The 143,697-nt window shown below is 44.6% G+C and overlaps 5 protein-coding genes and 1 non-coding gene across 7 annotated transcripts in view; 4 read left to right on the top strand and 2 right to left on the bottom strand.

Moving 5' to 3' along the window:
* Positions 1–20,516, top strand: part of RHCE (Rh blood group CcEe antigens) — a 40,015-nt gene extending 19,499 nt beyond the window's left edge. The window contains exons 4-10 of one of the 2 annotated variants that reach the window (XM_056123050.1): positions 1,996–2,143; positions 2,796–2,962; positions 4,446–4,583; positions 8,738–8,871; positions 13,436–13,515; positions 15,610–15,683; positions 20,343–20,516. In XM_056123050.1, the coding sequence (XP_055979025.1) occupies positions 1,996–2,143; positions 2,796–2,962; positions 4,446–4,583; positions 8,738–8,871; positions 13,436–13,515; positions 15,610–15,683; positions 20,343–20,369 (768 nt within the window). In that variant the 3' untranslated portion in view covers positions 20,370–20,516. The remainder of the gene's footprint in view (positions 1–1,995; positions 2,144–2,795; positions 2,963–4,445; positions 4,584–8,737; positions 8,872–13,435; positions 13,516–15,609; positions 15,684–20,342) is intronic. The other variant, XM_056123051.1, reaches the window with a different exon arrangement.
* A 2,590-nt stretch (positions 20,517–23,106) lies between these two features.
* Positions 23,107–45,028, bottom strand: TMEM50A (transmembrane protein 50A). Its single transcript, XM_056123061.1, has 7 exons — positions 44,879–45,028; positions 42,011–42,115; positions 40,127–40,239; positions 36,538–36,605; positions 32,052–32,144; positions 30,435–30,495; positions 23,107–23,563 (listed from the first exon to the last, which is right to left on the bottom strand). The coding sequence occupies exons 2-7, from the start codon at positions 42,101–42,103 to the stop codon at positions 23,518–23,520; spliced, it is 474 nt and encodes a 157-aa protein (XP_055979036.1). The 5' UTR covers positions 42,104–42,115; positions 44,879–45,028; the 3' UTR covers positions 23,107–23,517.
* Positions 45,029–48,033: 3,005 nt separating this feature from the next.
* On the top strand, positions 48,034–48,165 carry LOC130032086 (60S ribosomal protein L39-like). The gene has a single exon (XM_056123687.1). It carries the CDS (start codon positions 48,034–48,036, stop codon positions 48,163–48,165), a length of 132 nt encoding a protein of 43 aa, XP_055979662.1.
* A 4,129-nt stretch (positions 48,166–52,294) lies between these two features.
* On the bottom strand, positions 52,295–52,429 carry LOC130032235 (small nucleolar RNA SNORA1). Its single transcript, XR_008793785.1, has one exon. It is a non-coding gene; the product is annotated as a small nucleolar RNA SNORA1 (small nucleolar RNA).
* Positions 52,430–59,701: 7,272 nt separating this feature from the next.
* RSRP1 (arginine and serine rich protein 1) lies at positions 59,702–65,715 on the top strand. The gene is made up of 4 exons (XM_056123085.1): positions 59,702–60,279; positions 62,771–62,916; positions 64,149–64,232; positions 65,258–65,715. Exons 1-4 carry the CDS (start codon positions 59,736–59,738, stop codon positions 65,375–65,377), a joined length of 894 nt encoding a protein of 297 aa, XP_055979060.1. The 5' UTR covers positions 59,702–59,735; the 3' UTR covers positions 65,378–65,715.
* Positions 65,716–78,967: 13,252 nt separating this feature from the next.
* Positions 78,968–88,924, top strand: SYF2 (SYF2 pre-mRNA splicing factor). The gene is made up of 7 exons (XM_056123086.1): positions 78,968–79,119; positions 79,317–79,427; positions 81,500–81,625; positions 82,885–83,002; positions 84,714–84,804; positions 86,021–86,119; positions 88,640–88,924. The coding sequence occupies exons 1-7, from the start codon at positions 79,093–79,095 to the stop codon at positions 88,803–88,805; spliced, it is 738 nt and encodes a 245-aa protein (XP_055979061.1). The 5' UTR covers positions 78,968–79,092; the 3' UTR covers positions 88,806–88,924.
* Positions 88,925–143,697: the final 54,773 nt, after the last annotated feature.

Below are 143,697 nucleotides of genomic sequence, written 5' to 3'. Positions count from 1 at the left end.
CCAGCGAACCAACCAACCAAATAAAAAAAATGACTCCAAGGACTGGAGAGATAGCATGGGGGTTAAGATATTGGCCTTACACTCAGTTGACCTTGGTTTAATCACCAGCTAGTTCTCCAAGCACCACCAGGAGTGACCCCGCTGGGTGTGACCTAAATAAAAAAATAAATAATACAAAGAGGCACTTTACTTGCTATAGTATCTCTCTGTGCCAGGAATGATCCCTGAGCACAGAGCCAGGAGTAAGCCATGATTAACACTTGCTATGGCCCAAAACCAGCGAACCAACCAACCAAATAAAAAAAATGACTCCAAGGACTGGAGAGATAGCATGGGGGTTAAGATATTGGCCTAACACTCAGTTGACCTTGGTTTAATCACCAGCTAGTTCTCCAAGCACCACCAGGAGTGACCCCGCTGGGTGTGACCTAAATAAAAAAATAAATAATACAAAGAGGCACTTTAACTGCTGTAGTATCTCTCTGGGTCCCGTTTTAAATTCTTTATCAAGGAGTCAAATAAATAGCTCAGTAAGTAGGGCCCTTTTGCCTTGCATACAACCAGCCCAGACTGAATCCCAGACACTACATGTAGTCCCCCAGACTTCACCAGGAGTGATACCGGAATGCAGAGATAGGAGTAGGTTCTGAGATTTCTTTTCAGGTGTGGCAAGAAGAAAAGGAAGGAAGGAAGGAAGGAAGGAAGGAAGGAAGGAAGGAAGGAAGGAAGGAAGGAAGAGATTCTTTATAAGGAATGCATTTCCCTCCCCCATTGCCTGCACCCAGGATAGAAGCCCTGCTCTAGGCAGCAGAAGAGCCAGAGCGAAGAAGGACTGAGAGGGCGTATCAGAACTGGGTGTGAGGGAGAGTAATGAAAGCACATCAGGAATGGTGCAGGAGACAAAGTCAGTCAGGTGGTAAAAGCCCATCCCAGGGGCCCTGTAGGGCCTGACCAGAAAGCTGACTCACACTAACAGAGCCAGGAGTTTGAGAGATTCTCAGGAGACAGTTCACTCTGGCTGCTGCATAGGGATCAGTCAGAAGAAAGGTGGAAACAGGGAGACCGACAGAAGATTATTGCCATCATTTGGGGTAACTGCGATGGTGGTTTAAATCAAGGTGGGTCAGGGAGGTATGATGGCAAAAAACTGGAATATTTTTTGTAACCACAGTTGGCAGAATTGAGAAGTCACTCATTGGTTAATAAAGATGAGCAAATTTGATATCTGTAAGGCAAAGTTAACATCTATCCTGACTTCACTAAAAATTCTAGGGAAATGTTCTAAAAGATCTGGTTGCTGCATGTCACAACGCTTACATCATTTATTACTCCATGCAAAGAGTTGCAATTCTACCCCAAAGTCAGGGACAATGGGGTACAGATCTGTGTGGCTCTTTGCCCCATCTAAGAACATCTTGTCCAAAAACATGCATTTATTTATTTGATCACTTGACTTCCTGTTACTCATCGATTTGCTCGAGCGGGCTCCAGTAATGTCTCCATTCATCCCTGTCGTGTGCTAGTGTAGCCCAGTGGCATCTGTTTGTTCTAGGAACACGAAGAGCCTCAAACCGATGTTTCAGGTTTATTTATTTATTTTTGCTTTTTGGATCACACCCAGCAATATTCAGGGGCAACTCCTGCCTCTGCACTCAGGAATTACTCCTGGCAGTGCTGGGGGACCATATGGGATGCCGGGGATTGAACCCAGGTTGGCTGCATGCAAGGCAGACGCCCTACCCGCTATACTATCACTCCAGCCTCCCCCCCCCCAGCATTTAAAAGCTACTGATAAGACCAAGCAGCAACCTTCCTAGAGTCAGTACGACCCATCGGCTCCCCAAAAGGTGAATACTAGCTCTAGGGGAGCAGCAATGACACCAACCAAACTTCAAATCACCAGTGGGAATAAATTTCCAAACTCTTCCAGGGCGTGGGGTTTGCCTAAGGGCAGCAAGTGCAGACACTCACCTCTCTCACGGGTGTGCTTTACAGATGGACAGCCACGTAAGCATGATGCACATCCACGTGTTTGCAGCCTATTTTGGATTGACTGTGGCCTGGTGCCTCTCAAGGCCTCTGCCTGAGGGAACGGAGGAGAAAAATCACACAGCAACCAGTCCCAGTTTGTTTGCCATGCTGGGTGAGGAGTAAGGGAGGAAGGTGGGGGCGGGGGTGGGAGGGGATTGTTTCAGACCTGGCCTGCAGTGGCTCCAAAGCCCTGCAGGGAAAATCTGCCACCTGTCTCCAGCTGCCTAGGGGTTCTTTTCCGATTGTGTTTGTTGAAGTCAACCAACCTGAGGATAGACTCATTCCCATGACTTGAAATGAACGTGTTCAGTCCTTTTGTCTCAACTTCAAGGAGGGTATTGAACAAGTGAAGAAAGTGAGACCAGGAGGTGAAAGAAGAGTAATTATTCTCTGTTTCGAAAAACTGCAGTGAAAATGCAAATATAGTTGAGACTGCTGGGAGAGGCTTAGAGAAACTCGGGCCACACGCAGGATGCACCGCAGGCAAATGAACACCAGAGCAGGGCCGAAGGGAGGCAGCACATTGAGAGTGTGAAGTAAGCATTCGGCGATCACAAGCTGGGCAGAAGACCTGGAGTTTGGTGATTTTAAACTCTCAGGGACTTACTTTCCTTACCCGTAAAAGTCTGATAGCTGGATCCTGACTGTTTAAGATTTCAGAGAATCATGTAGCTAGACCGGGACTGCCAGCTTTGGGAGATCTCCTGCCTGCAGCCCACAGAGGTTGAGGCGGGATACTGATTCAATGACTCTTTGGCCTCCAGGAACCCTCTTCTTGTGGATGTTCTGGCCGAGTTTCAACTCAGCTCTGCTGGACATTCCCAGTCACAGGAAGAATGCCATCTTCAATACCTACTATGCTCTAGCGGTCAGCGCAGTGACAACCATCTCGATATCAGCCTTGACTCACCCCCAAGGGAAGATCAGCATGGTGAGAAATCAGTACCCTAGCATCACACTGGGACTTCTGGACTGGACATACACATTCATGTCCACAGGCCCCAGCCTGAATCCCACAGGTTGGGCAATCAGAGTCTTGTCTATAGTCTCACGGGACCTGGGAAAGTGTTGGTGTGTCAAACGGGCACTGAAACACAGGAGATGTTCAAAGGCACTCTGGGGAGAGAGTCTTTCTATTCATTTCAATAGAAAGGCTATTCATTTTCCGCTAAGGCTAGCCACCAAAAGCAAGAGTGAGCAGAAAAGAATGAGAATAGAAACGTTATCCTCTCCCCACAACATTTCAGGAATGGAATGATTAGAAGCCAAGCAAAGATACATGTTAGTGGCCAGGGATGTGACTCAATGGTAGAGACTCACTTTGCATGTGTGAGGCCCTGGGTTTGATTCCAGACAACACAAGGTCCCCCTCACTGGAAATGACCTCTAAGCACCAAGTTGGGGAGTTTCTCCTCAGCTCTGCTAGGTGTGCTCAAACACCAAACTGACTAACAATAACAACAACAAAAAGAAGTATGGAATCCTAGTCATTTATCCTTGGAGTGGAGTGTGGCCACAGAGAACAAGTTTAAAAGTACAATGGTAGCACTCCAAAGTAACAGGGAGTTTAGGATCAAAAAATATGGGGATACCCAGGGAGGTGCAAATGAACATCAGGTAAGCTGGAAGCTCGTACCAGAATTCAGAGTTCTACATCCTGGTTAGAGTTGGGTGTAGTGGGAGGCAGTAGCATAAGAACAAGGTAAGATCCAAGTTTAGAGGAATGATGGACATAGAGACATGATCCGGAGTCAAAGCTAGATTATTGGGTCCAGTCATACTGGCTGGCATAGCACAAAGCAGGCATTAATGATAATGAATAAGAGGGGCTGGAGCGAAAGCACAGCGGGTAGGTCATTTGCCTTGCATGTGGCCAACCCGGGTTCAATTCCCAGCATCCCATATGGTCCCTGAGCATCACCAGGAGTCATTCCTGAATGCAGAGCTAGGAGGAACCCCTGAGCATTGCCAGGTGTGATCCAAAAAGCAAAATAATAATGAATAAGAAAGAATAATAATGACTTATACTTGAGAATTTTTTCTGCGCTAGGCAATACATTTAGAGTTTTACCTATAGCAACTTACTCAGTTCTTATAATACTAATAGGTTCAGTCAAAGCCCCATTCTTCCAGAAGGAAAGTTGAGTGCTAAGGATTAAGTGTCCAAGGACACAACTTTAACAAGTGAGAAAGTGGCTAGTAACTGTACCTTTTAGAAGATTCCCTACCTGCCATTAAACCAGCATGACTGCTCTCCAAGTTTGAGAAGTGGGATGAGAGAAGGTCACTGGTAAAGACAGATGGTATAGGAGAGATATTAGAATATTGCCATGTTATCAGCATAAGTAACTTTGAGAAAAATGCTCTCCTCTCCATGTCTTCACTTCATTCACTCCCAGAGTATTTCTTTGCAGACGCATATCCACAATGCAGTGCTGGCAGGAGGTGTGGCTGTGGGCACCGCATGTCATCTGATCACATCTCCTTGGCTGGCCATGGTGCTGGGCCTTGCAGCTGGACTTATCTCCATTGGGGGAGCCAAGTGCTTGCCGGTAAGGAGCTGGGCAACTAACAGTGTTTGTGTTGGTTTAGACCAGCAGAATCCAAGGACCATGGCATATTGGCAGGAATCTCCTGGGAGCTGGGGATTACCTGGCCCACTCTGGCAGTGTTCAGGGACCTCTAGGACCACATCTAGCAGTGCTGCAAGGTTGCACCTGGGAATGTTCAGAGGACCATCTGGTGCTGGGGATCAAAATGGGGTCAGCCCCATGCAAGAAATGAACCTTAACCTCTGTACTCTCTCTCTGGTCCCTCCTCATGCCCCCCCGCCCCGCCTTTTCTTCCCCCCGCTGAACATCTGCTTTATTTCTGCTTGGTAGATTTTCTACTCCTATTCAATTTCCAAATAGTTTTTCCAAGAAGCTAGGGGGCCAGAGAGATAATACCTGCACTCAGCCAACCCAGGTTCGATCCCCAGCATCCCATGTGGTCCCCTGGCCCGTACCGGGAGTTATTCATCCCTGTGCATACAGCCATGAGCACAGACCTTTGAGCAAAACCAAAAAGAAAAAAAGCAGAAATCCAGGTAGAATCCCTTGGTTCCAACTCCAATTTGTTGGGCAGTGAGGGGATGAGAGGTGTCACAGCTTATCGACTTAGTTTGGATAATATTCTTATTTAGGTTTGTTTGTTGGTCAAACCTGGAGAAGCTCAGGGGTTATTCCTGGCTTTACACTCCTGCGATGCTCCAGGAGGACCATATGGGATGCTGAAGATTGAACCCGTGTCAACTGCATGCAGGGAAAGCTCTCTATTTGCTTTACTATCTCTCCATCCCCAGTGTACCTGTTTAGGGCTGCAGGGCATGTCATGCCCATTTCTGTTCCCCATGAGCCAAGTGAATGGTGGTGTGAAGAGCAACACTCAGACAAGGGGTGAGCTGGTAATGCAAGTCATGTCCACCTCTGATTAGTTTTTCTGTACGTGGATGGAGTTTAATCTTCTAGGTTTTGAAGTCTTGATGAAGAACAAAGGAGTATACTAGAAGTGCTCAAAAATTGGAGTGCATTTGGATGACAACTGGATACTCACGGAGGCGCTTTCAACCTACAAGACAAAAAGAACTTACCAAGTTTGATTTAACCAAAGACAGGGAAATCTATTTTTCATCTTGGGAATAATAACAAATTTCTTTTATCTCCTCTGACTTTAATGCTCTATGGAAAAAAGGAGAAAATGTACCACAGGGGGCGTGGATGGGTGGGTGGGAGAGTCTTGTTAAATTAGCACAGGCCAATCCACCACCACTTTCTCTGTGTTTTACTTTCTTTAACTTATCACAGGGAAAACAATTCAAGATGACTCGCTCATTCACTCAGCACATGTTTTAACACTTTATCCTGCTTTCTAAACAATAGGGTAGGGAGGGAAATGGATAAATAAACACAACACAGTGTGATACCCGCAGGCCTTGTGGTGGGTGAGGAAATACTTCCTAGACCAGAGGATGTTTTTCAAAGTCAGCATTAACAAATACCTGACATTAACCAGGCAAAAAAGTGGGCAATGCATTCCAGCAGTAGGAACAGGATGTATTCTAAAGTTCATTGCTGAGAAGAGCATGTGGGCCAACCAGAAACAGGAAGATGCTCTTTTACCTGGAGCATTGAGTTCAGTGAGAGAGAAGGGGGTTCAGGCTTTAGCAGATGGGGATGCTCATGTGTGCTTCCAGGGTTAGTGGAGGAGTTTAGGATTTTCATCTGAAAACAATTGGAATTCTAGGGAGAGAAATGGTTCGATCTCTTTTATATTATTTCTACACCTATTGGCTCATGGCACACTGGGAGGCCAAGGAGTGAAGAAGGAGAAACTCTGAATGGCTGTCTGGATGAGTCACCTGATTATTTTCTTCTAATTGGTCATGTTGTCTTTGGGATGATAGTCTAGTTTGGGAGGGCCGGTCTTGTGGGTCTAATCATTCTTGGGATGTTTGACAATATGTGAAAATGTTTTTGGTTGACACAACTGTGTGGGAATGTTACTGGCAAGCAAAGCAATGTTTCCCCAAATGAGCACCATAGCCCTTGGAATGATGTGTGGGGGGTAGTAGCCTTGAGTACAGTTTTGGAAGGGTACTTCTTATTCACTTAAAGAAGACCAATTTCCCATTGGTGGAGGAAAATGCGTACTGGTAGAGGGATGGGTGTTTGATCATTATCTGACTGAAACTCAATCATGAAAGCTTTGTAAGTGTAACTCATGGTGATTCAGTTAAAAAATAAAAAATAAAAATAAATAAAAGGAAGATCAATTTCCAGATAGAGGGAGCTCTAAGTGACTCCTTTTCTGAGAAGAAGAAGGTGGGAGGCCAAATATATTTGGGAGCCTCTGATCTGGAGTGGTTTTTCTCAGATGGGGGCCATATAGTCCCCCAGGATATTCCCTGAGGGCCACAACTGAAAATTGCATGAATGGAGGGTCACAGCATGAGACTAGGGGGAATCACAGGAAGGAAATGAGGCTGGAAGTTTGAGAAACCCTCATCTAGGGGGCACAAGACAGAGCTGCTGCTAAGTATCCTGTAGGAAGAGCACCCGCTTTCCAACACAGAATTGTCTGTTTATAACCAGAGTAGAGTCTGGGCTAGACCTTCCTGTTTCATGTGTGGTCCATGCAAAGGAAGCATTTGGGACTGTGTTAGAAATGCAGACTTAGAACAGGGCTGTAGGGTGGGTGGTACAGTGGGTAAGGTGCTTGCCTAGCATGCATACGACTGAGGTTCTATCCCTGACACCACATAGTGGGCCTTGATCCCCTCCAGGAGTGACCCCTGAGTGCAAAACCAGGAGAAAGACTTAAGCACTGCCCAAAATACAAAAAAAAAAAAAATAGAGACAAAACAGAAATGCAGACTCATAGTCCCTCTGCCCACTAAACCTGACCTTACTTTTTATTTTATTTTAAAAATTATTATAGTTGTTCACAATATTTGATTACATTTAATATTCAAACATCAATCTCATCATCACCATTACACCTTACCACCACATTTATATCCCAAACCCCCAAACCCTGCCCCCAAAGCAGAATGGAAATAATTTATTTTGTATTGCTTGTTATAAATAATCCACTAAAAATAAGGCCAAAAAAGATCTCTTGGAGGAAAGTGTGTGAAGATTGTTGTATTTCACCCAGGAGCCATTAAAACCCTTCTATAAGAGATTAGTAACATGGTATTAAAGGTTGAAGCTTGTGTGCTTATATATACATATATATATGTATGTACGTATGAATGTATGTGTGTATGTGCAAATATATTTCCCCCTAAGATTAGTTACTTTCTACTTTAAACCCAATCAAATGTGGTATGCTACTCTTGATATTATTATCTCATTCCTACTTTGGACAACCTGGCAGGCTACCGAATGTAACCTGCCTACACAGCAGAGTCTGGCAAACTCCCCGTGGCGTACCCAATATGCCAAATACCAGTAACAATATTGGGTCTCATTCTCCCAACCCTGAAAGAGCCTTGAATATGGCACTTTTTAAAAAATCTCAGTGCTAGGACGAAGGAGACGTTACTGGGGCCTGCTCGAGGCAATCGACAAACAACAGGATGGTCATGATCTTGATCATGACTCTTGATATATTGATCTCACCTTACTTTTAAACATTTATTTAACCCTTTCATGGCCAGAGTGATGATGGTACAGAGGGTAGGGGAGGTGTTTGCTTTGCATGCAGCTAACCAGGGTTTTATGCTTGGCACCACATATGGTCTCTCGAGTCATATGTGGCCCCAAACAAAGAACAAAATAAAATTAAGCCTTTTTAAAAAATGTACTAACCTAGAGGGAGGTTGGGGCCCACACCCAGCAGTGCTCAGGGCTTACTCTTGGATCTGTGCTCAGGAATCACTCCTGGTGGGACTCGGGAGACCCTATGTAGTACTGGCACTTGATTCTGGATTGTCCACGTGCAAGGAGAGCATCTTAACCCCTGTGTTATCCTTCTGGATTCTGATGCTGCATTTTAACAGGCACCCCAGGTGACTAAGGGCACATTCAAGTCAAAGAAGCACTTCCTTGGGGGAGTCCTAGTGTCAATCCCTATGGGTAGCCTGAGTGCCAAGGGTCAGTGAAAAGGTGGGCAGGGCATATCAGTTTCACTGCAATCTGCTTACACCTATGCTTGTCCCCAGGTTTGCTGTAACCGTGTGTTTGGGATCCATGACACTGGAGGCGTGCACTACACCTTCGGCCTGCCTGGGCTGCTCGGAGGGGTCACCTATATTGTGCTGATCATTCTTCAAACCAACTGGACCAAGACATCCATGTAGGTCACATGACTTGCCCCCTTAACAGTCCTCTCCAAACCAAAAAGATGTGGACCAGAGGTCCTCACTGGGATATAGTCATTCAGCACCAGCTACTATCAGGATGAAGATTTATTGATCAATTTATTCAGAAATTCTGGCCAGGGATTAGAGGGGTAATACAGTGGGTAAGGCATTTGCCTTACATGCAGCTGACTAGGTTTGATCCCCAGCATCCCATATGGTCCCTCAAGTACTGTCAAGAGTAATTCCAGAGGGTTGGAGCGAGAGCTCAGCAGGTAGGGCATTTGCCTTGCACGTGAATGACCCGGATTCAATTCCCAGCATCCCATATGGTCCCCAGAGCACTGCCAGGAGTAATTCCTGAGTGCAGAGCCAGGAATAACCCCTGTGCACCACCGGGTGTGACCCAAAAAGCCAAAAAAAAAAAAGAGTAATTCCAGAATGCAGAACCAGGAGTAACCCCTGAGCATTGCTGAGTGTGGCCCCAAAGAAATAAAACAAAATTCTGCCCAGTCCCTATTTTGTAATGACCTCTCAAGGTCATTTTTCCCAAAGAGAGTAGCTTAGATTCAAGGCAAAGACAGATAGTCCTGACACCCAATCCTTCAACCACTCAAATGTAGAGCCCCTGAATCAGGCCTGAGGCAGTTGTGTCCATTTTTCAATTTCTGGTGGTTGAGAGCATGCTGAGGAGTTAGACTGGTCTTGACCTCTGCCTAGTAGTGGGTATATGATCTAACCTTAGCAAAACCACTCCCAACAAAGTAAGATGTTGGAGAACCTGATACCAAGAATTAGGGAAGGGAATAGTAGATAGCGGTGACCCTTCTGGGGAAAACCTTCGACCTGGCAGAGGATAAGGAAACAGGTTTCAGGGACAGACAAAACAGTCACATTGGCCAATCATGTGTCCTTCAGCATGGCATGCACGCTCTCATTTCAGTTTTCTACCTGCAAAATGGGATAAGATTCAGCTATGCATCGTAATTAAAAGGCTCAGAATGGTGCTTGGCATGGGATGAAAAACCAATACAAGGCCCCTTTCTTTGATGTAGCTTTTTCTTTATAAGGGGATTCTATATGTGGTAAATGAGCTGGCAATGAGACATGCCCTGTGACACTGGATTGCCCGCTTGATATCACTGGGCCAGTCAGTGGGCTCTTCATTCATTCCACAAGAAATATCTGCTAATTGGGCTGGAAATAACTCAAGAGGTAGAGAACATGCCTCGCATGTACAAACCCCCAGTGCAGTCACGGGGATTGCATGGCTCTCCAAGCATCACTGGGCTGACCCTAGTGGCCCCAGCGTGGCTGGACCTGAGCACCAAACAGGCCCATACCACAGGGCGTGCATGGCATTCCTGGTAAGGGCCCTCAGCACCAGTGGTGTGGTTCCTATTAAAAAAAAGAAGAAGAAGAAGAAGAATGGGGCCAGAACAATAGTATAGCGGGTAGAACATTTGCCTTGCAGGTGGTCAACCCGGGTTAGATCCCCAGCACCTGAGGATATGGTCCCCTGAGCCTGCCATGAGTGATTCCCTGAGCACAGAGTCAAGAGTAAGTCCTGAACACAGCCTCATGTACCAACTCCTCCCCTTTCCGGCACTCCCCCCCCCCCAAAAAAGCCATCAATTTCTTATTTAAGTGAGTAAATGTGAATGGAGCTGATATCAAATATCCCCCACATTTCCCCTCCCACCACACACACACACACACACACATTGTGTGAATACATTTAAATAACACAAAACCACACTGCAGACTTTCTCAATTCCCGTTCTGATTGCATCTGGAAGAAAGTCTCCTCTTGAGAGTCTCTGCAGCATTAAGACTGTTGACCTGTAAATCACAGCAGAGAAGCCTCAGGCTGAGAGTTCCATGGGCTGGCACGTATGGGAGAGATTTCAGAGCAGCATTTTATTTTTATTGTAACTCTTTTTATAGTTACCTCCCATTTCTCTTCCATATCCACTTGTGCTACAATTTCCTTTTAAATGAAATTGTTTAAAAAAAAAAACAAAATTGTGCCATACCCAGTGGTATTTAGGACTGACTCCTGGTTCTGTGCTCAAGGATCACTCCTGGTGGGGACTGGGGGGCCATATCCAATCGAAACACATTTAGTCAAGTGCAAGGTAAATGCCGTCTCTGGTTCAATTTAAATGTTTAAAAATTTCCATTTAAAGTGTTTTTTTTTTTAACTATCCTAGAGAGCTTAGATAGAAATATCAAAGGGCTGGTGCACATATTTTGCATGCAAAAGCCTTGGGTTCCATTTCCAGTAACTCATGGGCTCCTTCAGACACCATGGGGAGTTGTCCCCAGAATGGAGCTGGCAGTAGGACCCAGCACTGCAAGAGTATGGCCCCCAAACAAAACAATTTGTAACCTGAAATTGCTGATATGACCAACTTTGTGAAGATACCCCTCAACTGATAAATTGCTAAAACTGTCAGTAGACTGATCTGACTAGTTTGACCCCAAGAACCTCCCCGCATCCAATCTGGGTGATATTGGAGCCCTGGATTCACTCTTAAGCTGGACATCCCTGCTTGTGGTAGAGGATCAATGATAACTTTCTTGGAGACATCCTGAGTTCCAAATGACTCAGACAGCACCATGCGGAGCCAAGAACCTAACACAAGGGAAACTACCAGCAGTGTGGGGACAGTTATGATCATCTGAGGTTCATCCATTTCTGTTTTCAGAGAGTATCAGGATCGAGTGAATTGTGGGTTGGCAATAAGCAGAGTTGGGCTTAGCTCCTATACTTCTGATTATTATTAACAAACAAAACCTTAGTGTAATATTAACCTATATCCAGAAAAAAAAACCGCAAAGATCACAAGGCTACCACTTGATTTTGTTATTGTTGTTGTTGTTGTTTAGGGGGTGGGGGCACACCCAGTGGTACTTAGGGCTTCTCCTGGTTCTGTGCTCAGGGAACCATATGGAATGCCAAGATCTAACCAGCTCAGCTGTGTGCAAAGCAAGTGTCCTGCCTGCTGCACTCTCTCTACAACCCACCTTATTTTCCCTCTATTCTTTCCCCATCCCTCTATGGAGGGGAACATTCAGGCTCACAGGATCAAACCAGGGGCTCCCACATGCAAAGTGTGTGCTCCAGCCCCTTAAGCCATCTCCCCACTTCCTTGATGAATTCTCTTATGTGCCCTGTGAGCAGCATTCAGAGCTCCTTATTGTTTTGTCCCATTAACCTGTCTTCTGAGACCAACAATCCCCGTCGTGCCTGAATTTGTCCTTTAAATACATGGAATCACACAGAAAGTTTATACTTGGATAACCTGCCTTCTTTTACTGAACACTGTATTTGAGAGATTCATCCATGTAGATTTGCATCACTGTAGAGCATTCATGTTCATTAGGGCATAGTGTGTTGTAATTGGGTTCTAATATATAAAGGATCCAACTAGATCCTAATGTATAAATTGAAGCTAGGGAGAGATCAATGTCATTAAAGGCTAAGTATAATGTTCTTTAAAGTTTCCCTGGAAATGGAAATGAGAGGCACAGCACTCTATGTGGAGCTGTGTGAATTCTTAGCATGCAGGACCAGGCAGCAATGAGAGAGGAACTGAGACTAGGAAGAAGGGAACAGAGTAATGAGGTAGGGACTTCTCCTGTAGGACAGGAAATGAAAACACAGTTGTTAGTTTGTAGTTGGGAGGTTGGATTATTAGTTTCTCACTCCCATGAAAACCAACTTAAAAGAAAGAAGAGTAAGGTTTTGGCCATTAATTTGACCCCGTGATATAAATGAATTCCAAGTAGACAAATACAGTATCTGCTATTTCTTTTACCTCAAACATTCAAGTGCATCTCTTTATTGAGTGTACAGCTAGAAGTGAAATTATTGGGTCACAAAGTATTCAAATGATCAATTTTAGTGCATACTAACAATTTTCCATTGTGATTTTCCAGAGTTTCTCTTATCCTATATATTTCTCTTTTCTAATTGTAGTCATTTAGCCATCATGTTTATCATTTTAACGTATGTGAGTGTGTGCACTTGTGCATATGCCAAGGACTGAACCCAACTGTATTTACTAAAGTTCATCATTTGAATACCCAACAATTTTACTTTTAGCCATAGACGTGAGGCATGCACTCTACTATTGGGCCACATTCCTGGTCAAATTTATCATTCCAATTTAAATGTCCCTGGTGAGGAACCAGAGCTATAATCCAATGGGTAGGTCGCTTACCTTGTACCCCATATGGTCCCCTGAGTCCACTAGGAGTAATCCTTGAGCATAAATCCAGCAGTTAGCCCTGAGCACTGCCAGGTATGCCCTAAAACAAAATAGTAAGCCAAAGAGGATTTTGGAATCCCCTTCCCCTCCCACCAGTCTGCATTACTTTACAGGCAGATGACCTGGATATATACTCTCTGGGGAAGTTACATTTGTTCTGATGGCCTCCTGACAGCATTGCTAATGGCCTCCTGACAGCATTGCTAAGCATTCCTTTTCAGATCTCTGGGAACTTCTAGAATTTGGTGCTTGAATCTGATCACCTTTATTTTGTCATTTCCAGGATCGGCTACCAAGTGCTTATTGACACTGGGGCGCTCAGCTTGGCTGTGGCTGTGGGTTTGGTGTCTGGTCTCCTAACAGGTCAGTATGAGCTCACCCCTGGCTATGTGCCCTGCTCCTTTCCTAGGATCTGTCCACCCAGCTCCAGCCAAATGGGGTAAAGGGCTCAGACCTTGGTTACAAATAAACAATACTAGAATCATATCATCTCAGAACCAGAAAAACGGGCAGGAGGCACTTGCTGTAGGCATGGACTCAGGACCAGGCAAGTGGGGGGTGGGCCCTTAAGGCCAGGGCTGGATATTGCACAGAAGGATAAGGAACCCATTATGCCAAAAAAAAAAAAAAAAACCACCACCTTTCATTTCTCACAGACACTCAAAAATTCTCATAGGCACAAAACTATTTTGTTCAGCAAGTATCTTTTGTTTGCATGTTTCTTCATTTTTGGTGGGGGTGGTCACACCCAGCAGTACTTGGGGTTTACTCCTGGCTCTGCACTCAGGGATCATTCCTGGCATGACTCAAGAGACCATTTGGGATGCCAGGGATCAAACTCAGATTGACCACGTGCAGGGCAGATGCCTTACTTGCTGTACTTATCACTCAGCTCCTGCTCAGCAAGTATTTACTTAGAATCTGCTATAAGCAAGGCACTCTTCTGAGGCACGAGAATACAGTTAAATAAAATAAACTGCCTGCTCCCCTGGAGCTGATGTTCTCCTTGAGGAGAGGGGCTTGACAATAAATAAACAGAGCATTCAAGGATGTGTGCTATGAAGAGTAGGAGAAGGCCTAGGTAATAAGTTGGCCTTTTTGGGGGAGTGGGGGTATACAGAAGCAGTGCTCAGGGCTTACTCTTGCCTCTATGCTTGGGGTCACACCTAGTGGTACTCAGGAGACCATATGGGGTGCCAAGGATTGAACCCAGGTCAGCCATGTGCTAGGCAAGCGCCTTATCTGCTGTACCATAGCTCCAACCTCTATGTGGGGAATTTTAGAGTGAAATCTACTAGAATCATTTAAGTGTATCATTTTGCCTCAGCTTTAAACAAAGCTTGAGAATTAAATAAATATAGATGAGGGCTGGAAAGATAGTATAAAGGGATGGAGCACAAGCTTTGCATGCTGATTAGTACCACATGGTCCCCCAGAACTGCTAGGAGCAGCCCTTGTTGCACCCAAGTGGGAGAAGTCCCTGAGCACTTTTGGGTGTGGCCTAAACCCAATAAATAAATATAGAGGAGAAAATAGCCTTCCACAAGTTTTTATACTAAACATGGTGGCTGTCAAGCCCTAGCAATTTAGAAACATGAAAATACAAAACAACTATTTTCTGCATTTAAAATTAACTTAACATTCTATATTTTATTTCACCACCCCATACCTAGGCTCCCAAACCATTTACCATGGTCACTATTACTGACAGTGTGACTCTGACTTACAATGTCTATTTTAAAGAACCTCTCTTTTCAAGGGGAAGGGGAGTGGAGGAAATCCCCAGGTTTCATACATATGTATGCCTCACATGTATGCAGCCCTAGGTTCAATCCCTGACACTGAAAAAATTTTAAATTAAAATATTAAAGAGAGGGGCTGAAGTGATAGCACAGCAGGTAGGGCTTTTGCCTTGCATGTGACCGACCTAGGTTCAATTCCTAGCACCCCATATGGTCCCCTGAGCACCGCCAGGAGTGATTCCTGAGAGCAGAGCCAGGAGTAACCCCTGTGCATCACCGGGTGTGACCCAAAAAGCAAAAAAAAAAAAAAAAATTAAAGAGATAGTATAAGAAGTAAGGTGCTTGCCTTGCATGCATCTGACCTGGGTTTCAATCCCTGGCACCCCATTTAGTCACCCAAGCTATCAGGAGTGATTCCTATGTACAGAGCCAGGAATAAGCTCTGAGTTCCACTGGGAGAGGCCCCAAAACTAAAAACAAAAGATAAAAAACCAAATTTAAAAATAAGAGCCTACAGAATTGGTTAAGCTGGTTCAGGAATGATAGTGCTTCTATTTGTGTGTCTTCTGGTTGTGACAGAAAAGATTTCTATTGAGATAACATAATATTAAGACAATTTTATTTAACATTATGATCATGTGATTCCTGTTTATTAACTCTAGGGTAACAAATGCTGTTCTCTAAATATGTAACATTTAATCATGAATTTATACAGGTTTGCTCTTAAATCTCAAAATTTGGAGAGCACCTCACGTGGCTAAATATTTTGACGACCAAGCTTTTTGGGAGGTAAGATTTCTACCTGTTATGTTATGGATTTTGAATGAATGAAATCTACAAATATCTGGGTATAAATGTTAATTTCATAGTCATGAGAGTTAAATGGAAGTAAAAGAAAATGAAGAGCAATGGAGGAGGACCAAATCCATATCGTCTAAGTGAACTGAGTGAGTTGTGTGTTGGGAGAGTGGGGAGGTAGTAAAGACTGCCACATTCCTGATGCCTTAGGATCACTGTGGGTCAGGCATAAAAGACCCATCATTGACTATAGTTGTCCCAATCTAGAGTCATCAAAGAAAGCAAATAGGGGGCAGAGCAATAGTACAGTAGGTAGGGCATATGCTTTACAACTGGCTAATTCTTGGCACTCCATATGGTCCCCTGAGCCTGCCAAGAGTTCTCCCTGAATGCTGAGTGAGGAGTAAGCCCTGATCACCACCAGATGTGACTCAAATATATTAAGAAAATTAAAAAAAAACTCTAAAACTTAAAGAATGTTGGATTTATTCAACTGAGAGGCACGAAGCTTAAACTATGCAGCTGCTGCTGAGGGTCTCAATGCTGTGTGTACTGTGTTGTCATGCCTGACTTAGAAAGGTCAGGGGCCAGAGAGATAACATAGTAGGTAGGAAACTTGCCTTGTATGTAGCTGACATGCAAGAGTTTGATCCCCAGCACCCCATTTGGTCCCTGGAGCATGGCCAGGAGTGATTCATGTGTGCAAAGCCAGGAGTAAGCCCTGAGCATTGCCAACAATGGTTCCCCCTACCCTCCAAAAAATACAGGAGGTCAGGGCCCTTTCTGTTAACCCACTACCATCCTCTGTTTGACCTACATTTAAAGTTCAGAAAGCACTGTGCTGTTTGTCACCTTAGGTAATGTTCCGGTCAATGCTCAGTTAGCAGTGCAAGCTTTGCCAATTTTTTTTTTCTTTTTGGGTCACACCCAGCGATGGTCAGGGATTATCCTGGCTCTGCACTCAGGAATTACTCCTGGTGGTGCTCAAGGGACCATATGGGATTCTGGGGATCGAACCCGGGTCAGCAAACGCCGTACCTGCTGTGCTATCACTCAAACCCCAAGCTTTACCAATTTTAAAAGGGAAACTGGGGCAAAGAGAGGTCAGGCTATTGTCCAACATCAGATCTTCCCAAGGACAGAGACCAGACTAGGAACCAGACAAATCTTCTCTCTACCCAACATGTCAAGACAGTGATGGGAAAAGGGATAGAGAACCGTACTTAGCATGGTCCTTGGCATTAATGTCTTCAGGGATAAAACAAAACAAACTACCTCTTCTCTTTTTTTTCTCCCTCTCCTTCCTCTTCATCCACTTGATTCCTTTTCCTCTTCCAACTGCTTCAGATGAATGATTACAGTGAATCATACATATATAAAGTATACAATCTTACACAGTTAAGTGTGTTTATACATTCATTAAACTATAATCATGAATAAAATAGTGAAAAAATACATCACACCAAACATTTCCTTGTGCCTGTTTAAAATACCCTCCTCCTTACTTTGCGACATCCCATCCCCAGGCAACCACTAAACTGTTGCTTTCCATCACCACAGAATAGTTTTCACCATCTATATTTTAATACAAAGTACTATGGTGCAGAATCTCCTTTGGCTTTTTTACTCAGAAATCGAGAGGTAGTCTTTTGTGTGACCTGTCTCATCCTTCACTCTTGACAACCATTGACACTGAGCTTAGCTCAACAGTTTCTCCATGGTCCCGCAAATGCTTTTGTCCCTTTGACAGAAGCAATCTAGTAAAAGGACTTGAAACTGGTTTAATCCCTCTTTTCATTCCATGAACACTTACTGAAGAACTACTATATACCACGCTCTCTGCTAACTAATCAGGCATATCATAAATATGATGATTGAGTTGCAATAAATGTTTTCTAAATAAATAAATGAAATCTAAGAAAACGTACCTAAAAAGAGCTACCACATAGTTCGTGGGTATTGTTTGAAGCACCAGGATTATGGCAATTTACTATAGCAACTGTAAGAAACTAATATAACCACTGATGATAACCCTTTGATACAGTGTGAAAAGATTTCATAAGTGCATGTGTTGCCATTTCAAGAGAATATAATAGATTTTTCTTTTATTAAATAAAACTACATGTGAGCATACAATTAATAAGTATTATGTGACTAAGTATACATTTATAGTTTAATTTTACACAACCGATTTTATATGTAAGAGCCCAGATACAAAAAGAAAAGTTTAAAGGTGTTGAGATTTTTACAGATTTATGTCATGTCTATTTATTTATTTATGTCATCTCTTGAGTTAATGTAAACTCTCTGAACCAGTGAAACCCTGAATACGTCAATGTGATCCCCCCCTTTTTTTTTTTGCTTTTTGGGTCACAACCAGAGATGCTCAGGGGTTACTCCTGGCTCTTCACTCAGGAATTACTCCTGGCGATGCTTGGGGAACCATATGGGATGCTGGAAATCGAACCCAGGTTGGCCGCAAGCAAGGCAAATGCCCTACCCTCTGTGCTATCGCTACAGTCCCATGATCCCCCCCCTTTTCTTTTCTTAATTTTTATTAGTGAGACACCATGACATGCAGTTGTAGACTTACAAATTTTGTGCTTGGGTTTTAATTATACAATGATCAAATACCCATCCCTCCACCAGTGCCCATTTCCCACCACCACGGGTCCCAGTATTCCTCCCACCCGCCCCCCATCCCACCCTGCCTCTGTGGCAGGGCATTCCCCTTTGTTCTCTCTCTCCTTTTGGGTGTTGTGGTTTGCAAAACAGGCATTGAGTGGCAATCATGATGATTCCCTTTTTAAAGTTTGTATTTGCTCAAAGTTTTCTGGGGCATATTCAAAAATATAATTTCACAATTAAAATCTAAAAAAAAAATTAAAAAAAAAAAAGAATAGCTACCACAGCAGCAGGTGAACTGTGAACTGAGTGTGGTACCCTGAATGAGAAGATCTGCGTTCTAGTTACCATTCTGCAAGGTGGCACAAGTAGGCAAGTTCTTTCACCTCTCTCACTGGTTAACAGTGATCTCTGTTCTGCCTCACTGGGTTTTTAGAAGAGCAAATGAGATGATCATGTCCACAGCATATTCTGTAGAATGGCAACCACCACATGAATGTGAGAGTTTAGCACTAGAGGTTCAGTCAAGCAGAAAAGATTGCTTAAGTTATCGGAGCTGCCATTTATTACAAGCCCTGTTTCTAATTTTGGGCTAGATGCTTTTCAACAATATATGATATTATCTTCATCTTAAAGATGAATAGCAACTTCTCTAAAATACAGAGCTAATAAATGGGACAGGAAATAGAGGAATCTGAATCGATATCTGTTTGGCTCTAAAAACACAGCATATGTGAGTGTGTTCAACAGTTATTTCTCCCTCTGGTCTTCTATTTTTCAGAGTTGAATAGAATCATTTATTCATTGATACAACAGTTCGCATTTGAGAAACCAAAGGGCCATTTAAAGAGGCAAGAATTCACATTTCCAAGGCTGACTAATTCAGCATGTTTTTGTAAACTATCTAAAAATGTATTTTACACATTACTTAATCCCCTTATTACATTTCATAGAAGCAGACTGCTGAGTTCTTCAGCTGTGCCAGAGTACACCCTGCCATTCAACATTACTGCATCTGAATAGTCTTGGATGACAGGATTCTAGAACTGGCAATTTGAATAGCTAACATTTATGGGTTAACTGTCTATGTATCAGTCAGTATGCTAACATGTTATACTTTGAATCTTCGCAATAACTCAAGAAGAGAGTATTATCTCCATTTCATTGATAGTGAGACTGAAGCTCTGAGAATTACAAGTCAGAGGAAATAGAACTCAGGATCACAATCAATTTACAAAAGACCCAAAGAAATCTAAAATCAACCTTCAAACATTCAAGAATATTATACAGAAAAGGAAAAATGATTTCCATTCTTTAAAGAACATCACTAACCCAATAGGCAATGCAATAAAAATTACTAACAAATTGAACTGCCTTTAAAATGGAATAAGTATATCGTAGTGAGTCCCTATCACTGGAGGCATTCAAACAAAAATCCATTCAAAGTACACTACTGGAAATGAGATCGAGCTAAGAGCTCTTCTGATTCAGACTTTACGCAGGAACTTCTAAGGCCTTTAAAATGAGACAACAGTCTGGCCAACAAAAGTTTCAAAAGATCAGGTCCGAATTAATATGTGTATAGGGACTGGAGTGATAGCACAGCGAAAGGGCGTTTGCCTTGCATGCGGCTGACCCGGGTTTGATTCCCAGTATCCCATATGGTCCCCTGAGCACCGCCAGGTGTGATTCCTGAGTGCAAAGCCAGGAGTAACCCCTGTGCAACGCCGAGTGTGACCCAAAAAGCCAAAAAAAAAAATTAAATAAAAGAAGTAATATGTGTATAAACCAAAAATACAAGGTTTGACCAAGAAAATGGCTCAAAGGGTTGAAATATCTGCTTTGTGTGTGGAAGCCTCAACTTCACTCTCCAGCATCACATGCCCCTACTCCCATCCCCCCAAGCACCGAGCCAGGAGTAGTCCCCAAGTACCTCTGAGTCTGACCCAAACAATACACATACACACACACAACACACAGCATCTAAATTCACTTGTAATAAAAATGTCTGCTTTTCTTTTTCAGTTTCCTCATTTGGCTACTGGATTTTAAACAAAATCATTCAAGAAAAAAACAAGGCTTGTTTACAAATAAGACAGCATCCTTTCACTGTTGCCCACCTTTTTTGCGTGACAAGCCCATTGCAAAGTCTCTGTATGTACAATGCAATAATACAAAGTCAAAGATGGTTTTGATGTTAAAAATAAAAGACAAAGAAACTTATTTAAGAAGTCATTTCTGTTTAACTTTAAATGTTCAGTTTCATTAAAAATGATGCTATTAACATTTTGGGTACAGACATAAGATTTGGGTTCAATTTTATTGACAGTTCTCAAATTCTTTCTTATGCTTTATTAAAGTATGCTACCCAGTTACCTTGTGTTGATATCAACAAAATAGATGACAAAAAAAACCCCAGAAAATAACAAGTACTCACTTGTATTTAGTTCTTTTAGACGCCTTTATTCCATCAGTTTTACAAAGTAATTATTTACCTTGAACACATTCTGAAATTAACAGAGGGGAAAGATATTGTGGAGGCAAACTATGTTAAGATTAAAATACTAGTTTTATGACCTCGAGGAAATCCTAGAAAAAGAACATGTCCTTCAATTTCAAAGATCTCCTGCAATTCTTATATCCTATGTATCTGAAAATCATGCATGGTTTGTTGTGAGGAAAAAAGTCATTTGTTGAATAGCATCTTACTGACAAAACAATATTCAAAACTTATACACCAGAAGATAACAACGGTGGACGTGGAAGAGTACCACAAATTTAAACTAAGACACTGTTTCTCAGCCTTTATCAGAATATGGCCCCATTCCAACCTTGTTTCCCCATCCCCCATCCTACTGATTGATCCCTTAGTCTTACGCTATGGCTCCCCATTAATGCAATCTTCACCTATGGGCCCTTGGAATATCCTGGGGATCATCTCCTGGTTGAGAAACACTAATCTAAGAGATAGTTTGAATTTAATGAGGGGCTAATTATAACATGTTTTAGGTAAGGAAACATCTCTTTTGTTTGTTTTTAGGTCACATCCAGTGATGCTAAGGGATTACTTCTGGCTTTGCACTCAGGAATTACTCCTAGCGGTGGTCAGGGAACCACACGGGATGCCAGCGATTGAACCTAGGTCGGCTGCTTACAAGGCAAATGCCCTACCCGCTGTATTATTGCGGCAGCCCCTATGTAAGAAAGTATTTCAAGCTGCAGTATATATCCCAGTTAGTTTCTTTTTTAGAAGCAAACAAGCACCCAGGGGCCAAGGAGATAGCCCAAGTGGTAGAGCACATGCCTAGCATGCTCAGGGCACTGAGTTCAACCTCCTGCACAGCATGCCCCCCCCACCCCAGCCCCCCGAGCACCACAGAACACCACTGACTCTGTCAGGTCTATTCCACAGATTGGGCATCACTGAGAACAGTCATGCCCCTTACCCCATTTTACCAAGATGGGGAGTTTAGGGAAAATAATGGTATTCCAAAGAGTAACCGACTATGAAAATTACCCATAGTTAATTTGAAACATATAGACCTATCTGGAGCTTAGAAGTTCAGCATAAAGATAAAACGAGGGGCCTGAGAGATAGTATAATGGTCAGGGTACTTGCCTGGCAAACAATAGGCCAAATTCAGTCTCTGGCACCCCATATTGTCCTTATAGCCCTATTAGGAGTGATCCCTGAGCACCTGAGCCAGGAGTACACCCTCAGCACCACCAGGTGTGGCCCAGTCACTGCTGGAGTCACTGGTGGAGCAATTGGTGTTAGATCACTGTATACCTGAAACGTATTATGAATAACTTTTTGTAAATCACTATTTTAATAAACATAATTTTTTTTAAAAAAATGTCTCGCCTGAGTGAAATGCAATAGAGTGTCAAGTTTCTACCCTTGTCAAGGTCCCACAGGGCTCATGTGTCATGGATACCTGAGTTGTTACCCAACCCTTGCTCCCTGAAATATACATATATATATCATTGTGGTGGCTGGATCACAGAGCTTCTGCCCTGTTCATTCACCCCTTGGGACAACTCTCAAAAGCTGTCTACACTGGAATATCGACAGGACTTTGGGTAAAACCATATAAGTCAAATACAAAGTCTAGTGAAAGGGTTCTGGCCACTTAACAGTTTTTTATTTTAGGGGCTGGAGATATAGCACAGCAGGTAAGGCATTTACCTTGCATGCGGCAGACCGAAGTTTGAATGCCGGCATCCTGTATGGTCCCCCCAATACCACCAGGAGTAATTCCTGAGTGCAGAGCCAAGAGTAACCCCTGAGCATCACTGGGTGTGACCCAAGAAGCCAAAAAAAAAAAAAAACCCCAAACACACAAAAAAGCAAATAGTTTTTTAAATTTTAAACAACCCAACATTTTATTTTCCTTGCCCTTCCCTTCGCTATTGCGATGAGCAGGTTTGTACACATACCTGACTGTGGGGCTCACGTGTTTACCTATGGTACTTGTCGGGGGTCACACGTTAGGCTGGGGTGCATGCACACTCAGCCCCATCACTCACCAAGGGTTGAGCTTCCTTAGCTCATGCACATTCTGGTGGCTGTAGTCATCAGGTGAGGTGCACAACTAGGTCGCAGCCCTTTCTCTGAGGGGCTGCTGGAAATTGAGTGTTGCGCAGGGACTCACAGACAGCAGAGCTACCTGGATCCGGCTTGAGCCGCAGCACTGGGGACTGGCCTCAGGGCCCTACACTGGCAAGGCTGGCATTCTAAGACACTGAGCTACCTCCCAGGTCCCTGAGGAGTTTTTAAAAACAAGAGAATGCTTATTTTTTTTATTTAAAACTTGACACAGAGGAAGCCACATTTAAATAAACATTCAATTCAGAGTTCTTTAATTGTAGTTCTGGACCTTGATTATGACAAGTATTCATATATAATACATTCATAATTTCTTTTTTTTTTTACAAATTATACCATGATAAAACTTTTAAAAATTATTCATGTGAAATATTTTTCTGTAACATTTTATAAGTTAGTCAAATGCATATCACAATAGACTTTTTGTTCTTTAAATAGGAGTTCTCGTGATCTCAGTATTACACAAATTGGAGCTGAGACTATACTCAGAAACAAGTTTAGAAAATGACATCACAAGATTGGGAGTGAGTAGTAAAAAAACAAACAAACAAACCCATTTGGGACTGCTGTGGGGAACGGAATCAGATGTTTTCACTGCCATAAGTCTTCAGTGCGGCCAAACTTAAACACCAGTCCTCTGTGAATAAATTAAGAAAAATCACATGACTAGCTTAGTTTGGGAAAAGAAATAAGTGATCTTTGAAAAATGATGGAAAACTGCAAAGAAAAAATGATGACATATGAAAGCATACGTGAAATGGATAAAAGGGAGTAAATTCTTCTATTAGGCTTCACTGCACTATTTATATTTACACTGGCTTCCCTACATCCTTAACATGACCAGTGAACACACACATCACTTTAAAAATGAGGGGCTAGAGAGACAGCACAGTGAGTAGGGTGTTTGCCTTGCATGCAGCCGACCCGGGTTCGATTCCCAGCATCCCATATGGTCCCCCGAGCACAGCCAGGAGTAACCCCTGTGCATCGATGGGTGTGACCCAAAAAGAAAAAAAAAAGTTAATGAGGGGGCAGAAAGATAGGTCAGGATATAAGGTACTTGGTTTGTATACGGCCACCCTGGTTTGATTCCAGCACCACACATCGTTCCCCAACCACTGACAGGGGTGAGCACAGAACCAGGAATAGACCCTGAGCACCACAGGGTGCACACCAGCCCCCCAGTAAAATAAAAATAAAACAAAAATAAATAAAAGGTCAAGCAGGCCCATGTTGGATTTCTGGCATTGTATAATCCCCTAAACAAAGCTGGGAGTAATCCCAAGTTTGGAATCGGGAATACTTCTGGGCACTGCTCAATGTGGCCCCAGTACAAAAAAAAAGTTAAAGTTAACCAGTGCAGGGGCTGGAGCGATAGCACAGCGGGTAGGGCATTTGCCTTGCATGCGGCCGACCCGGGTTCAATTCCCAGCATCCCATATGGTCCCCTGAGCACCGCCAGGAGTAATTCCTGAGTGCAAAGCCAGGAGTAACCTCTGTGCATCGCTGGGTGTGACCCAAAAAGCCAAAATAAATAAATAAATAAAAATAAAGTTAACCAGTGTAAAGTGCATGACTATACAGTATGTAGTGCATAACAATATGTTTTTTTTTTTTCCGGAGGGAATAGCTGGCGGGGTGGGGGTCAGGGAATCTAGGCCACATCAGACAGTGCTCAGGTCTTAATCCTAGTTCTGTGCTCAAAGATCATTCTTAGTGGGGCTCTGGGACCATATGTGGTACCAGGAATCAAAGCTGATTTGGCTGAATGCAAAGCAAACATCCTACCTGCTATGCTATGCTATGCTATGCTATGCTATGCTATGCTATGCTATACTATACTATACTATACTATACTATACTATACTATACTATACTCTGGCACTGACAATGTCTAATTTGATCAAATTCATGCAACAGCCCTTTTTTGTGGGCATGCTGCAGGTGCTGGAGGTTTGAGCTATAAAGACAAATGAAATACAGTCCTTGACTCCAATTACTCACATTCTTGAGGACACAATGTAGGAAATATTCCTGGAGGAGAAAGTGTTAATCTGTACTAAATGTTAAGGAAGCATAGAAACATAGAACTTACCCTGTCTGTATGTGTTGAAAAGGATATACAGAAGTGATACTATTTGAAATGTGCTTTACAGAACAAGCAGAAATTTGAATGGAGGTTGGTAAGAATAAAAACTACTGGGCTGGAATGATAGTACAGCAAGTAGCGCACTTGCCTTGCAAGCAGCCATCTAGGGTTCGACCTCTGACACCTCACACGGTCCCTCAAGCTAGCCAGGAGTAATCCCTGAGCACAGAGCCAGGAGTAATTACTGAGCACCATCAGTATGTGTGTGTGGGGGGCGGGGGGGAGGCAGAGGGAAATACCTACTGAGATTACTAGAGAGAAACAGCATGCTAAAAGGCAAAGAGAAATGAAAGCTCATAGGCCACAGGAGAGAGATGTATTAGGAATATGCCCTCACAGTCTAAGGTTTAGGTAGGGAAGTATCTATGGTTGTTTTCAGCTTGAGGGACAAGTGGGTCATTATATGCATAAGGATATTAGAAGCAGGAATATATGTATATATATGTAGATATAGGGAAGGTTTCAGTCAGTCACACCCACCAATGCTCAGGGGCTATTCCTGGCTCCTCTGAATATTGGTTATTACTCCTCTGAGTAATGGTTATTACCCAAGCACTGGCAGTGCTTGGGTAACCATAAGTGGTGCTAGGGATTCAAATTGGGGATAGCTGAATGCACGGCGGTGCCTTAAACCCTTTATTACCTCTCTGGTCCAAAATTAAAGTTTTAAGAGATAAGAACCATAGAGACCAGAGGCCAATATTTGGTAAGTCAACTGACCATAAGAAAATACCATGGGCATGGGTGCCAAGACACAGGTGTCAGGTCTACTAAAAGGAGAAAGTGGTAGTCAGTCCCAGGAAACGCATGGAATGAGGCTATCAGAGATACATACTTATTTAAAAGGAATCTGCTCAACTGGTAACTTCTGTGCGAGACCCCAGGATCATTACACATTTTTGTTTTTCAAGACAAAAATTCCACGTGTGTGTGGGGGGGGGGGGTAGGGGGGGAGGGGATGGGGAAGCATGGATCTACTAAGCAGTGTCCATGGGACCTGGGGGCTCAGCCCATCAGGACAGTGGTTCAATGCAAAAGACTGAGGATGTAAAGCACCTGGGCTCTGTGGTGCTGGGGACCAGCCTCATGGTGCTTGGGAGACTCCAGGACCAGTTCTCCAAGGATCCCACCTGTATACTCCTCCAGGTAAAGGTAAAGGTAAAGGTAAAGGCCCTCCCGTTGATCGTCGATTTGCTCGAGCGGGCCCAGTAACATCTCCATCGGAGACTTTGTTGTTACTGTGTCTGGCATATCCAATACTCTCGGTAGCTTGCCAGGCTCTCCGAGAGGGGCGGAGGAATCGAACTCGGGAGCGATAGCACAGCGGTAAGGCGTTTGCCTTGCACGCAGCCAACTCCTCCAGAGTGGAACTTTTTTTCAATGACAAATAAGGAGATTAGAAGTGTTTCAGAAGGAAAACTGGTACATGAAAACTTGGATCCAAGGGAGGAACCAGTTAGAAATGCAAACTGCTCAGGGGGGAATAATGATGCAACATAAACCTGGAAACGGGCAAAGAGGGAACAGATTTAAGAGAGAATCACTCAACAGGACTTAGGTGTGGGGGCATGCGTAAGGGAGAAACTGAGCACAGATGTAGATATTCAATAGCATATGCTGGCTTTCATTTTTTTTCTAATCTGCCTTCTAATTACTGTTATGTGCTCAAAGTTAAACCTGCAATTGTAATGATCAACTTATTTTTTTGTGGAGTGGGGGGCAGAGTAGAAACATTTATTGGACAATAGAAGGAAAAGGAAAGGAAACTCCTCAGCTGGGGAGGAACTTAATATAGGACTAAGTTCTGTAACAATCAATTTAGAACAGGGTTCATCAAATTTTTTATAACGGTAAACACTTGAGTGTTTTAACTGAAAACAAGATGTCCAAGTAGACTTTCAGAACTTTTTGCTTAAAGTCTATTAATTTCTCTTAATAAAGGATTTCAATAACCTCCAAAGCAACATAATTTAAGGTTTGCTATTCCAGTTCCTATTAGACCTACTGCTGCAAAAAAGAAAGACAAAAATAGCTATTAGGGTCTCTACTCTGCAGAAAGCCTAAGAGACATGGGAACCAAGAATACTGGCAACAGAAGTAGACTATAATCTGAAGAGCTTCCTGGGGAAAAGCCATTTCCTCCTACACTGTCAGATGGTGATCTTTAATAGTGACATCTGTTTAATATCTGAAATAGTATTTTCTAAGTTGCTGATGAGTACTGTTCTTAATAAATCAGAACAGCAGGTAATCTGCTACAATTATTTTGATAATGGTAGCTAGAATTGAATTTGTTTGTTTACCTACTTTTTAAAACCCTATTTATTTTGGGGACCAGATCTACGTTTCAGGACTGTCCTGTCATGTATGGGTAGTAGCACTGGTTTGTTTAACTCTTGAGTTTTCACCACCAGTTTTAGACTAAAAGGTATGATGACCCATAGAGGCTGTGTCTTGCCACATCTATGGTCCACTTTTCTTATTTCTAAAATGGTTTCAGTAAATTGCAAAAAATCCTGGTGATGGAACAGAGTAAGTATGAGTTACAACTGCTATTACTAAAAGGAAATTATTAGCATTTTATGAGTGGTTCAGGCAGTTATGGGAATACTACTTCCTTTTTGGGGGGTAGATGGGAAAAGATAGGAAGGAAGTGCACTAAAATAAACAGCAGGGTTTTAGGTTTTTTTTGTTGTTGTTTTTTTAACCTTTCCCAATTAGGGACTTATTTGAAACCCTGATGAAAACCATAGACTCTCTTCGCAGAAATATCAGGGAACATCTTGCATACAGGCGTCTGGAAGTTCCCTAATTTTAGAAGCCCACCTCTGCTATAGAGGATAAGAACTCATTATACAGGGGGAGAGAGAGAGCTTTAGGGCTGGAGTGCTTGTTTCGCTTGTGGGAGGCCTGGGTTTAATCCCAGTACTGGATGGCCCTGAGCACTGCCTGGACTAAATGACAAGCACAGAACTGAGAGTTACCCCTGAGCACTGCTAGGTGTGGCCCCAGAAGTTCTGATATGGAGGATAAAGAGAAGTCTTGTTGCAGGGTGGTAGGGGAAAGGGAAAGTATCCAGGAAAGAATGATTTGAGAGAATTACTGGTAAAAATATTAGGGGGTTTGATTGATCTTTGTCATCGCATCCATCGGAAAGATAAAAATGTTACGACTTTCCTTTCATGTCTCAAATTGCATCAACAAATTCTTTTTTGTCTTTCTTTTTTTTTGGGGGGGGCATACCCAACAGTGCTCAGGGGTTACTACTGGTGATACACTCAAGAATATATTCATGGCAATGCTCAGGTGACCATATGGGATGTTAGAAAGTCGAAACCAGGTTGGCGACATACAAGGCAAACACCCTACCTACTATAATATCGATACAGCCCCTCACATGAACAAATTCTAATGACGTCAATGACAGAACTATGGGGCCAGGGACACAGCTCAACAGATTAGAGTTCATGCTTGGCCCCAGATATGATCTTGAGCACTGTATGCTCCCTCAGCTCCTTTGGAGCAAGCCCCAAACATTAAGCACTCTAGGCATGGCTCAAAACTCAAAAAGCAAACAAAATGGTTGAGGATGTAGCTCAGCAGTAGAGAACTTGACCTGTAGGTGTAAGGCCCTAGGTTTGATCCTGGGAGAGGGGACAGACACACAGAAAAAGGGAGAGAGGAAGAGAGGGCCGATGGAGAGGGAAAGTGGGAGGAAGCGGGGGAAAGGGAGAGAGACGGAAAGGGAGAGGAGGTTGGTTGGTCAGTGGATGGGGGGAAAGGAAGTTAGGAAAACAGAAGAAGAGGAAGACAAAGAACTATCATAGGTGCACAGAAACCATGGAGGGTTTTTGTTGGCTGGTTTTGTCTTGTTTTTTGTTTTGCTTTGTTTTTTAACCAAGGATTAAGTTTACAAGTTCCTACTAGCCCTGGGAGTTTTTTATGGCCCTGAGACATCATCTGGCCTCTTTAATCCCAAACGGCAGAGCTGCCATCCAAACTGTCTTGGTGTGTGTGCCCAGCACCAGGGATTGTCCTCTCGGCCAAGTGCTAGTCGGACAACTACTTTAAGCCACTGAGTTATCTTCCAGAACCTGGAGTGGGGGGTGGGGGCTGGGGCTGGGGGCTGGGGGGCTAAGAATACATAAGAAGTGGTTCTCAGCAGATTTTCTTTAAAACTGTTTTAATGAAACAGATTTAAAAGGAACACTGTCATCTATATCGCAAATTATAATGCCCAAAAGTAGAGAGAGAGAGTATGGGGAAACTGTCGGTCATAGAGGTAGGGGAGGGTGGGATGGGGGAAGGGATACTGGGGACATTGGTGGTGGAAAATATGCACTGGTGGAGGGATGGGGGTTTGATCATTGTATGACTGAGACTCAAACATGAAAGCTTTGTAACTGTATCTCACAGTGAGTCAATAATAAATAAATAAATAAAATTAACACAGTATTAGGTAACTATATCTACATGACTCACACAGTTCATTAAAGGGAAAGGGTGACAACTTGAAAAAAAAAAACCCAATGTATGTCCAATTCTTAAGACTGACATCAAATAAACCACGTATTCAAAGTATCTTGCTCATGCTGCCTTGCATGTGCCTAACTGGGGTTCAATCTCTGGCAGCTCACACAGTCCCCTGAGCCCTGCTAGGAATGACCCCTGAGCGCAGTCAGGAGTAATCCCTGAGCACCGCTGGGTGTGACCCAAAAAACAAAACAAGACAAAATAATATTTCTCAGGATGTCAGAGCAGAGAAGATGCATATCTTATATAAGGCAGACTCTGGTTTGATGTATGACAACTTAAGGTCCCCTGACCACCACCAGGAGTGATTCCTGAGCACCAATGAATATGGCTCCAAACATCCCATCCCTAATTTTTTTCCCTCAGGCCAGAGATGTAGTTCAGCAGTAAAACATTAGCCTTCTATATGTGAGGCCTTGGGTTCCCAGCATCACCAAAACAAAACAAAACAAAAATAAAACAAACCTCTTTCTTAATCATATTCTTCATATTTCATGAAAATTGCAAAAATATTGGGAGAGGCATTGGATAGGTGTGTAAATTAAGCAATTAAATACAGTAAGTGTCACAAAAGAAACTATTATATTTAAAAGATTTTTTAAAATAGTAGTAAGAGGGATGGAGCAATAGCATGGCAGGTAGAGCATTTGCCTTGCACACAACCGACCCGGGTTCCATCCCCAGCATCCCATATGGTCCCCCAAGCACCGCCAGGAGTAATTCCTGGGTGCAGAGCCAGGAGTGACCCCTGAGCATTGCTGGGTGTGACCCAGAAGGTAAAAAGTAAAATAAAATAAAATAGGAGTAAGAACACAAAACAACTTACCCAAAAAAGATGAAGGCATTTTGGAAAAACACAGCAATTCCAGGGTATACTGTGGCTTTTTCTGTAAGAATTACAAAATTTCTAAGTCTATAGAAAATTCAGAAAACACATGATTTCAATTGAAGAATTACACTTTACTCAAAGAATAATTGAAATATGAATCAAGTCAGATCTACTGGTGCTATTTTTGCAAACTGCACTTTTCCTATGCTAAACACACACAACTTGACATGGAATATTAAGCTGGTTTTCATATTTTCTGTTGTCATAAAAGCAAAATTTCAGCCAGAAATCTACAACTAGTGCTTTATCTGAGCTTGTATTAAACTGGACTTATTAAGCAGATGACATTAAGTATAACTTGACTTTTTTATCTAAAAGTGAATGATGTCAGGGGCCAGGGAGATACGCAGGGGTGGGACCATGTTTTGATCCTCAGTACTACATGGCTCTGAGCAAGAGTGGGTGTGGCCCCCAGCATCGATGGGTGTGGCCCTGGAGGGCCCAGAGCACAGTTGGGTGTGGCCCTGGAGGGCCCTGAGCACAGCTGGGCGTGGCCCTGGGAGGCTCCTAACCACAGGGCCCAAGAGAGATCACACCTCAAGTCCTACACAGAACCATCTGGCCCGCTTGGTTGAATATAAGTGGGTATGACCCCCAACTCCCTGAATACTGTTAGAGAGGAACAATGACATATTATCAGGGAGAGTTAGCTAAATTAACTTCACTTGTAGGATATTACAGTTCTGCACAAAAATCAACAAGTCAAAATTTGTCAAATAGCTATGGAACATGTATATTTTGCTTATAAAGATTCTGGAAGTCAAAGAGAAGCAAGGTTTGGAGCTATGACCTATTATTTCCAGACCTTAAATTATAAGGGGAAATAAAAAACAGAAGGAATATTAAAAACAGTAAATAAGTAACAGCAAATAAACAAAATATTCAAGAAGCATTGCCAGACATAAATCCAATGCATGTTGTTGGTCCTAGAATATGAAAAAAAGTTTTTTTCTAAAACAGCCAACTTTCTGGGGCTGGAGCGATAATATAGCAGGTAGGGCATTTGCCTTGCATGCGGCAGACCCAGATTTGATTCCTGGCATCTCATATGGTCCCCTGAGCATCACCAGGAGTAATTCCTGAGTGCTGATCCTGGAGCAATTGTCTGCATTGCTGGGTGTGATCTAAAAAGCCAAAATAATAAAAATTAAAAAACAGCAAAGGGGGCTGGAGTGATAGCACAATGGGTAGGGTGTTTGCCTTGCATGCGGCCAACCCGGGTTCAATTCCCAGCATCTCATATGGTCCCCCGAGCACCGCCAGGGGTAATTCCTGAGTGCAGAGCCAGGAGTAACCCCTGAGCATCGCCAGGTGTGACCCAAAAAAGAAAAAAAAAATCCAAGTTTGGGCTGGAGAGACAACTCAACAAGCTGAATGCAGTAGGCTGAGATTGGATCCCTCACACTGCATAGTCTCGCCAAGGAACCTCCAAGTACAGAACTAGTAGCCCCCAAATATCACTAGGTGTAACCCAAAAAACAAAAATAAAATAACCAACAGTAACAGAAAATTTCTGTATCCTATTTGAGTGAAAGGTAAATTGTTTTCTCTCACCTGTAGCAACATAACCTCCAAAAAGAATCCACATAGATGCAATCAGAGATCCAAAGGCCAACATGAAACCAATGAATAGCCAAATTCGAGCACCTTAAAAGAACAACATTTTACTAGAAATTTTTTATCACATAGCAGTAGTCAATTAACGTTTTTTTGAAAAAGAAAAATCCATGAGGCTGGAGATTACAGCAGGTAGGGTGCTTGTCTTGCACGCAGCTGACCTGGGTTTGTTCCCAAGTATCCCATATGGTCACACCACCAGGAATAATTTCTAATTATCACCAGGTGTGGCCCCAAAACATAAACAAAACAAAGAAAACAAAAAAAATCTAAACAGAAAAAAACATGTACTTGCCACTAAAAATCTAAAATAAGAGCAGCAGAAGAAGATGCACTAAGTACCATCAATAAAGATGTTGGCCTTTCGCTTTGGTAGGTATGTATATTCTATTCTAAGTGCCTATATGTACTTTCCCCAATTATGTACACAATAACACACACACACACACACACACATTCTACTTCAGGGCTAGGGAAATGTCTTAAAAGACTGAAATACGTGCTTTGCATGGAGCAAACCTGGGTTTGTTCCCCAGTACTTCATGATCTCCCCAGAACATCAGGGAGCAGCTCCTGAGCAATATCAGGTATGACCCTTCCTCCCCCTAAATATTAAAAAAAAAAAAACCTCTACTCAATATTCCTACAAAAATTTCCTAGGAGGGACCAGAGAGATAATACAGAGGATAAGATGCTTGCCTTGCACCCAGTCAATCTGTGTTTGATCCCTGGCAGTCAGCCCATATGGTCCCTGGCCTCATCTAGAGTGATGCCTCATCTCAAGGACTCCGGGATCGGCTTCCCCTCTCCCCGCCCCTATGAGATCCTGGCTGTCCCACCCATGAACTGTCTCCAGGTGCCATTTAAGCACATTATGGCCATGATCCAGAGACTCACAAATAAATCTTGGAACCAAGAAGCTTGCTGCAGAGATACCGCTGGACCCTAACCATTTAAAATTTTAGAAAATAAAAATTTTAGAATTCCAGGACATTTCATGCTGCTTATAATAAGCAATACAGGGGCTGGAGCAATAGTACAGAGGGTAGGGCATTTGCCTTGCACGTGGCCGACCCAGCATCCCAAATAGTCCCCTGAGCACTGCCAGGAGTAATTCCTGAGTGCAAAGCCAGAAGAGTAACCCCGGAGTATCACTAGGTATGACCAAAAAATAAATAAATAAAATTTAGACTTCCAGGACATCTCATGCTATTCATAACAAGAATACAGGGGGCTGGAGCAATAGTACAGTGGGTAGAGCATTTGCCTTGCATGTGGCCGACCCAGGTTCGATTCCCAGCATCCCATATGGTCCTCTGAGCACTGCCAGGAGTAATTCCTCGGTGCAAAACCAGGAATAACCCCTGTGCTTTGCCAGGTGTGACCCCAAAAAAACAAAAAAAGGATTTATTTAGAAAGATGTGAGGGGAAAGAGAGGGAGAACTACATGTTCAAGAGAAAAAACAGGCTCCTCTAAGAGTGCAAATAGGCAGAGAAACATTAAGATAAGCAAGTGAGATACGTGTTCAAGAGAGAATAAGAGCTTGAAGAGTTAGTAAACTCATGTTTTAAAATATTTGATTATTATACTTTGGGCACATGTTTAGAGTTGTAACACTTATAGTTCCGATTCACAGTTATTTCACTTCTTCACCACCAAAGTGTCCAAGACTTTTGACCAATGTTCCCCTGTTGAATTCCTAGAAGCCTATTCTTGACCTTTTTTATAAATATACTGTGCTCCAAAGTTTAAAGTCAGTTCCCCAAAACATTGTTGTACTTGATGGAACGTTGTTGTACTTGATGAAAAATTCGTATTTAGTATTATGTAAATTTAAACACTAGTATATTTCACCTTCACAGAAACAACAAAGCAAATTACAATAACTATAGCTGGTTCTTAAGAAAGTGACATTAGAATTAACATTAGCAGACAAAGACAACCAGCTTTTAAATCACATTTCTACAATATTTATGAAGACTTGCTACAAAGAGAACCATTAGATTGTCTGAAATGAATTCTGAGATGAGCTTCTCTATGTAATTAGAACACATTTTCACAAAAAAAAAAAAAAACACAGCCTTGTTAAGCACATAAGTAGAATTGTTATATATAAATTTGACTTTATATCCCAAAATAAAGCCACAGTTCTGAAATAATAATCTCTTACTCATAGATGTGCTTTTAAAACAAATATAGTCTCGCATTTGGCTACAACACGAGAAGAACTGGAAGGTCCCATGTTAGGCATGTAATGTCTCAAGGAGAAAAGACAAATCCAATGATTTCAATAACATGTTGCATATAATCAAAAAAAAAAAAGCAAGGGAACAGACAGTATCCTCAGATTCTGAACACAGACCTGAAAATAGCAAGCAGGAAATGGGGAAAAGGGTGCGTGGGAGGAAGGGGATAGAAAAGGAACCTAGGGACAATAGAGCAGGATAACTGGCACTTTGGTCATGAGTGTGACACACTGACATTGTATAACTACACCATAAATATTTACAAGACTATAAAAAAACATTGTAGCACTGTCCTCTCATAGATTTGCTCAAGTAGGCCCAGTAACATCTCCATTGTGAGACTTGTTACTGTGTTTGGCATATTGAATAGATCACGGGGAACTTGCCAGGCTTGCCAGGCTTTGCTGTGCGGGCGAGATACTCTTGGTGGCTCTCCGAGAGGGGCAGAGGAATTGAACTCGAGTCGGTCAGGATGGCTGCGTGCAAGGCAAACGCCCTACCGGCTGTGCTATGCTCTAGCCCAATTTAATTACATTGTACTTTAAAAAACTTACAACTGGCCCTTAACCCCAAAGCTGTGCTAAGAAATTTTATTTAGAGATATGATGGCCATGTAAGAGTCCAGTTCTAGCTATTACAGCTTACTATCAACCTCAACTATTCACCTCTATGGATTCACTTAGCGTTTACAAGACTACGACAGGTCAGTGTTTCTCTATCTGTTTGGCTTAATTTCTACAAAAAAGAGTGAACCAGAAGAGAGGCTGAGGGCACAGACCAAAGCCTACTACTGCAATTTCTCATTCCATCTAAAAAAAAGTTGCTTGAAATTTTCCTATATCCAGGTTTCTTTCTATGTGAATGTAATATTTGAAATTCAGAATTGAAACTACTTAATAATAACCTGTCTAATCACTGAATAAACTGGACATTCTATAAAAACATGCCACTTATATCCTTCCCGTATCCTGCCTATTCTGGGACATGGCCGTGGAGTCACGGGGACACATATGACTCAGATAAGAAGGGCTTGGGGGGGGGGCTGGAGCGATAGTAGAGCAGGTAGGGCATTTTTGCCTTGAACTCAGCCAACCTGGGTTCAAGTCCCAGCATCCCATATGGTCCCCCGAGCACCACCAGGACTAATTCCTGAATGCAAAGCCAGGAATAACCCCTGAGCATTGCCAGGTGTGACCTAAAAAGCAAAAAAAAAAAAAAAAAAAAAAGCAGGGCTGGGGGCCAGCAGGGAACATAGCTTGTGACACAGCACATGCCTTGCCTGCAGGAAGCTCCAGATTCCATACTCAGCTGGGAAAAAAAGTTAATACAAGAAGAACCTGGGCTAAGGTTGGATACCACATCCAAAACATGGTCAAATGCCCAGCACTAAGGGGCTAGCGGGAGTAAAGGTGTGGACTAATCCAAGGACCAAAGTTCTATTATTCACTTCAGTTGAATAAGATGAAAATAGTTCTGGGTGTGGACGCACAGCAGTGCAAATGAACTTAACATGAAATACTGTAATCTTCGAAATGGATAAGACACTGGGAATCCTGGAACCGGCTAGGCTGGTGCAAGGCAAACACCCCTCCTCCTGTACTGTCTCCAGCCCCATGAGCACATGCTTTTTAGCGGGCCACCCTAGCAATGTTCATGGGCTGCTTTCTGGCTCTGCACTCAGGAATCCCTTCTGGTGGGCTAGGGAGACCATATGGAGTGCTGGGAATCAAACCCAGGAGGCCGCATGCAAGGCAGGTGCCCTACCTGCTGTACTATCACTCCTACTGGGTCACATGCTTTTCATGAAGGTGGCCTGTGTTACATCCCTGGCACCATATAGTTCACCAAGTACTGCCTGAAGGAATCCCAAGCACAGAGCCAGGAACAGATCCAAAACAAAATAAATATATTTATATAGTACAGCTTAAGATACTATATAAATTCTATATTATACCATCATTTTATATTACTCACTGTATACATAATTATACCTACATCATATTATATTGGATTATATACTCAACTTTTATATTTTATGCTACATAAGCAAAATATGCATATAATTTCTACTCAAGATATACTTCCACCTCATTCATGATAAGAAGGAATTGATAAAGGTCCTTTTATGTAAAATTCTCATTGTAAGTATATTAAGATGTTATTTGTAGCTATTTACCTGTTTGACCCAGGCAACCTTCACTGTAACTATCACCTCGGACTTGTCCATTTGATACTGCATTGATCCTGTGTGAATAAACAAAATAGAAATCAAGGTATCTCTAATTTCAAGAGGGAAGTTACTGTAACACAAAATTACCAGATATAAAAAGCTAGATTTCCTCAAATTTAAGGTTTTGACTAATGGGTTCAGTTGACCTCAAGCAAGTTGCTTCAACCACTGGTCAGTCCGCAGATATAGAAAGACTGAAAGAACACAGAGAGTACACTGAGTAGTGGGGTTTGCCTTGCACAGAGCCAACCCAGGTTCATTCATTGGCATCAACTACGGTCCTCTGAGTACTGCCAGGAGTGATCTCTAAGTATAAAGGAAGGAGTAAGGCCTGAGCACAGTTGGGTGACCACACACACACACACACACACACACACACACACACCAAAAATCAATACACTGCTCTAAGGCAGTGATTATAGGTTAGTTAATATAAATGTCAGCAAAGGTGCAGAATCAGCATCCCCTGGATCTCATCAGATAAACTGCAACTACCTAAATTCACTAAAGCAGAAAATCTGAGTATGGGGCCCAGCAACTTGGATTTTAACAAATCTTTCTGGTGATTCTGATACTTGTTAAAATTTTGAGAGTGAAATTCACAAAATTACACTTTGGTAAGATGGAACAATCTTCAGCTTGGTTCTGTATAATTTTCTTTGGTTTCTGGGCCACACTGAGCTGTGCTCAGGGCTTGGGCTTATTCTTGTTTATTTTTGGGCTAGAACCAGCGATGCTCGGGGGTTACTCCTGGTTCTGCACTCAATGACTCCTGGCAGTGCTCGGGGGTTACTCTTGGCTCTGCACTCAATGACTCCTGGCAGTGCTCAGGGGAACACATGAGATGCTGGGGATTGAGCCTGGGTTAGCGACCACATGCAAGTATAGCACCTGCTGTATTATCTCTCCAACCCCTGGTTTTATTTTTTTTTAAGTATTTAAAGTATCACCCACTTTAGGAAATACTGATCTGTTTTAAAGCCTGGTGGGCCAGAAGCCAGCTCTTAGGAACTTATCTCCCTTGCTGAGAGGCATGGGAAAGTCATTAGCAGGAAAATGTCTTCTTATCCTTCAACCACCTTCTCTCTGCCTTCCCTTTCTCCTTTAGCAGCAACTCAGATACAAGCACTTCATTGACCCATCAGAACTCACAAGGCAAGTGCCCTACCCACTGTACTATCACTCTTTTATCCTTACCTGCTATCCTATCTCTGGTTCCGAGTGCTACTTTTTCACACCTCAGACATATTCAACATATAACCATGCATGGCAATGGTTGATAAAGAAAGTAGGCCCTAGACAATTCAAAATTACTTAAAATTGGCTTTGGGATGCATATTTAATAATAGTTTCATAATAATGAACAGCATCTGGAAAAACAATTATATTTCAATCAATAATAATGTTTAGCAAAAAAAAAATAGTAATGTTTTGCTATGTACTATTGAAGAGATCCAAGTAAGGTACTGTTTGGGGGTCTGGGAATGCAGCTCAGTGATAGAGGAATGAGGCTGTGACTTCTTCAATCCCTGGCACTACCCACTGAGTAGAATCCCGGGGACACCTCTGATGTAACCCTGTGTTACAATTATGGGATCTCCAGCTCACTGCAACCAAGTATTCAACTCCCAGACATTGCAGCAACAAAGGGAAGGGAGTGGCGGTAGGGACACACTGGTTAAGACATAGTCCTTGCACGATGCCAACCTCAGTCTGATTGGCATTACATGGTCCCTTGAGCCTAGTCAAGGAAGCATTATTAGGAGTAGCCCTGGAGCCCTCAGCCCCACCAACTGGTACCCAAAAGGTCCTGTAATCCCTGAGCCACAGGCCTTGAGCAGCTCAGCTTTGGGCCCTTGCACTGGTCCAGCTAAGAAAAACAGGGAGGCAGCCCACATTTCCTGAGCCCTATTTGGGAGACACTCCCTCCCCACAGAAAAGCCTTAAAAATATGGTTTTGTAGGGTTTATCTATTTCATAAACATTATAATATATATTAGAACTGAATTATTAATATTTTAAAATTTTACATACCTGACAAAATGGTATAAAAATTACTTTATCAACTTAAAAAAATTATTAAGGAGCCAGATTACAGTGTTATGGTACTTGCTTTGCACCTTAATCCCAGCACTAAATGGTCCTGTGAGCACTGTCACGGGCAACCCCTGAGCACAGAACTAGATGAACATAGACCAAAAATACTCCTGAAGGGGCCAGACCAGTAATACAACGGTAGGGCTCTTGCCTTACACATGGTTAATCTGGATTTGATCCCAGGCACCCCATAAGGTCCCCTGATCCCTCCAGGGGTGATCCCTAAGCACAGAGCTAGGAGTAAGTCCTGAGCATTGTGGGACATGACCCAAAAACAAACAAACAATAGAATAACTTATTAAATATTTGTTGGATAAATAAACAGAAGTACACAGTTTTCCTGACTTAAACATCAACAGTACAGAATTAAAAGGAGAAAAACATTGACAGCATAGAAGAATAGTCAGAGAGAAGCTGGGAGATAAAACTGAATGAGAAAGATGGGAGAAGTAAGAGGACGGTAACTTTTCTTTTTAGAAGTTCATTTCTATTGGGCTGGAGCGATAGCACAGCGGTAGGGCGTTTGCCTTGCACGCAGCCAACATGGCCGACCCGAGTTCGATTCCTCCGCCCCTCTCGGAGAGCCCGGCAAGCTACCGAGAGTATCTCGCCCACACGGCAGAGCCTGGCAAGCTACCCGTGGTGTATTCGATATGACAAACACAGTAACAATAAAGTCTCCAATGGAGACGTTACTGGGCCTGCTCGAGCAAATCGATGAACTACGGGAGGACAGTGACAGTGACAATGACATTTCTATTATTTGACTTTTAACTCATGTCCAATATATCGATTTTGTAGTATCTGAAAATTTTAAATCCGTCCTCAAAATAAATAAAAGGGGCTAGAGTAATAGAACAGTGGGTAGAATGCTTGCCTTGTACATGGCTGACCTGGATTCGATCCCCCCGCATCTCATATAGTCCCCTGAGCACCACCAGGAGTAATTCCAGAAAGCAGAGCCAGGAGTAACCACTGGGTGTGACCCAGGGCGTTTGCCTTGCACGCAGCCAACATGGCCGACCCGAATTCGATTCCTCTGCCCCTCTCGGAGAGCCCGGCAAACTACTGAGAGTATCTCGCCCACACGGCAAAGCCTGGCAAGCCACCCGTGATGTATTCGATACGCCAGACACAGTAACAACAAAGTCTCCAATGGAGACGTTACTGCGCCTGCTCGAGCAAATCGATGATCAACGGAAGGGCCTTTACTTTTAATCTACTCAACTCTAATCTACAAAACTCTATTATTTGGGGTTTGGAAAATAGCTCAGTGAGTTGAGAACATGTTTTGCAAGAGACTCGGATTATATTTCAGGATCACAGAGCCCCTGACACTGCTGAGTGTGACCCCAAGATTAAAAAAACAAACAAAAAAAAACCCCACAAAATTTTATTTTGTGACAATCCATGTAAATAGTATCACAATGGCACTTACATTAGAAAGGCTATGGTTGCTATGACACCACAAGTATGATATGAGTGGTTGAATTCCTCCATAGTGGGATAAATGACAGCTGCATCTATGATAATCCACCAGCCTGTAAAAAACTAAAAACAAAAAGAAAAAGATGATACAATGAGAAATTGCAACAGCTTCACACTTTACTGGCTAAAAAAAATAAAGATCAAGCTATGTGAAAGAATTCCTTCTAATGATTTTCAATTTTTCTTAAATGTTACAGCAGTTTCTTACATATAGTTTATTTGCACATGATTTAATATTGGTTACCCTTAAAGTCTGAGGGTAACTGATAATCGGTGGGTGGGGGGGTGGGGGGGTTGGGAGTGACACACCTTGTGATGCTCAGAGTTACTCCTGGTTCTGTGTTCAGCAATTACTCCGTGGTGCTTGGGGGACCATATGGGGTGCTGGGGATCTGGGGATTGAACCTGGGTTGGTCACATGCAAGGCAAGGTGCCTTACCAGTTATACTATCGCTCCAGCCCCAGCAGTTGATAATTACTTACAGGAACTTCTTTTCCAAGTCTTATCAGTATTTTAAATTGTTATAAAAATTATGTATCTTTTGTGTGTGTGTGGGGAGAGGGTTGGGGGCACACCCTGAAGTGCTCAGGACTTAGGCCTGGTTCTATGCTCAGCGATCATTCCTGGAGGTGTTCAGGGGACCATATGTGATACAAAGGATTGGATCAGGGTCAGACACATGCAAGGCCAGCACCTTAACACCATCACTATCTCTCTGGCCCTAAAGTCTGTAATCTTATCTTGTAAACTACACTAAGTTACAATAGCTCATTGCAGGTAAAAGGAAAAAAGTGACTCAGATTCCAAGTGACAAGAATGGTCTGCCACTGATATATGTCTCCAGAGGATATTAATATAAACAAAATACATACATGGGACATGGGGAAAATTATTTAAAAAATTTTAGCTATCCTCTTTTCTTTTTTTTTTTTTTTGCTTTTTTGGGTCACACCCGGCAATGCACAGGAGTTACTCCTGGCTCTGCACTCAGGAATTACTCCTGGCGGTGCTTGGGGGACCATATGGGATGCTGGGAATCGAACCTGGGTCGGCCATGTTGGCTGCGTGCAAGGCAAACACCCTACCCGCTGTGCTATCACTCCAGCACTTTAGCTATCCTTTTGGTATTGTAAAATAATGGCTCCATGGCTCTGCTTTTCATTTTGCTAAGTTATAAGTGGCTTCAGGTGTGATGGTAAGTTCAATACCAAATTATAATTTTTTGCTATAAATTGGTTCTAAATAATATATTTTAATAGTTTTTTATTTATTTATATTTATTTATTTATATTTATATTTTAAGTAAGATTATGAGGGGCCAGAGAGCTAGTTCAGTGGACAGGGCTCTTACCTTGCACGTGGTTAACCCAGGATCCAACCCTGGCACCACATATGGTCCCCTCAACACAGCCAGGAGTGAGCCCTGAGCACAGCTGGGTATGGCCCCAAAACAAACAAAAAAGATGAGAAAAAAATTAATTCTGGATTATGGAAGGACAGAAAAAAAATCTTTCTTGACTAGTTTCAATCTGTTGAATAGTTCCTGGTTTAATGTACTGAGAGTATGATAAGCCTATATATAGGTAGATAATTAAATGTACAAAATATATTGCCATGTCATTTTCACTATGAAGTAAGAAAAATAATCACATGTCATCATTATTTCAACTGTTAAAATAGAATAACTCAACTTTCTCATAAATGTTAATGTTAAAATTAAGTGGTAAAAGATAAAACAATCAATGCCTATTTTAATATATTATAAAAAATTTAATACACAAAATTATTACAAACACACCAAAATAATAAAGGCCCAAATTATCAATGACTTACTAGAACACCAGCAGCAATTGAAGCAATTGTATTTCGTTTTTCCCCCCAATCAATGCATTCTGAGCATCTAAAGCCTTCTAGAAATCCGGACATTTTCCCAGGTCACTTAAAAACAAACAAAACAAAACACAACTAAATAAAGTACTTGCATTAATTTGCTTCAAAATCTGACATATTCCTAGAAAACAACAGTTAAAATTATTTAATAAAAGAAAAAAGATGCTTTTGGGGGGGCTACTTATATCTTTTGAAATACCTTAGTGTTTCATAAATTTATGTTATAATTTTGGATAATAAAATGTGATTCTCATATATACCAGGGTTTATATATATCAATATCAGGTTATATATATAAATATATATATCAACATCAGGGGTTTTGTTTTTATTTTATTTATTTGCTTTTGGGGTCACACCTGGCGATGCTCAGGGGTCACTCCTGGCTCTGCGCTCAGGAATTACTCCTGGCGGTGCTCGGGGGACCATATGGGATGCTGGGACTCGAACCCCGGTCTGCTGCATGCAAGGCAAATGCCCTACCCACTGTGCTATTATTGCTCCAGCCCCTTGTTTTTGTTTTTAAATGTACAAGTACTAATATTTATTCATGGGCAGCAGCATCAGGTTTTACATATCTCAGGGTTTATATATATGCTATATATATACATATGGTTTACTTCTGTCTCTGCAATCAGGGGTCACTCCTGGCAGGGCTTGGGGGACCACGTGTGGTGCTAGGGATCAAGCTGGGTTGGCTGCGTGTAAGCCAAGCTACCCTACCCATGGTACTACTGCTCCAGCCCCAGTTTTCTTTTTAATTTAAAAGATGGTTTTTATTCAAAAAACACTTTTGATTGAGTAAAAATAAAGTTATCCCTCTCAGAAAGACTGGCAAGCTACCGAGAGTATTCTGCCCGCACAGAAGAACCTGGCAAGCTATCCGTTGTGTATTCAATATGCCAAAACCAGTAACTACAACTGGTCTCAGTCACCTGACCCTGAAGATCATGAATCAGTTTGAGGCTCTTCATGTTCCCAGAGCGAACAGATGCCATTGGACTACACTAGCACGCGACAGGGACAAATGGAGACGTTACTGGCGCCCGCTCGAGCAAATCGCCGACTAATGGGAAGTTAAGTGATTAAGTGATTAAAAATAAAGTTTAAAGATGGTTTTGGTATAAGTAATTTGAACAAAAGGGAACCAAAAAACCTAATGTTTATTGTTCCCCTGAATATCTTATTTCCAAGTACTTTATTCAAGTGATTCTTTTAATAAGTTTAATGAATTTTCATTCTCATTCTAAATTATTATGATTTTGACATTTACCACTGAAGAGAACTAATGTAGTGAACACTATGGCTCTGAGTTACAGCATGGACTCAGATGAAAAGTACTTCTTGCACAAATTTGTAATTTTATTACAGAATTTGTGTTTCTACACATTAAACAGCGCATTGAGCTTTTGATCACTTCATTTTTCCCCCTTTCCTTTTATGGTGTTTATATGGAAAGAATATCCGTTTCATTTTTTTTTCTGGTTTTTTTTTTGCTTTTTGGGTCACACCCGGCGATGCACAGGGGTTACTCCTGGCTCTGCACTCAGGAATCACTCCTGGCGGTGTCAGGGGACCATATGGGATGCTGGGAATCGAGCCCGGGTTGGCCACGTGCAAGGCAAGCGCCCTACCCGCTGTGCTATTGCTCCAACCCCTCCATTTCATTTTAATATCTTTGATTTTAATGTTTCCTAGTTCAAAAAATAATTGAATGCTAATTCAGACCAAAAAAAATCTAATTCACTGTTAAATGACATCAAGCCTAAATTGCTTTAACACATTACGTAAATTTTTAGTCAAACAGATGTAGCAGATGTAGTGTATTATCTCTAATGCAGAATATGAAATCAGAGTATGAGCCTGAGTTACATATAACCTGCTAATAATGGAGAAGCCCAGACTCCTGAAATGAATATCCATAAAGCATATCCATAAAGCTGCTCTGTAGCCAGTAATCACAGTTGTCCAAAGATACCCTAAAAGAGGGCAACCAATCCAACAGTAACTTCCCTTCTTAAAATGAAGCATTTGGGGCTGGAGCGATAGTATAGTAGGCGGGACGCTTGTCTTGTAGCAACTGACTCAGGTTCAATCCCCAACATCCCAGCTTCCATCCTAGCCTGCCTGGAGTGATCTCAGAGCACTAAGCAGAAGGAAACCCTGAGCCCTGCTGGGTGTGGCTCCAAAACCAAAGACCAAAGCAAACGGGAAACATTAAAACTGTGACTATCACCAGTGTCAATAAGCTTAAATTTTAAGGCCAAGTTCAGTTTTGAAGCCCATTCTGAATTCTTCTGGAGGACTAGCAATCAAGTACGTGTTTATTTTGTTTCGTCCCCATGACGTCTCCGAATCTTTTTTTCTTCCCCTTTCTTCTCTGGTTTGTTACTGACACGCTCATCCTCCAACTCCACCCTCCAAGACCCGGAGAATTCGGGGGTGCAGAATGGGCTGTGACTTGGAATTGGGAGCTAGCTCTCACTCGGCCACCTCCCTGGCCGTGAGAACCAGTCGAGCCACCCTCCTTCCACCGCTCCGAAGTGTGGGTGTTTGGGGGACCCCGTGACTTCACGAGGAGGGCGCGGTCCGGCTGCTCGGCCGAGTCTCGACGTCGTGACTCTCCCGCCGGCGGCCAGACACGGAAGGAAGTGACCGGAAGGGCAGAGCCCGGCTCGGCAGCTTCCCGGGGATGGATGCACCCATCCTATGAGTAGCATCAGCCCCGCCAGACAGCGGCCGACTCGGAGCCCCGTGCGCCCCCAGGCCGCCGCCTCCCGTCCCCGGGCCCCTCTCCCGCCTGGCTCTTACGTCCGATGCCTCCCTCGCGCTCAGTCTGGAGCCCCGGAGTCGCGCCGCGCGGGGACGCCTCGTTCTCCCACTTTCCGCCCAGGAAACAAAACAGCCACGGGCCGCTGGGTACCCGGATGGAGCAGCACCGGCTCGGGAGCTGGGTCGCGCATGCGGAGACAGAGGAGAAGGGCGGGGTTCAGGGCGGGAAAGGCGAGCAGGGGGCGGGCCCGGGGCGGGCAGGAGGCGGGGCGGGCCGGCGGGTGCATGCCCCCCGCCCGCGGAGCCCGCCCCTCGGCGCCGCCCCTCTGCGCCCGCAGCGAGCGCTCTCTGCAGACGTCCGAAGGGTTAGACGTGCACCCTCCCACCCCCAAATAAAGGGTAAATGCGAGCAGTCCTGATTTTCCCTGGTCTTTCCAAAGGAGGGTGTCTGTTGCTCCTGTCTGAGTCCCAAGTGTAAGTTTTCGACCACTGGGCTCGGGTCAGCAGTTATCTTGGGCACGGTTTGCGGGAAGAGTGGCGAGTCTCCCACCGTTCAAAAGACGAGACGCGCCATGCGACCCCACTGCTTAAATTGCACTTTGCAGAGTTTGATCTGGACCTGTCTCCTTCCTATCTAGTTAGCTTGCTCCATCTTTTGAGGTCCTAGTTGCGACGAGCCGTTTGTTTTTAGGGCCGGAAAGATGATGCTGTGCGATTAGGTGCTTGATTTATTTGTTGCTGACCCGGGTTCAATTCTGAAGCAGCGCCAAGAGTGACTCCGAAACATGCCCAAAAGTAAACCGCTGCACAGTCCTTACCAGTACCCTCTGAAGCTTCTACACATTCCTTACCAGGACTCTCCATTTGTGCTTACCAAAACTATATCCAGAATTTGCCAAATATCCTCTCTACTTCCTGGGAAAATTAGAGAAAATTAGCCAGGTTGAGAATCCCTATTTAGGGGATACCTCAAAGCAGCACTACCCCAGCTATCTGAATGTGTCGTGACTGGGTTCACCTGCTCTCCCAGATGCTCTAGGTCTTGTTACAGTCTCCAGCGGGTCTCCCAGGAATCAGAGCCCTGGGGAAAAGGGACGTCTCCTTTCTGATGGTGCATTGCACCACAAGAAGGCAGGCGCTATTCCGTCCTGCTGCTGATCCCGCAGCAGTTCCTGCTCTCCGTGAACGTGGCTACCAAGGGCTGTGATCACAGGAGTGACTGGGCAGGAACTTTGAGCCTGTGGTGTGAAGAAAGAATGCAGCAGTTGGAGAACTAGGAAGAAGCCCTAAGGCAGAACCCCATTTGTTTTCAATTTTAAAGATGGTTACTGTCACTTTGGTTAAGACCAATGCTCAGGTTTATTGTCTTTGCCTTACATGTGGCTGACCCCAGTTTGAATCCCCACACCAGCATATGGTCCTTTGAGCATAAAACTGGGAGTAATCCCTCAGTATAGAGCCAGAAGTAAGCTCTGAATACTGCTGAGTGAGCTCATTTAATTTCTCTGATTTCCTTTCGAAGTATTAAATCTTTATAATTTTGGCTAGGGATGAATTAGCTGGTCAATAGACAAAACTAAAGCATGCAAGCCATAGCCTTTTTAAAAAAAATGTTCATCATTCTTAACCTTCAGGATTAAAGATTAATTGTGACTGTTAAGTGGCGAGGTAAGGGAATCTACTGCAGGCAATTCTTAATGGAATCTTTTAATGTCTAGTAATGACTTAACATTCGTTTACCAGCTCTGAGCAGTATTTAAAAATTTTTGCCTTCAGGTTCTAATATGTTAACTAATGACTGTGAGAGGAAGAATATTAACTTTCTTTTCCCTTTGCTTTTTATAAAACTTAAGTATCTTTGTATTGCTATTTTAATAAAATACATCCTTGATTTGTCATTCTTACCTCTGGGGACAATATGCTGTAGAATTAATTAGTCTTTATTTGCCCTTTGTGGATAAAAATGAAGTTATTAGAAAGAGCAAAAGCCAGTACAGCAAAATTATTAGGAGTAGCAAACCTGAACTTGCCAGCTCAGAACTATTCTGGTAGCTAAAGAAAGAAACTGGGGCAGCTGTACGAAATACCTTCAAAGTAGGCCAGATTTCTCAAAATATAGGGTTACCCTTTTTTGTAACAAAAACTTTTTATAACCATAACTAAGGAGTCTCACAAAACATTTTAGAAATGATAGCATGGAAAAAATCTTGCAGGGATAGGGGCAATAATACAGCAGATAAGGTGCATGGCTTGCAAGTGGCCAACCTGGGTTCAATCCCTGACATCTCACATGGTCCCCTGAGCACTACCAGGAGTGATCCCTGAGCATTGTCAAGTGTGGCCCCAAAACCAAAACAAAGTTAAACTCTACAATGTACCCATAAACTGATAACTTGATTACATTTCATACCACTGAGCCCCATCTCTACCCAGTACAAAGACTAGTTGGTTTTAAAAAACAAACAAACTTTTTTTCACCATCATTTCATTTCATTTCATCATCCTGTTATTCGTCGATTGCCTCAAGCAGGCCCCAGTAACGTTTCTTTCATCCTAGCCCTGAGATTATATTCAAGGCTCTTTAGGAGAATGAGACCCATCATTGTTACTGGTATTTGGCATATTTGGTACGCCACGGGGAGTTTGCCAGACTCTGCCCTTTGGGCAGGCTACATTCGATAGCCTGCAAGTTTGTCCAAAGTAGGAATGACACAATAAGATGTCATAAAAAAAAGTTCTGATAAGATGTCGCACGGCTGCGAATGCGGCCGCGCGGTTCCGGGATCTGGATTTTATAGTCTCTGAGTCTTGGCCGCTGATGGGATTACACGGCACCAGGGGGCCAGGTGGTGGGTGTGACCCCCGCCTACTGGAATTTGGAGGATCTGGGTGGAAGATGCTCGACTCCAATCCGAGTAGGCTTGGAGGTCTCGGCCCCGGAACCCGCGTGGCTTTGTCCCTCTGCCAGTACCTTCATGTGTGCGGAGAGTGGTCTCAGCATGGTGGTGGCTGGTCCTGGAGGTCTTCGGCTGCCGGAGCCCTGGTCGGGGCTGGGAGGAAAGCTCAACCCGCTCCCCTCCAAGAGGCCCCGGGAAGGAACACCCAGGCGCGGGGGCAGAAGACTGCACTGTTCTCGTCCGGGATCTGGATTTTATTTTCACCATCATCACAGTTAAATGTGGTTCTTCTTCGTCATGTCTTCCCATTGGACTTTTAGGATCAAGCATTTCCTGGTCAAGAAACAAAAGCAGAATCAGCCCATTCCTCAGTGGATTTGGATGAAAATTGGTAATAAAATAAGGTACAACTCCAAGAGTAGGTGCTGAAGAAGAATCAAGCTGGGTTTTGAAGGAGAGTCACACATGAGATGTGTGCTAGTGTGCTGTGATAAGCTGCCAGGATTCTGCATGCACAGCAGACAGAAAGGCACCACAAGTCTGAATCATGTTTGATTAGGGAATCCATTTTTCTTCTCTGTTTTCTGTAGCTGGTTGCCAACTCAGTAATAAATCGCCTGTGAGACTTGACAAAGAATTTTTTTAAATAAAAATTTGAAAAATCCCGAAACTAAAATCCCAAGACCCAGAGACTATAAAACCCAGCTCCTGGAAGAGAACAGCGCAGAGTCTCCTGCCTTCGCGCCTGGCTGTCCTCACGGGGCCCATTGGAGGAGGGTGGGTTGAGTTTCCCTGCCGGCCCCGAGCAGAGCCCCGGCAGCTGAAGACCTCTGGTTCCAGCCACAGCCATGCTTAAGACCACGCTCCACCCGTTCGGATGAGCCTCACGCATGAAGCAACCGGCAGAGGAACCCAGGTGTGAGGGACCCGGGGCATAGATCTCCAAGCCTGCTCGGATTGGGACTGGGCCTCCTCTACCCAGATCCCCCATCTTCCAGTATGTAGGCATTACACGCGCCAACTGCCCCCGGCGCCATGTAATCTCATCAATGGCCAAGACCCAGAGACTATAAAACCCAGCTCCCGGAAGCACATGGCCGCATTCACTTATTATCTAGTTCTTACTTTGGAGAACCTGGCAGGCTACCGAAAGTATCCTGCCCACATGGCAGAGTCTGGCAAACTCCCCCTGGCGTATTCAATATGCCAAAAACCAGTAACAATGATGGGTCTCATTCTCCTGACTCTGAAAGAGCCTCGAATGTGGCATTTCCTAAAATCTCAGGACTGGGATGAAGTAGACATTACTGGTGTCTGCTTGAGGCAATCGATGAACAACAGGATGACAGTGATACTTAATCACTTAATCACTTAACTTCCCATTAGTTGTCGATTTGCTCGAGCGGGTGCCAGTAACGTCTCCATTTGTCCCTGTCACGTGCTAGTGTAGCCCAATGGCATCTGTTCGCTCCGGGAACATGAAGGGCCTCAAACCGATCGTTCATGATCTTGACGAAGAAGTCTGACCATCTGGTAGGTGGGCGGCCACGCGGTCTTTTGACATCCCGTGGAATTCAGTCGGTAACAGCTCTAGTCCAGCGGTCGTCTTTAAATCTCATTACGTGACCAGCCCATCTGATTTTCGACACCTTGGCAAATGAGACAGCGTCCCTGATTCTTGATCATCGACGGAGGTCAGAACTCCGGATTCTTTCTCTCATTTGAGTGAAACGTGATATTCCAAGCATAGCTCTTTCTATTCTTCTTTGGGAGACCTGAATAGCGTTCTCATCTTGTTTGCGTAGGGCCCAGGTCTGTGAGGCATATGTTAATGCAGGAAGAACAGTGGAATCAAAGAGATGTGTCCGGAGCCGGAGGTTCTTCATCCTCTTAGCTATTTCTTGAAGGCGTTCCAAGCCGCTCTCTTCCTCCTGCGCAGCTCGGGTGCCAGGTCATTTGTCATGTTGAACTCTCGACCTAGGTACACATAGCTGTTGCATTCGGAGATGGTCGTTCCATTGAGAGCAAATGGGGCGTCAGTGATACAGTGACAATGAAAATCCCTCTAGTTGGTAATGGTGCAGCTTTTATTTATTTATTTATTTATTTATTTTTACCTATTAAGCTTGTGCCCACAGTAGCTTTTTTAGAATTTAAAATAAAATTTTAAATTCTTATCAGACATCTTATCAGAACTTTTCTTTATGACATCTTATTATCTCATTCCTACTTTGGACAAACTTGCAGGCTATCGAATGTAGCCTGCCCACAGGGCAGAGTCTGGCAAACTCCCCATGGAGTACCAAATATGCCAAATACCAGTAGCAATGATGGGTCTCATTCTCCTAAAGAGCCGTGAATATAATCTCAGGGCTAGGATGAAAGAGACGTTACTGGGGCCTGCTCGAGGCAATCGACGATTAACAGGATGATGAAATGAAAATGAAATGAAAATAAAATTATAATTGAACCATCATGAGATGCACAGTTGTTCATGATTTTCAGTCTTACAATGTTACAACGTTCCGACACTTTCAACACCCATCCTTTTACCATTGTACTTTTCCCACAATCAAAGTTCCTTATTACCTTTCTGCCTGCTCCCTACCCCCACCCTCTCCTCTCTCTCTTTCTGTCTCTCTGTCTCTGTCTCTCTGTCATTATCTCTCCCTCTACCCACCCCCCACCTACCTCACCCCACCCCCGCCCTCTGCTGTCAGATGGGATCCAGTGAATTCTTTCAAACCTTTTTTTTTTTCCCCTCCCGTTGATCGTCGATTTGCTCGAGCGGGCCCAGTAACGTCTCCATTGGAGACTTTGTTGTTACTGTGTCTGGCATATCGAATACTCTCGGTAGCTTGCCGGGCTCTCCGAGAGGGGCGGAGGAATCGAACTCGGGTCGGCCCTGTTGGCCGCTTGTAAGGCGAACGCCCTACCCACTGTGCTATCGCTCAAACCTTTAAAGAGTTTTAAAACTTTAAAACTTTGGGGGGGCTAGAGAGATAGCATAGCAGGTGGGGTGTTTGCCTTGCATGTGGCCGACCCTGGTTAAATTCTCAGCATCCCATATGGTCCCCTGAGCACTACGAGGAGTAATTTCTGAGTGCAAAGCCAGGAGTAACCCCTGTGCATCGCCGGGTGTCACACAAAAAAGCAAAAAAAAAAAAAACTGGGAGGGGTCAGAGCAATAGTACAATAGGCAGGGCATTTGCCTTGCATGCAGCAGGCCTGAGTTTGATTCTCAGCATCCCATTTGGGCCCCAAGCACTGCAGGAGTAGCCTATATATGCAGAACCAGGAGTAACCTCTGAGCGACGCTGGGTGTCGGCCAAAAACAAAAACCACTTTAAAACTTTTAAACCTTTACTGCCAACACTTTTCAGGCTCTTCCCAGAAATTGAAGAAACAAAAACCATTCCCAAACAGTTTCTATTAAGCAAACATCACACTGATGCCAAAAGCAGAAAGAGACATCACTGCAGCTTTTAAAGATCCCTCGTTCAGGACTAAAAAGACAGCTCAGTAGGCTGAGTTCATGCAGGACAGAAAAGTCTGATACCCAGAACTTCTAGGAATTACCCCATTATAGAGACTTAGAGCAGCCCATAAGTACTTCCAGGTGTCACCCAGAGCGCAAATAATAATAATAATAATAATAATAATATGGTCACGGTCCTCCCGTTATTCATCGATTTGCTTGAGCGGGCCCAGTAACGTCTCCATCATGAGACTTGTCGTTACTGTGTTTGGCATATCAAATGCGTCACAGGTAGCTTGCCAGGCTTTGCTGTGCGGGTGAGATACTCTTGGTAGCTTGCCGGGCTCTCCGAGAGGGGCGGAGGAATCAAACCCGGCTCGACTGGGCTGGCTGTGCACAAGGCAAATGCCCTACCACTGTGCTATCGCTCCAGCCCTATAATAATAATAATAATAATAATAATAATAATAATAATAAAGAATGCTCATTCAACCAATGAGAATCTCCTGCCTCGGCGCCAGGGCCCCTGGGGGGGGGGGTTGAGTCTCCCTCCCCACCCCAAGCAGAACCCCGGCAACTGAAAAACTCCAGAACCCAGCCACAGCAATGCTCAAGGCTACTCTCCACATGTTTGGACGAGCCTCACACATGAAGGAACCAGCAGAGGACCCAGGTATGCGGGACCTATGGCTGAGACTGGGCCTCCTCCACCCAGATCCCCAGTTTTCCAGTAGCTTGGCAGCCACACCCACAAACTGCCCCCCGGCACACCTTCTAATCTCATCAATGTCCAAGATCCGGAAACTATAAAACAACAAAAGCCTCTGTCCCTCTCAGAGAGTCCAGCAAGCTACTGAGAGTATCTCACCAGCACGGCAGAGCCTGACAAGCTACCCGTGGTGTATTTGGTATTCGATATGCCAAAAACAGTAACAGTAACGAGTCTCATTCCCCTGATACAGAAAGAGCCCCCAATACGCCATTGAGCTACATTATCAAGTGACAGGGATGGATGGAGACATTACTGGCACCCACTCGAGCAAATGGATGAACAAGGGGACGACAAGTGATACAAGTGATACGAGTGATAGTTCTCATTTTCACCATGACAACAAGCCTGCTGTGATGGAAACATGACCTGTTGGATCATGTGGCCACATTTACCTTTTCTGGATGCCAGGAGCAGCTGGACCCACATACAAACAGAATGAGGCAAAGGTTTTGTTTAGTTTTGTAGGGGGATATTGCTTGTTTTGGTTTTTGGTTTTGGGTGCCACACCCACTGGTGATGCTCAGAGGTTACCTTCTGGACTATTGATCTGGCCCCTTGTTTTTTTCATCTGTCTCTGCAAGACTGAAAGTTCAAGGCAAATTCAATTTTGTTTGAGGAAACATTGCAATTTAATAATTCTTGATATTATGTATCTCTCTGATCCTTTTTAAATAGAGAATTAGATCTTTGTGTGTCTCAATTCCAAGAGACAAACAATACAAGGACTGGAGAGATAATGCAGCGGATAATGCACTTGCCTTGCACACAGCTGACCTTGGTTGATCCTCAGCACTGCATATCTCCTGAACACCATTAGGAGAGAGGTACCTCTATCCCTCCAAGAAAGGCACAAAGTTAACCAGAAAGACAATACAAGGGTGTTTGCCTCATATGAGGTCTCTGCAGCAACCCTGGTTCCTCCTGCACTACATATGATTTCCATCCCAAACTCAATCCCAGCCCTGTCAAGCATTGCCACTGAGTACTGTGGGGCAAGGAAGGAAGGAAGGGAAGGAGGGAGGGAGGGAGGGAGGGAGGGAGGGAGGAAGGAATATAAGAAACACTTCTTGTATTTCTCCTCATATTTCTCTAAGTAAATTTCTCTAAATGCAACTATTTTACTTTTTAAAAAAATTCACCAAGTTTATGAAGTCTCCAACAAAATTTGAATTTTCTGTAATATTCCTATCAAATTAAGTAATTTCACATATACTACTTCTCACATGAACTGGTCTTTTATTTCATTTGACTTAGATCAGCTAGGAGACCTAGAGAAGAATTGTGATGTTGGGCAAGAGAGAGTACAGCAGGTAAGGCACTTGCCTTGTAAGCAGCCTCCTGGGTTTAATCCCTGGCACTGCCAGGATCCTGAGTGCAAAATCAGGAGGAAGTTCAGCCAAGTGTGGCCCCAAAACAAAAACAAAACAAAAAACAAAACAGCAAAAAAAACCTAAATTACGATGTCTGGTGATTTCTCTCACTGTGATCTATGTCTTCTGTCTCTAACAAGACTAGCACAGGCTACAGGAGAAGCTTCTCAATCTTGGAGATCCTCGGGAGGTAGAAGAGTCTTAATCCATAATCATCTACAAAGTGACCACAGCAAGGGGAAGTGGGCCCTAATTTCCACTCATGTTAGGGTTGTCACCTTTACATGACAACCACACAGAGTTCTCCCTTCTAGCTCTCAGAAGGGCGTCAGCTGCATCTCTGGGATCTTCAGAGTCAATACAAGCAAGGCAGGAGGGTTTCAGTAACCACACTTCTACCACATATTGTAATCAAAATCTTGTGCCAATTCAGATTTTCATGTTTCCAAGCTTACCTACTATATAAACCTGACCGATTACCTACATGAATCCGTCTTGATTCCAAGGGACAGAATCAATCACAATGCATATTATGGTGCTGGGTTAGAAACAGGGAGGATCCAACACACACCCTCTATTTTCTCTCCCTGCTTCCCTCTCACAGGGTCCCATAGATGTTCTTGCTGACTCTGCATCCATGACCTGCCAACATTGTTTCTTCAATGTCTGACCATTCTGATTTGATTTGCCTTGGACTACATGTTTCTGAAAGGCTAGCCAAATAGAAGCTGCTACATTCAAAATAGCACATATGACACTAGATAGCATCTCATTCATAAAAACTGGAGAATAATGAATTATTTTTGGCAACCAGTCACATCAGAAGGAATATTCCAGAAAGTCCCATGGTCCAAGAAACCTCTCCTTCATGAAAACTATTTTGGTTTTCAGTAATTAGGGTCGAAGGCTGAGAATAGGGGATAAAAAAATCATACAATATCCTCTTTATAAGAAAGAAGCTGCAGTTTTATTTATTTTATTTATTTTTTGCTTTTTGGGTCACAACCATTGATGCACAGGGATTACTCCTGGCTTTGCACTCAGGAATTATCCCTGGTGGTGCTCAGGGAACCATATGGGATGCTGGGAATCGAACCCGGGTCGTCCGCGTGCAAGGCAAACGCCTTGCCTGCTGTGGTATTGCTCCAGCTTGAAGCTGCCTTCTGTGACCACTGATACTGGCAACCATAGTTTACTATAATGGATTCATTGTAGCATTCTTTTAGTCAATTCTAATCCTGAGTATTAAGAGTACCATCAACTGTTGTGCTTCGTAAAGTGATGGTTTAGATTTTAACCCGTAACCACTTTTTCTAGGAGTTGAAATTATGAAAATATACTAACATTATAATAATCGATAGCACAGCGTAGGGCATTTGTCTTGTGCGCAGCCAGCCCAGCCGAGCCGGGTTTGATTCCTCCCCCTCTTGGAGAACCCGGCAAGCTACCGAGAGTATCTTGCTTGCCGCAATATGCCAAACATAGTAACAACAAGTCTCAAAAATGGAGACATTACTGGGCCCTCTAAGCAAATCGATGAACAATGGGAGGACAGTGACAGTGTAATAATCGAGAAAATACTGAAAAGAAAACTAAATGATTGTGCTTTTTAATGACTTATAGGACACATACAACTGGAATCGGGAGGTAACTAACCCAAACAGCGTAATGCTCAATACGAAGAAAAGAATGTGGTGTTGAACACGGGGAAAGGAGTGTAAAAACACATATGGAGACTGAATCTCAAAAGTTTGGGATGAGACTAGCAAGTTCTTTTGAATCAATTCCAAGTTTTTTTTGTCTCCCCCAAATACACCAATTGGAAACAGCAGCTGCAGAATTAGATTAGCTTGGGCATACACACAAATGAACATGCATATCACTCCCTTGATTACTCTGTGAAATTGAGTAAAACGTTGGGAAAAAAACAATAGAACAGAAAAAGGGCTAATAAGCAAATTCGTCGCTCTACAATTGTGATTTCAGGGTCCCTGACACAATTTTAGGAGATTCAAATTTTGGCAGTATTGATACCATCTATACCCTAAACAAAAGGAAAGTCTGGGGGATTGGGAGATGGCTCAGAAGGCTGGTGTACATGCTCTGCATGAGATAGGTTTGATCAGGCACTGCCTGAGTACTGAGTGACTCACCTGAGTATCTCTGGGTGTGGACTCTTAGCGAGAGAACAAAAGGACTGTAGGGCCAGACAAATCTAGATTTAAGTGCAAACATTGCCTCTTAGCAGTGTGATTCCAGAAAATTATCTGGTTCTCAAACTTGTGGGCAGAAATAATAGTAAACTTTTTTTTTTTTTTTTTTTTTTTTGCATTTTGGGTCACACCTGGCAATGCTCAGGGGTTACTCCTGGCTCATGCACTCAGGAATTGCTCCTGGCGGTGCTCAGGGGACCATATGGGGTGCTGGGAATCGAACCTGTGTTGGCCATGTTGGCTGCGTGCAAGGCAAACGCCCTACCCGCTGTGCTATTGCTCCAGCCCCAATAGTAAACTTTTTTGTGTGTGTGTGTGATAATAAATAAAGTTCATAAGAAGCTTTTTGTGCTAATGTTTTAAACAGAATATATCACTTTATCCTTTGTGTTATGTTCACATTGTACCATTATCACCACCATTGGCCATCTCCTTGGTATCTAGACTACAGTGTTGGGTTTTTTTCTTATTTCTTTTAAATCCTAATTTACAAAAAATAAAAAATAGATAATATACAAGTTCCCATTTAATCTTCACTGCCCCCTAATTTCCTTAATTTCCTTTTTATTAACACTAGTATTGTACATGTGTTTCAACAAATGAGCCAGGTTGATTGATATATTAACTTAAGTTGATTGATATATTATTAACTGAAATTTATATTCCCTTAGTTTTTAAGCCACAGTGTTTTCTTTTCTATTCCAGGATTTTTTCTATTCTATTCAGAATCTTACATTTAGTTTCCTGTCTTTTTATTCTTCTCTCGTCTCTTCAAGCTCAGATTTTCCTTATTTCTGCTGACAGGGACAGAGTTGAGTACTCGCCATATATATTTTAAGTATCAGTCACTTTTTATATGCAACATTTTGTGATTAAAAAGTATTAGCCAGATAGCATAGCAGGTAAGGCGCTTGCTTGTCTTGCATGTGCCTGATCCAGGATTGATTCCCTGCCAGGAGTAAGCCTTGAGCACTGTCACTCCCACAACATCCCAACTCAGAGTGCATTATTTCTTCCTCAGCTTTGTGGAACTCACCCCTTCCTTTCTCGTACTTCCTAATAGAGCTCTCCTACTTCCCCTCAAATTCATTTCTGCAGATAAATTGAATCTAGAAAATGGAGGGTGGGACTTTTTCCTTTTCCTGCAGAGTATACGTTCCCTCAGCCTGGAAACTATGGCTCCCCCAAAACTCAAGTGGCTGAGACCAGAGTGGTCTCAAGTGCATAGATGGCTGCTTTGAGTGAAACTGGGAAAAGGTTGTAAAGACTTTTACCAATCCTAACCTTCCTCTCACACTCAACTGGCAAATTCATGTCAGGCCAGGCAGGAAGTTGCTAACATTACAGTAGCTATCTCCCCCTATTCTGTGCCACCCCATTCACTCTGCTGGTGCTTGTTTGATGATTTGTCTCCCCTTTGCACGTCTCACTGGTTCTTCAGATGATTAGATTGGTAATTTGGTACCAAGGTACCAAATAATCTCAGTAATTTGAGCCAGCCAGAAGACCAATCAAAAGGTTGCTTATTTTCCAAGATGGCTGGAGTGATAGCACAGGAGGTAGGGCATTTGCCTTAAATGGGCAGACTGGTTGACCAGAGTTCAATTCCTCTGCCATCAATTCCTGCGCCCCTCTTTGAGAGCCCAGCAAGTCTTGCCCGCAGTGCAAAGCCTGACAAGCTACCCATGACATATTGGATATACTGTAAAATCTTATCACGCCAAAGGTTGTGTGTTCACGGGCTCACTGGATGACACTGTCTCACTGCCTGCGTTCGGTGCTCTTGAGCCACTGTGTGTGGCCTGGATCGGAACGGCTGTTGGCCAAGGGCAGACAGAATAAGAAACGAGGGCCAGGCCAGTCTATATCAATAGTAGTTTATTCCAATCCTCTTCACTCCTGTCTTTCTCTGCCTCCTTCTCTCCTGGGCCCCAATCTTGGAACCTCTCTCCTTCTGGCTCTGACTCTGGATCTCTGGAGCCCGAGCTCTCTCGCTTCTGACCCCCTTTCCGAGCTTACGTCTTAGTTTATATAGCAGTCACATAAGGCAGTGACATAAAGGTGGGTTGAATACTGACGAATCAACAAAGAGAGGTAAGACCACTCCTCCAGGAGATTAACTCAAGGATGAAATCTCATCTACAGAGATTACTTCAGATTACTAGGAGATCTGCCCAAGGGTGGGATCCCAAGAAGGGTGTGTTCTTCCCTCAGTTACTAATCTACTTAAATAGTTGTAATAAATCTACTTCTAATATTTCTAGCAATGTCATTCTGTATGAGCACAGTAAGAGATATAAATTTAGTTTGGTTCTTCCGGAGAACATCTCACTATACATTTCGCAGTCCTCAGGCCAGGTTAATCTTCCTAGCTCCAGCAGGGTCCTAGTCTCGTCGTTACTTACTTTTGGATCATGACAGCATTTGTCCATGATCATGCCCTCAACTTATAGTTGAGTATCGTGGCTCTTTGGCCTGGCCCATTTCGATGTCAGGGTAGCTCACTGCTTGCCCTGGTCCACTCAGTCCCTCGTCGGGACCCTGCTTTTGGGGTGCTAGGAACTAAGGGCAACTGAGTCAAGAAATCAGATGCCCAGGAGTAAATATTATTCGGAGTCAATCAACTCCCAAGTTACAAAGCATAATATTAACTGTCTTCCTGTGTCCACACAGAAAGGACATTGCTTACAATACAAGTTCAGTGTCCTTAGATGGGTGTGAGCTGACAAACCTAAGCTACCCGAGGAAGGACAAAAGAGTGTTATCCTACAGATATACCAAACACAGTAACAAGTCTCACAATGTTACTGGGCCCGGTGAGCAAATCGATGAACGGGAGGACTGTGATAATGACAGTGACTGGTGAGAACACCATCTAGGGCTTCTGAACAGGCCAGAAATCGATGTAAATAGTTTTAATCTTCTCTAATTTCTTTTTCCTCTTCCTCTCTCTAGAAATCTAATAGAAACTAGATGTTAAGGATATTTCATTTCTTTCTCTAAATTTAAGATCAGTAAGAAAAAAATTTAGGGTGAAGCAGACAGCAAAGTTGGAGGTAAGGGAATTGGCAAAGAATATCAGGAAGCCAGGGATCAAATCAGGGTGGACCGCGTGCAAGACAAGCGCCTCAACCTCTCTCTCTCCGGCCCCAGCAAAATTCTCTTAAAATCCTATTGCACTGGGGCTGGAGTGATAGTACAATGGGTAGGGCTTTTGCCTTGCGCGCTGCTGACCCGGGTTTGATTCTCAGCATCCCATATGGTCCCCTGAGACTGCCAGGAGTAATTCCTGACTGCAAAGCCAGGAGTAATCCTGGTGCATCGCCGGGTATGACCCAAAAAGAAAAACAAAATCCTATTGCATTATTGAGAATCTCTGACGAGTCCGGGAGGGTCGCAGTTCGTTGGCCGATGCGGATCAGACACAAAGTGGCCCGAGAGGCACAGCGAGAAACTGTCCGAGTCTGCAGGTTCCCAGCAGGTGGAAGCCACGTTGCAGTCACAGCCGTCATGCCCTCAGCCCCGAAATACGACGTGGCGCCTCACTTGACGGGCTTCGCAGTCGGGGGCACTAAGCCAGCCGCAGACCACTGGATCTACGAAAGATGCGCAGCGTCCACTCGGCTGCTCTCTTCCTCCCGGCATCCCGCGCGCGCAGGGCGGGGCGGAAGGGCGGAAGGGCGGAGTCACAGAGGGGCCGGCCCCGCCCATCGCGCCAACGTCTCTGCGCAAGTTCCGGGCGCTGGCTTCTGGCGCTTTCGACGCGTCTCCGGGCCCGGCGGCCTCCTCCTCTGGCGTCGGCGTCTCTGAGGCCAGCCTCTGGACTTGGTTGACAGCAACGACGAGAAAGACAACCCGTTTTCGGCTCTCTCTCTCTCTCGACGGAAACGAGCCGGTTGGCTTCTCTCTTGGCGTGTGAGGCGTCGGCGGCTCGCCGTGAGTTTCCTGGGGCCGGGGTCGGGCCGGCAGGTCCCTCAGCTGTGGGTGAGCGGGACAGCGCCGGACTCCCCAGGGGACAGGCCGGCTCGGGGCGTCGTGGCTGCCGCGAGCGGGCTGTGCCGCCGGGCCGCTCCGCGAGGTTGACTTTCCGCCCCCCTCCCCCACCCCTCCGTCTTGTTTATTCCAGGGAGTGACCTGCCGGGCCGGCCGCGGCTCCGAGGGGCGCCATGTCCGAGTACGTGAACGACCTGTGGCCGGGCTCGCCGCCCGACGCCTCTCCGTCCGCGTCGCGCTCGGGCCAGTCGAGCCGCCGCACGTCGGCGTCGCGGAGCCGCTCCTCTTCCCGAAGCTCCCGCTCCAGCGGCTCGAGCCGGGCGTCGTCCCGGGGCCGCCGGGACCGGCGGGGGCGGCGGCGGCGGCGCAGCGGCAGGTCGCGGTCGCGGTCGCGGTCGCGGACGGGGCGGCGGCGGCCCTCGCGCAGATACCGGCGCTACTCGCGCTCCTACTCGCGGAGCCGCTCGCGGGCCCGGGGCCGCCGCGCCCGGCGCTCCGCCTCCTGCGGGCGGGCCTCCCGCGTCTCCCCGCGGGCCCGCGCCCGCTCCCGCTCCCGCTCGCGGGGCCGCTCGTACGTGCGGCGGGCGTACGCGGGGCCGCGGGGCCGGCGCTACTACGGCTTCGGGCGCACGGGCTTCCCCGAGGAGCGCCGGAGCTGGAGGGGGAGATCCCGGACGCGGTCCCGGAGCCCGACCCCCTTTCGGCTCAGTGAGAAAGGTGAGCGCTGGGGGCACGAGGTGCTGCTGATTTGGGGGCCTGAAAGCTGAGTTGCGGTGGGTGGGGGGTGGGGGGGAAGAAGAGAAGGGTTAAGGCGCCCCGGGTTCCCCCTGGGGAATGGCCCCGGGCCGCGGGATCGGCTTCCCTCGTGGCTGGCAGTTTGGTTTGAAGCTTTTCAGGCGTGGTGACTTGAGGGCCCGAGAGCGAACGGGGTTAAGACTTTGGTGACTTTGTTGTTTACCTTCTCTCAGCTTCTGCTGAGCTAACAATAGGATGGGGGGAAAAGCCTAAAAACAAACATGACTTTATTTTAGTCGTGCAGCATCTTAACTGAACAAAAGGAATTTCCCAGTGTTTAAGGGAGGAGGGAGGAGGGCGCTTGATGGCCTTGGGGGGCGGGGGGGGGGGGAGAAACCAATAAATGTTATTTGGTGAAACGGGGGGAGGGAAGAGATGGATGACTTGTGAACTTGAATGAAGGGGGGAAAGGGGGAAAAGCCATCTGTTAGACAAAAAAACTGGCTGGGAAGTAGATTAATATATCATTAGTTTATTATGGCAGTTGTACAGTATAAAATGTCTTTCAAGAAGCTTGATGTTCAGAATTCCTTTTTTTGTGTTTTGTTTCGGGGATGCAGCTGATATGCTCAGGACTTATTCCTGGTGGGACTCCACGTAACGAGTAGGGTACAAGGGATTGAACTAGGGTGGGCTTTTTTTTTTTTGCAAGGCAAGTACTTAACTGTCTTCAGGAAACAATATAGCTCCAGTCCCTCAGTATTCAACTTTTGAGAAGGCAAAAATGGGGTATTTTGACATTTGGTAAGGAAAATGCTATCAGGGATGCTTATTTTTCTCTGTAAAAAAGGTTTTGTAAGAGGGTTTGTTTCTGTGAGTATATTTTACATTGGTATGAAGATATTGTTGTAATGTTAGAGTTTAAATGTTTATTTTACGGACACAGTGTTTCTAATTTCTTGAGCCCACCACAAAAGTGTCACTATCCTTCCTGTCTTTCTCTGCCCATGTCTTAGTCTAAGGATTAGTTATCATTGGACATTGTCTATCACCTCATTTTTATTTTCCCTAAAATTATAATTGATACATATTATTATAGTTATATGTATCAACTATACAATAAATGTATAGTTGATACATTTATTGGTATCTCCTCCCCCCACCAAGGCCATCAAGTGCCCTCCTCCCTTAAACACTGGGAAATTCCTTTTGTTCAGTTACCATGCTGCACCGACTAAAATGAAGTCATTTTTGTTTTTAGGCTTTTTCCCGCATCCTATTTTAGCTCAGCAGAAGCTGAGAGTAGGTAAATAACAAAGTCACCAAATTCTGAACATCAAGCTTCTTGAAAGACATTTTATACTGTACAACTGCCATAATAAACTAGTGATATATTAATCTACTTCCCAGCAAGTTTTTTTGTCTAACAGATGGCTTTTCCCCTTTTCCCCCACTTCATTCAAGTTCACAAGTTATAATACTACCAGTTAGATAGTATTTTTTTTGTTTTTAGGTCACACCTGTGATGCTCAGAACTTCTGGCTTTGTGCTCAGGAATCATTCCTGGTGGGGCTTGGGGAGGGGGTCCATATATGGTGCTAGGGATGGAACTTGGTTGGACAGTATAAGGTGAACACCCCAAGTGCTGTATTTTTATTCTGGCCCTAGAGAAGTAGTATGTTTTTGCTTGTGGTGTACATTACTGTCCTGCTCTTTCGCTACCAGAATGCCCTTGCTTTTTTTAAAATTATTTGCCTTGTACATAGCCAATATGGCCGACCTGAGTTCGATTCCTCCGCCCCTCTCGGAGAGCCCGGCAAACTACCGAGAGTATCTCGCCCACACGGCAAAGCCTGGCAAGCTCCCCGTGACGTATTCAATATGCCAAACACAGTAACAAGTGTCAATAATGGAGATGTTACTGGGCCCACTCGAGCAAATCGATGAACAACGGGAGACCATGACTGTATAAGTGAAATCATTTGCTATTAGTATTGCTTACTTCACTTTAGATGAAATCCAGAGTCTTCATGTTGTGTAGCAGAATGCAAAATATCACCCCACACTCCTCCCTCCTGGGCTTCGGTGGAGCTACTTAGGACTCTTACTCCTCGCCAGGTTCAAGGGATGCTATGCTTGGAATTGAACCCGGTGCCTTGTTGCACTGTCTCTCCAACCCCAGCGTTTCAGTTCTTATAGCTGAGTAGTATTCCACTGTTAAGAAATAAAATATTTTGGGGAGGGGGCTCGGAGGGACAGTTAGTTGGTTGGGTGTTTCAAGATGCTGAAAGGCAGGAGGATGACAAAACCCCAATTCCCCAACCATATGTTGTGTGGGCCACTTAACTACACTCTTTCTGGCAGGAGATAAAATCTTTATAATGCTATTCTAAGTAAAAATGGGCTTACTTTAGTTTTTCTGAGCTTGGTGAAATTCTACAGGGTTGATAAACATATGGTATTTATTTTGTAGATCGAATGGAGCTGTTGGAAATAGCAAAAGCCAATGCAGCAAAAGCCTTAGGAACAGCCAACTTTGACTTGCCAGCCAGTCTCAGAAATGTTTCCTTATCTAAAACAAACCCTGGACTATCTGTACCCAATGGTGCAAAGTTTGAGGTAAGTCTTTTGGGTTTCTACCAAATCTTGAGAAACGTACTGCCAAATCTGATCAATTTGACACTATTTGGAAAAGGGTAGCTAATTAATAATTGACTGAAAACAAAAATATTACATCTGACAGTACTAGATAGGGTCTGTCCTTTAAAAATGGGAGATTAGTGAACTTGAATTTCCAGTTGACAAGGTACTACTTAGACAATAAAAAATTCAAGCTGGTACTTTAGTGATTTCTATATAGTTGTCAACTCAATTTAATTCTTTACGGAGTATCTGTAGCTTTCATTTGCACCATTATGTTCCCACAGAGTCTGTGCTCAGCATACAGTATAGTTTATCTGCTTTATTTCTGTCTTATAGAAATCATGAATGTGGTCTCCAGGCATTGATGAAGAAAATCTGTTGGTAATTGGTACATGGGCAAAAGCAACCAAGGTTTAACTAATTTGAAGTTTATATACACACACTGAAAACTTAGTTTCTCATTTGGTAGGTCCATGTGCATGCTAGAGTTTGGGTCAGGAACTATTTAGATAAGAAAATTTTTAGGCAAAAGTACACTTTGTAATGCTGGGGCATCAATGATACAGATGTCCCTTTTATAATATATGCAATATATTCCAGATGTTTTGAGAGATTACAGAAGAGGAGGCCTGCTTCACTTGCAGATAAGTTTGTTATAATTCTCCAGGATGTGCATTGCCATATTGCACAGTGTTTTTAAATTACTGCGTGAAAGTCAAAGCTTAAAACTAATAGTTTTAAAAGGTTAAGATAGTTAAGAATGGATTATTAATTCATGAAAGATATGCTGACTGAATTAACTTACCTTTCCGATCTAGATGTAGTTTTAAGTATAAGTAGAGCACAAAATCTTAGTTGAATGAGATGATTAGTTACCTACTTGGCAAATGATTGACTTCTTTGAAACTGGTATATTTTTATGTGACTTTAATTTTAAAGTTATTTTAATTTGCGTCAAGGGGAGAAAAATACTGCATTGGGGCAATTATGTCTTAAGTCTCTTACACCAATTTTATTACTGAGAAAATTCAAGAGTACTTTGTTTAGGCTGTAAATTATCTCCAAAGTTAGCTCCAACTTTATTTGTTTCTACCACATAAGTTTTTATATGTTTTGATTATTTTCTAATACAGTACTGCAAACCAGTGACACTGTGATTTTTGTTTTTTTCTTTTCTAAATATATATACTTTTCTCTTACGTGTCTAGCTGTCGGAAAAGCTAACTGAAGATGAAACTAAAAACCACAGTGAAAAGTCTTCACAACAAAAAAGCATAGCTTTTAGTTCTAATGTAAGTAGCAGTGTACTGTCCTTGCATTGTTCTTCGATTTGCTTGAGCAGGCCCCCGTAATGTCTCCATTGTGAGACTTGTTGTTACTGTGTTTGGCATATCGAATACATCACGGGTAACTTGCTAGGCTTTACCGTGTGGGCGAGATACTCTCGGTAGCTTGCCGGGCTTTGATGGCTTGTTTTATGTAGAACATAATTTCTTACATGGGGTTTTCATTTAAAGGTTTCATTATGTTTTTCCTTCTTGTAATCATTTGACACCTTCTAAGTCACTTTATAGATTTTTTTGTGTGTCCTCTTTGCAAGTGATCAATATAAAGCTTTCATCTAATTATCCATATTCTATTTTGTGGGGGGCGGTGGTGAGGGTTTTTTTTTTGTTGTTGTTGTTGTTTTAAATTTTGGCCAATACCTGGTGGTTTAGGACTTACACTCACAGCTTAATACTCAGGGATTACTTTTGTCAAGTCCTGGGGGGGTCATATGAGGTGCTGGGGATCAATCCTGGGCCCACCATGTGCAAAGCAAACACCCTACCTACAGTGCCCTGTCCCCCACACTCAAACTCTCTGTTGAAACATTTAAGAAGCAATCTCAGATTATCTTAATGATTGGGGTGTTTCAGCCTAGAGCGCTTGGATTGCATGTGTGAGGTTTTGAGTTCAGTCCTCTGTGCTACAAAACAGCAAAATAATATTTAAAAATTAACATGCCCAAAAAGCAAAAAAAAATTAACGTACATAAAAATAAAACTTGAAGTGGGTGGTGCGTGGGGATGAAGTTTATGCTTTGCATATGGAAAGTTTGGACAAATCCTGAGTACTTCTGGGTGTGACCCTCAAAACTAGTCCCTCTTCTCCTAAAAAACCCTTCAGGGTTGGGGAGATAGAGGACTAGAGCTGTGATAGAGTACGTTTGATCTGTTTCCTCACATGATCCCTTGAGCACCAACTATATGTTTTGAGCAGAAAATACATGTATGCTATATGTGTTTCAGAAGCTGACAAGAATTTTCTCTTTCAGAATTCTGTAGCAAAGCCAATGCTTCAGAAAACAGCTCAAGCTACCATTGACGAGAGCTCTTCAGGATCCCCAAAAATAGATAAGAAAAAAAGTCCATATGGATTGTGGATACCTGTCTAAAAAGAAAACCTAGCTCAGGTTGCCTGAAATGCACTTTAATTACAAGTTTGTGTTCCTAGCATTATTCCATTAATGTGAACCATGTAGCAAAATTGTGGCACTAAAAACTCCAACACAAAAAGATGCTTAAAATTAACATTTTAGATTTCTCTTACAGATAGGAGATAGCACAAATGGACCAGAAGTTACATACAGGTGGGAGTCTTGTGTATATTATATATATGTACACACATATATGTATTTGTAAATGTTTTAATGATTATGTAAAATGAAATTTATAAACCACAGTATTTAACTGATTGTTGTATAAATAAATTTCTGGTTTTTATTTGTTCTTATTATTTGTATATATTATATAATGGGTCTTTATGAAAAATGAATGTATCTTTTGTGTAAAGTTCTATTCATCTCAAATCCAAATCCATGGACTGAACAAATCCATAGGGCTCAAATCCATGAACTGAACCATATAGGGACTCAAATCCAAATCCATGAATTGAACCATATAGGGCTCACAGTCTTCCCTGGGAATTGATGAAAAATACTGCATCTTAAGTCTATTCTTGAAACCTGGGTCTCCTAATGATATAATTTGGGGGCGCGCGGTTGGGGGGGCGGTGAGTGACGCACACCCAAGATGCTCAGGCCTACTTGCTCCGTGCTCAGGGATCAACTCCTGAAGTAGCTTGGGGACCACATTTAGTGCTGTGGATCAAACCCAGGTCAGCCACAAGCAAGGCAAGTACCTTGCTTGCTGTACTGCTATTTACTAGCTCATCCTAACAATATTTTTGATAGTGATATTCAATGAAATTGGAAAGGTTTGGTCTAAAATCTTAAATACTAGCAAAGAATTATCCAGGAAGAGCGAAATATGAAGCTCAGGTGTATAATTTCCTTATTAAAAATAATTATGCTGGAGAGATAGCTCAACTAGTTGAGAGCATTCTCTGCATGAGAGAGACCCAAATTTGAGCCTGCAGCACTGCATGGTTCCTTGAACACTAAAGTGTGACCTAAAAATAACACCCCCCCACCCCCCAGTTAAGAAGGTAATAATGTTCTTCTAAAGAAGAAGTTAGGTTAACTTTTATTCTGCACACCTGGAAATAGTAGTGGACTGATTTGGTTGCATTGAAGTTGAAGACTTAACAGTTGTAAGATTTGTAAGAGAGGAAGGGTGATCCAGGGATAGCTTAGTGACAAAAGTTGCCTTTACAAAATACTGATGCTGCAAGTTCAGTTGCTGGCACTATCTCACATAGGACTCACTCTTGCCAGGGACTCTTATGGGGTGTTGGGTTAGCACTTGACTGCTTGCAAGGCAAGTGCCCTACCCATTATATCATCTAGCCCTACATTGAATATACTTTTATTACAGTAACATTTGAGGGATTGAGGCATACCCAGTGATTCTTAGGTCTTAACTGGATTTGGTATTAGGGATCAAATTCAGGCCTCTAGCATGCCAAGCCTGTTGAGCTAACTCTGGCCTCAGTTACACTTACATCTTTATCAACTTGGTCACTTAAAAGCTTCATACTATGTGCTTAACTGGCCACATTATTAAGACTTTAATGTGGCATTGTATGGAATATGCCTTCAGGTTTTCTACAGTTTTCCATAATAACTGTTCAAGCCACATATTGTACCCTTTTTTTTTTTTTTTTGCCTGGTGGGGGTGCTGGCTCAGGACTAACTACCTAACTGGTGGTACTTGGAGGATCAACCATTTGGTGACTGAACCTGAACTCCTGCATGCAAAGCCTGAGATCAAACCATTTTGATCAAACCTTTCAGCCATTTCTTGAGCCCTCTAAAATGTTTAAATTCCTATTTTTTTTAACCAAGTTGTGTTAATACTTTGACAAATATATTAGCTTCCAAGGATAGCTGTTTTTTAAAAAATGACATTCTTTGTTTTTAATTTTTTTTTATTTTGGCTATACCCAGTGATGCTCGGCTTGCTCCTGGCAGGGCTCGGGGCCATATATGATGGTGGGATCAAACCTGGGTCAGCTGTGTACAAGGCAGATGCCTTACTTGCTGTATATTGCTCTGATTTCTTAAAATTTTTTAAAATTATATTTGGTTTTGAGGCCATACCCAGTAATGTTCAGAAGTTATTCCTACTGCACTCAGGAATTCTGATGTGGTTGTTTGGGGAACCAGATGGGATGGTGAGATCAAACCCAGGTTGGCCACATGTAAAGCAAGCATTCTATACTTGCTGTATTCTTTCTCTGGTCCACAAACATTACTTTTTTTTTTAATGTAGGAATATTGCTGTTTTTATTCAGCCATTGATTAGGCTAGGCATGAACTCCACCTTTTAATTTTTTTTCCTTTTTTATAATTTTTTTTATTGAATCACCATGAGAGCAGTTAAAAAGCTTTCAGGTTCAACTCTCAGTCATACAATGATGAAACACCCGTCCCTTCACCAGTGCCCATTTTCCACCACCAAAAACCCCAGTATACCCTCCATCCCACACCCTTCTTCTACCTGTGGAGCAGATGATTTCCTCATTACTCTGCTCTGATTACATTTTGACACCAGTGCCACCATTATTATTTGGGATTTTACCCCAACGCACAGATCTGCTGAAAAGGCAACAGTAGACAATTTGCTTTCTATTGCTGATTATGAATAACATGTCTCGTGGCCACGTGATTTTGGAATTCCAAAATTTTAACAAATCTGGAGGGATTTCTGCAAAAACCTGCTGGGTTCTGAGATTTGTTTCTGAGCCTCTAGGATCATGGCCATTAGGCAGCTTGATCAGGAACCAGAGAGGCTATTTGTGGATGGTGACTTGGGGTCTTATTGGAGCAGGGAGGAAAGGGCTGGCTGGTCCTGCTGCGGGGACCAGATGCGTTTCTGCCAAAAGCCGTTGGGTTCCGAGACTTGTTTCTGAGTCTCCGGGATGGCCATTAAGCAGCTTGATCAGGAGCCAGAGAGGCTGTTCGTGGGCAGCGACTTGGGGTCTCGGGTTTAAAACGTACTTTTAGAGGATTTCCTGCCCTCTATTCCTGTACCCAAAAATGCACTTGGGCTGTAGGTAGATGGCACAGGATAGGTAAGAACCTGTAATTGTGGACATTATGGGTGTAAGAGAACTAGAATAAATTTCCAGTAGCATTGTTAACTTTCTCAGTAGTTTGCAAAAATTAGTACTAATCAGCATCCCACCTGAAGTTACAAAGTTCAGTTCTATTTTCTGGGCCACATCCTGCAGAGCTCAGGGCTTACTGGTTCTTCACCCAGGGATCATTCCTGGTGGGACTTGGGATCATATGTGGTACCAGGATAAAACCCTGGTCAACTGCATACAAGGCTTATCTACTCTACTAGTGCTCCAACCCCCAAAGTTCTTTTCTAAGTAAATGTACAATAAATTTCAGGACAACAGTAACTCACATTTGTAGCTCAAACTTTATAAACAGAAGACTTTTTTTCTAAAATAAAATCACTGTCCTCCCATTGTTCATCGATTTTGCTCGAGCGGGCCCAGTAACTTCTCCATTTTGAGACTTGTTGTTACTGTGTTTGGCATATTGAATACATCACGGGTAGCTTGCCAGGCTTTGCCGTGTGGCTAGATACTCTCGGTAGCTTGCCAGGCTCTCTCAGAGGGGCAGGAGAATCAAACCCAGCTCGTCCGGGCTGGCTGTGCGCAAGGCAAATGCCCTACCGCTGTGCTATCGCTCCAGCCCAGCGTGTTTGCCTTGCGCGCAGCCAGCCTGGTCGAGCCAGGTTCGATTCCTCCGTCCCTCTCGGAGAGCCCGGCAAGCTACCGAGAGTTTCTCGCCCGCACAGCAAAGCCTGGCAAGTTATCCGTGATGTAAAATAAAATATTTGCAAAAAAAAAATATTTGCATAAAAATAGACCTTACGGGATATTTTACAAGGTATGTGGTGTGTGTGTATGTGTATGTGTGTATATACACACCCTACACAGAAAATTCTAGTATAATGGTACAATGTGGCAGTCAAAATAGTTCCTTAGAGATTACTTAGCAGTTCTTTCCAAGTTGTGTTTAATTTCAGCAGTATGTTTCCCCTAGAATCTTTCTGCCTTGTTGAATTTGGCATTCCATTCATTTATTGGTCAATATCTGCATTATTTGCTCGAGCTGGCACAGCGGTAGGGCGTTTGCCTTACAAGCGGCCAACATGGCCGACCCGAGTTCGATTCCTCCGCCCCTCTCGGAGAGCCCGGCAAGCTACCGAGGATCTCGCCCGCACGGCAGAGCCTGGCAAGCTCCCCGTGATGTATTCAATATGCCAGACACAGTAACAACAAAGTCTCCAATGGAGACGTTACTGGGCCCGCTCGAGCAAATCGACGATCAACAGGAGGGCCTTTACCTTTTACCTTTATCTGCATTATTATTTAAGGACATCTTTGCCTATAATTGTTTCATTTTTTAAATTCTGCACTGTAGCACTGTAGCACTGTCCTCCCCTTGTTGATCGATTTGCTTGCACGGGCACCAGTAATGTCTCTATTGTGAGACTTGTTGTTACTGTTTTTGGCATATCGAATATGCCACAGGGAGCTTGCTAGGCTCTGCCGTGTGAGTGGGATACTCTCGGTAGCCTGCCAGGCTCTCCGAGAGGGACGAAGAAATCGAACCCGGTTCCACCGCGTGCAAGGCAAATGCTCTACCTGCTGTATTATCACTCCAGCCCTTTTTCAGTTCTTTGAGGAAAAAATATAGTTAAAAGCAAAAGCAGTCTCTTTTAGAAAAGTGTTCTTTTAAAATACATTCAGTGAGCTTTCTTGAATGTAATTTTAGGTAAGTTAGTACCATTAGATGTTCTGGTCTAAAATTTGAAAAATAACAGGTTAATGTGTGACGTATAAGCACAGTGACACAATATTTTGAGAGATAATTTTAATATTTCTTGATTGAGTCATTAATACAAATGGTGAATGGGACTGTCTTACACAGTTGAAGTGTTCCTTAATTTCCTGTCTTATATTTCAGAGCCATAAAGTTAATATTTTCATTAGGTAAAAATCAAGTACTAAAACTTTAGTCTGTATAAAACTGCTTTTCCAAGTCAATGACCATTCCATCAGTTTCCTCAGTGTTCCATGAAGACTGTAAGATGTTGGGTAGACTTGCCACTTTTTAATTTGATTTTTATAAATTTGTTCACAATTTATTACATTCTATATTCCAACACCAATCCCACCACCATTACAACTTTCTACCACCATTATTTCCAATTTTCCCAACCACCATCCAAGCCTGCCCCAATAAGCAGGCCCTAAGTGATTTATTTTGTATTGCTTGTTATGATTAATTCGCTAAAAATGATTTTAGAAGATTTTCTTTGAAAGTTTGTGAAGATTGTTGTACCTCACCCTAGAGCCATATGGCACTTGTATAGAGATTATTAGCACATTGTTACGGATTAAGCCTGTGTAATATTTAATATTTATTTACTTAATATTGTCATAGAGACTGGCTCCCTTTTACTTTTATTTCCCATCCAGTGTGGTTGATACTGCTGGTATATCAGTGGTGTAGAGTATGGTATGTTGCATGCTGCATTTGCTACTGCACAGTCCAGGATATCTAAAAGTTTGAATGGGGTGACACAGCTTGAGTTAAATTTTTAACAGAATAGTGACTTTGGGGTCAGGAAGCATCTCTGCAGCTTGTTGATCTCCTTCGAGATTTATAAGATTCTATACCCTCAGAACAGGGCACTAAGTAATGGCTATTTTATTTTATTTTATTTTTGGGTCACACCTGGCAATGCTCAGGGGTTACTCCTGGCTTTGCACTCAGGAATTACTACTGGCGGATTTTGGGGGACTATATGGGATGCTAGGAATCGAACCCGAGTTGGCCGCATGCAAGGCAAACGCCCTACCCGCTATGCTATCTCTCCAGCCCAGTAATGGCCATTTTAATGGGAACACTGGGATCTTTCTCCCCAGTTTGTCTTTGAGCCACATCTATCTGTGCTGAGTAGTTGCTCCTGATGGTGCTCAGGGAATCGTATGCAGTTCTGGGAATCAAATTCAGCAACATCCACGTGCATGAAAAGTAGTCTACCACTGAGTCACATGCCAAGCTGGCATGTTTTCAGAGAGACAATTCAGACTTGATAAAAGATACTTGAAAAAGCATTTATTCCAATACCCTGATTGAATTAGTTGCAAAAGCTTTATGTGCACCGAGTGAATTCATTTAACCGTTAGTCACCCCATGGGTAAGCACTACTATTTGTGTACAGATAAGGAAATGAAAAAAAAAAATGTGACACAGCTACATATGGTAGACCCAAAATTCAGGATCAGAAAGCATAGTACCAGAATGAACAGCACTCTTAAATTCAAATCCATTCAGTAATACCAAAGTGTAATGACTTACTGATTTCCTTTTAGTATGTCACATGTAATACATCAGGTTTGATCTGTCTGGTCAACCCATAATACTGGCCAGCAGCAGCATAATCTTAAGACTTTGATGTTGGGGGCCAATAAAGAGGCCATTCATGGACTCATTCAGTAGTTAAGTCAATTTTACCAAGAAATCCCAGGTCAGGATTTTTCCTTTCCCATTTTCCTGCACTTCCACACTGAATTCATTTTATTATCTCACAGTCTTCCTGTCTTACTGTACATACCTAAAAAGAGAGGGAAATTAAAAAAAAAACATTATAAAAATAAAAAGCATTGGGCTGAAGTGATAGCACAGCAGTAGGGCATTTGCCTTGCACTTGGCCAACCCGACCGACCCGGGTTCAATTCCTCCGCCCCTCTCAGAGAGCCCAACAAGCTACCGAGAGTATCTCGCCCACACAGCAAAGCCTGGTAAGCTACCCATGATGTGTTCGATATGCCAAACACAGTAACAACAAGTCTCACAATGGAGACATTACTGGGCCCGCTCAAGCAAATCAATGAACAACAGGAGGACAGTGACAGTGACAGTGACAGCTCCAGTAACTCATGTAATTCTTCATCCCTTTCAATTAGACCTAAAAATTGCCATCTCTTAGGCTAAGTTAACCTAACAGATAAAACTGTAATTTGCTATGCTTAGTCATATGTAGTACTCAAACCAGAGAGTTGTGACAGACAGACACATCAGATGTCTAACAAAATCCATCCTCCCTCCCCCCACTTCTGAGCTCATCTGCCTATTTTCACCACTCCTGCAGTTGGATATGTTTTCAACATAAGTTTTTAACAAATTAGAGAAGTGCTGAGGTCAAGAAATGTTTGTAGCTGTTAATTCTTCACTCTAATCATCTGTTAAAGATTGCAGAAGAGCAAAGCTCTAATTGTTACAGTAGTTGAAGGTTAATTTTTTGGTGTTTTTAGGCGACATCTGATCCTGCTCAGAGATCATCCGGAGGGTGCTCTGGGGACCGTATTCAAGGCTGGGATCTGAGTGGGGCAGATGGCATGCAAGGCAAGACTCTGATCCATAAAAATTAATTGTATTTTAGGTTTTTGGGCCACAGCTGGCAATGCTTCAAGGTTACTTCTGGCTTTGTATGCAAGAATCACTTCTGACAGTACTTGGGGGACCACATGGGATGCCAGGGGTTGAATCTTGGTCTGCTGTGTACAAGCCAAGTGCCTTACCCCCTGTACTATCTCTGACACCCATAAGGGTTAATTTTAAAGGCAGTGAGATGGGAAAATGAGTGTGAGACAGGATTCTTCTACAGCTCAACAGAAATGGAGCTGCTTCTGGGAAAACAAGAGGAAGGAGTGAAAGACAAAAGAGCAATAAAGTCTTTCTCACCTAAGCATTACACAAGCCTAACCCTAGCCTTCATTTACCTGCCCAAACAGGTCTTTACAATATAATTAGCATTGCATCTCCCCTCCCCCCACACCCCTCCCCCGTATGTTTTTTTATTTTTTTATTTTTGGGTCATACCTGGCTATGCTCAGGGGTTACTCCTGGCTTTGCACTCAGGAATCGCTCCTGGCAGTGCTCAGGGGACCATATGGGATGCTGGCAATCGAACCCGGGGCGACTGCGTGCAAGGCAAACGCCCTACCTGCTGTGTTATCTCTCCAGCCCCAACCCCTGTATGTTTTTAGGTATGCATTATGGTTACATGATGATGTATGTGAGCAATCTAGTTATGCAATCCAGTTTAAGTCTCACCTAAATCCCGTTCAAAGACAAAAAACATCATGTATCATTCTAAAGCTATAAACAACTGTTCAGTCATAGAGTGTTCATTACAATTCACAGGCCATCCCACTGCTCTCTGGAGTGTCCTGTGCCTACATCATTGCTGTGGAACGTGTGTGATCTTTAATTTGTTGCTAGTGGTATGCAAAAATTAAGGTCTCATTAGCATCCAGTTCACCTGGTTTAATCCTCTCTGTTTTAAAAATAATGCTTGCTATAATACATCGGCCTCGTGACAAGGATATTTCAAGTGAATTAAATATGCATGTTTGTCTAGTTTTTATTTTCATTTTTTGCTTTTTGGGTCACACCCAGCAATGCTCAGGGGTTACTCCTGGCTCTGCACTCAGGAATTACTCCTGGAGGTGCTTGGGGGACCATATGGGATGCTGGGAATCGAACCCAGATCGGATGCATGCAAGACAAACGCCCTACCCGCTGTGCTATCGCTCCAGCCCCTGTCTAGTTTTTAGGTTGGATTTTTCAAAGCTAGAAATTTTTCAAAGATGGAACTGCTCTCACTAAACACCCACTTCTCTAGCTGCCTGCTGACCTGTCCTACTGCAGACTTCATTGCATTGGTTCTCACTAACTGGAAACCCTTCCCCTGACTTCTCATCCTAATTATCTTTCATGCAGTTTAGCTGTCACTTTAGTCCTTAGTTGTCTTTTTCTTCTATGTCCTTTTGAAACACTTTATATATCCCTCTAACATGGTATTCACTGAGTCCCAGAGGAACTCAGCCCAGTAAAATCAGAGTTACGAATCTTTCTTCATAACCACTCATAAGTGCTGTTTAGGCCACTTGTATCCACGCTATAGATTTATCCACAAAAACTAGATGCTGTTTTTGCCAGAGCTCCTGACTAACTTGCAGTTAACAACAAATTCCTTTCTCTGGTTCGCATTCCTCCCCATAGAAAAAGAAAGGTTTATTACTGGAGCTGAGATGGGGAGCCCACAAAATACTGTCTGTGCCATAAATGGATTAAATGACCCTATGGGGAAGTAAGGACTTTGCTAGCATATACTAGACTTTCCAAATCAAGTTTTGGGGCCATACCTGGCAGTGCTCAGGATATTTCTGGGCTTTGTGCTCAAGGATCACTCATGGCAGTGCTCAAGGTGGTGCTGGGAACTGAAGATTGAACTGGAGTTGGCTACTTCTAAGGCCTTAAACCCTACACTATCTCTCTGACCTCTTAAAATTTTTTTTAAAGCACTTGAATTGAAGCCATTGATGAATGTTCTGGTAACAAACCAGATGGATTTGTTTTCTGTTTTTAATTTTTTAAAAAGCATTTTATTATAACACCATGATTTACTGTTGTTCATAATACAGTTGTTTCAGGCATTAAATATTACAATACCAGTCCCATCATCAGTGTGATCTTCCCTCCACCAATGTCCAGTTTCCCACCCACCACCCTAGCCTGCCACCTTAGCAGGCACACAAAATTTACTTCATATTGTTTGTTACAATACAAAGACAAGTGGAATTATCAAAGCTTAGATCAATAAAAGTTAATTTGTGATAATTGCTATATCAAAATGGTGTTACTGAAGTCATTGAAGATTTATTGGGCTGGTTGGTGCTAGTTGAGCCTTCTTTGTTACTGTTTTGCTCATTGAGCTTGGTCTTCTATGCAACCTTCCCATCAGATTTGCTCTGATTTTACTGGGCTGAGAATACTGTGACATGGCCAAAAGCTATGGAGCTGGAATGATCTGGTGGCTTGGCAGCTTGATGAGGTTCGGTTGTGGAGCTGGGCTGTTTCTATGTTGGAGGTTGTTGGGTGTGGCTTCAGGCTGCTGTGCCTAAAGGCAGAAAGGGGAATCAGCTTGCTCCCATTCTGAATTGTCATCCTGTTCTGGTCTACCTGGGAAGATGCATGGGTTGATTTTCTTAACTCAGTTATATACTGGTTAAGAGAAACCAACAGGTGATAGTGAAGCATTCCAGGGCTAGATATGGGGTTTTGGGGCACCATTGCTACCCTTCTTCCAGAGGCAGGAGGATGTTAAATTCTTCAAACAGGGAGATATGTGCTGAAAGTAGATAAAGGACCAAATATGATAGCCTCTCAGTATCTATATTGAAAACCATAATGCCTCAAAAGAGTATGAGGGAAATTGTATGCCATAGAAGCAGGGGGAGAGATGGGGTGAGGGAGGGGATACTGGGGACATTGGTAGTGGAAAATGTACACTTGTGGAGGGATGGTTGATTATTATATGATTGAAACTTAAACATGAAAGCTTTTTAACTATTTCACGGTGATTCAACTAAAAAAATAATAAATTTGTCAAACAGAGCTGTGACAGGAAATGCAGTTAACCCATAATCCAGTCAGGCAATAAATCTTTTTTGTGTGATTTTGGGTCACACCCAACTGTGCTCAGGGATCACTCCTAATGGTGCCTGGGGACAATATGTGGTGCCAAGAATCGAAAGCCCAGCTCAGTTAAGTGCAAGGCAAGAACCTTACTCGCTGTGTTATTTCTAGCCCTGGAATAACTATCTTGATTTCATTCCTTTGTGTACCTCTGGGATTCTGTAAGTGCCACTTATTGGCAGGACCCAAGAGGTGCTCTACTGTGTACAACTTATTGATATACATTCATTGGTAGTTGGGTTTTGGGGTTGTTTCCATATCTTGGCTGTTGTACCACTAAGTACTGTAACAAACATAGGTATATAGCACTGTCCTCCTGTTGTTCATCAATTTGCTCAAGCGGGCACCAGTAACGTCTCACAACAAATTGTGAGACTTGTTACTGTATTTGGCATATTGAATACGCATATTGAATACGCCACAGGGAGCTTGCCAGGCTTTGCCATGCGGGTGCGATGTTTTTGCACTGTGGAGGTAGATTACCAAGAAGTATTGTTGCTAGTAGTTCCATAAAGTGGGGAGCTAGGGAGGACTTGAGAAAGAGTGCTTCCACCTTTCTGCTGGACCTTCCTTGGCCACTAGCACTCTGAAAAATGCCTGGCTTGGGTCAGGGCTGGTAAGATCTGCTGCAAGCAAGTACACAGCGCAGATGTTCAAATCTTGCCAGCTCCACAGGGCCGTCATCAAGTTGCTCTTCGAGTCCGCTTGTTTTGTACTGAGAGATGATACCTGCCACCCTATTTCTCAAGGAGCCATGACTCAGGCTGGAGTAAAAAACTGCTCTTTCAAGAAAGGAAAGCCAGTCCTAGCATAACAGATGTCCTTGGTTTGTCTCTTTCCCTTACAGCAGAGAATTTCAGGAGATGAAATAAGTGAAGCAAGGCAGTTTTTACTGAATGGAAACTTAGAGAGGGGGAAGAAAGAAAATACATGTTCAAGAAAAACACAGGCTTCTCCGGAGTGGATAAAGCCCGGGATTGCTTTTAGGAGGAGAATACAATACTTCCAAATGAATTTTTCTGGAGTTCACTGCATAGAAGTTAATCTGGTACAAAAAAGAAAACAAAAAAAGTTAATCTGGGCACTGTCACTGGAAAGTCTTGAACAGTTAATTTTTTTCCCTTCATAATCGCATCCCTTGCACTGTTGATAATCTTTTCATTATCTCATCAATTCTTCTTTCTTCAGTAGCTTTTCTTCTGAGGGGTCCAACCTTTCTACAACTAGGGCCTTGGATTTCTGCATCTGTGTGGTGCTTCATTTTCTCTTTTCCAAAAAGCTCAGGGTTTTGTATTTCAAAGGGATGTGGTGGTTCTTCAAGTTCATGTTGCCCCTCAAACACATATCTCATTTGCTTGTCTCTATTACCTTTGCTCACTTGAATTTTCCACTTGGAGAAGCCCAAGTTCTTTAATTTGTACTTCCTCTTTTTCTCTTTTATCACTCACATCTGTTTCATTCAATAAAAATTGTCGTTTCTTTAAAAGGGGTTGGGGAAGGTGTGGTCTTTATATCTAGCTACTTACGGGTGAGGCAATCTCTTCTTAAATTTTATTATTTCTTAAAAAAGTACATTACTAAGCTCCCCCTGCATCCCCACCTGCAACAATACTGTTGAATTGTATGGAAGTTTTTTTTCTTTTTGAGAAATATCCATATTGTTTTCCACTGAGGTTGACATTCCCAACATGAGTGAATGAGGGTTTCTTTCTCAACCCCACCAATGGTACATTATTTTTATATATGCCATCCTCACATTTTGATTTACATTTCTGTAATCATGAGTGACAATGAGCACTTTTTAAAAATATGCTGACTGGCCATCTATATTTCTCCTTTGAGGAAGAAGACATATTGTTCATCTCTCCCAGGTTTTCAATGTGGTTTTGGATTTTTTTATTGTTGATCTTTGTGATATCTTGGATATTCTTAAGGAGCAAGCACTGTCGCACAGCAGCACTGTCCTCCCGTTGTTCATCAGTTTGCTCCAGCGGGCATCAGTAATGTCTCCATTGTAAAACTTGTTACTGTTTTTGGCATATCAAATATGGCAGGGTAGTAGGCGGGATGCTGGGCTCTCTAAGAGGGGTGGAGGAATTAAACCCCGCATGGCTGCGAGGAAGGCAAATGCCCTACCCGCTGTGCTATCGTTCTAGCCCCTGAAGGAGCAAACAAAAAATTCTTTTCAGGGGGCAACGTTTTTTTAAAATGCGAAGGTCGGAGAGATTGTACAGAGCTTAAACTTTAGGTACTTAACCTTGTATCTCACAAACCCTGATTTGAATTTCCAGAATCCCTTATGGTGCCCTAAACCTCCAGAAATAGCGTTTGAGCACTGTCAAGTGTGGCCCAAACCTCTCCTCCCCAAGATAAAAGAATAAGTACTATCAAGTCCAAGTTATATTTACATTGATTTAATAACAAGTTGTGCGGTCAATTGAATCTTCCAGTATAGTTGAAGATCTTATGATTTATATGCGTTCTTACCATGTGACAATGACACTCCTCCATGGAGAGGTATGGGCTATATCCTTTGTCCTTGATCTTCATAAAAGAACATAGTAACACTATGTTACTTCTGAGGCCACACCATAAAAGGTGAAACCTGACCTGGTTCTGCTGTGATGCTTCTTCTTTTTCGTCATGCAAGATAGTTTTTACTGAACATTTTACTTAGAAAGATGTGAGGGAGAGAAATAGGGCGTCAGTATTCAAGAGAGAACAGGCTTCACCCGAGTTAAAAAAAACAAGCAAAGAAATAGCTTCAAGGGAGAACACGGTCTTGAAGAGCAAGTCTGAGATGACTGTTCTTTTAACCAAGCCGCCAACCTTTGAGAAATTCCAGGCCAAATACTGAAGCATTATGTCGGCATTCTGGCAAACAGGAGACACTCGATAGACTGTCACCTTTGGACACACAACCAATGAAACCCAGCCGCTAACTCCCGTCGGTAGTCCGCTTTTGCGGCTGCGCAGAGCCCTGCCCAATTAAAAACAGCTTATTACTAAAGGGGGCAGGGATTGGTTCCAATTCCAGAGGCCGTCCGAAAGGGGCGGGGCTTACGGGTAGTTGCCACTCCGGTAAACCTCGGAAATGCTTGGGGTTGTTGACGGAAGTGGGAAGAAGGATCGTGATGGCGGCTGAGACTCTGTCTGAGGAGGTACGTGCTCCTGGCTCTTTGTGGGGATTTTTGTGGGGCTGGGCCCCATAGAGGGATGGGGTTAGAGGTGGAGGCTCTTCCTGGGTTGCCGGGCCGGAGGCGCCGGCACTGCGGGCAGAGGCCCCGGGACGTCGGCCTAGGCCGTCACCGGGAAAAGCCGAGCCGACCCAACCCCAGCGCCGTCCTTCTCGCGGCAGGTGCGGCTGGACGCGGTGGAGGAGCAGCCGCCGCTCGCGACGGCCGAGGAACTGGCCGCCCAGAAGCGCGAGCAGAGGCTGCGCAAATTCCGGGAGCTGCACCTGAAGCGGGTGAGTAGCGCCGAGTCTCCGCTGCGACAGATCTGCACCTGGCGAGCCCGAGGGCGTCGTCGAGAATTCAGGCTAAATGAAATAGTTCATGGGTTCCAGAGAGGGCCCCGCAGGCCGAGCACTTGTTTTGCATGTGGAAGGCCGAGACCGCCTGGTTCCCCAGATGCTTCAGGAGTGACCCCCAGGCATAGATCCAGGAGTCGCACCTGAGTCTCACCGGGTGTTGCCACCAACCCAGTTAAAAAATACATAGGCTAGAGAGAGAGTACAGCGAGTGGCGGCCCACCCGCGTCCCGTCCCCGCCACCGAATATGGGCCCCTGAACACCATCAGAGGTGATCCAGGAGCACCTCCTCCTCCCACTTGAATAACCAAGCGTAAAATGCCCTTGCTCGCCAACAGGGCCTAGGTGAGAGCAGTTTTGCTTCCTCGATTCTGCCAGACAGGTTACTGGCACAGACTCATATTCTGGAATATTGTTCACGATTTGTACTCTCCTTTGGTGTCACAAACACAACTTCGATTACGGTGCCTTCAAATGGAGCACATTCCCAGAATTGAGAGTGTATGTGGGCTAGTATTTGAGTCAAGGAACTCTTCTTGTCCAGAAAAAGTTTAATATGAGAACTCCCTAACAGCCTGTGGCCTAAGAGATACCCAGTTAAGTTATCCTTAAGATGATTTTTTTTTTTTTGTTGACTCATTTTGTTCCTACTTTGGACAAACTTTCCTACTTTGGACAAACTTGCAGGCTATCGAATGTAGCCTGCCCACAGGGCAGAGTCTGGCAAACTCCCCGTGGCGTACCAAATATGCCAAATACCAGTAACAATGATGGGTCTCATTCTCCTAAATAGCCTTGAATATAATCTCAGGGTTAGGATGAAAGAGACGTTACTGGGGCCTGCTCGAGGCAATCGACGAATAACAGGATGATGAAATGAAAATGAAATGAAATGACTCATTTTGATTCACGTAGTTCATTTATTTAAAAATGAGAAGTTTTAAATTTATTTATTTTAGCGTTTTGGGTTACACCTACTGATGTTCAGGGGTTACTCCTAGTTCTGCGCCCAGGAAATACTCTTGGCAGTTCTCTGCAGGACTATATGGGATGCCAAGGATCAAACCTGGGTGGCCGTGTGCAAGTCAAATACCCTACCTACGGTGCTATCCCTCCGGCCTCAGTTTTTAACTTTTATATATTTATTATTTTGGTTTTGGGGCAACATCTGGCTATGATCAGGGTGTACACCTGGTGGTGCTCAGGAGCTCAAATTTGCCTCAGTTGCTTGTAAGGCATGTTTCCTGCTGTACTATAACTCTGGCCCCATCATGCACTTAAACTCTTTATTGAGATTTTGCAATTAAAAAAAACCTTTTATTTGTCACAACTTAAAGTATTAATGTTTGAAGATTAGATTAGGATAGATATTGAGGTTGAGTTGTGGGGGAGAATAGGTATCAAAGCCCAAGTGGCCAGAAAGAGCACCTGGGATAAGGCGCTTGGTTCCTTCCAGGGACCAGGTGTATTCCCCGTAGCATCGCCAGGTGCAGACCCTCTTCCCCTGTCTCCATCCTCCCTCCTCTCAAAGCCTTCAGCCTTGCATTAATATTCCCCACTCCCTCTGCCCCCCAAAGCAATTAGGAGTAAAGAAGAGTATGTTTCTCAAATGTGACTTAATATTTTTGTGTCATCTGAAACCTCTTAAATATCACTATACTATCCCTTCCTCACTTTTCAAAACCTTACTCTGACCCAACACTAAGGAACCTCTGCAAATTGACTACACAGCTAAACTGATGCAAAGTTGACCTTAGTTCGGCTTTTGGAATTGCCAGCTAGTGCATGTCACACATTTTTCTCAGGTATTTAAGACATAAGGGCCTAATTCAGCTCTTCCCTGACTTAGAATCTTTCGGTGGTGGTCTCTTTTTGGAAAAAAATGGTTTTCTTTAAAAAAAAAAAAGTATTCTTTTCCTTATACGACTTAACTGATTCTCAAAGAAGACACAGTCTCTGGATTAATTTTCATGTTTCAACTGACAAAGTTTTTGTATTATGGTTTTAGAATGAAGCTCGTAAATTAAACCACCAGGAAGTTGTGGAAGAAGATAAAAGACTTAAATTACCTGCAAATTGGGAGGCCAAAAAAGCTCGTTTGGAATGGGAACTACAGGAAGAAGAAAAGAAAAAGGTTGGGAACTCTACTATCTTAACAAGTGGTTTAATCAGTCATTCTCTGTGTCGAGCCAGTAGGACATGTTGGTTTTTTAGAGTGGCTCTCGAGCTATAGCACTCTGGATGGGTTCTTTAACTTTTGTGCTATTCTTTCAGTTGTAAAATGGAGACTCTGATAATAGTAGAGGAATAATGAATTAGATGAATTAATGTACATGAAGTATTTAAAAATCTTTAAAAAATGTATTTTGGGGGTGGTGGGGGTTGGGATTATTCTGCACCTGGGGGTGCTTGGGGACCTGGGGATTGAATCAGGCCCAGCTTCATGTAGGTCATGTACTACGTCTCTGACCCACATGCGAAATATGAGAAGGGTCTGACACCCGATTAACATTGGATGAATACTGTTTTTTAAATTGCTGCACTTTAAAAATTTTTTTTTTTTACTTTTTGGGTTACATCCGGCGGTGCTCAGGGGTTACTCCTGGTTTTGCACTCAGGAATTACTGCTGGTGATGCTCAGGGGACCATATAGGATGCTGGGGATTATACCCAGGTCTCCATGTGCAAGGAAAAGAATTGTTCCAGCCCCATATTATTATAGTCTTAGTAATACCAGTGCATAGTCCCAAATTCCCTTCCAATATTAGTCTTATTTTAGTGAGTAGCTCCCATGCAGTGCTCAGAGAGCCTAGGAGCCTCTCCAGTGATACCCAGCCTGGCTTAGCAGGCCTGATCTGTCAGTGCTCGGAGTCAGCAATGTAGTGCTGCTACATTGGTATTGGGGATTGAGCTATGGGGATTAACCCATGCCAGGCATATGTGCAAACCCTTAAGCTATAGCTCCAGTTCACCATTCTCTTTTCTGTATCCTTTTTGTGTGTGTGTTTTTGGGGGTGGGGGGCACACGTGGTGGTGTGCAGGGTCTGCTCTTGGCTCAGTGCTCGGGGGACCATACCATACCAGGGTTCCAAACTGGTGTCCTGCATGCTTAGCGTGTACTTTTGTTTGTTGAGCTCTCTCTCTAGCCTCCCCTTTAAATTTCTTGTGGGGCCATACCTGACAGTGCTGTGAGTGGGTGTGGGGAGGCCCTGCAGTACCGGGCAGAATCTAGGGCGTCACACATACAAGGCATGTTCTTGGCTACTTGATGCACATCTTCATTCCCTAAGATTTTAAAAGGTGTTGGTTGACAGAATTGTTGAATTCTAAAATTAAAATGGATAAAATAATTGTATCATAATTGCAGTTATCAGCTCTATATCTTGCTTTTAGGAATGTGCAGCAAGAGGAGAAGACTACGAGAAAGTGAAATTGCTAGAAATCAGTGCAGAGGATGCAGAGAGATGGGAGAAGAAAAAGAAGAGGAAAAACCCTGATCTGGGATTTTCAGGTCAGGTTGATCTTTATTTTATTGCCATGCATGTTAGAATTAGCATTTCTTTCAGTGTTTCTCACTTTAAGAAAGTACAGTAACTTTTTTTTTTTTAAATTTTTATTAGTGAAACACCATGAGGTACAGTTGTAGACTTACAAATTTTTGTACTTGGGTTTCAATTATACAATGATCAAGTACCTATCCCTCCACCAGTGCCCATTTTCCACCACCACTGATCCCAGTATCCCTCCCACCCCCCATTTCCCCCATCCCACCCTGCCTCTGTGGCAGGGCATTCCCTTTTGTTCTCTTTTTTTGGGTGCTGTGGTTTTCAAAAGAGGCATTGAGTGGCAATCATGTTCAGTCTATAGTCTACTTTCAGCGTGCTTCTCCCACCCTGGGAGGATCATCCCAACACTCTTTATTTGGTGCTCCCTTCTCTATCTGAGCTGCCTTTACCCCTGGAGTGTGTGGCTGGCCTCCAAGCCATGGAGTAAACCTCCTGGTAGTTATCTTGGCTATTCTTGGGTGTTAGTCTCCTATTTTGTTACTTTATGTTCCCCAGATGAATGCAGTCTTTCTATATCTGTCCCTTTCTTTCTCACTCATTTCCCTTAGCATAGTACTTTCCATGTAGTACCACTTGTATGTAAATTTTATGACTTCATCTTTTCTAATAGCTACATACTACTCCATTGTGTAGATGTACCAAAGTTTCTTTAACCAGTCATCTCTTCTCGGGCACTCAGGTTTTTTCCAGATTCTGGCTATTGTAAACAGTGCTGCAATAAACAAACAAGTGCAGATGTCACTTTGACTATACTTTTTTGCCTCTCTGGGGTATATTCCCAGGAGTGGTATTGCTGGGTCAAATGGAAGCTCAGTTTCTAATTTTTTGAGAATCGTCCATACTGTTTTCCAAAAGGGCTGAACCAGTCGGCAGTCCTACCAGCAGAAAGTACAGTAACTTTTCATGTAACTTCTTTTGGGGTCCTTCCAAGTGGTGCTCAGGGGACCTGGGAGCCATTCCCAGATATTCTGCCAATCGGGCTGGCAGTTCAGTGGGAGGGTTGAAGGATGCAGTGCTGCTGAGCACTGTGGTGCTTGGGGGCTTCCAGGGTCACAGTCATGCTGAGGGGATCATGTGGTGTCAGGGATCAAACTAGGGTTGACTGCATATGAGGTTTGTGCTTAACCCCTGAATCATCTCTCTGGTCCCCACGTAATGTTTTTGTTAGAGAGTTAAAACCCAAGAAAAATACACATGTGTGTCTTAGACAGAAGTAAAAAAGACTGTGGGTTGGATTCTTGTATGCTTTGTGGCAGTATTAAAGCTTTTATTATCAGCGTCTTCACAGTAGAGGTTATGATTAGTGTTTTGTGCATATGTTCACTGTATCACTGTCATCCCATTGTTCATCGATTTATTTGAGCAGGCGCCAGTAATGTCTCTATTCGCCCCAGCCCTGAGATTTTAGCAGCCTCTTCTTACTCATCTTTCCCAATGATTGGAGGCTCTTTCAGGGTCAGGGGAATGATACCTGTTATAAATACTGGTTTTGGCGTATTGAATATGCCATGGGGAGCTTGCCGAGCTCTGCCTTTGCGGGCAGGATATTCTCGGTAGCTTGCCGGGCTCTCCGTGCATATGTTACTAATTTAAACTTTTTTCAGGACAATTAGCAAGGACATGTTACCTGATTCTCTCTCTTTTTCTCTCTTTTAGATTATGCTGCTGCCCAGTTACGCCAGTATCATCGGTTGACCAGACAGATCAAACCTGACATGGAAGCATATGAGAGACTGAGAGAAAAACAGTAAGTTGTCAAGATTGATGCAGACCCTTTTTTCATTTTGATGTGATAACATGTATTTGTGTGTCTGTATACACATACATACATACCTACATAAAAATAGGCACACTTAGGCATTGTCAACATCTGTTAAAGAATCGTCTGGTTCTTGACAATATGATACATTTGTCACTCCACACAGGCAAACTAGACATCTGGTTCTTTTTCTAGCTGAGCTTTCTAAGATAGTTAACAAAAACCATCATAGTCATTTAGTTATTTTAGGAAGCAGAATGTGTTGAAATGAGTGAACTTTTTTTTTTTTTGGTGGAGAGTTGGTGGTGGTGGTGGTGTTGGGTGGGCCACACCTGGTATGCTCAGGATTTACTCCTAGCTTTGCATTCAGGAATCACTCCTGACAATGCTTAGGGGATCATACAGGGTTCTGGGAATAAAACTCAGATCAGCCGTGTGCAAGGCAAGTACCCTACCAGTTGTACTATCTCTCAGCCCCATGATTTTTGTTTTTAGTTTTTTTTAGCAAAGGACCACTTACTAGTTTTAGATTTTATAGGCTCAAGTAGTCTTTGTCACTACTCAGCTTTGCTATTCAGATGTGAAAGCAACCATGGAGGATATACAAACAAACAGATACAGTTGTGTCCCAATACAGTGGCTTCTGACCCCTTGTTTTTGTTTTTCTGGATGAACATAGAAGTTCAAGTTCTGGTTTTGTTTTGTTGTTTGACCATACCCAGCAGTGCTCAGGGGACCATATGCAGTACCTGGGATTAAACCAGTTTGTAAGGCAAGCTCCCTACCTGATGTACTATCTGTCTGGCCTCAGAAGTTCAAATCCTCTGACCTTTGGTTCTATTTCTAGAATGAAGATGTCAGAAGTGATTTCTAGGTTCCTTCCAATTCTTTATTTTTTTAAAAAATTTTTATTAGTGAAACACCATGAGGTACAGTTGTAGACTTATAATTTTTTGTGCTTGGGTTTCAGTTATACAATAATTGAGTACCCATCTCTCCACCAGTGCCCATTCTCCACCTCCAGTGCTCCCAGTATCCCTCCCATCCCCCAACCCCCCTGCCCACCCAATTCTGTATTTTTTTTTTAAAAGATAGGATTTTGCAGTAAAATTAAGTATGCACATTATAAATGGTAGTTCAGTTCAAAGTTTGAGAAAGTGGCCTTTTTATAGTGTATTCTAAGTCTATTTTGCTGTCTTTGCAGTGGAGAAGAGTTTTTCCCAACATCTAACAGTCTTCTTCATGGAACACACGTGCCTTCCTCAGAAGAAATCGACAGGATGGTCATAGATCTGGAGAAACAGTATGTACTTAGTATCCTATGCTTAAGTAGCACTGTCTTCCTGTTGTTCATCGATTTGCTTGAGTGGGCACCAGTAACATCTCCAATGTGAGACTTGTAACTGTTTTTGGCATATCGGATACATCACGGGTAGCTTACCAGACTTTGCTGTGCTGGTGGGATACTCTGGTTGCTTGCCGGACTCTCCGAGAGGGGCGGTGGAATTGAACCCGGGATGACCGGTGCAAGGCCCTACCAGCTGTGCTTATCTCTTCATCATGAGAGGGGGACAGGAGCGCCTCGAGTATTTAGTATAGTAGCTTGAAATTTTTTTGTTGTTTTTGGCACCTGGCAGTGCTCAGAACTTCTTCCTGCTCTGCACTCAGACTTCACTCCTGGAGGAGTCGGGGAACTTAGGGGATGGCTGGGATTGAACTGGGGCAGCCACATGTAAGCAAGTATCTTATTTGCTGTGCTATCTCTCTGGCACGGAAATTTTAAATGCTTACTGATTGTGCTTAGAACAAATTGAAAAGACAGAAAATTATACTTCTCATTTCTGACCCAGCATTTATAGTGGGTTTGTTTATTTCAGTGGGTTTTTTTTTTTGTGAAACAAGATGTTTTATTGAGATTCATTTAGAAAGATATGAGGGGAGAGAGAGGGAGATGTAATGTTAGAGAGTGAACACAGGCTTCTCCAAAGTGGAAATTGGCAAGCAAAGAAACATCAAGACAAGCAAGTAAGATACTTATTTAAGGGAGAACATGGACTTGAAGATTAAACCTGTTTTTTGTTTATTGGGGGGCCACACCTGGCGGTGCTCAAAGTTTACTCCTGACTGTGCTCAGGGATCACTTCCTGGCAGCTTGGGATTGAACCTGGGTCAGCCGCATGCAAGGCTAGTACCCTACCACTATATTATTGCTCCTGCCCCCTGTAGAGTGGTTTTGGTGCTAGCAAATGTTGATTACATTGAATTGTTATAAGTGAAGCTGGGAAAGTTGTATGCTAATTGATTAGAAGAAGAATGTTCTACTAAACATACCGCTATTACATTTTTGGTTGTTTATTTTTTTTTGTTTCTGGGCTGGAGCGATAGCACAGCGGGTAGGGCGTCTGCCTTGCACGCAGCCAACATGGCCGACCCGAGTTCGATTCCTCCGCCCCTCTCGGAGAGCCTGGCAAGCTACCGAGAGTATTCGATTCGATATGCCAGACACAGTAACAACAAAGTCTCCAATGGAGACGTTACTGGGCCCGCTCGAGCAAATCGACGATCAACGGGAGGGCCTGGGCCACAACCAGCAGTGTTCAGGGGCTAGTCCTGGCTCTGTGCTTAGGTGTTACTACTGGCAGTGCTGGGGGACCATGTAGTGCCAGGGATCAAATCCAGTCCCTCTGTATGCAAAGCTTGTGCTCAGCTCATTGAGTGCTCTTTCTTCCCACAGTGTTTGTGGTTCTTAATATTTATTATGGTCAATATTAGGCAGCATAGAATGAATTTATATTTTAGGAGTCAATGCATATAAAAATTAGCATATAGGGCATAACTTATTCATATTAGCTGTACCTATTAGTTATCATTAGTATTTCATGTGTTTAGATTCTAGCAATATATCTTTGTTCTTTTATTTCTTTATTTATATTTGGGGTGGGGAGTGGGCCTTATCTTGCAGTGCTTAGGGCTACTCTTGGTGTTTGCTTGGGTGTTCTTGGTGGGACCATGGAGTGCACCCTGGAATACTACCCACATGTAAAGTATGCCCAACAGCCCTTTAAATTGTCTTCCCAACCTTCTCTTATCTCACCTTTTATTCTGCTCCCACAACCAGCTGTACTCAGGTGTTACTCCTGGTTCTGTGCCCCTGGATCCCTCCTGGTGGGCTCAGGGGATCCTTTGTGGTGCTAGGGATTGAACCCAGTTCAGCCATGTGCTAGGCAAGCACCTTACCTGTTATACTATTGCTTTGGCCCTCTTATTATTTAAAAGTTAAAAAAAAAACCAGACATTTGTTGCTTTTGGGCCACATCAGGAGATGCTTAGGGCTTACTCCTGGCTCTGGGTTCAGGGATCACTTCTGGCAAGGTTTGGGGGACAATATGTGCTGCCAAGATTGAATCCAGGTCATCTGCATGCAAGGCAAATGCCCTTGCTGATGTACTGTCACTCCAGCCCTATTTTTAATGTATGTACATTGTTTTGTGGTTTGCGTATTTGTCGCGGTGCTTGGGGTTGCTGTCAGTGATGAGGGTATTGTGCTGGGGATTGAACTCAGAGCCTTGTATATGCAAGGCCTACTGTATTCTCCTGCTGAGTCATATCCTCAGTCTCTGCAAGCATTCTGAAGATGTTTGTGTTCATTGAATTTCCTGGTTTGTATCCAGGGTTGTGTAGCTTTAACTTGATGAAAAGTAGGTTTTCCTCTACTCCATTTTTATTTTCCAGAGTGTGCTGATTTTGTTGCTGTTTCTGTGGCTATGTTTTGTTAAGTTAAAAAAAAAGTTAGATTTTGTAAATTGTTTTATTTTTCTCCCAGAATTGAAAAACGAGACAAATACAGCCGGAGACGTCCTTATAATGATGATGCAGATATTGACTACATTAATGAGAGGAATGCGAAATTCAACAAGAAGGCAGAAAGATTCTATGGGAAATATACAGCCGAAATTAAACAAAACTTGGAAAGAGGAACAGCTGTTTAATCCCTTTTGCTACTATTTTCAGAAGCTTGAGAATGGGGTAAAAGTTTCTACTAGCAGATTCAAAGTTAATCCTGGCTCCCAGTACACATTTAGAAATAAATGTTTTTTTCATAATCATATGCTACAAGTATATTTCCAGTTTTTATGCTTGGCTGGATATGTTTCTTAATAGTGTACTTGTTTTGTAAAAACCAATTTTGTATAAACTCTAATTATATTATTTTTCTATGTATTTTAAATGTGTATGCCTTTAATCCTTGAAACATTTTGGGCTCAGAATTGCTGGCAGTGTACATAATTACAGTCATTGTCACTTTGTAATGAATCTCGAGCTAGGTTCACAACTGTGAAGCTGTAGCTTCCCAGCTCAGAAGTGAAGGAAGGAGGATGAGACTGGGAGGGCTGATGCAGGTCCCTCCTGAAGCTGCTTCTGACCAGGTTCAGGAAGTAGCAGTGATTCTGCTGTGACATTGCCCATTATCAGTTCCTCTTTTAAGAAACAAATATCCTTTGGACTAGACTCCCGACTAAACAAATGTATAAATGCATTTGTATGTACACAACATATTTTTTATTATGGGAAAATTTTAAACATTCAAAAAAAGATGGAATAATACAATGAATTCTATGTATCCATTACCTAACTTCAGTCATAATTAGTGTTCAGGTTTAGGGTTTTTTTTGGGGTTTTTTTTTTTTTTTTTTTGGTGTTTCTTCCTCTCACGGGGACCTCAGACTGTGGGACACTCAGGGTACATCAACATATGCATCGTACCCAGCATTGAGCTCAAGACCTGCTTGCTCTGGGTAATTTTCTAAGTCACTAACAGCTGGGCTACTGTGATCACCACTTCAGTGAGTGCTGACCCTGGGGTTTGAACTCAGGATCTCAACCTGCCAGGCAAGTCCAGATGTGTGCTTTCAAGCACTGAGCCATCTTCCAGGTCCTTCATGTTGAATTTTGTTTCATCTTTCTTTCTGTACACTTCTTTTTTTCTCCATGATGCCTTTGTTTTGCTGAAAATACTGAATGTATAGTTTTGTCATCTGTGTATCTGAGAAGAAGAAAAATAAGGATCACTGTATTATTGTGCCAGATGCAGTTTTAATAAAATTCCAGAGAGAAATTTTGTTACAGTTTTCCTACATGTTAATTAAAAATTCTAAATACCTAATTAGGAATTAGTGTATATGAAAGTCCATCTGTATGAATCTTTTGATGACTGTTTTGTGTTTTAATTAAGGTTTTAATTCTTGTTTAAATTTTGGAGGTTTGGGTCACACATGGCAGTGCTCAGAGGCTACTCTCATCTCAGTGCTGGGGGACCGTGCTATGCTGGTGATTGAACCTGGACCTCCTGCATGCAAAGCATGCACTTAGCCCATTGAACTCTCTCTCTCTCTCTGGTCCCAAAGTCCTAATTCTTAATTACGTATTCACTGCATAACAGTTCCAAGGATGGTTGCTTAATATTTTCAGTGGGCATTAGTTGGTGTTCACCACTGTTGCAAGTGGTCTTTTGTTTACAGATACTGACGAAGAATGTGCACTGCAGAAGACAAGTGTACATCCTTTATGATTCTGTTGAATATGTTCCATCTTTGTTTATCTTTCAAGTGCATCAGTGAATGGAAATTATACAGTGTATAATATATCATGTGGTGATTATACAGTGAAAAGTTATAAAGCAGTTTGAGGACAGAAAAGACCGTGACCATTATGCAGTGAAGTTCGTATGATTGCATCAACTTAGAGTCTTTAGAGAACTGGGCCGTGGTGCATGGAGAGACTGCAGCAGACTTTTGTCTGAGATATTGCTGAGATAGTCTTGGGAAGACTGTGTTGGTGAGAGGTCACTGTCCTAGACAGGACCACACATGAAGTCTGAAAGTGTGCAGAGGGCCTCTGGGCCCCTAGGTATGAGGCAGACTGCCAATCAGAGAAAATGACCTGAACCTTTCTCCCGAAAGTCTTAGAGGGATCGGTACCTGGCACTCCAGCACAACCAGGATAGTGTTTTCCCATCAGTTGAAAGGGAAAAGACTATAATTCATGGGTCAGAATACCTATGAGATTTACTTTTTCCTCGTCAGAGAATCATTAGCCCTAAACACCACCTGGGTCTTGCCTACTAAATCTTAGAAGGTAGGCCTGAAAGAATAAAACTTCCAAATAATTTAACTGCATCTCAGAACAAAGATCAAGAGTAACTAGAAAACATATCTCCAGGAATGTCCTAATGATTTCCAGTATCCAATTAGAGATACAGGAAAGTTGGACTCTAATAAAAATCAATCTACACTCACCAGGACCTTATCTGGATGTTTAAATTACAAGGCAAAGCAGTTATTAAAATGATACCCCATATGACAAAAATGTTAGGAAGAAATATTTCACTGAGGAACCAGAGCGATAGTATGGCAGGTAAGTTGTGTTTTCCTTGCACGCAGCCAACCCATATGGTCCCCTTGAGCAGGAGTAATTCCTGAGTGTTGAGCCAGGAGTAGCCCCTGAGCACCCAAAAACAACAGAAAAAGATAAAAATTCACATTGAACTTTAAAAAGAAACTATTTACTTCTGGTTTATAATACTGTATGAATTTTTGAAAGTGGTTTCACATTTTGTATGTATAGAAGACTTATTGAACCCACCACCAAAGTTCTAGTGCCTTTCCTATAATTGACCCCCTTCCCTTTCACCCCATTCCACTCTTTTGGTGACCAAATAACCCTCCCTTCCTTACTCCCTCCCTTCCTCCCTCCCTCCCCCCTTCCCTCCCCCCTCCCTCCTTCCCTCCCCCTTCCCTCCCTCCCCATTCCCTCCCTCACTCCTTCCCTCCTTCCTTCCTTCCTTCCTTCCTTCCTTCCTTCCTTCCTTCCTTCCTTCCTATAGTGCTCAGACTTGACTCCTGACTCTGTGCTCAGGGGACCTGTGGTACCAGGAATTGAACCTAGGTCAGTTGCTTGTAAAGCAAGAGTCCTACCCATTGTACTGTTTCTCCAATCCCAGGAGAGACTACTCTGCCCTCCTCTCCTTTCCCCTCCCTCCTCTATCCCCTCCCCTCTCCTCTGTGAAAAGACAGTGCATTTCTGTGCTTTTTAAATCCCTTTTCTGGGGAACCCAGAATTCAGGTACCAGTACCTGGATCTCATCTGCCCAACACTCAACTAGGGGGTCTCTGCAGAAGTAAGCATTTATACAGGATTCACTTTTTGTTCTCCTAGGCCACATACCTGGTTGAAGATAGAGTAAAAATCCAGTTTCTGATCAGTGATACTTTCAGACCTCTGTTTTTAAGATCAAAAGTCTGTTTCCTCAGTCCTTTTTGTAACAATTCAACCACCAGTTGGTTAAATGGTTAAATCATTAAAGCCTTACCCCCTGTACAATCTCTTTGGCCTCTGTTTTTGTTTTGCCTTTAGGAGTGTTTCAGTGGTTTTGAAGATTAAACCTGGGGACTCCTGCATGCAAAAAAAAAAAAAAAAGCATGTCAAATAATAAGCCCCCTGCTGTTTAGTTTAGACATGATGTGCCTAAGAAGCAGGAACCTTAGTTGTTTAGCATCATCTGTGGAGACTGAGTAGCACAGCTTCTAAATCATTTTAAAAACGTTTTTGCTTTTGTGGTATTTAGACTGTACATGGTGGTGCTCAAGGCTTACTCCTGGCTCTGTGCTCAGGGATCATGCCTGGCAGTGCTCAGGGGACCACATGGGATAGCAGGAATTGAACGTGTGTCAGCTGGCTGCATGCCGAGCAAACACCAAACCTGTTGTACTTTCATTCCTCCCTAAGAGAAGACTAAAGATTGAGAGCCTGTTTTTTCTTTTTTTCTTTTTCTTTTTAGTGTGTGTGTGGGGGCATACCTGGTGGTACTCAGGGGCTACTCCTGGTGCCCCAGTGTTACCAAGCAGTGCCAGGAACTAAACCTGCAACTCCTATGTGGAAAGCATGTGCTCAGCCTATAGAGTTGTCTCTCTGGCCCAAAATTTGTAACCTTGTAATTTTAGAATTGGTTTCTGGTTTTCAGGACAAGGAGGGTTACTTTGGTATGTTGTTGTTGTTTGTTTTGGGGCCACACCTGGCAATACTCAGGGCTTACTCCTGGCCCTGCACTCCAGAAGTCAGTCCTGGGAGGTTAGGGAGACCTTATGGGATGGCAGGGATCAAACCCAGGTCTGCCATATGCAAGACAAGCACTGTACCTATTGTACTATCCAATCAAGGAGGTCCACGGTAGCCTGTCCCACAGTGGCTGTTTTCTTGAGTGGGTGGATATACTGACAGCATCTCAGTAGACAGAAACTTCTGGGGAGTGTGTGTGTGTGTGTGTGTGTGTGTGTGTGTGTGTGTGTGTTCAGTTGGAAATGATCCCTGGGTGAGAGGGCTGGAGCGATGTAAAGAATACCACAAATATCAGAAATAAACTCCTTTGATGTACCACCCCAGTGTACTCCAGAAACCTTATTTTGATGATGGGGTCCTGGACTTTGAGCTGGAGGTATAACAGGAAGAGATTTAGTAACTGTATACCAGGGGATGTAAGTTTTTGTTAGCCAGAGGAAGGTTGTAGCTGATCCACCCCAGTATCCTCCTTCAGGAGGAGGTGGTGATTTCTCAGGATTGTTGCGGCAATGTACTATAGACTTTAGCAACACGTTAATTGTCTCCTGGCAATGGATGCTGGAGATCTGAAGTCAAGGGATTAGTGGGGTGGGCTCTTTCTCTGGGCTTGCCACATGCAATTAAAAGAAGAGAAAGTAATTCTGACAGTCAGAATGTACCCTTTTTTTCCTTTTTTGGCCACACCTGGCTGTGCTCAGGACTTTCAGATTGAGCCTACTGTATTATTTTTCTGACCCCTAGAATGTACACTTTTTTTGCTAGTTGTGATCATACTTCTGCTCACTGCCTGTATTTCCTTTGTCGGGTGTACTAAGTGATGGAACCTCAGTGACTCGGAAAGCAATAATATTTTCCTTCGTGGGGGGCATCAGCAGTCCTAAATCAGTGGCAGGCAACTAAATCAGATTTTTACAGAGCTTTTTTTCATTATTAAGGAAAAAAAATTTTAGTCTCATAATGCAGCCTCAAGAGTCTTCTGAAAAATTAACCTCTCTAAAGAACATTAGACTTATGCCTACACATTTTTCTAAAGAAGATATACAGATGGTCCATGGACCTATGGAAAGAGGCTCAGTAAGTTTTACCCTTCCAAGATGCGAGGGAAAACTACAAGGCGAGAGGCCTTCACACCCACTAGGAAAGCTCTAATTAGAGACAGATAATAACAAGTGTTGGTGAAGATGTGGAGAAATTGGAATCCTCAATATACTGTTGGCAGAAACATAAATTGGAGCAGCTGCTTTGAGAAGCAGTTTGGCAGGTCCTCAAAAGTTAAACATAGAGCTACCATACGAGCCAGCCATGCTGCTCCTAGGCAGGGAGCCAAGAGAATGGAAGACATATGGTGACACAAATGTTCATAGCTGTTTTCTTCATGATAGTCATAAAGTGGATGCACTCCAAATGTCCTCCAACTGATGATAGAGAAATAAAATATGGTAGATATATATAAAGGAATATTATTCTGCCACTAAAAGGAAGTATTGCCATGTGCTCCAGATGGGATAAACCTTGGAAACATCTTGTGTGCTCTGGAAGAGGACTCTGAGGCATCAAGGGCTTGTCTGGCAAGTGAAAGATCCTGAGTTCAAATTCTGATCTGGACAGTGCCCTGTTTGTTATCTCCAGTGAGAAAGGGCCCAGAAGATGGCTCAGTAGTTCAGAATGCGTCCAGGGAAAGTGTGACATCCTGAGCTGGGCATACACTGAGGTGATTCTCACTGGCTGACCTTCTTGGGTCCCCAGAGAGGGCAATTTTTTTTTCAAATGGGAAAAAGGCAGAAAATTTTACTAAAGGACAGAAGTCACACCCAAAGGATCACACACTGTACAATTTCATTTATATGAAATTTCCAGGATAGACAAAACCGTAAAGTCAAAAGAGGATCTTGTTGTCCAAAGCAGGATTGCGGAGTGGGAGAGGAAGTGATGGTCATGGCAGCCACAGGGCAGGGATGATGAATGTGTTCTAAAGTTACATCGTGGTGATGTTTGCATGATCCTATGAAAAAGCTGGAAATTTACTGTATACTTTATTTGGTTTTTAGGCTATACCTGGCAGTGCTCAGGGATTGATCCCGGATGTGTGCTTAAGGATCACTCCCAGCAGTGCTCAGGGGGCCATATGCAAGACAAACATGATTCTCTCTCTCTCTCTCTCTCTCTCTCTCTCTCTCTCTCCTCTATCTCTTCTTTTGTCCCTATCTCTCTCCCTCCCTCCCCCTCTCTCTCTCCCTCTTCATTTGTCCCCTTCTCTCTCTCCCTCCCTTCCTCCCTCTCTCTCTCGCTCTCTCTTTTTCTCTCTGTCTGCCACAACTATACCTTATTTATTTATTCATGGTTTGGGGCCATACCCAGTAATGCTCAGAGGTTATTCCTGGCTCTGCACTCAAGTATCACTCCTCATGGGCTCAGGGGATCATATGGGATCCTGAGAACCGAACCGTAAGGTAAGTGCCTTACCTGCTGTACTATCTCTCTGTCCCAAAACTGTGCACTTTAAAAGATGCATTTTATGAGAACTGTATCTCAATAAAGTTATTATGGTTTCTGTTTGCAATCTTAACCTGAGAAGGCTTCTGTAACCTTGGAAAGTTATTGAGATGAGTTTCCCCAAATTCACCTGAGGATGGTTTCTTGAGGAGTCAGGTCAGCAAAATACGTCTCAAGAGACTTTAATAATAATTAAAATTTTTTTTGTATCATTTTGTTTTGGCGCTATACCTGGTAGCTGAGACTCTGGTGCTTAGACTCTGCATTCAGTGATCACTCCTGACAGGCTCAGGGACCTATATGGGGCACCGGGGAATGAACCTAGGTTGGCTGTGTCCAAGATAAACAGCCTACCTGCTGTACCATCACTCTGTCCTGAAGTATTTCTTTTCTTGGGGGGTGGGGGGGAGGGTGGTTCTCAGACCATATTCCTGGCTCTGTGCTTAGGGATCACTCCTAGAGGTGCTTGGGACACAATATACAGAGCCAGGGGTAGAACTGGAGTTGGCTGTGCACAAAGGATGTATCTTTAACCCTTAGTATCTCTTCCAGCCCTAAATTGTTTCTTTAACAAACTAGCTATATTGAATATGCGTTGAATACTAGACCCTATTCTAGAAACCTGGTTACATCAATAAACGAAGCTCCAAGGGTTGATTTTAGTTGCACTACCTCTCACATAAGCCACACTAAACTTACCTGCCCAGCATTGATGGATTGGTTGATATTTGCAAGGATTTTTCTCTCCGGCTCTTTTGAGAAGACTAGTCAATTTGAAAAGACTGATACATGAAGATAGAGCATTTGTAAGCAAGTTATTGTCTAAAGGAAGTCAATGGCAGTTAGGAATGACATTGACCAGAAATGACAGAAATCCCAACTAATAATTGAACAAAGAGGTTTTGGGTTGTTTTCTTTGTAAAAATGTGGAGACATGTCCTGACCCCGCATCAGGCTTTCTTTACTGGGGCAACTCGGAGAGGGGTGGGTTGAGTTTCCCTCCTGCCCCAACAGAGCTCCAGCAGCTGAAAACTTCCAGAACTCAACCACAGACATGCTCAAGACCGGTCTTCACAAGCCAGGTCAAGCTTCACCTACGGGGGAACCTGCAGAGAAACCCATGTATGCGGGACCCATGACTGAAATCTCCAAGCTCACTCAGAGCAGGACTGGGCCTCCTCTCCCCAGCTCCCAAGTTTTCCAGTAGCTAGGCAGTCATACCCACAAACTGCCCCTGGCACCATATAATCTCATCAACAGCCAAGAAGAGAGAGACATAGGCCTTTCCCATGAGTGAATCTGCTCTAATTGTATTCTAAATTTCAGAATTCCTGGAGCGTGCGGCCGAGATATTCTACCCCACTAATGTACCAAAAACAGCACACCTTTTTTTTGGGTTTAACATATATGTTTGTAATCTCTTATATAGGGGCATAATAGCTCCAGGGTAAAATACAACAATCTTCACACACTTTCCTCTTATGGTGCTGGGATTGGTGTTTGAATATTAAATGTAATGAATTATTGTGAACAACTTTATAAATAAAATAAAATTTTAAAAAAAGGTGGAGATGAGCAATTTCCCAGTGGCTTTCTAAGATCAGTGGGGACCTAGGACCAGTCCTTTCTGTTGGGGCAGGTTCAGTGTGTTAATCTTCTGTCTATACTTAGTTGGTGCGGTCCCCAGTTGGTACCCAGGACAAGGTGTTAGGTCTTTAGACTACACATCTGAAAACCCTACCTAGGGTACCACGGACTTAGGAAGGATTATGGGTTGTATAGCAGATACCTCTAGGTAATAAACCCATGCCACAGGTGGAGTTTGCTGATTAATCCTAAATTCATTTGCCTCTAGGGTCAGATACACTTTGGGGTAGTCCCATGAGTCTCATTTTCGGGTCCAACAGCAAAGAGGGCATGCCAATGTTACAAGCACCTTTCAATGTCCTGCTTGAATCACATTATGAAACATCCCCACTGGCCAAAGGCAGTCACATGGCCTAGCCCAAAGTCAATGGGGCAGGAGATATGCTCGGTCTGCCAAGCCAGTGGTGCTCAGTCTGCGAAGGTGAGTTGAGGGGTGGTGCTCAAGATGGAGAGCTGTCCACAGGCTTGGGTGGCAATGGGAGGCTTAGACTAGCTTCAATTCATGAGTCTGGTGGTTTAAGGTCCACTGTCAGGAGGATTCCCAGGCTCCCACTTCAGATCTGCCACTTACTAGCTGTTCAAGCCTGTGAAATGAGGTGTAACAACATCACTTGTCTCAGTGTTGTGACTCTTAATGTGGGGCCCTCCCCGCTACTGCCAGGTAGTACTGTAGCACTGTCCTCCCATTGTTTATCGATTTGCTCGAGTGGGCACCAGTAAAGTCTCACAACAAATTGTGAGACTTGTTACTGTTTTTGGCATATCGGATACGTCACGGGTAGCTTGGCAGGCTTTGCCGTGTGGGTGAGATACTCTCGTTAGCTTGCCGGGCCAGAGGAATCAAACCCCAGTCGGCCACGTGCAAGGCAAACACCCTACCGGCTGTGCTATCGCTCCAGCCCAACTGCCAGATAAGATAGGTATTATTCAGCATAACACAAGCACCACCGTTTCTAAGTAGCAGTCATTCCTTACCCAAGTCTTGCGTAGTGTAAAATTTGTACAGCTATGACAAAGATAAGCCTTAGGCATATCTCAGAATTACAGAGTTAGCTAGAAACCCTGATGCACAGCAGGATGTGGAAATCTACTGTTCACCAGTCCTCGGAAAGAGATGAGACATGAGCCCCTAGATGATAACAGCCAATAGGAGTTTGACACGGCACTTACCCAGGACAAACCAGCTGAAGGTGGCCAATCAAGTAAAAGGTCACCAGGAAATTAGCTAGACCACCAAGAAATGGGCAACTTGCAGAAATCAGGATAAAAAGGGTGTGAGAACAAAGGAGGAGGAGTCTCCTCTCCTACTTGGAGGGACGACCCTGACTGATCAGCTTTCTCAGCTGTCTCAGCTTTCTGAACTTCGCGCTTGCTTGACTTGTGCCGAATAAAACTTTATACTACAAAGCTCATTGCTTTGTGTGGTCTTTCGGATATTGGATCCTAACACGACATGTGCTTCTAAAAGGCCAAGCACACAGAAGGGTGCCATAGGTGTTGGCTCTGAGTCCCCAGGGCCAGGGAGAGGGATAATTGGTATTCCTGCTATTTCTAGAAGCTTTAGCACTTCAATATGACTGCAGGAGGGTGAATTTCCGTCTACCTCCCTGTATGTTACCTCTGTCTCTCTCTGTGTGTCTGTCTATTCCTCCCAAACAGCTCAGCAGCTAATACCACAATTGCCTTTTCATTAATAACCACAGCATTCGCATCCAGTAGTTCTCAACCACTGAGGTTTGTAGTTAATGGTGGCCTCATCTACCAAAAACACGAAGCTGAACAATGTACCCCCATTCTATTAGGATGGAACTGCACCCCCTAACTACGCCCCCCCCCCTCACACACACACACACACACACGCACGCACGCACACACCTTCCTAGATAAAGAATGTCACTGCTGTACCTGCACTCAGGCCAGGCAGGAAGAAAAACGACCAGTTCACCAGATGGGACTCTCACGTGCTGGAACTTTGGCATTCTTGGGGGTTCCAAATGTGTTCATTCCAAGGCTTCTCAATCAAAGCACAACCCCAGGCAGACACATTTTCACACCAGCATGCCCACAGCATGTGTGGAAAGAAGAAGGAGGGGGTGGGATCTGTGTAGATCTAAGTCAGACTAATTAGTTGTCAGCTGCATTGCATCTGGAGATCAAATATAAACTGTTGGCATCAAAAGCTGTTCTGGTCCCTGTCATTTCCGTTCTCCTGGTACCACGCCATCCTTTGTAGCATCACTCTAATATGTTTCTCCACGCTGACAAAACCCCAGCAGCCTGCCAAACCTGGAATCCCAAGTCATCTGCATTCAGTGACTATAACATTCCACTGTTTCCTGCTGGGGGCAGTTAGGGAGCCTGGTGTTTCCGTGGGATCAATAGGTGGGAGTGGGAGTTTAGAGTTTTAGTATACTGCAATGCAAATGTTTATTCAGTGACCTATTAACAGAATTATTTACTGCTTCTACTATTCTCCATGTGCAAATATCTCAGAGCCCAATGTCTGTAGCAAGCTCATTGTGAACAATTTTCAACTGAATTTTATCAGTTGCACCAGGTCAAAGTGGTTCGTCAACAGTGGGTTGGAGGATTGGGGTGTGAAATGTGCTTTTTAGGAGAGTTGTGTGTAACTGGTCATAGAGAGTGGCCAGAGAACAGCCAGTAGTGGTTTTATTCTATTTGGTTATTGACAATGCTTTTCCCTGGTGGAAAATTTACTTGTTCTGGTTTAAATTGATTTAAAATTGTAGGCATGTTATTGTAAATAATTTGAAACCTAATGTATTTAAAGAATCTTTAGCATGGTTATGGCTATGGTATCCCAAGTGCACAAATGACAAATGGGCTTTATAAATTTGATTCTTCACAACAGCAGTTTCTGTGTAGTTTAAAATCAAAGAACAGTAGAAATAGGAATTATCCACTAGGTGGCAGTATACTTTTAAAGTTTCTCAGTTGTTCTCAAAAGCATTCTCTGGACCAGCAGCGATGGCATGGAGTTTTGAATCTTCTGATTCTATCTTAGACCTACTGAATCAGAAATTCTGGGGCTGTAGCCTCGTGATTTGTGTCTTATCAAGCCCTCTGGGTGATTTTGTTGTGGTTGCAAGCAGGAAGTCACTGATCTAATCTAGCTGGAGGTCCTTCTGCAGTGTGAAAATAACAATATAATAGGTAAGAAGATGTGGTGTACTTTAGGCATAACTATTATCTTTCACGTATCTTTATACTGAATTTCACTCAGTATCTAAAATGTATCCTACTAACGTGGTCATAGGGATAAAGTATAAAAAATTCCACTTAAGAAGTAACTCTACCCAATATAACATGACACATTACAATCTGCAAATATCTAAGAACTATTTAGATTCTTGGCCCAAATATGGGTCTTTGTCTCCAAAAGTTTATGAAGTTTTATTGGAACTCAGTTGTACTCCTTAGGCATATGTTTATTTCTGCATTCATGCCAGGTAGAGTTGGGCTGCTGTGGCAGAGACGGGATAGATGGTCCGAAAGGCTTGAAGTATTTACTCCCTAATCCTTTACAGAAAGGGGTTTAAGACTGGATAAGAGTTATCTGGCAAAGCCACAAAAGTCTGATCAAAATGACTAAAAGACCTCAATATCAGACCTGAATCCATAAGGTACATGGAGGAAAATGTAGGCAGAAACCTTCATTGACATTGAAGCTAAAGACATGTTTAAGAAAGAAACATAAATTTAAAGATGAAAAACATCTTTAAGGATTACCAAGCAAGTGGCAACAAAAGATAAACAAATGGGACTACATTAAACTAAGAAGCTTCTTGCACTTCAAGAGAAACAGTGACCAAAATATAGAGAAAGCCCCCAGAATGGGAAAAATTATTTGCCCAATACCCAATATCCATCAGCGGTAGGGCGTTTGCCTTGCACGCAGCCAACATGGCCGACCCGAGTTCGATTCCTCCGCCCCTCTCGGAGAGCCCGGCAAGCTACCGAGAGTATTCGATACGCCAGACACAGTAACAGCAAAGTCTCCAATGGAGACATTACTGGGCCCGCTCGAGCAAATCGACGAACAACGGGAGGGCCTTTACCTTTACCTTTACCCATCAGATAAGGGGTTAATATCCAGGATATACAAACACTGGTAGAACTTTATAAGAAAAAATCCTCCAACCCCATAAAAAATGGGGAGAAGAAAAGAACAGAAGCTTCCTCAGAAAAAGAAATACAAATGGTCAAAAGGAACATGAAAAAAATGCTCTACATCACCAATCATTAGGAAGATGCAAATCAAAACAACAATGAGGGGTCTGGAGTGATAGTACAGCGGGTAGGGCATTTACCTTGCATGAGGCTGACCCGGGTTCGATTCCCAGCATCCCATATGGTCCTCCGAGCACCGCCAGGACTAATTCCTGAGTGCAGAGCCAGGAGTAATGAATCGCCATGTGTGACCCAAAAAGCAAAAAAAAAAAACCCAAAAACCCAAACAAAAAAAAAACCAAACAAAAAATCCCCCCCCCAAAAACACCAAAAAAACCCACAATAGTGAGATATCATCTTACATCACAGTATCTGTGATGTAAGCCTCTTTTTGATATCAAAAAGAGATATCAAAAAGGCACACATCAAAAAGAACAAGAACAGCAAAAACAACTAAAGAACAAGAACAACCAGTGCTGGTAAGGATGCGGGGACTCTCATTGTTGGCAGGAATGGTCCAGCCTTTCTGGAAAACAATATGGACATTCTTAAAAAAACTTGAAATTGAACTTCCATATGACTCAGCAATACCACTTCTGGGACTATATCCTGGGGGTGCAAAATAGCACAGTAGAAATGACATCTGCACCTATATGTTTATTGCAGCACTGTTCACAATAGCCAGAATCTGGAAACAACCCAAGTGTCCGAGAACAGATGGCCGGTTAAAGAAATTTTGGTACATCTACACAATGGAATACTATGAAACTGTTAGAAAAGATGAAGTCATAAAAGTTGCTTATAAGTGGATGGACATGAAGAGTATCATTCTAAGTGAAATGCTAAGTCAGAAAGAGAGGAACAGACAGAATAGACATAGAATAACTGCACTCATTTGTGGAATATAAAATAACTTAATATGAGAACTAACACCAAAGGACATTAGAGACAAGGGCAGGAGGATTGCTCCATGGTTTGGAAGCTGGCCTCATGTGCTGGGGGAGAGACAGTTGGGATAGAGAAGGGACCACTAAGTCAACAATGGTTGGAGGGATTGTTCTGGATGAGAGATAAAAGTAGACAAAGGACCAGGCATGATGGCCTCTCAGTAACTATATAACAAACAAAAATGTCCCAAGTGGGGAAGAGAAAGAGAGAGAGAGAGAGAGAGAGAGAGAGAGAGAGAGAGAGAGAGAGAGAGAGAGAGAGAGAGAGAGAGAGAGAGAGAAGGAAAGTGCCTGCCATAGAGGCACGGGGTGGGGTGGGGTGAGTGTGGCAGGAGGGATACTGGGGACATGGAGGGATGGGTGTTCAATCATTGTATGACTGAAGCTCAATCATGAAAGCTTTGTAACTGTGTCTCACTGTGATTCAAGGAAAAAAATAGAGTTATCTGTTGAGGGCCAGAGAGATAGTGGGTAGAGCCCTTATCTTGCAGTGCTAAGCTCCAGATTTGGTTCCCAGCACCCCAGATGGCCTCCCAAACTCACCAGGAGTGATACCTGAGCACAGAACCAGGAGTAAACCTTACCACCGCTGGGTGTAATCCCAAAACAACAATAACAAAGAGTTTTGTAGCAAGATCTCAAGGGACTGGGTAAACAGCCCCAGGACAGTTTTGATGGATCAAGGTAGAGACCTTGGCAAATAGTATGGCCAAGAGTGTAGAGGGAGTAGAAAAGGAATTTGGTGAGATGCCTGGGCAAGGTATAGAGGGCCACTGACACCCTTCTGGAACTCTATTATGCTAATGCCCACCAAACACAAATAACAATGGAAAAACCTGCTCTTAGAATCACCCTTTATCAGCCTTAAATAGCTATTTGATTATCTGTAATCCATTAAGGTATTTTTTTTGGGGCAGGAGTGAGAAGGGGTTGGGTCACACCTGCTGTGATTGGATCTTACTCCTGGGTCTGTGCTCAGAGATCATCCCTGGCGGTGCTCAGGGGATCATATCTAGTGTAGGAGGTTGAACTGGGTTTGGCAGCATGCTAAGCAAGTGCCTTCACCTCTGTACTACTCTCTCCTTGAAGTTAAGGTACTTTCTTTTTGTTTTTGTTTTTGGGCCACACCCTATGGTGCTCAGGGCTTACTCCTGGTTCTGCACTCCTGGCTGACTGGGAGTACCATATGGGGTGCTGGGGATTGAACCCAGGTCAGCGAGGGATGCCGGGGATAAATCAAGTGTTGGCTTCACGTAAGGCAAACGCTTTACCTGCTGGACTATCTCTCCAGCCCCTGTGTTACAATTCCTTGAGCAACATTTTCATAAATTTTTAAGCCTATTCAGCCCAGGGAAATTTTTATACATTGCGTTTGTTGGATCCCCACAACAGCCTTGACAATTATACATCCATCCTTCTTTCTAGTCTCAGGAGAAAACAGCTCAGAGCAGGCGAGTAACTGTTAGGGGAACCGGTTAGCCCTGGCGTTAGTCAGATCTGGGTCGACTTCTTCACACTCTTCCCTCTTGAATGTCTTTCTAATCACGCTATTCTTAGTACTCTTTTTATAAACTGGCAGCTAGACCTTGCAGTCTTATTTAAGTTATCATATTATTATCCTTGCTGGTAGGGCCCTAATTAATTAATAATATAGAAATGGTTCCCTGTTTAGTCCATTAAGTTAAATCGAGGTCTTTAGTAAGAGGAGCCAGAAGTCTTGTCTCAGGCATGGCGCTCCGAGGCTGTGGCACTGAATAAACATCTGAGAGACATGGGGTGGAAGGATCAAAGGCAAGAGGCTGATATTCAGACCAGATGTACCTGCAGCTGCATGAGCCGGCAGGGGAGAGGAAATTAGACAGAGACAAGCTCCCGGCTCAGGAGAACTGCTTTGGCCCCTGTTCTGGGTCTTGACTTTCATTATTGGCTCTTGGAAGCAGTGGCTGAAGAGTGGATTCATGGTTCCCATCCTGAGACTGGTGTTGGCAGCTGGTCCCTTTGGCAAACCAGAAAGGTGTCAAGGTGACTGGAAGGAAATGTCAGGGAGTATGATGCTCTTTCATGCTGCCATATCTGGGCACTGTCTTGGGCTGTGCTGATGGGTCTACAAATCAGAACAAGCAAGCAAGCAAGCATGAGGGCTCTTGGGGAACACTTCTGGGGTGGGGGTGCTCAATGTCTTGGTGTTCCCCCATGATCCTTTTTTGGCAGGAGGAGCTGAAGGCAGCGCAGGCTCCTGCTGATCCAGTGAGGAATTGGTGCAGCAACTCCCCTTTCCCCCCCCAACCCCCGGCCTGGCTCCTCATGGCCACAGTCTCTTGACTCCTTACCAACTGGGAAGCGTTGGGATAAGCAGGGAGTATGTGGAACATGGCCTTCAGGATGGGCTCGACTGGAAGTGGAGGTGGCTTCAGGGGACGCGTCCCCTTGTGGGTGGTTGTTCTTGCCCTGTAGAGGGGAAGCCACTGGGCCCCTGCTCTGTTGGCTGTGGAAGGATCTGCCTGGCCTCACCACCCACCCACCACACACAGCTTCTCGCCTCTGCCTGGGCCTCAAGGCCCCTCATGGAGATTCCAGCTCCACCTTCCCTCTCCCTGTGCTCCTGCCATCTGTCCCGAGGAGTCCCTTTCTATCAGAGCTCAGGGACCACATGGCACTGGCCTTCTAATGTGCAGAGTTGCCAGCCTGACTTGACTGGGAGAACATAGCCAGACGGCTGTGGGTACCTGTTGCCCCCAGCATGCTTCTGAATTCCTCTGGAGTCTGCCATGAGTGGCCAAGGGTTCAGGTTGGCTCTGGCTGGAGTAGGGCCCCTCACATTCCTGCTGCCTATGGGAGCCAACTCCAGACACCTGTCAGGTGTGGTGTGCAGCAGCTGCAGAAACTAGGCTGGATCAGGAGCACTTAGCTTGAAGACAGAAGAAAATTGCTTTGGAGAGAAACAAGCTGCCCATAACAGGTAATGACCAGAGCTCAGTTTGGCAAAATGTCTCGAGAAATTTTTTATAAGTCCTGGGTTTGTTCAAAACTGAACTGGCTTTTGGCAAATGCTTGCCTTGCTTTAATGTCAAGATTACTTTGCAGGCATTACTTTGCAGGCATTCTTTGCAGGCATTCTTTGCAGGCATTACTTTTCAGGCATTACTTTGCAGGCATTCTCCCCTGTTGTTTTAGATTCATTTTGCTTTTGACATATCACAAGGCTGTCTTACAGTGAGAACAGATTTTGGGACCAGTTTGTAGGACCAGTTTTTTGGGAATCGAAGGTACAAGCTAAGAAGATTTGGTGCTTCCCAGAAGCAAATCCCCTGTCCTCCTTCATATAGAAAGAACGTTCTGGAAACAAATGATTGGGGTGTGGGAAGTCACTCCTGGTGCCCCTTAGCGATATCAAGGATCATGGCTGCCCCTAGAAGCCAGAAACACTCTAGAACGCAGAGCCACAGCTGCAGTCCAGCACGCAGCGGCACTTGGCCTAGGTCAACCTTGCTCCTTCACTCCCAGCTCTCGATAATTCCTTTGGTCCCTGTGAGTGCAGCTGGCGCTGGAGTTCTGCTGTCAGCCCCGGGGCTCCCTGTGGGGGACCCAGAAAGCACACCCTGAAGCCTAAGTCTTCCCAGGCTTCCCAGTTTCTCTTCTACCTCTGCGAGGGGCCTGGGTCCCGCAGGCCTGCCTCCTTGGTGGGGAGCCCCTAGACAGTCATGGCCTGGGCATAGCAAAGGCCCTGCTGGAACTTGGGGTCCATACCTCTGGGCTGGCTCCTGAAGAGCGAGGCCAGCTGGAGACAGTGAGGAACAGCATTTTGAACACACACAGTCTCCTTAATTTGGTCTCGTGTTGGAAAAATCTGCAACAATGCCTTTAGAGCCAATCCCATGGGGAATCTGGTGACAAACCGCTCGGGCCATGTCTAGTGGTTTCCAGTGTCACCAGAGCCCTTGGAGGGAATTAAAGCAGCTTCCCTGTGCCAGCGCCACCTCCCGGCCTCCGTCTTTTTTCTGTCAACAATGAAAAAGCCAGAGCTGAGGAGGAATGCGGGCCTGGGCGGCATTGTCCTGAGTGCCCGGGTGTCCGGCCACAGCGGCACTGTAGTGCCCTCCAGAGCAAATGGATGGTGCGCAGGTTCTCTCTCACTGAAGCTCACTCTTTGGCTTCCAAATTTATTGCTTAACTAATGGGCGTTCACAGCCTGCCAAGAGAGGCTGGGTCTTTCCTCCTTGCCCCAGCAGATGCTTCCTATCCATTTTGCCAGCATTTTCCCTCTAAGCCTTAAATTCTGCCTCTGTCTCCACCACACATGCAGGGACAGTCGATCAAGAGGGAGGGAGCCCCCGTAGAGGATGATTCGAACCTCCTGCCCCTGCTCACTTCTGGCACAAAGCACGAGCATTGGTCCCAGCTCTCCTGGAGTCAAAAGGGTGGGCTCGGCACTTCCAGGCCCATTGGGCACTCGAAGGCTCCCTGCTATCCGCTGGGCACCTCTAGTTGGATGCCCAGCCCCCCTCTGTCCTTTGCCTTGCTCTGCCTGAGAGGGGCCTCTGAGCCCTGGGCAGAGTCGACTATTGTTTCACAGACAATAAAAAAAAAGATTGAGAAATGCAGTGGCTGTCACTCCCCTGCCTCCAAGTCAGAATTCGACGTGTGTGTTCGGAGCACCGTGGCCATCTCATGAGGCAAGGTAGAACAAATATGAAGGAATGAGAGCAGAAGGAAAGGGGCTAGAATCCAACACCCCCAAAGAAGAAGGAAGAGGCAACTCCTTCTTCTGACCTTCTGCGGCCAACTGAAAACCTCATCCGTGGCCCTGGAGGTCCCTCAGGAGCCACCTCATCATTGTGGCGGCCATTAAGCACAGTGACTCTCAAGGCCCTTCACCCTGCCATGCTTCTGTCCCCCGCCAGCGTGGTTTGTAGTTTCGGAGCACCAGACCTGATGGGCTACATGAGTCCTTTCTTTCCTCACCATTGAGTTTGGACTTTGGAGCTTGTAAATCAGCAGGGTTCCCTGGGGCCAGGCTGGCTGCCATGTCGAGGTGGCGGCTGAGGATTTATGGTGGAGGAACAGGGAGCCACAGGTTACTGGTGGGGGGAAGGGAAGGATGCCAAGTTATCCCAGGCTGTGAAAGGTACCCACGCTGGTGGCCGAGAGAGAGAGAGAGAGAGAGAGAGAGAGAGAGAGAGAGAGAGAGAGAGAGAGAGAGAGAAGAGAGAGAGAGCAGCTTTGTTGGTGCAACTGTAGACCTGTGATTCATTCATCACCGGGGGTAGCTGACATTTATTATGGTGCCAGGCTGCAGAATTTCTGTAGGCTGCCTGTTTGCCTGCCCTCTGCACTGCTGATCAGGGTATCTGTGTGTGCGGTGCTGAGCAGGGTTTCATCCAGCCGGACTCATGACTCGGATGGGGTTTCTTGCCATCAGGGAGAAGCAAGCCCGAGCAAACCTGCCTGGCTCACCCCGACCCCTTTTTCGGCTGCTTCCTCCCTCCCAGGGCTGCCTTTGCACAGCAATTCTGGCGTTGGCACAGTAAGGGGGCCATTGTGTTCCTATTGGGAGCATTGCTCATTCTTACTCATCTTCCACCCGCTTTATATGAACAAAGTGTCCCCTGGGGCCCTCTGACTGACCCCACCTCCCGTCTCCTGGTCCTTGCGGCTGTCCCTCTTCCAGGGTCAGGTGGCTGGGCTTCCAACCTATAATCTGTCATTTGCATTAGACATTAGAGTGATCCCAGACCCGTTTCTTTCTCTCTCTCTCTCTTTTTTAAAAAATTTTATTGAATCACTGTGAGATAGCTACAAGTTTTCATGTTTGGGTTATAATCACACATGATCAAACACCCATCCTTCCACCAGTGCACATTCCTCACCACCAATATCCCCGGTGTACCCCCCTTTCCCACCTTCCCCCTGCCTCCATGGCAGACACGATTACCCATAATCTCTCTCTACTTTTGGGCATTATGGTTTGCATTACAGACACTGAGAGGTTATCATGTTTGGTCCTTAATCTACTTTCTGCACACATCTCCCATCCCAACTGATTCCTCCAGCTATCATTTTCTTAGTGATCCCTTCTCTATTCCAGCTACCTTCTCCCCTTTGCTTATGAGGCAGGCTTCCAGCTATGGAGCAATCTAGCTGTCCCGTGTATCTACTCCCGTGTATCCTTAGGTATCAGCCTCATGTTATGTTTTTTTATATTCCACAAATGAGTGCAGTCCTTCTATGTCTATCCCTTTCTTTCTGACTCATTTCACTTAAGCATGATACTCTCCATGTCTATCCATTTATAAGCAAAGTTCATGACTTTATCTCTCCTGACAGCTGCATAGTATTCCATTGTGTAGATATACCAAAGTTTCTTTAATCAGTCATCTGTTCTAGGGCACTTGGGTTGTTTCCAGATTTTGGCTATTGTGAACAGTGCTGCAATGAACATATAGGTACAGATGTCATTTTTACTGTGATTTTTTGCATCCTTGGAATATATTCCGAGAAGTGGTATTGCAAGGTCATATGGAAGCTCAATTTCTAGTTTTTGAAGGACTGTCCATATTGTTTTCCAGAAGGCTGGACTAGTGGGCATTCCCACAAACAGTGAAAGAGTGTCCCTTTTCCCCCACATTCACGCCAGCACTGGTGCTTTTGTTCTTTTGAATGTGTGCCAGTCTCTGTGGTGTGAGACGATATCTCATTGTTGTTTTGATTTGCATCTCCCTGGTGGCTCGCAATGTGGAGCATTTTTTCATGTGCCTTTTGGCTATTTGTAATTTTTTTTTTTGCTTTTTGGGTCACACCTGGCGCTGCTTAGGGGTTGTTTCTGGCTCATGCACTCAGGAATTACTCCTGATGGTGCTCAGGGGACCATGTGGGATGCTGGGAATTGTACCCTGGTCAACCACATGCAAGGCAAATGCCCTATCCGCTGTGCTACCGCTCCAGCCCCTGTATTTCTTTTTTGAGGAAACTTCTGTTCATTTCTTCTCCCCACTTCTCCCCATTTTTTGATGGGGTTGGAGGTTTTTTCTTGTACAATTCTACTAGTGTCTTGTATATCCTGGATATTAATCCCTTATCAGATGAGTCTCTCTTCATCTCTCCTGACAGCTGCATAGTATTCCATTGTGTAGATATACCAAAGTTTCTTTAATCAGTCATCTGTTCTGAGGGCTCTTTCTGTATTTTGGTCACTGTTTCTTTTGAAGGAGCGATAACACAGCTGTAGGGCGTTTGCCTTGCACGCAGCCAACATGACCGACCCGAGTTCGATTCCTCCGCCCCTCTCGGAGCGCCCAGCAAGCTACCGAGAGTATCTCGCCCGCCCGGCAGAGCCTGGCAAGCTCCCCGTGACGTATTCGATATGCCAGACACAGTAACAACAAAGTCTCCAATGGAGATGTTACTGGGCCCGCTCGAGCATATCAATGAACAACGGGAGGGCCTTTATCTTTTACCTTTCTTTTGAAGTGCAGAAGCTTCTTAGTTTGATGTAGTCCCATTTGTTTATGTTTGCTTCCACTTGCATGGCCAGACCTGTTCCTTAACCTCTTTGGGCCCGGACGTGTCATGGGTAAGATGGAAGTTTCCTCAGCAAGTGCCATCCCTGTGGTGTTGGGAGGATACCACGAGCTAATCCATGGATGGTTGATACCTGCTAGCTTTTGATATTATTGTTGATATTATTCTTCTGATTGTAACATCAACTCCTTTCAACATCTGCTGACCCTACAACATGATGGACCAACGTCCTGGTTCTCACCTGTTGACTCTCTACCTCCACCTCTGTTCCTAGACAGACATGATGGAATGGGAAGCCCAGGCAGCATGTCTCCTGCACTGGCCAGGTGGTGGGGCCAGGCCTGATTTGATGAAAAGGTGGGGGGCATCCTGGAAGCTGAGGCTGGGTTTCAGGGTGGGCCCCGGGTTTCCCAGGGGACTCAAAGTCATGTGGGAAATGATCCCATTACTCTGGGTTGTTTGTGTGGGAGGGTGTGGGTATTTGGGGAGGAGGGGGGAGCCAGGAACTCTGAATTCACCACTGGGTGTCCCACATGCCCACAGTCCCCAGCCAGCAGAGTGCCTATGTGGGCCCGGAGGCATGCCAGCGCTTTGGTCAGGGTGGGTGGTTGGCGTGGCTTCCTGCCCACCTCGAGCACACACTGTGTGTTTAGACTAAGAGAATGGATTTTTGGTTTCAAGGTGTGACCCAGCCCCACACATCTATCAGGCTTGCCTGTCTCCCTCCTTCTCTCTCTCCCTTCTCATTTCCTCTTTGGGCTGTGGAGGGGAAATACTGATTGTTAAAGGGCCACTTGTCAAGATGAGAATCACATGCTCCTCCTGTCCCTGCCACCACAGCCCGCCGGCTGCCCAAGGAAATGCCCGCCACCAAGGGTGACTGCCCAGGCCGCAGGAGGTAGATTGGCTGTGCCCACCCTCCTTGATGCCAGCCCTGCTCTTACCCGCTGTGCACCTAATTGCATGGTGCCTTGTTTTCTTCACCTATTGAATGGGGGTAAAAATATTCCAACACCATGTCCAGAGAGAGCCTTTATATGAACAACCCAGAACAAGGCCTGATTCAAGAATGCTCTCCACACACTGGCTATTTCATGTGGAATCAGAAAGGTCTGATAGAACTTTACTGGCAAAGTCCCTGGTGCACTGGGAGTTTGGATGAGAGCATTTGCTCCCTGGGGACGGTATATCTGACCATGTCTGTCTGGGTAGACATTTCTCAGCCTGTTGCTCATCAGAATCACCAAAGAACTGGAAAAAACATATTCACATCAATACTGAATGTCTGCTGCTTTACTTACCCATGTGGGGGTCCAAAGCCCAGGCGTGGAATGCTGCTCTGGGCTGTACTACTAAGAGGATGGTTAAGACTGGCCTTTGCACATATCCTCTGACCCTCCCCCATGCTCAGTTTTCCCATCAGCTAAATAGATGTTCTTGGGACTGCTCCAAAATCCAATGGGGAGATGGAGCTAAGTAATGTGGGGATTCTATTCTTTTTCTGTCTCTTTATTTTGGGGCCACACAAGTTGGTACTCAGTGCTTACTCATGGCTCTGCATTCAGGTAAGACTTCTGGCTGAGCTCAGGAGACCATATATGGTGTCGGAGATTGACATGTATCCAGTTCATGCAAGGAAAAAGGCAAGCACCCTACCCACTGTAAGATCATTCCAGTCCCTGATGATTTTGGAGGACTATACACAGTAAGGCTGAGCATCACTGTCAGAGGCATTGGGGGACTATGTGCGTAGTGGATGGAATCCAGATTTCATGTTTGTAAAACATGTGCTGAGCCCTTGAGCCTTTGCGCTATCTCCATAAGCCAAGGCGGAGCGTGTGTGTGTGTGTTTGTGTGTGTGTGTATGTGTACTTATTTTTTTAATTAGCTCTTCAGCAAGGTGCTGGTGTGCAGAGAGGAGTCCATAAGTCTCCCGGGGCTGAGTCGCTGTGCTGCAGTTGGGTTTCTCCTTTCACAGAGGAAGCCAGAACAAAGCATTTCAGCAGAGGCCTCGCTGCTCATCCGCTGAGTCATCCCAGGGAGGTGGCACTGGCTCAGCCTTGGCTCTACCCCACTGTGGCCTTCACATCTCTCCTCACCTGCTGCCTTTTACAGGTACTCGCTGAGCGTGGCGGCGGTTGGAGGCTCATGGAGGCATATGTTGGGCCTTGAGGGAAAGCAGAGCCAGCTGGGAGGCTGCAGACCCAGATCCTGCTCACTTCCACTTGCTTCCCTGTCAGCAGACATGTGGTAAAGGGCATCTACTATCACCCTGTCCCCAGGTTCTGGGTAACCCATGCAGGTTCCTGTCTGAGGTGCAGAAAGATTGGTGGGAGTTTTGGGACCCATCAGGGGGACCCTCATAAGGCTGAGCAGAGGCCCTGGTGCCTCATGGCGGACTCCGGATATTGTGGTTAGAAGATGGACCCCAGGATCCCCTGTGGAGTGAAATGCGAGTGAGATATATATATATGTATATATATATATATATATATAGAGAGAGAGAGAGAGAGAGAGAGAAAGAAAGAGAGAGAGAAGAGAAAGAAGAAAGAGAGAGAGGTGAGAGAGAAAAAGAGAGAGGGAGAGAGAGAGAGGAGGTGGGTGGGAGAGACTTTGGGAAAGAAAATCCCTTTCTGCTTTTATCCATTATTTCCCAGAGATATCCCTCTGGCCCCTCCACCCAGAACTATGGCCTGGGTTCTGGAGCAAGGTTCTTCTGCCCCTCTGCCCCCCTTTTTTTTCAGTGTCAGGATTGGGACCAGAGCCTTGCACTTGCAAAGCATGTGTTCTACCATGGAACCATTGGCATGTGTAAAATCCCCTTTTGACTTCCCTCTACCCCTTACCTCAAGCTGAGGACAGAGAATTCCATGCTTAGCATTTAGACCCACCCTGTCCTATCCCTTTGGAACTAAGTGTTCCATCTGCTCCCCACTGCAAGGTGAGCTTCACCCCAGTCTGCTACCTCTGCCTTCAGAGCATCCTGAAGAACAAAGGTTTTTCTCTGGGGATTAACTGAAGCCATCAGAACCTTCGCAAGTGTCTTAGCTCTGACTCTGCGGTTCTCTCTGGAACCGGGCTTCAATGCACAGCTGGCCCAGGAGAGGAGCCCAATTCCTGGGTCTGCCTCTGAGTGAACATGACAGAGGAGGGTCCCTAGCTTGCCTGGAGAGCTCGCCTGTGGAGAGAAAACTGATTGGAGTGAGAAGCTTATATTTGTTGGCTAGTTCTGAAATGCTGCAGTGTGTGGCTGGGTCATGGAGAGACAAGACCCGGCAGAGTCTTGGCCAGAGGGCAGAGAGACAGAACTTGACCCCTGGGCTGTAGAGAGAAGGAGGCTGTGGGGCTGGGTTGCTGAGCAAGGATGCCTGCGGCTCAGACTGGGTTAATCCTGCCCACTCAGGCCTTTGATGGAGGCTCTTGGCCTGGAAGCTGCCACCAATAGACCCGCTTCCATGTTGAGTTAAATGGTGCTGATCACAGGAGAATGAGCATCCTCTGGGCCAGGAGAGAGTAGGGAAATGGAAGGGGGTATAAAAGGTGAGCATGTGCTCGTGTGTGTGTGTGTGTGTGTGTGTGTGTGTCTGTGTCTGTGTTTGTGTCTGTGTTGGGGGTCAGGACATGATGACAATGGCGCACACTGTGTGGACAGGGAGTGACTTTCAGGAGTCAAGACTTGACCATGGCCAAAGTTACTTCATAATAGATAGTGAAGGCCCACACTGCACAGTGATACTCAATATGATATTCAATAAATCAAAATGATACTTAATAAGTCCTAATAAGGACCCTTTTCCAAGTTCCAAATGACCTGCTAGGAGCCCCAAACTTGGGTAATGGCATTAAATGCTTACAACTGGGGCCTGGAGATATAGTTCAGTGGGTAAGATGCTTGCCTTGCAGTCAGCCAATCCTGGTTTTCATCCCCAGCACTGCATATGGTGCCCCAAGGATCTTGGGGTGCAGCCTACCCCTGAGCAACATCAGGTATGTCCCTGGTGTCTGGGTGGCTTGGGTATCCCCAGAACTGCAGGGGTCCAAGCAGCACTGCCTCCTGGGGCCCTTGTATTGAAACACTGGCCCACTGGTGACCCTGGACATTCTGAGCAACATTTGGTCCCTCTCCCTCACCTCCTATACCAACCAAAATCCTTAAAACGCTCAGCAAGGAAGTTTGTGAGTCGTTACATGTTACCATCTGAGGAAACTGAGGCAAGGTCAATTGCCCAGGGTCATTGAGACTCCCTTGCTAGGCTTTTTGGTCTCCTTCATAAGGGACAAGAAAGACTGTTGTTAGGCTGACAAGAGATGGAGAATCAGCTGGAATTGGCTCTTTGGCTTAAGTAGGTTTTCATCTATCTTCCTCATGTCACAGTCTCATTAGAAGTCATATTCTACCACCTTCCGGAAATGCGGTGAGGCCTGAGGGTCTATTTCCTTCTGTCAGGGAGCTCAGCTTGCAGAGGCAAAGGAGCAACCAACCATATTTTACACAGAGCGATTGTGGGTTGATCTCACTTGTGCTTAAAAATATATAATGTTCCCATCCAGACCTTTCTATGCATGGCACATTCCTTCATAAACACTCCACCACGGTTTATAAAAATGATTCATCTTTGGGCCATGCTATGCCACAAACCAGGAAACAATCTTCCTTAGAACTTTCCAAGACCAGTAAGAACAGTGGCCCAGCTGGATGTGGCAGGGGTTCTGTGCCCAAACAGCTGAGAATCCAAGTCTATGCAGATGTCGCCATGCTCAGGAACCAAGGGCCCCAAAGGCAAGTTCCAATTGTGTCTGGGGAGCTCCTGGCCCCCAAAGAGTGATTGATCACCTGCCTTTTCTTTTAAAGGTCCCCAAAGGACAGGTTTGTCCTTGTGAAGACTTCTTTTAAAATAGCAGTGGCAGCCGAGTGGGACCCCCAAATGATTCGGTATGACACTCTATTAAAAAAATTATAGTTTCTGGGGCTAGAGTAAAACCACAGCAGGTAAGGTGTTTGTCTTGCATGCAGCTGACCTGGGTTCAATTCCCAGCATCCCATATGGTCCTCTGAACACTGCCAGGAGTAATTCCTGAGTGCATGAGCAAGGAGCAACCCCTGTGCATCACTGGATGTGACCCAAAAAGCCAAAAAAAAATTTATAGTTTCTAAAAAATGTCTTTTTCATGCTTACAAATATTTCTTCACTGTAGTAGTATCCTCCCATTGTTCATCAATTTGTTCGAGCAGGCACCAGTAACGTCTAAAAGGTGTAAATTCCCTTTTCTGGTTCAACAAGGACACCCCAGATAGAACAGCTGTTGAATGTTCTTGCTGTTAAAGAGGGGCTTTGAATTCTGATTCAGATGACACACTTGGAGAAGGCACAGGGACTCGGAAGTCTCATGACCCTTCAATGCAACACGAGGTTGCAAGTCAATTTTATAAAGCAAGTGACAGTGTTCTCATAAAAGCATAGGGAAGGATCACATTTCAGGCCACAGAACATTGCTCCTTTGAAGAATTGCACCATTGACCCAAACCCAAACCACACACACTTTCCTGGGCTGCTAGATCTCCACCAGGAACATCTTTGGTTTCTCCCTTAGGAGACTTTTGCCTTTCAACTTCTTAGAAGCCATTATTATTTTGACATCCCAAGTCCCAACTACACCTTCATCTTCCTTATCAATGACAGACTGTTTCCATCTTACCTTTATATTTGGGGAGGATGGATCTTGGAACCTCTCACTCCCTAGACTCTCAGCTGTGGTATTCTTTGGGTATTCATATATCCTTGACATGGAATCAATGGCTCATATGGGTCTTCTTTCCTCCCCCTCCTCTCCCTCCTCCTCTTCCTCCAACTCCTCCTCCTCTTTCCCTTCTTCTCCTTATTCTTCTTTTTCTTTTTCTTTGTCATCAGTGTCCTCCTCCTCTTCCTTTTTATTTTTGGGTTTTTGGGTCAACCCAGCAGTGCTCAGAACTTACTCCTGACTCTGTGCTCATGGATCATCCCTAAAAGAACTTGGTGGACCATTTGTTTCTAGGGATCAAACCTAGGTCTGCCATATGCAAAGTGAGCACCCTATCCACTATACTGTCTCTCTGGTTACTCTCTCATTTCTTCTTTTATATTTCTTTAGTTTTTGGGCCATGTTTGGCGATGCTTGGGAGTTACTCCTGGCTCTGCACTCAGGAATCACTCATGGTGCTCGAGGGATTTATGGGATGCTGAGGATTGAACTTGGATTGGCTTTATGTAAGGCAAGCATCCTACCCACTGTACTATCTCTCTGGTCCCTTTCATTTCTTCTTTTTTTTTTTAATAGTTTATTTCTTTATTGAATCACTGTGGGAAAAGTTACAGAGCTTTCGGGTTTAGGTCTCAGTCATGTAAGTATCAAACACATTTCCCTTTACCAATACTTATTTTTAACCGTGAACCCCAATAGAACCCCACCTCCCACCCCTCCCAATTTCTGTGAGGCAGATGAGTTCTAGTTAATACTCTATCTACTTTGACTAGATACATTGTTTCGATAGAAGATGCACAATTATTGTTTAGAGTTTACGATCCCCCTGCCAATCAGATATGCTGAAACAGTGTTGTGAAATGATTTGCTTTCTACAGCTTGGTTTAAGAATAAAATGATGTCGCGTGGCCGCTATTGCAGCCGCGCGGTTTTGGATTTCTGCTGTTTCACTTATTAACCCTGGAAGTATTTCTATTAAAAGTTAGATAGTTAAGAGATTGGTTTCTGTGCTCTGGAGTCGTGGCCGTGCCGGAGAGCCGCTTGTGGGGGGCAGCTGGTGACCTCGGTCGGGCATGAATGACGGCCCAGAATGCCCCCCTTCCCATGAGGCCCCTGTTGCCCCCTGCCCCCGGCTCAAACCTGCTGTCCACAAGGCTCCCGTGCGGCCGCCATCTTTCTTTCCCTCATTTCTTCTTTTTAAACAACTCTATTAAGACATAATTCACACTACATGAAATTGACCCATTTAAAGGTCAGTACTTTGTATTAAGTTTGCCGAGTCACACAACCATCCCCACAACCAAGCTGTGGAAATTTTTTGCCATTTCAATAAGATCCCGAGTGCCCTTTCATAGCTAATCTGGTCCCCTTCAGAGAACCCCAGGCAAACACTAATCTAATTTCTATCTCTATAGATGTGTCTTTTAGGGTATTCTATGTACCTGGAATCATACACTATGAGGTTTTTATGTCTAGCTTCTTTCACTTAGCTTACTGGCTTTGTGGGTCATCCTGTTCTTCATTGCTTTTTTCCCTTCTTCTTTAATTCTTTTTTTTTTTTTTTTTTTTTTTTTTGCTTTTTGGGTCACACCCGGCAATGCACAGGCATTACTCCTGGCTCTGCACTCAGGAATTACTCCTGGTGGTACTCGAGGGACCATATGGGATTCTGGGAATCGAACCTGGTCAGCTCAAGGCAAATGCCCTATCCGCTGTGCTATCACTCCAGCCCCCTCTTCTTTACTTTTTACTGCTAAATATTACTCTTTTGTATGGATATATCAGCTTCAGTTATCTATTCACTTGCTGATGAACATCTGAATGGTCTCCAGGTAAATGGTGTTGTGAATAAAACTGTGTTTTGAAAGTATGTGCATGGACACATGCCCTCATTTCTTGGGTAAGTGCCTAGGAGTGTATGTTGATGGGTGATTCCTGACTTGGCTGGTAATCAAGACCAGATTCAAGGAAGACATTTCTCAGGTAGGAGTTGTGCCTGGGCTCCCGAAGCTCCCAGTAAATCACCATGTTTGGCTGGCGTCGGGCTAGATTGCAATTACAATCCTTCAGGCCTGACACAAAATCATTGGGCTGGTCAGAGGAGAGTACCTGGGTGATGTGGTACACACGTATTAAACTTTGTAAGAAACAGTCAACCTGTCTTCGAAGAGACTAAATAATTTTACATTCCTGCCAGCAATGTGTGAGGGGCCCAATTTCTTTTCATCCTTGTTACCTTGGTCCCCTCCAACTTCTATTTTTAATTTGTTTATTAATTTGGTTTTCCCAAGCAGATTTCAGGAGGCCCTGGGGCCCCTCCCAGTGATTCTTGGCCAACTCGGCTGGGGTTCAATGTGAGGACCTATGAGTCGGGTGCTGCTTAGACTCCCACAGTGCTGAGGATTAACCGGATCACTCTGGTAGTGTTGAGGAAACATGTGGTGCCTGGGATCAGACAAGGGCTGGATGCTTACAAGGCAAGTGCCTTAGCTCCTGTATTATTTTTCTTGTTCATTTTGTTTTCAGTTTTGTTTTCGACCTACTCCTGGGATACTCAGGATTACTCCTAATTCTGTTCTTGGGGTTACTTCTAGTGGTTCTCAGGGACTATATGGGTCTAGGAATCAAACCTTGGTCTCCAACATGCAGAAAAGGTGCTCAGCCTGTCAAGCTCTCTCTTCTCCTTCCAGCTTCTTGTCTGAAGGCCATAGGGGACAGTGAACATGCTTTGAAGGCTCTCTCTGGTCCGGACACAGGCTGAACTGCTCTCTGACTCACAACCATGTGAGGCATTGCTCCTCACCTATCAGCAGATGAGGGGCCTGGGACCCTAAAATCGGAGGCGCATGCTCAGGGAAAATGACCCAGGAGTGAGCTGGAAACCCAGGGAGAGATGACTGCAGAAAATACTGGAGAGGAAGGTGGGCCTGAGGGGTAGCACTGGGCATGAGGTGGGAGCACAGGTGCGCATCTGGAGGAGATTGGAAAGTAAGGCCGGAAAGTTCCCGGTGTTGCTGTCAGGTGGGTCATCCTCCTCTGGGAGATGGTCCTGACTGAGTGACAAGGAGCATCTGAGGCTATTCCTGGAAGCCCAGGCCTTCCCAAGTCTCTGTTCCAGGAGACGGAGACTTCGCATGCCCAGCCCCCCAGGCTAGGGAAGCACCCCACAGAGGGGGTTCCAGAAGTGTCAGCATCCTGTTCCCCCCAGAGATGTCCTTTCAGAGGGCCCTCGATTCCTGACTTGGCTGGTAATCAAGACCAGATTCAAGGAAGACATTTCTCAGGTAGGAGGTGTGCCTGGGCTCCCGAAGCTCCCAGTAAATCACCATGTTTGGCTGGCGTCGGGCTAGATTGCAATTACAATCCTTCAGGCCCGACACAAAATCATTGGGCTGGTCAGAGGAGAGTACCTGGGTAATGTGTTTAACAAAAATTAACCTGGTTAAGCCCTGACTCTATTGAAAATGAGAAAGTGCGGATGGGCCTAATCGATTCATCCACAGCCCAATTTGCTCCCGAGCTGGCTTTGGATTTCAGTTAAGTGGGCCAACCCGAAAACAGGGATACTCATTTTATTAAATTTCCTCTTTGATCACAGAGTTCCAAGGATGGTAGAGTTTGTTCTGTGTCAGCCATGGGGGCTGGGGCATGGAGGGGAGGGGGCTCTGGTGCCCACACGTGCTGGCACCCCCGTGGACATACCTCCTGGATCACTCAGTGTGCACATGAAACTTCCCAGAGTGAGAAGTTTATTTATTTATTCCCCACGCTCCCGGGAGTTGAAAGTATGGATTTGATCAAATACTCATTTACTCTCTGCCCACCATCACTCCCCCCTCTCCTCCCCCGGCCTCTTGGCAGATAAATGATGTTATTTGAAGGTATTCTTGAAATTTCTGACGGAGACTGTTTCTTAAGTGCTTTTAGAGCAGGCCTATACTTTGTAATACTTGTCATATTCTGGCTAGTAAACTCCTGGCCTTTAAAAGCCGGAACCTTATTCTGTTTCCTGAATACGAGGGAATAGGTCATTAACTGTGAATTTCAAATGAAGCAGATTTACAGTATATATCACAGGAATATGTTTATGAGAGACAGCAAATACCAAGGAGTTCATGGAGCAGAAAAAGCTAAGAACCCAGAGAGGAGTAGCTGGCTTCGAAGAAGATATATATATATATATATTTTTTTTTTTTTCTGCAATTCTATATCTGACTTGGCCAAGGCCAGGTGCCTTGTTCCAGAGTGATAGAACTCTTTCCTATTCCACCCTCCTCCCAAGCATGGAGATTGCTCCTGAACATTCCCTTCACCCCTGTGTTGCTCCCAGCTGTGAAATGTCTTAGGACGGCAGCTGTGTCTGGAGGAAGAGCAGTGGTGTGTTCACACTTGTTTGCCAAGCACCTACTTCAGGGGGCTTCTCTAACCCCAGAGCCTGGAGTGCTAAACAGACCAAGCCCTGATCCTGCCCTCATGGAGGTTTCTGTTTCTCATGGGGAGAGTCACAGTAGGAGGGTGAGCGAGGTGTGATGGGTGGTCCAGCAGGGATCAGAACGTGGGGGGTGGTGCTGGGTAGTGGCTCCTTTAATTCATCCTTTCAAGAAAGACGCCTTTGATAAGAGATACCATGAACCTGGCTGGTCACTGGAGGCAGTGGAGAGATGATGGCACAGGGGTCACGGTGCAAAGGCCTCTCTCTGGGTGTGTCGAGAGAGCGTGTTGTTCACAGCTCCTTACACAGTGAGTATTCCAGCCGGGGTTAGCATCTAATCACAGCTCACTGATGTATTATTTTGAGGTTCTGGATCCCAGTAAGAAACACCATCAACTGATGAACTGTCAGCATGGGCCAGACACGGCTCTGAGCATTTTGAGGTCATGTCCAGCACACCAGCATCCTTCTGCCCAAGAGCCAGGCTCTGAGGCGGTGCAGGTTGGAAGCCTTAGTCAGCATCTGCCCTGGTTAGCCTGTAACGACTGGGTGGAAGTCCCTGTGTACCTGGTTCTCTTGGGCAGGGAGCTCTGGTGTAGCCTCTGGGGCACACTTGGTTCCTTTTCCTTACCTGTCTCAGCTGACCAGTCCTGTTCTGCCTCCTTGTGTGTGCTGGACCAGTCCACATGCTGCCACTTTAGGTCTCCAGGTGGGCATGCTCCTAGCACCTACCATCTACCAGCGTCTGCTGGAGCCTCCCGTCACCCTTCTCACCAGGACTGGGGTGTACGCTTGGAGGCTGGTGTGGACTTTGATCTCTTCCCTTTGATGTGGAGGCTGGAAGATCCTGCAGAGGACAGGTCCCCCGATTTATTTTCATAATGGTAGAAAACACAAAATGTAAAGTTTTCTATCTTGGCTGTTTCTATCTTGACTGTTTTATACTTAATACTATTTTTCAATAGTGTTAAGTACATTTGCATATTCACATTCTTGTGTAACTGAATCATCAGAAGTTTCTTACCTGAAATTCTATATCCACTAAACATAGAAAACATGGAATACTTTACAATGTTTAAGTGTCACCTTGGTGACATGCGGATATTCTCTGTATTGTTCCCATTTAGTATTTGTGCTGCTCAAGTCAGCAGAGTGCTTATTTTCTAACCATTTTATTTGATTTATTTTTGTTTGGGAGGCTACACCTGGAGGTACTCAGGGCTTACTTCTGGCTCTGAGCTCAAGGATCACTCCTGGTGGGGCTCAAAGGATAACATGGGGTGCTGAGAATAGAGCTGGGACCAGTTGTGTGCAAGGCACTTGCCAACTGCTGTACTATTGCTCTGGCTCCTCTTTTTCTAACCATTTTACTCAAAACTCAGTGGAAACTTCCAAGTGTTCGCCCTTCCCTGCAGAGGTCTCTGGTGCTGTTGGTCTCTAATGCTCACTTCAGGAATTCTGTACTGGATTTTCTAAGATGTGCATACATAAGTATATGTTTATGTTTCAAGAAAAGTCACTACTTCGCCCCTTAACTTGAAAAATAAAGATGATTTACTTTGGGATAGTTTTAGATTCACAGAAAAGTTGCAAGGACGGTAGAAGAGATCCTGTTTTCCTTTCCTATAATAACTTATGGTCCTTTGACACCATGAAAGGACAGCACTGAGTCCCTCCTGTCAATTAAATGTCCTGATTCTTCTGTTTCCCTGACTAGTTTCCTCCTCAAGGCCATTTCCTGTCCTGGATGTTTAGTCTGTTTCTCAGACTAGCCTTGTAATTGTGGACCTAGAGAGTTTTGAGAGGAGCCGGTCAGATATTATACGCCAGGCCTCCCTCCCTCCCTCCCTCCCTCCCTCCCTCTCTTCCTTCCTTCTCTCCCTCCCTCCCTCCCTCCATCCTTCCTTCCTTCCTTCCTTCTTTTTTTTTTGATTCGCTTGCTCTTTGTTTTATAGCGCCACACCTGGCAGTGCTCAGGGCTTACTCCTGGTTCTGTGCTCAAGGATCACTCCTGACAGTGCTCAAGAGACCATATAGGTGTTGGAGATTGTACCAGGGTTGGCCACGTGCATACAAGCATCCTATTCACTGTACTATTGCTCAGCCCCCTAGATTCCAGACTCTTTTCACTGTGTTCTAGCAAGTGGCATCATCATGATTTGTCCTCACACTGGAGCAGTTCACTGGGCCTTGGAGTCGGATGCTATCTGCTGGAACCACATGGTCAGGCTGTTCTTTTTTCCTTGGGATTAATAACAGTTTTGTGGAAGATATTTGCAAATGATGAATTTCCCAATCTCATCAATACTTCAATTATATATTAATTAAATAATCAAATTTAAGTGAATCACTGTAAGATACAGTTACAGACTTACAAACTTTTGTGATTATGTTTCAGTCATACAATGATCGAGTTATTAATTTATTTTAAAGTTTTGAGCCATACCTGGTGGTGCTCAGGATTTACTCCTGGATCTGTGATCAGGGATCACTTCTGGTGGAGCTCAGGGGACCAAATGGGGTGCCGGGGATCAAACCCAAGTTGGCCACATGCAATGCAAGCACCTGTCTGCAGTACTATTGCTATGGCTTCTATATGTTAACTTATATTGTGAGTTCATTTGACTTGATAGCTTATATTCTGTTATCAGTGCTTTTTAGACTGCCTTTGTTATTTAGAGCAATTTGAGGGTCCTAGTAAGGTTGAGTGGGAAGTTCAGAGATATCCCACAGTTTCCTGATCCTGCTATATCCTTCACAATGTATGAGCCATACATTTGTTACATGCTGAAGTGATAGCACAGTGGGTAGGGTGTTTGCCTTGCATGTGGCCGACCTGGGTTCGATTCCTCCATCTCTTTCGGAGAGCCCAGCAAGCTACCGAGAGTATCCCAACTGCATAGCAGAGCCTGGAAAGCTTCCCATGGCGTATTTGATATGCCAAAAACAGTAACAACAAGTCTCACAGTGGAGACGTTACTGGTACCCACTTGAGCAAATGGATGAACAATGGGAGGACAGTGCTATAGAGAGTGCAGTGCTACATTTGTTACAGTGTATGAGCCCACACTGATATACTGACATCATCAATACTTCATAGGGCTTGACTCTTAGTATTGTCCAGTTATGGCTTTGACAAATGCATAATGACATATTCTGTCATTTCAATATACAGAATAGTTGCATTATCCTAAAAATCCTCTAGGCTTCACCTATTCAACATTTTCTTTTCTTAATCCTTGGAAAATGCCGATTTTTTTACTGTCTCCAAAGTTTTTCCTTTTCCATAATGTCATAGAGTTGAAATCATACAGCATTTAATTTTCAGGTTGCATTTAGGCATTTAGGTTTCCTCCATGTATGTTTTTATTCTGTGTGTGTGTGTGTGTGTGTGTGTGTGTGTATTACATTCAGCAGTGCTCAGGGGCTATTCCTGGCTCTGTTCTCAGGAGTGACCCAGACCATATTTGGTGTCAGGAATTCAAACCAGAGCTGACTATGTACAAGGCAGCCCCTTTTCTCCTGTACTACAGTTCTGGTCCATTCCTCCCTGTGTTTTCATGATTTGATGATTCATCTTCTCAACACTGAATAATAGTCAATTGTCTGGATGTACTGTAGTTTATTCACTCCCTGAAGTATATCTTTTTGTTTTCAATGAATGACTATACTAACCTAAGTTAAAGATTCAGTGCTCTGACAATTATAACAGACAAAGACTTCAAATACATCCCAAACCAATAGCAGGACGAGAAGGAAAAACCACCTTGAAACTAATTTCACAGGCTTTTACTAAAAAATTACTAACAGGGGAAAGACAGTTCTTGTGTTTCCATTGGGACATTGTGCAAATACTCTTAAGACTCTCAACTCCCAAGCAACCTAATATGTTGGCTAGAAAAAAATATTTTAAGTTGTGTCAATTATCTCTCCCAAAATTAAAACTTGTTTGTAACCAAAAACTAAGTATGTGAACACTTGAACTCGGAGTTTCTATCAGTGCTTTGAAATGACACAAAATGTGGATCAGAGACAAAAACTCAGAACCTACACATTGTGAGGGCTCCAAAAGCAGCCTCCACTCTCCTACATAAAGCCAATACCCCTCAAAGTTACACATTGGTGTCAAGGTAACTTAGAAAAAAGTCACCCTGCTCTCTTCCCTGGAACTGCAAGGAAAATCGCTTGTACTGAATCTTGGCAATGAGTGGAAAGAGGAAAAAAATACCTCTTAGAATTTGTAGCTATACGCCAACCCTAATAAGAGGGTTTGTAGCCTGAATTCAGTCTGCTTGGGTGGTCCAAAATAGCAAGCCAAGAATTTAGTTTCAAATTCGTAAAAAGTGGTCTCAAATTCATAATAACCACAAGCTTCTGGCAGAAGTCGATGCAAATCCCATGTAGGTATCCATCCTCAACACAGACTTAAAGAGTGTCCAGAGGTAGAATTGTGATATATGAGCTCACAGTCATAATTACAAAACACACAAGGAAACCAAGAATCTTGAGCAAGAGTCAGCAGAAAGAACAGGTAGTAGATTCAGACCCACAAGACCTTGAACATTGGACTCATCAGACATAGAATTAAAAACAACCTTAACATATTTAATGACTTTTTAGAAGGGTATTGAAAATGTAAGTACAGTGTGCTTGTGAAAATGACTTAATGGGGGGCCAGAGAGATAGGTTAGAGCACTTGCCTTGCATGTGGCTGACATTGGTTCCCTGAGCACTGCCAGAAGTGCCTCCACATCCAAAATAACAACAACAACAACAACAGAAAACGATCAGGACACATATTTTGTATGCACAGGCCCCCAAGTTAGATCTCCAACACTGTGTGACCTCCGGGCTGCTGCCAAATGTGACCCTGGAAACCCTAGCTCTGCCAGGCAGCACCATATCACCAGGCGGAGCACGGAACAGTGGTACCCACACAGCTGCTCGACTGTCTCCAGGAGAGGCTCCTCAGGCCCTCCTGTTGTGGAGAGCACCTCACCTCTCCCCCAAATGACTTCATGCAGTTTTTAAAAATTCCGGAAAAGAAAATTGAATAAAATGACTGAACTTGAGAACTAAGTTCAGTAGATGTCATACTCATCTACTGAACTTTAAATTCAGCAGATGAGGGTAACAGTTGCTTGAATGTAGCACAGTTGAAGAATGAAGCAGAAATCAAAAGGGTAGAAACTACTGAGGGAGATTAAACTACTTAGAGAATAGTGTGGACATTTGGACATTTGTAACATGCACCTAATCCTGGTTAAGGAGGGAAAGGAAGAAACATGATGACATAGGCAATGTTTGGAGGACAGTGGTCACTAAACCAGCAATTTTGCCTGTGATATTTTCATAAAAAAAAGAAATGTTTAAAGTGAAAAATAAAAAAACAAAACCTACAGGTTTAAGAATGAAAAAAGGGAGCCAGAGCGATAATACAGCAGGGAGGGCGTTTGCTTTGCATGCGGTCGATCTGGGTTCAATCCCCGGCATCCCATATGGTCGGTCCCCTGAGCACCACCAGGAGTAATTCCTGAGTGCAGAGCCAGGAGTAACCCCTGAGTATCGCCGGGTATTACCCAAAACAGCAAAACAGAAAAAAAAATCAAATCTGGGTTAAAATACACACACACACACACACACACACACACACACACACATATACATACGTATACACACACACATCCACCCCAGCACCACTACTACCACAATTTCAACCATGACCACCGCCAAATAACATTAATAGGTTTAGCAAATAAAAATATAAGACTCCTAAAAATATATGACTCCTAATTAAATTTAAATTTTAGATATCCTATTTTTAAAATATTGATTTATTAATTTTGGTTTTTGGGTCATACCTGGCGATGAACAGGGGCTACTTCTGGATCTGCACCCAGGAATTACTCTTGGTGGTGCTCAGGACCATATGGGATGCCAAGTATGACCCTGGGTCATTGTGTGCAAGGCAAACGCCCTACCCTCTGTATACTATTGCTCCAGCCCCAACAGTATATTTTTTAGTATAAGCATATACTTCGAAATATTTGTTTTTTGGGGGGAAGGGCATTAATGGCGATGCTCAGGGCTTACTCCTGGCTTGGTGCTCAGGGATCACTCCTGGTGGGGCTCTGGGGACCAAATGGGGTACCAGGGATCAAATACAGGTCAGCTAGCTTCAAGGCAAATGCCCTATCTACTATTATTACTATCTCTCCACCCCCTTCTTTGCAATATTTGTAACAAACCAAAACATATTTGTTGTTTATAAGAGATTTAGATTTAACTGCATTCTGAACTTCTTCAAGCAACACTGCTCTCTAGACACATTCTGACAGAACTACATACAGAATATGCCAAAGGAAAGAGAAGTTCATAAAAGCAGCCAGAGAGATAAGAGTCTCTCAGTGTAGGTAAGTATGCAGTTTGCTGACTTGTGAACAGCTACACCATGCCCAAACCCAGTGGAATAATGTTTTGATGTACTGAAAAAAACACTTTGAATTTTGTATCTAGAGAAAATCCCTTTAAAATAAGACCCCCCAAAGATATTTTTAAACAAATGAAAACAGAACAGGTTTGCCATAAACACATTTGGCAAAAATAAAACCTTTTTGTTTTCATGCAGAAGGATTATTATGGGCAGGAGAAAAATAATCCCAGATGGAAGGTCAGAGAAGCAAAAAGCAATGGGAAACAGGGAAGAAGGGAACTGTGGGCAAATCAAAACAGCATCGTTGACCAAGCCTGTAATACCATGTGATATTTAGAAACCAGAGTAGAATGAAAATACACGACAACAATAAAATTAAGGAGGGTTGATGGAGTTTTAGCTTGCTCTTGGGGGGAAAAGGAAAATGGCAATTAATTTTAGAATTTGATTAAGTAAGTGGGTATGTTGACATTTCCAGAGTAATGACTAAAAGAATAGCAATAAAGTGTAAAACTTTCAAACATGATTAGGGTGAAATAAAATAAAATAATAAATCAATTTAAACTGTCTAGAAAAAGACAGAGGAAAGAACAGAAAAGGCAAAAACAATCGATTACTTCAAATTAAAGTTATCAGCTTGAATTCTTAATTTTATTTATATTTATTTACTTGTTTATTTATTTAGTTTTGGGTTTGGAGTCACTCCTGATGGTACTTGGGGCCTGCTGCTGACTCTGAAGAGATTGCTCTGATGGTGCTATTGGGAACATTTGCTGGAGATTGAAGTGGGGTCTGTCGTATGTAAAGCAAGTACCTTCATCTATTTACCATTTCTCCAGGTTGGATTTTAAAATCCAAGTAAGTACCATTGATGAGAGTCATAACTAAGATACATGTATCTTGAAGTTATAAAGGGAAAGGGGGCTGGAGCAATAGCACAGCAGGTAAGGCGTTTGCCTTGTAAACTTGCTGACCCGGGTTTGATTCTCAGAATCCCATATGGACCCTGGAGTACTGCCAGGAGTAATTCCTGAGTGCATAAGCCAGGAGTAACCCCTGCGCATTGCCAGGTGTGATGTAAATAAATAAATAAATGTGTTGGCAGGGCACTGTAGCACTGTCCTCCCGTTGTTCATCGATTTTCTTGAGTGGGCACCAGTAATGTCTCACAACAAATTGTGAGACTTGTTGTTACTGGTTTTTTTTTTTTTTTTGCATATTGAATATGTCACGGGTAGCTTGCCAGGCTTTGCCGTGCAGGCGAAATACTTTTGGCGAGATACTCGGGCTCTCCGAGAGGGGCGGAGGAATTGAACCTGAGTTGGCCAGGTCGGCTGCATGCAAGGCAAATGCCTTACCCACTGTGCTATCGCTCTAGCCCAAATAAATAAATAAGGGAAAGACTGAAAACATATATTCTAAGTAAATGTTAATGAAAAATGTAGTTATAATTATACAGAAATCAGACCTTACCACAAAAGAAATACAGAAGGTCACTCAATAATCATCTGAAGTTCAGTTCTCCAAGAAGGCACAGCACTTGTAAACCTATAGGTAACAAAAATATATCCTCAAAACATTTAATGAAGAGGCCAGAAAATTCACCATATTCTACATATTTTAACACACTATTCTCCATCATGATCGACAATACAGTCCAGGATCAGTAAGCATATAAAAAGTTTGATTGGTGTAATTAAACAGTTCGATGTGAAGACAGCTACAGAAAACTCAGTACAGTTTCCAGCAAACATGAATCAATTTTCATAAACATTTCAAAGACTGGGTGTCACAGATCACATGCTCCAAGCGAGAAGATAAAAACCTAGTGGAGACACTCCATACATTTCTAAACTTAAGAACATTACCAAATGAGTTGTGGATCAGAAAGGAATGTACAATGGAAATTAGAAAATATTTCGAACGATGATGAAAATATTTTATTGCAGAATTTGTGGGATGCTGCTATTGCAATATCCTGAAGGAAATGTGTAACCTTAAATGATTGCATTTCACAAATCACCTCTGTGATTGCCGTGTATGGTGCCCAGGTGGCTCGCTTTTGTGCCCAGATGCAAGTGGCACTTCTATAATTCCCCTCAATACGCTACCAAAAATAAAAGAAATATTTTACTGAAATAAAAGTTTTGTCAGGCTTAGGGAGGGGTGTGTCCTGCTGGAATCACACAGCGAGCCAATGGCAGGGACGGCGCCCAAGGCCCCTTCTAACCCTTGGTTTCTAATCCGCGCCTGGTAGTCTGAGGACCTGCTGCTCACACTGGCAGCCAGACATAGTGGCATCTGAAGCAGTACTCTGTACTTGGACTGCTGGCGCTGAACCCCTTGTCCTGGGAGGGAGAGTTGGAAACCTCATGCTGATGGGTCAGTCTGCCAGCCCGAGAGGTCCTGGGTCCCGCCTGGCCTCTCTGTATTAGCTGTGAAGCGAATTGGCTGGGGAGTACCAGCTTCAGGCTCTCTGCTCCAGGGGTGCCAGGATCCATCTGGTGGGATTGAGGGACAGAGGGGGAGGGAGACTATGGAGGCCCAAGCTGCCTCTCTGATGGCTGCTCTCCCTTAGAGTCTGTGGTGATTCATTAGCACGGAGAAGAGATTAATTAGTTGGCTCATTAAGAGGGAAGGAAAAACCTCCAGTGATCCAATTATGCCCACGGCCACAGAGAGCCTTGTCCTCCTCAAGACCTTTCCCGCTCGTGTCCTGCTCCAGAGACTTGGGGTTTCTTTTGTGTGTGATAAAGGCTCCTATCGGTGCCATTGGGGATACCATTTGTCACCCCAAACCCTGGGCTAAGAACCTGGGGTGCTGTGTGGTGCTGACTCCTGTTTCATGAATTGGCATTCCTTTCCACCCACAGGCTTAAAAACTTCCTGGTTATAATTAGAACCATTTCAAATGTTCTTGCAGGCCCAGGGGGCCTGCCCTGGGCTCGGCTGAGCAGTAGAGGACAGAGCCAGAAAACTGGGTTCTAATCCGAGTTGTGACCGCGGTGCAACTTATTAGTTCTGCTTTGTTGAGAGCCTGGGCTTTGGAAGTGTTTGGACCTTGAAGCCGAGAACGTCTCTCGTGACCTCTTGGTGTCCAGATTTTGTCTATGAGGGCTTCTTCTCCATTTCTGCAGGTGCTGGAGGGGCCAGTATCAGCTCTAAAATCCCTAAAATGTTTGGATCATGATAAATTTCTCTATAAAATGAATCCCTTTTTAGAAGGGATTTAAACATTTTAATTGGCATAATCCTTTAATTGGGTAGTTTTCAGCTCTTGGGGAGAATTAAAAAAAAAAATGTATACTTGGGCTTTACTCCAGACCTGCTGAACTGGTCTCCCAACTCAGATGGGTATCTGTGGTGTGTGTGTGTGTGTGTGTGTGTGTGTGTGTGTGTGTCTGTGTGTGTGTCTGTGTGTGTATTTGGGGGCCACACCTGGTGGTGCTCAGGGCTTACTCCTGGCTCTGCACTCAGGGATCACTCCTGGTGGGCTTAGGGGGACCATATGGGATGCCAGGGATTGGATCTGAGTTGTTTGAATGCAAGGCAAACACCCTACCCAATGTACTATTGCTCTGGTCCTCAGGTGGGTTCTTTTTTTTGGGGGGTGTGGGGGTAGGGGGTGCACATCTGGTGATGCTCAGGGGCTAAGATGTGTGGGGATTAAACCCAGCACCTCACATTTGCAGAGGCTATGCTCTACCACTTGAGCCATAAACCTGATCCTCAGGTGGGGATCCTGCTTTTTTCTTGGTTTTTGCTCAGACTTACTCCTGGCTTTGTGCTCGGGGATCATTCCTGGTGGGTCTTGGGGGACCATATGTGGTGCCTGGGATCGAACTCGGGTTGGCTGTGAGCAGGGCAAGCGCCCTTCACACTGTACTATCACTCTGGCCCTTGGGAGGGAGATTTTGAAAAGAAAATAAAATTTAATTTTGATAACAGTTTGAGCTGAGTACTGGAAAGATAGTCCAGGGGCTAAGGTGCTTCTTGCCTGGTGTCTCTTGAACCCCAGCTCGAATCTCCAGCACCATATTGGGTCCCTAATTATCACCTGGGGAATACCCTTGAGCACTTTCAGGTGTGGCCATAATCTCCTCCAATAAAAAATAAAATTAAGAAATATCTTTGATGAAATTACTCCAGCACAGTGGCAGGGCGTTTGCCTTGCACGCAGCCAGCCAGGCCAACCCGTGCTTGATTCCTCCGCCTCTCTCAGAGAGCCCGGCAAGCTACCAAGAGTATCTTGCCCACATGGCAAAGCCTGGCAAGCTACCTGTGACATATTTGATATGCCAAACACAATAACAAGTTTCACAATGGAGATGTTACTGGGCCCGCTCGAGCAAATCGATGAACAATGGGAGGACAGTGCTACAGTGCTTTGATGAAATATTCATATGCCATACACCCTTCCATCTGTTACCCCTCTGGTCACATGGTATGGTCTACAGTGCCACTACAGGGATACTGACCTTACACCTTCAAGATGCAAAACATTTCTGTTCCCAGGGATCCTCCTGTTCTTCCTGTTGCTTTTGTCTAGTTTTATTCCCTTCCCTTCTGCCCTCACCTTCTCAACTCCTGTCAGCCAATAGTTTTCCAGGTTCATATTTTGTCATTCCAAGAATATTATACAAATGGAATAATACATTTTGTACATCTGTGTTTTTTGTTTTACGTTATTGGGGGTGGAGGGGTCTGAGGTCACATCCAGCTGTGCTCAGGGCTTACTCCTGCCTTTGTGCTCGGGATCACTCCTGGCAGTGCTCAGGAGACCATATAGAGTGCTCGGATCTAACTGTGGTTGTGCCTTACCCTCAGGGCCTCACACTTGCAGGGCAAGTGTTCTATCACCGAGTCACATTTCCAACCGTTGTAGCCCATTTTTTAATCAAGTCATGTATTTATATTCATAGTTCCTTTTAAATTGCTGCATAGTAATCCTTGGGATAGAAATACCAGTTTAACATTAACTCATTGAAAGACATCTGACTTGTTTACAGAATTTGGGTGCTACAAATGAAACTTTCAGGAACAGGGGCTAGAGAGATAGTATAATGGGTAAGGTGCTGCTTTACACATGGCTGAATTGGGTTCTACCCCTGGCACCAGGTATGGTTCCCAAGTCCACTAAAAGTGATATGAGTGCAGAGCCAACAGTAAACGCTGAGCACAGCTGGGTGTGGCTCTCAAACCAAAAACCAATCAACCCACCAACCATCCAAACAAACAAACAAATATAAAAAAAAAAAGCCTTGAACAAACAAATAAAAAACACTTCCAGGAACATTTATGGACAGATGTGTGTGTGTTTATAATTTTTCATTTCTTGGGTAATGCCCCTGAGCATAATTGCTGAGTGATGACAGAATGTTTAATTGTTTTAAAGAAACTGCTGAGCAGTTTTCCAGAGTGGCAGTCACCATTTTATAGGGTTCCCAGCAATGTGTGAGTGATTTGGTTTTTCTGCATCAACATTAGAGGGGGCCACTATTTTTGCTTCTCATTGTTCTGATAGGCGTGTACTAATACTACCTCCTAGTTGCATTTCCCCAGTGGTTAACGATGTTGAAGACTTTCAAGTGCTGATTTACCATCTTTCTATCTTCTTTGGAAAAGAACCAGGAGGTTTTGACTGGCTGCTAGGCAGCGTGGTCTACCCTACTGGGCTTGCTTCTCTGCTTAGGAGGTATCTCCCTCTTAAGGCCTCCTGGCCGTTAAATTGACAGCCTGAGGTCACCCTGAGGTCTTGCAATCATATGCTCTGCCTGGGACCTGAGTGCTTTCACTCACCATGTCTCCAGTGGAACTGGGACCCGGACTTCTGAGGAGGGGGTACTGGTTGGCAGTGTTGGACTCTGGGCCGGGGGTTAGGGGATGAAACTGCTCTGGGGTAGTTGGAAAATCTGCAAAGTACATTAGGTCTGCTACAGGACAGATCCAATACTGGCGAGGTGAGGGACCATGCTCAAGAGACTCGCTGTGGGGACCCCATCCCTAAATCTCTGAGATCATGCTTGGGTCAGTCAAGTCCAGTCAGAATTTAAATTAGTTATTTAAATAAAGTTTAATATGAAGAGTAGTTAGGTAAGTGTAAAGTGGTGAGCTGTATAACTAAAAGGAGGAAATTAGAACATACAAGAGAATCCATGAGCCCTATATCCTGGAGAACAGAAGGGAGAGGTTAGAATCACGGAGAGTTAGAACCAAAAATGCCCCTCCCCGCAAAAGACTGAGGACTTGGGTGCCCAAGGGATAGTACAGGGGTTCAGGCATTCACCTTGCATGCAGCCAATCTGGTTTGGTCCCCAGCAACACATGGCTCTATGAGCATTGTTGGTGCATCCCTGATGCAGCCAAACACTGTTGGGGTGATCCAGCAGCACTTAGGGACCATGTGGTGCTGGAGAACAAAGTCAGGATTCTCACATGCAGAACATGTGTTCCTGCCCTTTGAGCCACCTCTCTGGACACCACTAGCCCAGATTTTACGGGAGTCGTTGTCAGGCCAAGGTTGGTGTCTCTGCAGGGGACACAGAAATGCTGTCTTAGTGTTGTTGTCTGAGGGGACAGGGAGGAGCTGTCTGGGGATTAGTGACTGTGGGACAGAGAGAAACTGTCTATAGCTACTGACACAGCTGCTCAGCTGCTCTGCTTTTGCCCCTGGAAGGACCTGTTCTGTAGGAGAAGAGCATTAGTGACTGACGGCAGGAATCGAAAGACAGGAGAGAATCTGTCTTTCGGTCTTGCAGGTTCTGTTAGCGCCCAGATGGCAGAGCTGGAGAGAGTTGGCAAAACAGAGACCATGGCTCCAGAGATCCCCCCCCCCCCCCGCCCGCCCCAACTCATCCATAACATAGAATAGAAACAGCCAGGTAGGGGTGGAGGGGAGATAATAGCCTCACATCAGCCAAGGCCCCGGACTCTGGATTACAATCCTGCTCTTTCCCTGTGTGGAGCTTTGGGCAGGACATTTCTCCTTGCAGAAGCTCTGGTTTCCTACTGGTGACATGAGGACAGCAGTGCCCACAAGGAAGACGGAGAGAAAAGCATACATGTGACATACATATGAAGGAGTTGCCACAGTATATACAACATGCAATGAACAAAACACTGTAACCCACACTGTCATGATTCATAACTAAAGTAGACGATATGTGTATTTGGAAGAGGAACCTGTCATAGTGAAAGTGGCTAATTAGTTAGACACCTGAGGAGTTGTTGCCACTATAGTCGCTTGCTGTGTGACCTTAGACAAATTCCATACCTTCCCTGGGCCTCCATTTCTTTAGGTGTAAGAAAGCTTAAAATACATGGTCTGACAGGCATCTTCTTGGCAGATGCAGTCAGGTGCACACAAGTCAGACTGCCAGTCAACCTTCTTTTGGGAAACAAATTGCTTCAGGACTTTCAGTGGGTGGAAAACACGCTTTACAGCCCTTGGGGTTTTGGAAGGCCAGAAAAGAGAGAGCCTGGAGTACTGGAAAAACTGCTGAGAAAAGGCAGGATGGGAGGGAGGAGAGGGAATCTGCCGGGGCCAGAGCCCAGCAGCGCCAGATCGGTGCCATGCAAGCTCTTGACCTCCTGTACTCTGTCAGGGCCCAGGGCTTGATTTTATAAAAGGAATTAATTTACATCCATCCTTGCATATTACCATAATCCTATTGAAAGGTGGTGTTTCACTTTCTGTATGCCTTCTTGAGCCTTCACACAGACTTCTGTACTATTCTATAGGAGTACACACACACACACACACATGCGCGCGTGCATGTATGCACACACTTACACACAATCACACACACACAAACGTACATGCATGCACACATGCACACGCATGCACACACACGTATGGACACGCACAAACACACATGTATGCACACATGCACATGCATGTACACACATACACACACTCACACAAACACATACACATGTGCTCACACACACACATGCACGGACACTTTCCAACTGCTGCATGGGCTAGGTGCTATCAACCTGCCCATTTTGCAGAGGGAGCAAGTAAGTGACTTTTTGTTTTGTTTGGGGGCCACACCCAGCAGTCTGTAAGGGATACTCCCTGCTCTGTGCTTAGAGGTTGCTCTGGCAATGCCTGAGGCATGAGCTGATGCTGGGGATTGAAGCCTGAGCTCAGCCTGTGGAGCACTGCTTTCTCTGACTACAGGCTTGTGGCTGGGCTTGGGGGTGAGCAGCATACAGTTTAGGGCAAGACTGTAACACAGGGGCCAGCCATGGGTCCTGGGGGCTCAGGCAACCCCAGATTATAAGCAGGGAACCAGGAAGCGGTGACCTAAGCGCATTTCCCTTGTCCTTGGCTAGGAGGCCCCGGGCCTGTCACAATGGTAGGTTTGCCAGGCCTACCTCCCCTCACCAGCTGCAGGAGGGGCAGTTGGGGCCAGCGGGGGCCAGACGGCATCTTCAGACTCAGGGGATCCGGCCCCTAGGCTAGCGGTCATTTCCGCCTGCTCTGTCTCCAGGGGGAATTCTATGTTCCTGGGGCTCCAAGATGATGTGGAGCTAAGTGTCACTCAGACCCCATCTGGGTTTGCATGTGAGAAGAGGAAATGGCTGGCTTGGCCGCAGGTGTGGTTTAGAGTTACACATGAGGGGCTTTCTGAGGTGGGTTTCCATGGGAGGGGCTGGCGCCTGAGCTGCTGTTGGCTTCTGGGCCCTGCCTGGCCTCCAGTCAATCAGGGGCTCTGTGAGGTCAGGAGAGTTGCTCAGTCTCTCTGATCTCCTTTTCTCAACCTGGAAAAGGGCAGAACCCCAGTTGCTGGCTGTCAAGCACCCGGCAGGGCGTGGTGCATCATAGAGGTGGCTAAAGACCGTTCTGAGGTTTCTTTTCTGCCTCAACACTCAGAGTGGAGGGCTGCCTGTGGGAAAGGAGAGTTTCTTCTCTGCCTGATTTTTCTTTTTTTGCTTTTTGGATCACAGCAGGCGATGCGAATGCTCAAGGGCTACTCCTGCCTCTGCATGCAGGAATCACTCCTGGCGGGGCTCGGGGGACCATATAGGATGCTGGGGGATTGAACCCAGGTCTGCTAGGTGCAAGGCAAATGCCCTAACCCCCCCCCCCCCCCCACCACCCCTTCTACCTCTCAGCCTCTCTCTGCCCAATCTTTATGGCAGCACTGCACTCAGTCCGGGACAGCGGTAACAAGGAGACTGCCTTTGTTCCCCTCTGGTGGGGCCCTCCTAGAGGCAGCTCTGTCCTTGGCAGGGTGGGGAGTGCCCAGGTGAGCCCCTCCTCAACCCCCGCAACAGATAGCTATGGGCCTTTTGTGGGGGAGTGGGTGATAAATGGCTTCCCAGGATCAAGCCTGATCTCCAGAAAGGGAGGCTTTGGGTGGAGGCTAGGGGAGAGGGTGAAAAGTGGGGTGTGACAACGGTGCTGGGGGCAAACGGACTGCCGTTGCAGAAGTCAAGGAAGGAGCTAGAAGACCGCGCATGCCCAGTTGAAGGCCTTGGAGGAGAGAGGTTGAGAGGAGGGAGGTGAGGGGAGACACCTCCGGAGGTCCTGGCCTCAGGGAAACCAGCATCCTGGCTGAGAAGTGGAGGGGCCCAGCCAGCCCTCCTTGGCCAAGTGGGGACTCGAGAGCTGCCACTTTGCCGACAACCCCTTGGGTGGAAAGCAGCGCCTACCTGAGCCCCGACTTCCTTTGTGTGTACTTAAGTAATTCTTGGTCTCTGCCACTATTTTCTCTGGACTGCGATTCTGTTCAAATTACCCTTGGCACCCTCCCCCGCCCCTCCCCCATTATTTAATTTAAACCCATTCATCTAATTAGCATCTGTCGGGAGGGTTTTGGTGTGGTTTTGCCTGGAAGGACTGGACTACACTGGGCGACATCTTGGATTTCCTTTCAGCTCTGAGACTCCACCATGGGGTTCCCACATTTATTTTGGCCCGAGAATATTCCAAGGCGGACATGGGAGACCAGGAATTTGGGAGCCTCTGTGGTCTCTGGGACCAGCGTTTCTGGCAGCGGGGCTGAGTTGCGGGCCTCAGTCAGTCATCAGCCATTTCTCTATCCACAAGGGTCTGTGAACTTGGGATGTGCTTGTGTGCAGTTTTCCAAGCCCTCTCCTCAGATCTGGAGTGAGGCTCCTCTCTCCTACCCCAGTGCCATCTTCTACACCCCCCTTTCATAGACTTTCGTGTCTTTGCTTCTTTACCTCAGGGAGGGGAGACGGGGAGTCTCTCCCCGCTGCCCTCTATCCCTTCATCCCCTGTGATGTCTCAGCTTCAGTTGGCACCTCTCTTCCTGCATTCTCTCTACAGGCGGGACTCTGCAGGGCTCTTGAGTAAAAGGGACCCCGAGGAGAGAGTCAAAGATATTCTCCTCCTGACTTCCTCAGGCTTCTGTTTTTGTTTGTCTGTTTTTAGGAGACTACTTCCCCTTTTGGAACCTCTGTTTTCTAATATGTAAAATGGAATAACACCCATTGTGCCCACTCTCAGCCAGCCTCTGGGAGAACCCTTTTGCCTGATGCTCTCAGTACCCCCTTACAATAAACCTGATGATACATTGTTCCCAAAGCCCAGATGCAGAAATGGAAGCTTACAGATGACGTGACTTGTCCAAGGCAACAGTGCAAAGTCAGGACTTGAATCCAGGTCTCTCTGATGCCAGAGCCCGGATGATATTCTAGGGCACTGTGAGATGCTTACAAGGAATCAACTCCATTTCGGCAACACTAGGATGAATGATTAAAGGAAGGGGCCAGGGGTGGGGGTGGAGGGTGGGGTGGGGGAGTAAGGGGAGGCAGAAAAGCAGTTCTGCGTCCAGAGTCCTCGGCGCTGCAGTCCCTGCGTCGCCCAGTAGAGGGCAGCGTGGAGGGAGTTGGCGGAGGACTATGAATGAGAGACCGGAAGCAGGAAGCAGGGACGTCCAGGTTGCACCCTGTGGTTGCTCGCTGCTGCGCTGCTGTTCCGCGCGCCTTTGACATCATCTGTTGTGCTACAGCAGGGCTGTTCTTTCTAAGCTAATGCGAGGGTTGGACGTATTCCATGTCAGGCTTAGACTAATAGCCTTTAGTAAACGCGTTTTCTGGGAATCAGATACTTGGATTTGTTCTTCTCTTTAGGGTCTCTGGAAGTGGGAGGTAGGGGGTAAACAGTCACTGAAAAGCCTTGTTCCTGTTAGCTCATTATATCCCAGGCTCCGGAGACCCTGTGTTTGGGTCAGGAAGGCAAACGGATGTGACTCGGAGACACCAGAGAGAAGCTCTATTGAGTAAAAAGGACCATTGAGACCCAGTCATTTTTTCTGACCACAATGCTCTTCAAGCACATTGTGGCTCTTTCTTAATACTGCCCAGCGCATGGGGCCTCATCCAGCCACATTCTCCGGGGCCAACCTGGGGGTGGGGGGGGGGGTGGGGGGATTTGGAACTGGCTCCACAATGCCTTGCTCTGCGGGAGGAGAGGGGCCCCAAGGAAGACGGTTCCCAGTGGGCAGGAAACTTTGTTCAGGAGGCAGGAATGCCTTGACAACTGACTTGCTTACTCAGAGAGGAAAAAAAAAAAACAACAAAAAACAGTCAACCTCTTGAGGGGTGGAGAATGGGGACCTGGGCAGAGCCTCTCCTGTTAAAGAAGTTGGGGGGGGGGGGAGGCCCTGGGCCCTGTTTCCTTGTGCCCTGTAATGCTCAGCGTCTACTCTAGCAGGGCTCAGGGGAAACCATCTGTGGTATCAGATATGGAGCCTAGGCTGGCCCCATGGAAGGCCAGCATCCTATCTGCTGTACTGTCTCTCTGACCCTCCCATCAGAAATCTGCCTGAGAATGTGGCCTGGGCTTGATTTGAGAAAATCCACTTAGGGGTTCTACTCACTATATCCACCCGCAGCACCCATGAGGGGCAAAAACCAGGGAGACTGAGGAGGACCCAGGAGCTGGGCACCTGGCAGTGGTAGTATGGTCTGGGGCTCACTCAGAGGCCCAGGGGGGATCTCGTGTGTGTGTGTGTGTGTGTGTGTGTGTGTGTGTCGTGGGGGGGGGGGCAGGTGGATTTGGAGAACTTTTGTTTAGATGAAGCCAGACTTGAGCAAGGTCAGGAAAGTTGGGCAGAAATCAGAATCCCTTAAAACGAAACACATTGCCCTGAAAACTTTCAGAGCAAATATGACTACAAATGAACCAAAACCTCTCACTGTACTGTGGTATCTGGAAGCAACTTATAATGTCCGCTTAGTTCTTGAAAGCCTAGGGGATCAGCAGTGCTTGGACCTGTTCTCCAAGCTTGAAAGAAAAGGAAGGTGATCTGGCCTGCGACCTTGGGGCATCCGCCAACTTGGCTACAGAAAGGAGGACTGGAATCTCCTTTCTGTAGCAATGCTGAGATCCAGGGAAGGGGGGTCAGTCCCAAAGTACCACAGAAGGCTCCCCAGTGTGCATCCAGTAAGACCCACACCTGGCTGCACCTCAGAATCACCTGGATGCTCAAAAAGATACAGATACTGAAACCTAAAGAATCAGAATCAATGTGTATATATAGTGGGGTAAGGGTGGTGGTATTGGGCGATGCGATGGAAACTGTAGCCAAGTGATTTTGATATAGATATGGTGTAGGGGGTTATATTTGGGGATCTCTCTTCTGAACCATCTACTCCATGATACTTTTATCCTGACTCTTCTAGATTTCTCCATGAACTCCTTGCCCTGATCAGGACCTCTGCTTTGGGCTTGTGATGGAGGTTTTGTAGGACAACTGGGCCAAACTTTTCCCCATATTTGTTTGGGGTTCCCAACTCAGCACCTCTGACCTTCAATGAAGTGGGCACCCTGGACCCTCTTAGAGTTCTTGTCTGAAGCAGGGACCATTTGGCACCACGTTCATTTTCTGTCCCAATGGGGAGAGACCAGGACATGGATAAATGCAATTGAGAAGGCAATTTTTCTCAGATCGGGATCATATAAGACAATCCCTCGACATTCAAATTATTATAATGAGCCAAGTTCCACTTCAAAGAGGGCTAATTCAATAAGAGGAAGAGCTGGGGCTCTTAGGGACTCTTAATTAGATTTCTCTCCATACCCCCCCACCCCTTGCATTTTTTTTTTTCTGAAGAGCAGCCAGGGCGGCTAGATTGTTATGTTTGGGTTCAGCATGGAGAAACTTGGAGGCCAGTCTTGGCTGGGGAAGCCATTCATCTGACTTGAGCTTGACAGCCCAGATCCTGCTCCCAGCAGGAGAGGAGCCTGAGCACCAGGGAAGTCAGCAATATTGAGGGGAAAGGGCCAGGCAGGGAAAGAGAAGGTTTGGGGTGTCAGGGAGTTTTCTGCGCCAGTTGGAGGTGGGATGGGGGGTTGATTAAGACAGTTTGAGCTCAGGAGCCAAATTGCTTTTGAATGCCAGCCTCTTCCCTTCCTCAGCCTTAGGGGCCTGAATGCGTACACTCATGATTATGCACCTCAGTTTTCCCCTCTGTGAAATAGGGCAGCATAGAGCATCTGGGGACATTGACTGTGCCAGGACACACACAGCAGCTGGAACAGAACCTGACATAAAGGATATTGTTTTGTTTTGTTTCCTGGGACACACCCAGTGGTGTTCAGAACTTACTCCTGGTTCTGTGCTCAGGGATCACTCCTGGCAGGGCTTAAGGTGACCATATGGGATGACAGAGATTGAACCCAGGTTGGGCTTGTGTAAGGTAAGCACATGCAAGGTAAACGCTTTCCTGTTGTACTATCTCTCCAGCCAGACACGCAGGATTATGAGCAGTACTCTCCACAGTAAGGAAATATAAAAGTGGGCAAGTTTCCTTAGGTCACTGACTTAATGTCACAGGAACCGCCCTGGAGGAAAGAACTAGGAAAGGGCCCTTTGCTGTCTGGGTAGGACGTTCAGAGCATCACTAATTTCTCCCAATGAATCTGTGAAGAGGAATTTTTTCCCCTTCCTTCCTTCTTTCGTTCCTTCTCTTTCTTTCTTCTTCCTTCCTTCCTTCCTTCCTTCCTTCCTTCCTTCCTTATTTACTTAATTGAATCACCGTGAGTAACAGTTACAAAACTTTCATGTTTGAGTTTCGGTCATATAATGATTGAACACCCATCCCTCTACCAGTGTACCAGTGTACATTTTCCACCACCAATGTACCCAGTATTCCTCCTTTCCCCCTGTCCCACCCTTTCCCTTGCCTCTATGGCAAACAATTTCCCTTGATGAGGAATTTTTATTTCTTTTTTGTGGATGAATTGAGCCTCTGAAGCTTGTCCCAGGACCTCTATGGACAATCTACACTGCTGTAGAGAGTGGCCTTGACTTCATAAAAAGCTTCTCACCTGCTTTGTCCAGCACCACTTACCCTGTGTGACTGGGGTAAGGCCACTATGATTCAGGGGTAAGGTCAACAATACCAAGAACCTCAAACATGGTCATTTTTTTGTTTGGTTTGGTTTGGTTTGGGGACCATACCTGGCAGTGATCAAGGGCTCCTGGTGGTGCCTGGCAGGGGGGTGGTGGTGGTGTGTAGGGGGAGAAAGGTGGGTCTTTTCTGGTGGTGCTTTGGGGACCATGCAGTGCTAGAACCTGTACCTCCCATATGCAAAGCATGCATTCCAGCCCTGAGAGCCCTCTCCCAGATCTTAAGTCATCAACTTTTACCTGGTGACAAATAACTGACATTCATTTGGTGCCTAGGATGGTGGGCAAGGTGGGCAGGTGGGCAAGGAAGCAACATTCTGATGGGTATAAGGGAGCTAGGTTTTAATTCCAGTGACATCAGAGACTCACTGTGTGATCCTGGGCAAGTGGCTTAACACCCCCGCCCCCGCCCCCCCCCCCCCCCCCCCCAGCCCTTTGCACCTCTGAGTGCTCATGTAAAGTAGAATCCCTTTCACTTAGAATACCATCATCTGTTTATGCAGGCTGTGGTGGGCAGAACTTGACTATAGATTTAGTCTAGAAGGAGCCAGACAGGAGCTGCTGTGGACTTTGGTGGACACAGACAAACCATTCACCTTCCATCTTGGGGTCAGTGTGAAGCAGGGAGAATAAAAAGATGCACTTCTTGTAAACTGGGACTAGGGGATCTAATTTCCCTCAGGGCCCACCTAGTCTTGGTGTCCAACTCATGGGCGGTGCTGGTACAAGAAGTCTCTCTGTGGGAAGTATAGCTGCTGGAAAATTTTCAGTCAAAAACTCTCACAGTGCATTGTTTTGCATTTTACCTCTTGCCAATCCAGGGTGCGGTGCTGGGCTGGAGTTCCTTTTGGGTCTCCCTCTGCTCCTCCTGATGTGAGGAAGAGGAGAGAGTCATGAGTGCTGGAGAAGGTTCTTTCCTCACTCCCAAGGAAAGCGGAGAGTCCTGAGGAGAAAGAAGTGACTTTCTTCTTGGGGAGTACCCATGCCCACCCCCCACCCCCCACTGCATCAGAGGCCTCCATGTGAAAGTTGCAAGGGATCCCCAGCCATTTAACATGTGAAAGGATCCTTATTTCCAGCAGCAATAAAGAGGGGTCACACTCAGCTGTGCTCAGGGCTGACTCCTGATTCTATGCTCAGGGATCACTCCTGACGGGGCTTGAAGGACCACATGCAGTGCCAAGGATCAAACTGGGGTTGGCTGCATGTAAGGCAAGTGCCTGATCTCTGCAGTATATCTTTGGCCCCTTGATGATCATTTTTAATAAAAATGAAATGCATTAAGAAACTTAAAATGCTCAGTATTGGAACTTCCGGTTTGCAGACCTCATTGTTAAAATTTCCCTGAGGTGCCATGTGACTTTGGGATTGTTAACACTGGGATTGAGGGTTGCACAGGAGGGGTGGCTCTGTACCTGGAGGAGTCGCCCCACCCCTTTCCGAGTCCTTGGGGCCAGGGAATATCCCGTCAGGGCCTTCAGGGGCATGAGAACTTTCAGAAAGCAGAGGAGCTGTAGCTGTCCAATCTCTCCCGCCAGGTCAGGGCCCAGTGGCACTGGTGTCAGCCTCCCAGCCCCACTGCTTCCAGAGGTGGTTGGGATTTCACTGGCAGCGGGTGAGACCCTTGCACCTGCACATGTGGCAGGAGGGGACCAGACTCCTGGTACCCAGCTGGGGCATTGCACGAAAGGACTCCACTTCAAAGGCCTGGGACCTCTCCCACCCTGACCACTAACGTCTGTGCTGGGCTGCAGACTCCGGACTCTTGGACGATGATCCTCTGCAGGGAGAAAGAAGCAATGGATTTCTGAGCTAGGATGGAACCCAGAGGGGCAGAGCATGGAAGAGCCTTGTAGACTAGAGAGCCTGAAGCCAGAGGTAGCAGATGAGAAGCGTTTTGAGGTTCTCTGATTTCTTTGGGGTGGGGGCCCAAGGACATACTGTTCTGCTCTTTAATCCTCCTCTCCTATTATATGAGTCATGATGAAAATTTAGATGATTTAGGTTTACAGAAAGAAGAGAGTAAGTTGCCATGAACAATAATCTGGGAATGATGCCTGTTTGTGTTCAGGGCCTCGCTCTCCTGCCTTTTCTGGTACTAGTACAGGCTTTCCAAGACAACCTTCAAAATGGAATCACCCTGGGAGAATCATTGTCTGTTGCTTAGAATGGACCTTGCACTTTGTAAGTACCGAATAAATGCTAATAATGTTCTCGAATGGAATTTCAGCTCCCTGGCAGCTGGAACCTGTGTGCATCTCTGTAATCTACAGCTCAGCATATAGAAGGAGCTCAATCAATCTTTTGGACTAATGGATGAAAAAACATTTCCTCACACCATTAGATTCCCATATGTAGGATTTCTGAGCAGGACAAAGACCCACCTGCACAGAGGGAGTGCTCAGCTACGATTCAAAGCCAGACCTTCCTACACCCACCTACCATTCCCTCTGTCGGGTCTTTGTCTCCTCTGGTGCTGCATCCTGTGGAAGGGGCTGGACTTCTAAACTTCACCTGGTGCTTGTTTTCAATGACTCCCACCTCCTCACCCTGCTCCCAAGCACTAGCCTACACAGACCACTTTCCCACCTGCAGGATGGTAAGGGGGGCTGGGTTCCCTGGGGCCAGGGGACCCAGCATCACTTCGGAGAAGCCAGAAGCCTGCTTGTGGGCTGCCAGCACGCTCCTTGCTCCCAGAAACCGCCGATCATTGACTTAAACCGTCTAGGTAGCACACAGACGAGTAAAACCCCAACTCTTGCATTTTTGATGAAGTTGACATTATACAAACGCTCAGGACTTACTTGGTCGGACCCGGCAGCGAGGGCCTGAATCAATAATGAAGCACTGGGAGGAACGAAGCATTAAACAGGGAGTTCTGCAAGGCCAGCAGCTGGGGGGTCAAGTCAGGTGACCCTGCATGGCCTGTGGCCAGTAGTCCCGCCCCGGCTGCTGGTTCGGGGGATAGCCAGG

This window comes from Sorex fumeus, unplaced genomic scaffold, assembly GCF_029834395.1.
Source record: "Sorex fumeus unplaced genomic scaffold, SorFum_2.1 ptg000047l, whole genome shotgun sequence".
NCBI classification, from domain to species: Eukaryota; Metazoa; Chordata; class Mammalia; order Eulipotyphla; family Soricidae; genus Sorex; species Sorex fumeus.
This window is presented reverse-complemented; position numbering and strand designations above follow the sequence as displayed.

Excerpts from the sequence above, each read along its gene's own strand:
- TMEM50A (XM_056123061.1), bottom strand. The coding sequence starts at position 42,103 with ATGTCCGGATTTCTAGAAGGCTTTAGATGCTCAGAATGCATTGATTGG. Across the intron at positions 32,145-36,537 it reads AGGTTGCCTGGGTCAAACAG|GTGCTCGAATTTGGCTATTC; the intron begins GTAAATAGCTAC and ends TGTTCTTTTAAG. Across the intron at positions 23,564-30,434 it reads AATGCCTTCATCTTTTTTGG|AGGACTGGTGTTTAAGTTTG; the intron begins GTAAGTTGTTTT and ends ATTTATTCACAG.
- LOC130032086 (XM_056123687.1), top strand. The coding sequence starts at position 48,034 with ATGTCTTCCCATTGGACTTTTAGGATCAAGCATTTCCTGGTCAAGAAA.
- RSRP1 (XM_056123085.1), top strand. The coding sequence starts at position 59,736 with ATGTCCGAGTACGTGAACGACCTGTGGCCGGGCTCGCCGCCCGACGCC. Across the intron at positions 62,917-64,148 it reads CCAATGGTGCAAAGTTTGAG|CTGTCGGAAAAGCTAACTGA; the intron begins GTAAGTCTTTTG and ends TTACGTGTCTAG. Across the intron at positions 64,233-65,257 it reads GCATAGCTTTTAGTTCTAAT|AATTCTGTAGCAAAGCCAAT; the intron begins GTAAGTAGCAGT and ends TTTCTCTTTCAG.
- SYF2 (XM_056123086.1), top strand. The coding sequence starts at position 79,093 with ATGGCGGCTGAGACTCTGTCTGAGGAG. Across the intron at positions 84,805-86,020 it reads GAGAGACTGAGAGAAAAACA|TGGAGAAGAGTTTTTCCCAA; the intron begins GTAAGTTGTCAA and ends CTGTCTTTGCAG. Across the intron at positions 86,120-88,639 it reads GTCATAGATCTGGAGAAACA|AATTGAAAAACGAGACAAAT; the intron begins GTATGTACTTAG and ends TTTTTCTCCCAG.